This window comes from Mytilus edulis, chromosome 1, assembly GCF_963676685.1.
Source record: "Mytilus edulis chromosome 1, xbMytEdul2.2, whole genome shotgun sequence".
In the NCBI taxonomy this organism is placed as follows: domain Eukaryota; kingdom Metazoa; phylum Mollusca; class Bivalvia; order Mytilida; family Mytilidae; genus Mytilus; species Mytilus edulis.
The window spans coordinates 74,565,879-74,693,349 of NC_092344.1; the positions used below are offsets into that span (position 1 = coordinate 74,565,879).

Consider the following 127,471-nt stretch of genomic DNA (forward strand, 5'->3'; position numbering starts at 1 on the left):
CGATTGTATAAAAAAGCAGCATAAGAACTGAGATAAAAGTGTTTTAAAATAATAAATCAAATAAAAAAATGAATCACTTTAATTTATTATGATACTCATCCGGTGTAGAACTTTAAAAATTATAATCGAGTTTAGACAGAAATCATCAAATTGTGTTACCGTCCAATTATCTGACATCCGTAAACCTACGGAAAACACTGTCATTTCCAAATAAAACCTACATAGATATATAATGTAATAACTATGTAACAATATGTCATTTTAATAAAGAGTAGTTTGTATCTGGTGGTTGATATTGCTGTGTCTTCCAAAACGGTTGGTATTTCTTATTTTTCTATTATACTAAATGTTAACATATATATGTGTAAATATCAATCGAAATTTTGATTGTTACAATTTTGTTGTCTGAAATCCTGCACAAGACAATTCTTAGAATAATAATAGTACGATAAATAAATATAAGTGACAAGTTAACCAAAATTAAAACCATAATTTAAAGATATAGAAATAAGTAACATGTTACCTCAAAACTAGACAGACCGATAAAGATTCAAGTTTATTCATAATATTAAACATTTCAAGCCCATTACTTTTATAAATAATGAAAAACAATTAGATCTACCTTTATGATGTTATGCATAAATTGAAACTATATATATATTCTTCTTTCTCATATGCATCATAATTTTTTCAGATATAAGCGACAATAACGTGTTTAAATTTTTTACATGTCCGTGTTTTCATATGAGAAATTATTTATATAAAAAAAGTACAGAATCAAAATGATTGTTATTTTTATGTACAATACTTTAATATAGTGTTGATGTTATTTCAGTTAATGATGATCATTTTAGTGTAACCTTTAAATATTATATATCACAAAGAACTTGATATTGAGAAAAATGGGAGGTAAAAGACAATTAAACACGACATGATACGTGAAAAATAAAAAAATGAAATATCAGTAGAATTTTACTTGGTAAGAACTCAACTGCTTTAAGTCATAAGTATCACAAATAACTTATATTTAAAAAATGAAAAGAAAATACAAAACACGACACTAAACGAGTGAAAATAAACTATATCAGATGAATTGTACTGGAGAAGAACTCAACTGCTTTGCCTCTTTACTTTTTTTATTCGATCGTCACTGATGAGTCTTATGTAGAAGAAACGCGCGTCCGGTGCAAATACAAAACTTCAATCCTGCATGGTATCTATGATTATATTATTTAGAAATTTTTAAACCACATCGGTTTGTTAATGTCAAATATCAATTGGATGACGAGGGAGACGATTCAAAAAATTGAACATTCGTGGTATATATAATAGTCAGCACTTCTGTGTTGACTTGAATTATCATTGAATGATTATTATTAAGAATTAACTGTGTACCCAACTTTGAATTTTTCGAAATACATATTATAACCTTCCCCGGGATATATTACATTAGCTGTATTTTGCAAATCCTTGCTTATGGTAATGTTCCTATTATGGTTGAATCATTCATTTGATGTGTTTGAGCTTTTGATTTTCCCATTTGATTAGCGACTTTCCGTTTTGAATTTTCCTCGGAGCTCGTTTTTTTTGTGAATCTACTTTTTCACTTCATAACATCATTAATATTCCTTGATTAAATATTTTACTTTGTAAGAAACAAGACATCAACGAAATGTCCTAGCAGATAAAATAAAATCCCTGATAAATCTTACAGCAAGGAAATATATACTCCCAAAACGGGTGCATTTCCAAATAATACATTATATTTCCATAATTGAAAATGAATGTTGCTAATAACACCTATCGGTACCCCCTGTGCCTGAGTGACTTTGCCAAGCTTTCCTCACTTCTGAATATTTTCTTTATAGCGGCATATGTGTTTGATTTGGCCTCAATAATTTTGACTTACCAGAGCGGTAAATTGTTTTGAACTCGATCAATGATCTCACTTGCCAAAATTTTCATATTAAGACTTGTTATTTTTTTCTCCAAAATAATTGTATGTATAAACTTGCAAATCCATATTGAGCATTTTTTTGATAGCAGCATGGTCTACCCTTTGATTTAATATATACCGCATGTAGAACCGAAAACCAAACAAATAGATTCCAATTACTTCTATTTCTGTGTATCAAGTGCGAACAATCGGTGGCCAAATATATATCAGTTTCTGTAAAAATATGAATTACTATTGGTGTGTGAGTTTAATACTATGTTAATTACTAATATGAATTAGATATTTCTTGAGGACCATCATTGATTTGTATATAAAAAAAGACATAATTAGATTGAATGCGACTGTCTGGACTTATTATATTATGTTATATTTTAACACATGATATATCCCAATAGATCTTTCTGCGTAGTATTTTGTAATACCAGACGTCTGATATTGACAAAATGTCCTGTAGAGACCTTGTTTTACATTTGTCTTTAGTTGCCAATAAAAGAATAATTAGTGACAAATCTTATAATGTAAATCCTCATGAGATATATGCGATAAACGACAATCGTTTCCGAGTGATACATTGAATAAGTTCGTTACAGTTGCTTACTACCATGCTTCGATTTTTTTTTATTTTGGTTTCTGATACAAATGGCGGCAATATCTTTCTTTCTTTGGGATTGACCAAATATAAGTTGATTGACATATTTGTTAAATCAATACTTAAACTAAATTGTTAGAAAATAAAAACACGGTAAAGTGTATTTACTATTTGTCGGCCTGGTTTATTTACTAACAGCATTCATAGATAAATTCAATACACTGACTGCCATTTACAAAACGTCGTCATGACGATTTAAATAATGGCGGCCTATGAATGGACTGACGTAGCCCCGGTCGCGATTGTCTTTTTAACTTGTTAGAAATAAAGGGGATTTAATCCACTACGGTCCGTTTATTCTCACTTCTTGTGTTTGTAGTTAAATTATCAGATGTATTTCCAATGCTAACGAAGGTAAGTTTTTAAATCGATAACATAACAGGGACGTATGAATTTACTAGACATTTAAATGAATGGAGTTGTAAGATATAGTATAAACTACTGTTGACTTTTTGCGTCAAAAGCTCATATATACTATGTTGCATGTTTATTACAACCCAAGTATTTCTGCAAATGCAACACTTTTAATTGTTGCATATATAAAAACTTTTTCGAATATATATAAAATTAATGCCATTCGTCGTATCCATAATATAAGAATAGATATTAAATCTTGTATTATATATAGATAACACTTCTTGAAATATTGCATGTTTGAATTTCAATTGTACATTAAAAAAAAAAGAAAGTTACATAACATAAATTGCCAATGAAAAAATTAACACAAAACCTTTAAAAAAAATGTAATTTGTAATTTAATTTGATCCTACTTAAAGGAAGTTAAAATTTAAAATATAACTCAAATATCCAGTTAGACAATTTCATATCAATCTCTATGGGGGTAATACATATAATCAACTAACAATCAAATATTGTTATATTTCATGACATATTCATTCCATTTAATTGTTATTATTATTCTGTTTGAAATAAATTTAATAACAAGACTGCCAAAGATGTAGAATACACTTTGTTATGTAAAATGTATCTCTTAAATCTTAAGGTCTGATTGTTCAATATCTTTTAATGAATCTACACATATTATTCCAATACAATAAGTCTTTAAATTGCAGTTTAAATACGTATAAAATTCACATTTATCGAATAATCTTTTACAACTAGAAGGCTCTGTAAAGTTATCGTGAATTGAATATATCCATTTAGTATACAAAGTGTGGTAATTTAAGTTTTTATTACAAGCATGCAAAATGTGGTAATTGAAGTTTTTATTACAAGCATGCAAAATGTAGTAATTTAAGTTTTTATTACAAGCATGCCAAATGAAAATTCATGCATCATGGTATATAATTATGAGTTGAAAAACATAACTGATTTGTAAAAAAAACACCACATTTTCATATTTTGATAACGGAAATTATATATAGAAATTGACCGATTAAATTTTACATGTTTAGTTACTGTGAAGTCATTTTTTATTTTCGCTAATTATTCAGTGATCACTTGCTATGAAATTATCTTAAACGAGTGACTGTTATCAGAGTAAATATTGTCGTCATTACAATACATATACGACTGGACGTCTGAGTATATAGCTGTTATAACATCTACATTGTATCAAACATTCTAGTCGCCAGTATCATCCGCATAAGTTTTAACCGTACATAAAATCAGTACATAGCCGTTAATACTTTTTATTTATGTACATCGTAAAGTCGTCAATCTATGCAAGTTTTCACTGTGTAAGTTATACTATCAACACATTTGCCTTCTGTAATTATGATAAGAAAAAGGATAAACAACAAAAATACCGAACTCCAAGGGGATATGTCTCCGAAATTTATATTAATCCGATATGTATTTTAAATGAAAATAAATGTTTGTACTAACTGAGTCACGATAAAAAGTTGTGATACACAGAACATAACGCATTCGCAAAACGAAGTTGATAACAAAAACTTTGGATTCATTACGCAAAAACTAGTGGATATACCCAGGGTGTCTTCTTTGATATTTGTATTTGCAGACTTGTTAGAACTACCTTCCTGCATTCACACTTAATTCCAAAAAAATATTTATAAAGGGTGAGCCTCCTCCTTTCCTCTTTTGTTTTTATCTGTTTGATATTACCTGAGTCACGAAAACTTTTGTCCTCTCTTTGTAACTTTTATTTGTGGCTGTATGGCACTCGAGGTCCCGAGAGATGGTCTAATTTTTATCATGTGGATTATTCATTCTCCTAAGTGGGATTGGCTTTTTTCATTAAACACTGATACCAATATTACAATATAAATATACTTGGATGTAAATTTTCCTTGACTTAGTTGATCCAAACTTTTTTTAGTGGATAACATCATTTAGTCCATTTGTTAATAGTTAAGATGTAATCATTCTTGGGCTGAATATTTTGAAGAACTTGGCCCTATTTTTAAGAATAAAACATATTACGACAAAAGTTTTGTATTAAAAAAACAATCTTAAAATGCATGTCCCGTATATCTTGATACTAGTATGTCTTTTTTTTCATATTAAAGAAAATATTAAATGGAACTTCATTATCTTGTCATAAATACTTATAAAATCCATATGAATGTAAGTAAGTTATGTATGAATTCAGAAAGGCGTTTCGAAAGTATTAATGTTGTTCATGTATGAGATCCAAATTATTCCTCATTACCAACATGTTGATTTTAACACAATATTGTTTGCTGTACCCCAATTTTTAGCATTCTTTCATATTATGTTTGATTGTTTTGTTCACACATCGATGTCAATAAAATGGAATTCTATTCGACTGTCATACAAGTGAAAGATTAGCTAGCTATACAACCAGTTTTTCCCACTATTTTCCACATAAGAAAATGCGTGTTCGAAATCAGTAATATGGCAGTTATTATCCACATTATACTGCAATGATAAGCAATGGGCAGCAGTATACAGATAAAAAAAAAAAACAGTTTTCTAAGTTGCTTGGTTTGTTGCGTTTAGGATATAGAATTCTTTTAAATGTGTAACTCATATATTGAATGACAATTAACAAAGAATTACCTTCTCGTCATTTCTATTCGTTTTTGGTGAACTAAAAGTTAATAATAATAACAAACAGGGGCAAAACGAGTAATGAATTCAAAAAGGCTGGAAAGTTTGCTCATTAAATGAATATATCATAAATATTAGGCACAGATGTAGTTAAAGTCATGTTGACCCTTCTATAAAAATTAAAAGCCTAAAATATATTGTTCAGGTCAACATTTAACACACCTTATTAATTGTGGACAATTGTACTTTCATTAGATGTTAAATACTTAATGGAAAGGTCAATAATATTGTACACGTCCAGTAAATTAATTTTTCATAGATCATTATTGAAAGCTTACTGACGACTTGACTGATTTGTCTACTCGATTCGAAGTAACTCGACTTAGGTTAATCATAAAAGATATTTCTTTCTTTTGGGAATTTCATTGAAACGGTCAAATTAAGGATCAATGGCACAATAGAATAAATTAATAAATGTGTCAATAATGTGAAATGTATAAATGTTAAATGTTCTATGATACAATATATATATATATATTATAATATATAACTTTCATATGTAAATAAGTATTAACACAAGGAAATGAGGTTGATGGGGTCACCTCTAAATATGGAATGTATATATAGTTACGCAATTTAAAAATTAAGAAAAAAAAACCACACTTCATTTGCAAAATGAAATTGTAAGATGCAATACTACATAAATGATAAAAATTTATATGCAAATGACAAATGGTAAAAATACTGTTTGTTCTATGAGATGTGTTGAAAATAATATTTATCAACAGATTCTGAAAGTAAATTACGACGAACGTAACATATGACTCCTGAACCAAAAAATAAACTAATGTCAACAGTATGTTGATTTTCAAACACGTGACTTACTGATATGAGAGGTGCATTTCACAACAGATATAAATATTCTGCTGACAAAGTGGGTTGTTAAACCAACTGAAGTATACTGTAAAAAAGGGGGGTTTCTTTATTGACTACCAATAACGGTCTCGCGCGGTCTTAATAAAGAATTTATTTTTGCTCATTAGTTACTCGCAGCTGATTTTTATAAATATAAAAAAAAAACTTAAAGCTGTCATCTAGGCTCTGTAAGAGGTCGCTAAAGGGTTATTGTGTGGTATCTGTGAGAGAAATCTTAAAGCTTTCGTGTAGGTTTAGTTAGAGGCAGATAAAAGTTATCGTGTAGGATCTGAAAGGTTTAGCTTAAAGCTATCGCATAGGCTCAGTTCAAGAAAGCATACAGCTGTCTTATAGGTTCTTTTAGAGAGAGTAGATAACGGCTAACGTGTTGCTCTGGTAAAGGCGAATCGGAAGTGTATTAAGTTACTGTTTTGTTGGCTCTTTTAGATATATCAAAATGCTATAACGTGTTTTCTGTTGGATAGCACTTTATGATGCCGTACAGGCTTTGTAAGAAATAGATTAAAACTACTGCGTAGGCTCTATGAGCTTAGGAATTAATTAATGAATATCGTGTCGTCTCTTTTTAGAGGTAGATAACGCGATCATATTGGCTTTTCGAAAGGTAGAGAGAGGATATCGTGTAAGTTATGTAAGAGGTAGCTTAAAAGTACCTCGTAGGCTCTTTTAGATCAAGAATCAAATTAGGAATATCTTGTCGACTCTGTTTAGAGGTAGATAAAGCCATCATATTGGCTCTGTGAGAGTATCTCTGAGGGGATATCGTGTAAGTTGTGTAAAAAATAGATTTAAGCTACCGTGTATGCTCTGTAAGAGATTGCTTTATTTTATAGATATCTTGAAGCGACTTTTTAGGCTTAGTTTATTTTGTAAGCTATGTTAAAAAAATACTAGTATATCGATGTCATGAGGCTACCGCTTTGATTCTGTGAAAGCTACCGTTCAGACGTTTTATGGATAACTTTAATCTACAGGGCAAGGCTCTCACAGAGAAAGCAACAGTCTTTAGTGTGGGCTCTGTTAAATGCTTTAGAGTATGCTGTTATTAGTAGGTGATATATACTGTTCATGATCGAATAGATTATTGGATCTCAATAATGACGACTTTAAGTATGTATACTAAAGAAATTTATCCTGTTGAACTTACTTTGAATAAAGCTAATACTGACAATGACCACTGCCCTTTCCTCGATCTTGATATCTTTATCATTAACGGGAAGCTTAATACAAAAAAATATGATAAAAGAGATGATTTTTCATTTCCTATCTTTAATTATCCATTTTTAGATGGTGACGTGCCCTTGTCACCATCTTATGGTGTTTATATATCTCAACTTGTACGATTCGCTCGTGTATGTAACAACGTATTAGATTTTAGCGAAAGAAATTTATCTATTATGCTGAAAAATTATTACACCAGGGTTTTCGATATCACACACTAGTCAAAACATTGCATATTTTGGCTTTAGTATTGATTCACTTATAGGGTCCTTGCATCGTAACTAAACACATTTATTTTAAAAAAAAAAACAGTTGTTGGCATGACACGGGTTATGTTCTTCTCATATATTTTATGATAGTATGATACTAAACCCCTAACGGGAGGGATTTTGCCTGATATTCATATGATGAAGACATAATCTTTCAATCAGTTTAATTGAGGTCTGGAGATGGCATGTCAGTTAACTGCTAGCAGTCTGTTGTTTTTTTTTATGTATTATTGTCATTTTATTTATTTTCTTTTGTTACATCTTCTGCAATTTTGCGCCTATCCCAAGCCAGGAGCCTCTGGCCTTTGTTAGTCTTGTATGATTTTTAGTTTCTTGTGTATAATCCGGAGTTTAGTACGACGTCCATTATCAATGTACTAGTTTACATATGTTTTAAGGGGCCAGCTGAAGGACGCTTACGGGTGCGGGAGTTTCTCGCGACATTGAAGACCCATTAATGGCCTCCGGCTGTTGTCTGCTCTTTGGTCGGGTTGTTGTCGCTTTGACACAATCCCCATTTCTTTTCTCAATTTTAAATAAAGGTCATGGTTAAGGCGCAATGATAGAAGAAAATTACTTTATTGACCTAGTTTTTAAACAGATAAAGACTCGGACCCATGAGGTTCCCTGACAGACTGAACAAAATTTTAGTGTAAGGGGGTTTTACTTTAGTAGAACTTCATAGTGTCCCCTGAATATATTAGACAAATACAATTAGAATATGCCTTTAAAGGAGTTTTAGGCTATTGTATTAACATAAAATTCATAATTCGATTATTAAAATTCTTTCAGTGTTTTACGAAATGATTTCCAATTATAATCATAAGACTTAAATTTTGTATGTTTGGATAAGATCTAGTCATTTCAACCATAAGCATTAAATACACACATATACATAAAAGTAATAGTCTATGTATGTTTTAAAGGGTTCGAATGTAGTATTTAAGTGTGATTTAGTGAATACGAAGAGTTATTTAAATATTTACTTAGTCATTGGCTATCATTAGATGTCATCAAAGTGCATCCAACTTAAAACAACTCGAAAGCATTGTCACTTAGTACTATTTTAAAATATAATTGAAAGTGGTCTTTGTCAAAAGAGAAACTTGGGTGATTGAAAATTGGTGCAGAATTACATTTAAGGTCAATAGATAGACATTTATATACTTGTTGAAAGATTTTCTAGGTGATAATTTATAAAAATTTACAAAGGGAATAAAATGTTTGTTTTTGTCAAAGTTCGAAAATGTTATTACAAATATTTTTGGTTAAATAGGAACATTCTTAACGTGGAACATTCATCAGGTAAATATAGATCTACTTTGGTAATTATTGAATACATAGATGTAATTGCTGTTTTCTTAAGATATATAATCTCTTGTAATAGTACTTCTTCGAATGTTTTATAAACTAAATATAACTGAAACCATAGAAGAATTAAAAGCTAAGTATGAAATAAAAATATGCCTTTCAAAACGAATAAAATATCTTTGTCAATAAACATGAGAAAATTAAATATTTGATCAGCTATTTCTTTAAGATTAGACGGATTGATCGGATATTTAGAAAGACACTCTGAAAGGCATTTTCAAATAAAACCCCCTGCGAATTTTACAATTTTTTAAAAGTAGAATTAACGAAAACTTATTAACACTTGTCAAAACCTTGACATATCAAATTAACCCTACATATTCATATGACAAAAGCAGTATATATTATTTGTGTAAGTATTAAAATCATTAAATTTAATTTCTATTATCAGTCAGATATGTAAACCACGATATGATTCATGTATTAAATTGAAATTATTTAAATGGTATGGCCTTTTTTTCTTTCTGACTGTATAATTGTAACATATTGTGCAACATAGAACGAAAGACTAGTTAACCTTTTTGACACTGTCATTAAGGTTATTCTTAAGTACACAAAAATTAATATGGGAATGAACTACAAAGCATATACATCTGTACTAAGCACCAATTATAGCTCAATATTTAATATAATATTTTATATAGCGTGTTTGCTTTGCTGAAAACATAATATTTTGAAGCTCCTATTATGCCACTGTCAATTTTGAAACTGAATTAAAACGAAAAATAATGTTTTCGCGTGAATAAGAGTTTTTCTTTTGTTTTGACATTCTTGAGTAATTTTTAAGCACTTTAGATAAAAATAACTTGTAAGTAAACACTTTCAATATATGTACAACGAGGCAATACTGATTATTAACCATAGTTCTTTCAATTTATTTACCATGTAATACTACTAACACAGTTCATAATGCGAATACTGTTATAAAAATTAAATACGGATGACCTACTTGTATAATTTTGATATCAGACCCTTTTGATCTTATATATGTATACAAAGTTTGAAACTTTTTGTCAATTCAACCTCAATGCCATAATAACAATACATGTGGCGTGTAGAAATCACGTCAGTCAAAAAAGATGCCTGCGATAACATTATAATGTATTATCTTTAAAATATGATCGTGATTTATATTGAAAATAAGTTTACGATATAAAAATGTCGAATAAAGATTTGTTAAATGAATTTTTGATAGCATCAGCTGCATGATAGTTTATATTGTTGCCAGTTAAAGTTATACAAGATGTATGTATATATGGTGATTTGTGATTGTGGCTAGGTGTTACATATATTCTATTAAAATGAGTTATTTTTTTTATAATTTACTTCAGCTTTCATTTGTTGGTTACAACATTATAATCCTTGCAAGACATTTTTTTAAATTTGTAAAAACAATCCCTCAAGTTTCTTTTTCCTCCAATATTTAGGTTATTGAATGAGTAAGGTTTTTTTTAAGGTACGTAACAAATTTAAGAAAATAGACAATCTTTCGAGGTATCAATGGGTATGGTTAAGGAATTATTAGCGACTAAATTTCAGTATATTATTATAGTTGGTGGCCATGAATACGATGGAAGCTTTCGTTAATGTCCAATAGAAAAAGACTGTTAGTATTAACATGGGCGTACGCGTTTGCAAAACAATTAAACAATTGTTCTTAGCAAATGACAGCAGCTGGAACAAGGATTTTGAATTGCTCTGGTTTTGGTATTATCCTGCCTCTGATTCTTGGTACCTGGACGATTTTAGTTCTTAAAAATGCCATCTTTGCAGTAGTTAATGTTTTTTGTCATTTCCATGATTCTATATTTCATTTCCCTATATATGTATTTATGCAAATTATCTCTCCAAACGTTTGGTTCTCAGCAGTCCGGACAATTGTTGATCCAGAAGTACACATTAATTCGAAGATTTACCCTCTTTACTTTCATTGCCATGCTCAAACTATGGGCGTATTTGTTGCTTCTTTACTGGTTTATTTTTCTGTTGTATGTTTGATAAATTTTCTGTTGGTTCTTCCAAACCAGTTCCAATCTTGTAAACTGAACTAGATTTACATTTGTTTCTTGAGAGACAAAAACGATTTCCTTAGCTTAACAAACCTCCTCGTGTGGTGTTGTGAATTTGAACATAGGTATGCCACAGTTTCCTTTACTGGACAGTTTAAAATAAAACGATATCAAAACTTTCGAGATGTTTCATTGCTTGAAATAAAAACAAATATAAACCAAACAACAATCATCTAGAAACCTTAAACTGTATGCTAGCAAACAATTTAAATTATAACAAGCAAAAATATATGCTATCTTTGCTCTTTTTTTCGAGCTTTATTGCGTTAACTTTTAAAATATATTCAGGTATGTCCATTACCTTAAGCAATGTCTATCTATTGGAAATCTCTGCTAGTAAACCATATACATTCCATGTAATATACGACAAATGGGAACGTCGCCAGCAATCAACGGGAAGTGTGTTTTAGAAAAATTGAAACCATCTCTTTTGTTGTGCATTTTAGTTGCATCAAAATTGCGTCGAAATTATATATTCATTCAAACGACTCTCACCTTAAATGTGTATCAATTTTTTATTCGTTCACATTTAAAACTAGAATAGTGATGATTCTGTTTTTACTAATTGCTTTCGTAAAACAATTTCGATTAAATGTGATCTAAATCATGTGGATTTCCGTTATTTAACCTCAGTATATTTTACTACAGTTTTTTTTAATTTGTAATGCGTATACCATGATGTACCATATTATTTTTTTTTACTAAACTGGTAATTGAATAAATTCATTATGTAAAGATATGGATCCATCCTGATATTGTAAACTATTCGTTACATATGTAATTAAAGTTCTCCAGGAAAAAGAAAAATAGTTGAACAGTGTTTAAATTGATTTCTTTTGCCAAAGTTTAAGCATTTATAAATATTAGATAACTAAAATAGACCATTTGCATGCAATTCTTTCCTCCAAATTCGCCCTAGCTTTATATCTAGAATTCTCAAAACCAGTTTGTCAAAACACTGTCACATTAATACAGAATACAGTGTATATTATATTTTTGAACAATCACAGTACTTGTGTGGTCGTAGAAATGTATACGTAAAAAATATTTCATTCTAATATTATCGGAAACCTAAATTGAAATTAAACCCATGATTGCATATACATATTTACCCTCCCAGAGCACCTGAGACCACCCCTGTATTTGGTGGGGTTCATGTTGCTCAGTCTTCATTTTTCTATGTTGTTTTTTGTATACTTTTGTTTGTATTTTCTCCATTTTTCGTTTTTTGACATGGCATTGCTAGTTTGTTTATGACTTATGAGTTTGTAATTACCTTTCTGTATCTTTCGGCTCTCTTCTACAATCAACCTGTACATTTCATAATGAATGGCCGACAATATTATTCATTTACTCTGTACGGTGAGAAATGAACATAATTTAGATATGCAACAGACTTAAAGCAATTATATGTTTTAATTGAACTCTGCTGCGTTAGTGCACGTCATTGTGAAACTCTGCTATCAAAATAATAATGGAGGACTGAGTCTTATTATTGAATTATTAACGAAGCTCCTCGACGCGTGTGTAATCGCACTATATTTGAATAGAAATAAAGAAACCAAGTCGTCCATTAAACAGTTATCCTTGACTTAATTTTTGGATAGACATCCGTTTACAACAAAGAAAAAATATTACAAATTGAACACCATTTACATTTTTGGAGAAAAAAAAATGTACTTGACAAAAGAAAGGTACCATGGGTAATTTTTGAATGACGTCAACGATGTTCTTCAGGTGAAATTAATAACACCTTCCAATTGTGTGTTTACATATCTCCGAAGTTCTATTTAATTTCGCATAAATTACCCCGGTTTATAACGCCTCAGACGCTCACATGAAAAGATTTTAATTTGCATTATTTTATATTCGGCAAAATAATATTGTAAAAAGTTGACACCCGGACAAAGAAGTGTATGATTTAAGACTTTCATTTCTTATAATAACACACCAATCAGTCAAAAATATTGAATCGGAATTACTTTAGTAAAAATTACTTTAGACTGTACGAATTCAACTCCATTCTAAATACTTAAAAGGGGGTTTAACATACACATTTACTAAGCTTTTAAGGCTTAAAGTCTGTATTCACTGCATCAATTGATAAAATTTACTGGTATCATACAAACATATGTTGCCTGGAAATGGTAATATTTTAATTAAAAATAAGCAATTTTACAAAGTCTGACAACTTCAACTATTTATAATTTGTCATATTTTTATATCAATAATTTATTTTCTGATATTTGCGTCTATTTATCGAATTCCTTATTTGTATTACTTATACTAAAGCTTGAATATTTAAACAGTTCCATCAGATCTCGGGTAGCTGCTTTTAGGTAAAGTATTTGTACGTTCAAACTTCCTTTTTGACCTTCCTTTTTGTTCCGATTATTGATGTATTTTCAATTGCAGTCTATTGATAAAAGCTTTAATTTTTTCATGTAGAGTTTTAATTTTGCATAGGGCTTTTTGTTATATCCATAAAACGGTCGAGACGATTTTTAATAAAAACTTCTTTAACCATATCAACAAATAAATTTGTATTGATCAATTGATACAAAGTGTACAAATAGGCATGATGTTTACATATATGTTCATAAATCTTAAAACATAAATATCAATATCTACCTTGGAATGTAAGATTAGGTTGTTGGAATGGTTTCACTTTGAATAAAAGGAATACAATTAGTATGGACGGAATGTAATCGGAAAGATTTGAGGTAAGTTAATGCTTTCATAACTCATTATTTGCATCGCTGAGTTAGTACATATATACTACAAAAACTTACACGGTTAACTTATAATGATACTTGTATATTTTCTATATGCAACTAGCAACTGACAGAACTAATTTGTATTAAACGGCAATTAGCATAATATAATAAGATGACAAGTACGTGCATGCAGTTGTCTCAGGAAAATTAGAACTAAACAATGCAATACTAAAAATTGAAAATAAAACAAATCTGGAAAATAAAGTCCATTACGGTTAAATCTCTCAGGATTTTCTCGCTGCGTTGAAGACCTATCGGTGACCTTCGGCTGTTATCTGTTCTGTGGTCAGGTTGTTATTTCTCTGACATATTCGACATTTCCATTCTCTACTTTATTCTTTAAATTATTGTGTCGTTTCGATTTATGTATTATGACTGTCCCTCTGGTATCTTTCGTCCCTCTTTTACATTAAAAATACACGTAGTTTTGATTTTTCAAATGAAAGCATTTAAACCTGACACTGTTGAAGTGTTTGTTTTTGAATGTTATGTTAAGGTGTAATGTGACACTAAATAAAACAATTTTTACTGCAAAAATATCACATAACTTGTATGCGTCAGAAAAAGCGATCGTGATCTAAAAAGAATAGCTAAATCCGTCCAAGCTCAACTTTTCTGAGGAAGTTAGATCCTCCGTTTATTAACAATATGTCAAAATCAAAGCACTGACTTCTGATTTGATGATACAATCTGGGACTGTCCGTCTACCAACAGCGGTATCGACCTAGAGCTAGAAAAATAAAATTAACAATATTATATTAAAATAATTATTCTCATTAATTATTGAAACAACGGAAATCTTGCGTAAACGGATTACTTTTAAGCTGATGCGCATGGGGGATTTTAACTATGTTTTTTTTTTAAAGAATATATGAATCCGTCCTCATTTCATGAATACGACTTATGTTTCATGACTTACGTTAAACACATGATGGGTGCAATTTATGAAGAAGAAACTGCTGTTAGTACCTGAGCTCTACCTCTCAATTTAAGCTGGTTTGTGTATCGCAATCTTCAGTTACTTTAAAGTCAGCTTTAAAAGACTCCGGCTTGTCAAGATGTAACATTCTGAAAGGGAAAACAAAAACCTTAATTAGGCCGTAAGTTTTCTCGTTTGAATTGTTTTACATTGTCATTTCGGGGCCTTTTATAACTGACTATGCGGTATTGGCTTTGCTCATTGTTAAAGGCCGTACGGTGACCTACAGTTGTTAATTTCTGTGTCATTTAGTCTCTTGTGAAGAGTTGTCTCATTGGCAATCATACCACATCTTCTTTTTTTTATAAAACAATTAACGAAAAACAACCTAATAATATATAGATGTCTTTTAGGCATTTGTATCATCGGATTACTGTTTATTTGACGTATACTCTATATCTCTTTTAAAGATAACCAAGATCTTACAATAAAACCCATTTTCAGATGTTGCGGTAATTTTTTCTTTAGTGTTAGATATTCACACGTACTCAATGGAAGACAATTGAACAATAAAACAATAAAAGTTGATCTGTCAGTAAATTCACATTCTACTTTTAAATGGTAATAGCTTAACACTTCTCCCCCATATGCATCAAATGTAATTCTTTATGGGTAATTTAACGTTATAAAACTTACAAGATATCTTGTCTTTTAAGTATACTCAATCATACTTCCCGACGAAGTATTTAAATGATTTGGCAATATAGAAAACATCTATTGGTTGTAAGATTATATAATACTATATTATATAATCAATGTTTGTCAATATTTTCGTTCTTAATTCCACTTGATATACTTTTTATTAAACTATTTTTTGCTTTTCAATAAGAGTCAGCCGTCGTGCCAATATTTATTGGCATGACAGATAAAAAAGCTTAATTTAGTCCAAAACGTTTTCATAAAATATTATGATTTACCGCACAGGGCGAAAGGCGTGTTGATAACTGATTTGCAGATTTTTGCCATCCGCTGTCTATGTTATTTTCTTCAAAAATCATGTTTTTAGCCAAATTGTAGGCCATAGGTTATACATGGAGAAACCAATTTTATTTAGTTTTTTTTTTAACAAATTCAAATTGAAATTTAAAGCATACTTGTTCAAATGGAGAGTTTAAGCTAGTTTACGAGTATATTGGATCATATTGGGAAAACAATGTTCTACGACGACAAAAATCATATGAAATACACTGAAAAGAACAAAACATCAAATGTACAGTGCTGTCATTGCTGTTTTTCACTTATCTCATTGAAGGAACACACGCAGATGTATATGAATAATACTAATAAGGTCTTCATAATTTATAATGCATTGCCCTACAAGAAATATATATGTAAGAGTTGTAATTAGTAATCTTGAAGATTAGTAAATTTGTTATAGATTTCATTAGTAATGCAAAGTTTTTTCCCAGACTGGTTGTTTCTTCTATATATAAAGCTTGTCGACAGTCTTTCGTTCATCACAATGACTCAAAGATCGCCATTTGATTTATACTTTGACTGTTAAAATTATCTATGACATATCGTACAAATGATGAAAATGTACAGTTGTAGAATAGTTGTTTATACTTACGAACCAACACGATATGGCTGCTGAATTTGGCGGATTTCTAAATAGGAGAACTACTGAAACATTTTTAAAGCAGTCATACATTGTGTGGAGTTACAATATGTTTGAAAGTTTAGATGCTTTTGGTAAATATATACAGCTAATGCAAGAAATGTCGATCACAACAAGAATTTAGATTTTCAAGTCATTCCTTTCTTTCAAATGTATCTTTGCTTGATTGAGTGATAGTTAGGGATTAAATTAAATCAATAATTATTCATTATCTTACTTGTTTTCTAATGACAACTAAATTCCGATTTATATTTCTTTTTATCGCTATATATTTTTTTTCTATTGTTCGCAAACTCAAAACCGCTGGATGAACATATTCCTTCGTACATTGCGTACGCAATGTCACACAATTACATGGCTTTTGTCACTTTACACAATAGACTAATTGAAGAAAAAAATACGTTAACCTATCGGATAATTTAAAGGAACAATTGCTTTGAACTTTTTGATTATATTAATCATAATTTATGCCTCTTGGTTATTTTTAAATACTGAGTCTGTTGTTAACAACCCATACACTATGCCAATATATATTTTGATTATGAAGCTGTGTTCCCCTTGTTACACCATGTTCGATGCTCGAATAAAAAATGTTGTCTCGTCTGGTCAAAATCAGGTGTGTCAACAATTACGCATTATATGTTGTCTTGTGCATTTGATTCGTTTTTTAATCGCAATCTCCTCTTTATTCTGTGTCTTTGCCGGAATCAGTTCTTAACTCGACCCTTAACCGGTCCGTGGGTAGAAACAATAACTGAAGCTTTTATGTATGAATTGACTTTTTTTTTCTTCACATAATTTAATTTCAATGTCACAATCCCTTCTATACGCTCAGTTAGGATAGCAATAAAGGATACCCGGAGAATAATTTTACAAAAAATCAAATTTGTATATGTCAGTCATCAATCAAAATTTCCCAAAAGAATTCTTTAATCAAAGGTTACCAACTAACATAGCAGTTCTATGCTCTTTCTGTTTTGTACATATATCATAGAGTAAAGTAATTTTAAAGATCTTTTCAACTGGTAAAATTAAATATTATGTAGAACGAAAAAAGGCAACACTTGAGAAATTCAGTATAAAAAAGACATCATACTTCAGAGTGACTTGCTGGTATAATAGATCAAATAAGTGAAGTGTTCCAGATGATTTCTAATTTTCTCAGTTCTCTTTTTACTTAATGAAGGTCGACTAAGGTCTGTCGTTGACAATATGGTATAATAAGTTACTAAGATGATTTCTAATTTTCTCAATTCTCTTTTTACTTAAAGGTCGACTAAGGTCTGTCGTTAACAATATGGTATAATAAGTTACTAACTACATTTGAACAGCTCTTTTCATGAATTCAAACCCCAATCTATTGATCTGCCTTTATCTCAAAATAACAAATATATTGACTTCAACGCAGGTAGGGCTGATAAATTTTATAGAATGTTTACAAACTGGTACCGTATTATGTACAAGAAACGCCTACTTCATTATAGTATTCGTAATAGATTTTTTCAATATGTTACAATTTTAAATAAGCGGCAAGTCTTAAATAGTGTTTCAATTAAAAGAATAAGTTACTGTGGAACGAACACGGATTCAACGAATTGTTTAAAAATACAACAATGTTCTCAAAAGTAATCCATATTTTGTTGAAATAGTAGATTATATATTTATGTTGAAGTGCCACTTGTACCCTAAACAAACACTGTTGTTAAATTTGAGAGCGGAACATTGTTGGATATTTAAGAAACTAAGATATAATTTACTTGTGTAGCAACACTTAGTGTACCATAATTAAAGAACTCGTTATACGATATAAAACCCTGGAGCCAATTTTCTGAAAGACAATGTAAAACATAACCAAACTGCACAACGTCGATAAAATGACATTCTAAGATAGATCAAATACAGATTTCAATTCTGTCAAATCAGTACTAAAAATGAGTTTTACCCAGGGAACACTCAGGCGTATTATGCAATATTTATATTGATTTTATATTTTGATTTAGGACTTTCCTTTTGAATTTTCCTCGGAGTTCAATATTTTTGTGTTTTTACTTTTTTTTTTATAGTCTATCAGAAACATGACTTTTTGTAAAGTACCCGAGTTTGGCCGGTAGAAAACTTTCAAATCTCTTTTCCAGTATTCCAACAATTTATAGGAACATCTTGTATATTAAGATAGTGTGTTTCGTCGAAAAAGGCAAAATCTCCTGAAAGATTAAACATTATTTGTATAGTTTTATGTAATAATATCTGACAAAATCTGTTAGGGATTTATTGATCTTTTGATTTAAGGGTCTCGTGATTATGGTACTACATGTATCAATGTTGATCAATTAATTTCACGTTCAAAATTGTTTTCTTCATGAAACTGAACCAACTATTTAAAAAGAAAAGCGTGTTAAAAGAGAGGACACGCTTAGACTTTTTACGTATTTGCTTCTTATTGTTATAATATATAATTACTTTAACTTGTGCTTAACCTAAGTTACGATTCTGTTATGTAGTGGTTATAGTTGGTTTGCTGTAGGTTTTCTCGTTTGAATTGTTTTACTATCCAGTTATTTTTCTCGTTTGAATTGTTTTACTATCTAGTTTTTTGGGGTTCTTTTTATAGCTTGCTTTGCGATGTATGAGTTTCTCTGATTGTTGTATGCCGTGAAGTGACTTTTAATAGCTGACATTTATGGAATTTTGTCTTTGGTGGATATTTGTATCATTGGTAATCATACCACATCTCCTTATCATATTTTGATTTTAATAAAAGTATGGCTAAAGTAAATAAAACAAAATAGCTGTTGAGAGAAAAATGTTTTAGAGCATAATTTCTAAGGCATGTAGGGCAAGACTTTGGTTAGCTAGCTTGCTTTATTTATATATTGTACAATAGTAATCGGTATAACGTCCAATCAAAATTATATATGATATATACAGGTTTAATAATGCCTATGTATATTGTTTGAAGATGGCAAAGTAAGCAAAAAAAAAAGAAGATGTTGTATGATTGCCAATGAGACAACTCTCCACTAGAGATCAAATGACACAAAAAATAACAACTATAGGTCATCGCACGGCCTTCAAAACTGAACAAAGCCCATACCACATAGTCAGCTGTAAAAGGCCCCGAAATGACAATTGTAAGACAATTCAAAGCAAGCAATCCAAAGTTTTACTCTACAAGCATAAGGAAATTAGCTCTAAAGGTAAAGGCATAAATCTTGACGGTCTCGAGATAATTTTAGACATGTCACTTCATCGTTTAGGTCATAAATACGGTATTTAAATTTAAAACCAAATAATAATATAATATTTGTTTAGTGTTCGAGACTATTGACCACTTACAAATGATTATCAATTTTAAGTATTACTATAAGAAGTTTGGATAAACACAATATTTAATCATAAGGTCATTAGGTCAAGTGCCTGTTTTATCACTGAAGTTGTTCATTGTCCAACAAATTATTTAGATAAAGATTAACATTTTTGACATGTCAGCCCGAGAAATCATATGAAATTGTTTGAAGAATTATGATATTAGAATATTGGAATTTTATGAACAAGAATATTTGTTCCAAGTCTTATTTAAAATACTAGTATAGAACTGGATTGTTATACTTTAAAAACTAAAATAGTGAAATGAGAGATTTATGTAAGCTTAAATAAAAACATGAGTTCTGAGTTTTTTAATATACTTTTTTTGATCGGAAAGTAAATATGTATTTTGATTTCGTCTTAACGAAAAACTTGAAAAATAATTGAGATTTTTGGGCCTACATACATGTATTTAAATTATGTACAAAGTTTTTGGTCCATTATTCAAACTAATAGTTACAATTATATCTTTGTCTATAGAAATTCAATAAAGCTGGTGTAGAGATTTGATTGCAAAGACTGGTCAATTGCCAAACATTAGCTTCATTTTATTAACATCTTTGTATATACCAAAGATTGTTGGTTCACAAAGGCTTGGCTTGGCTCATTGTTAAAGGCCGTACAGTGACCTATAGTTGTTAATTTCTGTGTCATTTTGTCTCTTTTAGAGAGTTGTCTCATTGGCAATCGTACCACATCTTCTGTTTTATTCTTCATTCGATAGTAGAACTATCCACCATGTTGTTAAACAAATGTACATAAAGTTTTGTTCAACTAGGTCAAGCAATGTTCATTCTGTGAGGTAAACGCAACAGTTTCAAAAATAGAAAAACAAATGATATTGGGTATCCATCCATGACAAAATCAGTACACGCACAGCTAAAAATAAACACAAAAAGCAAAGGAACAGCACATTTATTGCTGTTCTTTATCTCAAAATCACAGCAGCTCAGTAGTCAGTAGCTTATGTAGTCAAACATTACCAATTATAGTTTACTAGTTTTATGAGCTTTAACGTTTGGTATCTTTGAATAGTTATTTCATGGGCGTTGCGTCCCACTTATCATTTCATCGAAATTTTAGAATTTTCTTCATACAGTTATCTATAACAGTAATTTGTCATGTCAGCAAAACATTTGAGTATCCTTTATGCAATGTTTACAGAGTGGTTTAATGAATACCAATGTTATTGGCATTTTGCTGTGGATATAGAATATATATGTGTGTTACATATTTGGTCAGTCAAATCAATCTAAGAGATGTTGCCCGTAACAAGTGTTTTGTATCAATATGTAAAAAATAAAACCCCACATTAATAGTGATATTGGGAAACTTTGAACACCAACTGAAGAATCTCTTTCATATTCCTGACCTTGTTCTAAACAAAAATATGTTTCCAGTATAAAGTTGTTTTATAAGTATGCTTTTAGGGACACCATAAGATAAAGCATGTTGAGTTAAAAAAACAACATCAAACAAAATGTCAGAGAGGTGACACGGGTAATGTGTTTGATTTTGGCTCTTAACTGTATAAAAGACTCTTGTAATCCCTCCAACCAAGATCTCAAGGTGAATAATTTCATCATGGCGTAGTTTTATTCAACTTGGGCAAATGACAAACTCATGCCAACACTTCTGATATCTTAGCAATTCACGCTGGCTTACAACGTTTACAGACGAGACACTTCAACTATTTTAACCTTTTCATGTAGTGTATGTGACAAGTTTGTATTGCTTTTGGGTTTAATTCAAACTTAAATCAATAAATGAAGATCGTTATAATTTTATCAAAGATTGATAAAATTTAGTCTAAAGAATGTCTTTATTTTGAAAAATATTTAAAATGTATTTGGCTTATTAAAAAGGAGGAGGTAAAATGTCACACAAAAAAGATTAGAAAAGGTATTAAATCTCGTGTCAATTTAGTATTGATAAAATCATAAAGTACCATTTGTATTCGATATTTAAACCTAGCAAAGCATGAGCAGAACTGAACGAGCCAGTATTAATCAGCAGTTAATTACTAAGTGTTATGCCCTGAAGAATATTTTTTAGTTCTTTGTAACACCTTGTTGCACAATACAAACAATTCGAGACCTTTAACAGCGGAATAAGATTTAAATTTGATGTTATACGTGGAATTTATTTGAAGTGGCGGATTATTGTCAATATGGGTTATGTATAAGGTAAGACTTTTTGATTTCTTTATAACGTATAGACTATATAATTTATTTACTTTTATTTTATTATTATTTATTTATTCAAAACGGCTCCATTACCTTTCAAAAAATATAAAACATAATAATATACCAAAGACCTATAATCAATGACAAAACGATGGATAACTTTATTTATATCATCTATTGCAATAAAATTCAACATTTTTAAAAGCTGTTAAGATTTTAAGAGAATGTTCATATTTATACATTCACTTTTGAATCATAGTTTTTATATTCACAGTCATTCATAACTGTAACTTAAAAAACGAAATTAATAATGCATTGATTGCATGAGCATAATACCAAATCTGTATTTTACATTGCAAATGTATCAAAAGATCAACATAGTTTACAAATACAAGTCAACATATAAATGAAAACTATTTAATAAAATTTCGACTGAACTGACCTTTTAAAAAAGAACGTAAGTTTCGTATGCAGAGTCGTTTTTTCATATTTTTTCATTTATCATAAACACTTTGAATGTGAGAGTTTTATTATAAAATTATAATGTACCTGAAATTTTAAATCAAAACATAGTATTTATGTGTCGAATAAATAACATCTATGATGGACAGAAAATACCGTTAACGTTTAGTCATGTATTCATATATCCTTGCTTGACTTGATCAATATCAAAATATATATTGAATGCTCACTTCTGCAGAGTTAAGTGCGAGGACATCAATTAATATTCCTTACCTGGTTTATTAACCCGCTGCCTGCAGACAGAAGTCAAATATATAAGGAAGCCGGTTTGTGTCAGTGCCAAATATTTATAAAATTTAACTCGAAATAACATGTAAGCAACTACGTCGTTGTAACGAGTAACTAAGTCGTTAAAACAAGTAAGCTTAGTCGTTAAACCGAGTTAGCTAAGTAAAATAATAAAAAAATACCCCTGACACTTACCGGCTTCCGTATTGATGTGAAAATGTTACTTGAGTAATATGTGATACTAATCATCTACCCGCACTTCATATTTAAGTGCATTTTGTCTTCTTCTTGATTTTCTTGACTTATGAATTACAGCCTCGACTGACTCCATAAACAAATATTCATTATTGCATGTACAGAAATTGTAAGTTCATTGACTTAAAAAGGTTACTTCGTTACTGGGTCAAGCACTCGCAAGCCATTTTACAATGTACTTGTTTCTTTGTTGCCATTCATGTGTTCGTGCGACTTTCTTTTTCTTTATCTTCTTCTTTGAATAAGAATCAAATTACCCGTAAAACCATAAAATGAAAGTGATTTCATCAAACTGAATTGAGACCATATCGATTAGTTAACGAATTTCTGTTGGCTTTATTCATGCACGACGGTACAGTAGAATTATCATAGAAACATTCATAAGAAAATTCAATACGTTTGTTTTTACTTTCTTTAATATTCATGATACATGATCTGCATGATAAGGACAATCCCTCCAGTCTAGGAGCTATTTTCTTCAACATGCGCTTTGACAACCGCTTACTAATTTTCGAAAAAAATAATTAGCAATTTCAAAAGTACAATTTGAAAAGGGAGTTGTACAAAGAATATGAATTTATTATTCATAAGCGAGTATGAATTTAGACATGGCTGAAACAAACAGAAAGTATTACAAATTATACAAGTCAGAAACTATTTCAAACAAAGGGTTAAGACTGAATAAATTATTATATTGCAGAAGCTTGAGAGGGGGTTTGATATTTTGCGTCGGTTAATTTTCACCAACATTAGTGAATATCCATTCACCGTTATGTAAAATTTAAAAATAACAAGAACACCATTTGTGCCACACTGAAAGATTCGCCGTTTAGAAGGGAAAATATTGCAAAAGGTGCAATAATTGGTGTTACTATATTGTACGAAATTTTTTGGGATACGTTCTGCAGCGAAAAATCAACTTTGGAAAGGTGTCGCTACTCGTTAATCTTAATTCAATGTCACGTATTTATATTTACAAGTATTAATATTTAAATGACTTTTAAAATACATATTAAAAAGTTAAACGGTCGTGTAAAATGAAGTGCAAAAATCAATTTAAATCGTCAATAAATCTGCAATATTATGCAAAGACATGCAGTGAGTAAAACACTAAACCCTCTTCCGTCATGAAACCTACTTCAATTACGTGTGAAGGTCAACGATTTGTATGCATCTATGAATACTCCATACGTGAATTCCATTCATTAAAGATGTCTTAAATTTACCTTAATCCTCTTCATTTATTTTTTTTTTGAAATGCTGCCATACATAAATTGATTTATATGTATATATCGACGTCTGATGCGAAGCTTCACAATTTAGAAAAAAATGTTCAACTTTGAAAGGCAATTTAATTCGGATGTCGTTCAAATGTTTTCATTTCAATACGACAGGAAAGATGGCGGTTACTTTGGTTCTAGTGAACTAAGTTGACCTTTAATAACCGATGTAATCGCAATCTTTTCGAAAATGTATGTAAAAAAGGGAGAGTAATACAATTGCTAAAGACACAGATAAAGATTTGAAGACAGGATGTTATCAATTACAGGTTATCGTACTGCCTTCAGCAATGAGCAAAACCTGTATCGTCCTGTAAGCTAAAAACAGGGCACCTGGATGGGAAAAATTCGGGTTTGAACCCCCTCTGCTTTGAAAGCATTGTTAAATTTTAAATGGAAACTGCGATACTATACGCACAATGTTTACGATGCTATACTATACGCATAATGTTAACTTACATGAATTAGGTCGTTTGAATTGTATTACATTTGTCATTTCGGGGCCTTTTACAGCTGGCTATGCGGTATGGGCTTTGTTCATTGGTGAAGACCATACGGTGACCAATATTTGTTAATTTTTGTGTCATTTGGTCTCTTATGGAGAGCTGTCTCATTGGCAATCATACCACATCTTCTTTTTTATATTTCATTTTTACACTAATTTAGTATTTCCATTTGACTATCATGACTTACCATTTGGTGCTATAAAAACTACTGGCAATGGAACTTTCAAACCTAATACTTGACCCTATACCTGTAAAAAAACAATTTAGTTAAAACTGAGTCCACCCTTTGAATCAACATTTGTCTAGGAATCAAACAATTGCAGACAAACTTTATTAAACCTCATTATTGTGCTTAAAGATTGATTTTAATAACAGTTTAGAATTGTAAGTTTACAGAATGAATATATATACATTTGATGTTTTGTGCTGTGTAAATCCAAAATATTGGTTCATTACTAGTTCTTAAATATACTTTGATAAAAAGATTATCAACATTTAATTTACAGTTCATATTCTAGAATAAACATAATGATTGTTCGTCCTCCTAAATGACTTTTTATGTCCAGTTGCTTTTATATTTCAAGTGTTTAAATTGACCATATATAGTACATACATTTAAAAACATATGTTGTAGTGAATGTATGGTGCTTTAATGAGAAAAGCCCTATCAGATTACCAAAGGGAAAGAGACCGGGTGCTTCAGTTATTTTGACACTGATTTTTATTGTATATATATATATTGATGTTTGATACATCTAGACTAAATGCACACCATTGAATGAATAAAAACTATCCTTTATATATTTCGTGCCTCCAATGCGCTTGTCACAATTCATATTCATTGAACCATTCAGTAATACTGGAAGAACCAGTGTACCCGAACTTGAAAAATCAAACTTTCAAAGTTTCGGAAAAGAAACGAATAAAATGTTTTGAACCATTATTTGTTCGAAGACTGACCTTGGCTTCTGCCTTTGGACCTCCCTATAAATATGATTAACATTGTTTGGACTATCTTATAATTCTATCCCCCTTTGCAAATGCATGGTTACACGTACTTCATGTAAACTACTGTAGTAAAAATCGATTAAAGTAATATGGTTTTAATAGCATCACATAAGTAACGGAAATAATATAATTGGTTTAAAACATTTTATAGACCTTTTTTAAATGTATCAAACAGATTTTATAGACCTTTAAAATATATCAACCGGATTTCATACTTTTGTGATATATTTTGAAGCGAGCACAAATTAAACGCTACTTCAAACATGTTCAAATTAAAGTTGAATATACTGTGTACTATCGAGAACTGTCAATCTTTTGGCATACTGCCTCCAAGTGGCAAATACTATTCGGTCACAGTATTAAGATATAAGTGATATAGTGTAATTTTATGAAGATCTGTGGTAAACAATGTCATTATGACTTCACATTAAATATTCATGTATGCTCCTACATATATATTTTCTACCTACAGAGTGTTTCAGGTTAAAAGTACTTTCGTACCTTCATGTGAGAGATCACATAAGAGACTAAATTTGACTCCCATGTGATATAGAAAAAGCTAGGAAATATATAGTATCCGATTTCTATGTTGTAGAAACTTTTCATATTTCACCACATAGGAATGAGCTCGATCTCTGTTTTTGGGAGGGGTTCGTGTTGCTCAGTCTTTAGTTTTCTATTGTGTTTTATTATTTAAGAATTGAATGCCTCTTTTTGTAACTTTATTGGGGTGTAAAAGCGTTGACCGAAGTACATTTTGTATGAAGCGCGGAAGCGCTTCATTCTAAAAATGTACGCACGGTCAACGCTTTTACAACCCTATAAAGTTACAAAAAGAAGCATTCAATGCTTATAATTACATTTTTTTAGCTATGATCATGAAAACACGAATTTTATAATTTTTTTTATTTAATTCACCTGTGCACTTTATTGTGGGACCACGTGTTATCCTGAATGAAAAGTTTTATTGAGTAATGCAATTGCTTAAGGAATAACATGTAATGTGCAGTTAGCCAATCAGAATAAAGTATTATAATGAAACATACATCTAATGTAATTATATACTGTTGTTTGTCTTTGTCAGTTGATCATCGACTTATGAGGATATTACTTTGGAAGCTTCCACCTCTCTTCTATATCAACGAATGTGCTGAACTGATGACCAAACCTAAAAATCACTGATAACTATAAACATATATGATATATACAGAAAAATTACTAATTATAATGTATTGGTTTTATTTGCAATACTTTTTTTTTCTTTCTGCGTTTTTCTCATGCCATGTTCCTAGTAAAACCGTTACAATGGACGAAAATCTTAGATGCACTCTAATATTTAAAAATCATTTGAGCAAATATTCTATATTTGATCTGTTTGCCCAGGTCCCCTGCATAGAAAACTTGAAAAAAAAGTTTTCAGGTATTTTGATAATTAAAATTTAACTTTGTAACCCATGTTTTATGAGCATTCTATAACGTGGGAATTACAGCTGTGGGACATAGCAAAAGTTCTGTGACAAAGGCTTATAGATCGCTGACTTTCTTAACGTAAATTAAATGAATTAATAGATTTGATTGACGTAATCTCAATTAAATCATATTTGCATTATTTTATTAAAAGAAATATTTGATTTCTTTTAAGATACAACTTGAAATGTAACAAAACTATATAGATTTGACCTTCTTTTTCAAACCTCTTGTGGCTTTAAAATTGATCTCCCAACTAGAGTCGTCACTAGAACATTACAGTTTACATGAATTTAATTTTAGGAAGTAGTTTTGTTTACTTTTGAAGTCAGTATTCACTGATGGTTTTAAATAGTACTTAACATGTTTGATTTTGCTGCTAACATTCAATATTTAAGATTCCATTGTTTAAAGTGGTGTCCTGGAATTAGGTCATCGTCAATCCAGGACAAATAGACAATCAATATTATCGTTTTTGTATGAACCTTGATATATTGAATGAGAAAACAAGCGATGTATACATTTAAGTCCTAATGCAGTCAAATCGATTCAGTGTAAAAAGAATTTAAGAACAAAACTTTTTTTAGACAAAAACAGAAAGCAAGTACTACTTCACGGAAAAGAAGTATATCATGTTAGACATGTTTGCCATCGCAATTTAAAGTGAATACATGCATGTTTTTACCCTAGTCCCTAGTACATCATATATGTTATTTTCTTATATGTTCAGGTTAAATTTTAAATGCATACAAAATTTCGCCAAATTCACGTATAACTTTCATTACAGTCAGTGCTAGAGTTAAACTCGTATGCTTGCTTATTTCTAAAGCTGTGTACTTTAAAAGCTTAACTTTTGATATATGTGCGAGACCAAATAGGGCTCTGTAGTATGACGGTGAAAGTACTTAAGTTCAAAACAATTTTTAAACAGAAACTTCTATACCTCCATTAGACTTTATCACAAACTTCATTTTTTTTAAATGATCAAAATCTTTGACAGATCCATTAGAATGATGAATGTCCATATATACAGTTCACAATTTAGACGTTTCCATTGACAAAATATCATATTATCTAGGGTTCTTTTAATCATGATAGGAAGGTTCATTAAACTCCTAATAGTACCATCATCATTAACCTTTATCTACAAATTTGACTTTCAGGGCCGGTAATTATACACATTTCATGGATGGTGAAAATATTAATTTGTTGAACTTTTTGAGAAGGTTAATTATCTATATTGGCTAAGCTTCATTAGCCTTCCACCTATTAAGAAAGCCTATCCATCATCGAATAAGCTAAATTTTTCAAATTAAAATTATAAGTAGAGCAAACGAACAGTCATGTAAACAATTGGAGCATGTAGAAAGATGAATGATTGTCATTATTAAAGGATTGAAATGGTTGAAAACCAAAACAATGACGATGTAGATAAAACAATAAATGTATATCAATACCTGGCTAAGTGTGTGAAAATATGCATTTTCAAAATTTCAAATGTTTCCATAGTTATAAAGCAAAAAATTTCAATAAATCGATGTCTGTGTTTTGATGCCGGTTCCGAAGTACATGGCTACTGGGCTTATGATACAAGTATAAAACAAATTTTATAAACTGACATTTAAACCAACATATTTGTGATAAATAATATATGAACTATTGTGTGACAAATCTTTATCGAATAAAAATAAATAAAAATCAACATGGCGAATTTACACGTGTTTTATTTTTTCACCTGTCTTTTTAAGTCATAAAAGTTTAAAAAAAAGTATCTTGTTTACAGTGGTTAATCTTAAAAAGTACGCATGCTGTAATAGAACTCGTTGTTTTGGTTTTTAAATTGTCCGATCAAATTCCTGCGCATCTGCATGTCTCCACTTTTCTATACTGAACTATAGCACACATTTTTGTTTGTGTGCAAGCTGACGCCCTCCTCTGTGTGTGTTGGATTTTTTTCGCAGTGTTAAAGACCTATTAATGGCCTTGGTCTGTTTTCTGCTCTTTGGTCGGGTTGTTTTCTCTTTGACGCACTCCCCGTTTCCATTCTCAAGTTTGTGTAAATTATTTACAAACAATTTCACGGAAAGTCGATTAACCTGTTTGTTCAACCAAGAGATTTTCTACATATAGATAAAGTGTCCGAAACTATTAAAACAAAATCAAAGAAGCAAGTTTCATATGTATGTAATATAAAAATCGTTTAATATAATCGAGTTATTTGGGTTTTGTAATAAACGCTATGATCTGTTTCAAATAGAGAAACATGATATAGTTAATTGATGCCGACTATAGATATTTCTGACTAAACCCGTATCCATTATTTAATTCTTCAGCTCAGACTTCATATTTAGTTTCCGTATGCTAATTTTTATAAACGCACAGATCTTTGAATTTACATTATGAGATTTAACTTAAGGATTAAATACCAGAAACATTCAATACTAGTCTGGCAATATTCCAGTCCGAGGTTATCTGAACGGTTAAAGCGGTGGGTTACAGAACAAAAGAGCACTACTGCACCGATTAAAACGTGACAGACCCCATTGATCGAACCTGACTGTAATATATTGATGGAATAATTTGTCTCCGAGGAAATATCAATGCATATTTAGACAACATCCGGAGTATTCTTTTATTCTGTTTAATAAATTTGTTAAACTGTGTTCTTTCTGAACAACGGGTCAAATATTTTCTATATTGTGGAAAGATAAGATATTTTTGTATTCAAAGAATGTTGTCGTTACCAGTAATATAAAAGCAGGTTGTTGAATTATTTTAGTTTTCAATAATATTTTGGTAAATGAATTAGTAAACTGATAAGAGAACTCACGTAAAGTGATAGGTTTGACGTTTAGTACTTTACAAATACCACAAAACTGTTGATTTAAATTTACAGACAGGGCCTAAAATAGAGTTTTGAACAAGGAGAAAGTGATAACTCCTTCATAAGGATAATGTATAGGAAAATGTTAAAAGATCATAAGACATACGAATTTAATGTGGGCATCTAATGAATTCAATCATTTTAAACAATTGTACGGCTCGTTTTTATTAAGAAAACATAAATTCTGAAATATTAGAAAGATCAAAACCTTATTTTTAACCATACAGAATAATCAAGAATGTGTCCAACATAAGCATAAAACAAAAAATATATTAACAACAATACAATGTATAGTAGAGGCCATAATTGGCTAATTCCAGTAAAAATGGTGTAGTCAATGTACTTCTGTTATGAAAATACATTTATTGTTTGGTTTTATTTTTCAAGAAATTTCGAAAACAACTTACAATCATATAATGTATCTCCCTCATACAAAGGTCTGATACCTTGCAAAGGTTTTATATATACTCTTTGGCTCTTTAAAATTAGGTTTTGTCTTCAAAACTTGTACATACATTTGTATTTTTCCATAATTTTGATTTAGGCATATCTGTATAGATGCTTCCTGTCGTAATGCGCATCTGGTGGAGTATACAATTGGTCACTATCTATTGATATTGTTACCATTACTTCAACATCATACTAGACTGTAGACCTCGGGAATATCATCAGCCCAGTAGCTCAATATACTTCTATACAGTCAAGCACATATGGATGTTGCTACATTGAGATTAACTGCCTTACATTTATCCGCAAATATTAAATCAAGGAATTTAGCTCGGATTCGTTGTCTTGGTTTGGCTATATGCTTGGTACGTTTCGTTTAATTAGCCATTTGATGTTTTTATTAGGTTTTGTATTCTGAAATATGATGCCCCTATCATCACTAAATAACATCAATTGTCGAAATACGCATCTGGTGCAGATAAGCTAGGACCATTTACGTAGGAACTTATAATTCAACAAGTTCAGTCTGTTATTGTTAGTCCATATTTGCCCTTTTATTATGATCGTAGTAATTTCAGTTTCTGATCTTGACGTCTTTGATCAAATTATAAAAAAAGGAATTTTCTAATACATAACTTTATCAAATAAATCACAGGTGAGGTCTTAAATGAATCGAGACAAAGATAGGAACCCAAATATAAATTTACTACACACACAATCTTAATAATTGACAATTCGTGTAAACATGTCTCATGCTATATAATTTATGTTATGTTTTTGAACTTATAAAATTCGGTGCTAATGGTAGATTTTTTTGAATAAAAATTTAACCCCTTTATATATTTTGAGATATATAATAACATCAAGTTGTGAAGTTCAAGACAAAACAGTATGTCCACATGGCGGTAGTGTTTAAAAATTCTAAATAAAAAATACGGTTTTGTTGGCGTTCTTAAAAACGATTTTCCATGGTCATTCACAACTAGAAAGCCATCGTAATTTCAAAGGAACAAAAATCCCATTTGGACAGTGACCGCAAGGATTGACCGTTGACAGGATCGCCCCGGTCTGAACATGACACAGCCATGGAAGTAGATACATAAGTTAGTTCCACGAGGTCAGCGGGTGCAGTTTTGATTTTGATGGATTGACAAAATAGCAATTCTTCGTGCCTTAGCGTGCCAGCACTTTTCAATTGCTTGAGTATATACATTTATTTACATAACAATTTTAATGCAAGTACAAGATCTAGAACAAGCAATGCAAGTTTCCTTAACCACATTTAATACACCCACGAGAAAAAAAAACCCAACAAAATAAAAACCCCAGATTATGGATACGTTTAGAAAGCTTTCATGTTCCACTTAAACAATAAACCTTATATAAAAAAAAAAAAATAAATCATTACATTTTGAATTAGTAATGTCATAACATCGATGACATTGGAAGACAAGCTAATTCTCAAATCAATCATAAAACCAAAGTTTACCTTGACTTTACCCTTGACAAAATTCAAGCCCATTGCATTATGGGTAAAACAGTACAAGACAAATTATATCCATTCTGAAAATTAGTGAAGAGTGTTATTGATAATTGAAACATTTTCAACGAATTTCTTTCACAATGTAAATAATTCATCAATCACAAATTAATAAACGGAAATATAAAAAGTTAAAGTTGACATAGTGTTTTTGTGTCTGCAATTGAGTGCAATAAAATCGATTGGTCATGTCGGAGATGAGGTGTGCTGTAATGTTTAATCAAACGGTTCACTAAAATCAATTAAGACGCGAAGTTCGATTGAAAATAATATCTTATAAATCGGTTAAAAAACAAACTGAGGTTAAAATATTTCAGTCGTCTTTCTAATTTTAAATTATAAGAATTCCGTTTTCTTAAATATTAAAGTTATTTCTCATATGAATTAATACATGTATACAGGTAAATGTTTTAATTGATGAATGGTTATCAAAGGTACCAGGATTATAAAACATCAGTAATATTTTTTTTGGAATCATGAGCAAGTATATTATCAAATATAGTCTTGGCCATATTAATACGTCTAAATAACTTGCAACGTTAGTGTGTTTACTGACCAAATGTAATCTTCGCTTCTCCTGAATTTTCAATGGCTTCCTTTCAATGAAAGATCAGTCACAAATGTTTTAAAAACGCCACCAATTCTGTATGTTTAATTTATAATTTTCAAACACTAGAGACATGCGAGCATATTATTTATTCTTGACCTCCAAAACTTGATGTCGTGACCTCGAGATATACAAAATGTTTTTTTCAATTTTTACGAGGTACAATCTTACATGTATGTATCCTCCGACTTATTCTGGTTTTTTTTATATCAATAAAAGCAAACTTATAAAACAACTTTTCATCTCATAACAAAGATGTACTGTGTTTTGGGACTTTCCATTTTGAAATTTCCTAGGAGTTCAGTATTTTTGTGATTTTACTTTTTTCTGTAACAGTAAAATTTACTATAACGTTAACTTGGATGCTATAGTTCAGCTGATACTCCAATGTTGACTGCTGTAACCCTATTTTTAAATATATTTTTTTTAACATTTTTACCTATTATGTCGGTTTATTTTGTTCCCACATTGTTGTCAGTACAATGATATCATATGCAACTGTCATACAAGTTAGAGGTTTAATCCACCATTTTATACACAAGCCTAAAAAAAATGCCTGTACCAAGTCAGAAATATGACAGTTGTTTTACATTCATTAAATGTGTCTGAACTTTTAATTTTGCCGTTAATTTTTGATAAAGGACTTACTGTTTTGAACTGTCCTTGGAGTTCGGTACTTTAGTTGTTTAACTTTTTTTTTAAATTTTACACAAGTATTGTCAAAACGCAAGTCATCATTGTAACTTTGAAAACATTCTTTCACTTATAAATTTCAATTCAACATAAAATACCAAGTATTGATATACTTGTCTGCAGAACTTAAAGTGGATGTGAAATATATCAATTTGTAATGCCAAAAAGAGTTATATTTCACAAATTTAAGTGGAGAAAATAATAAATTCGATTTATCGTGACCATCCAAGGTTTGGGTTTGGAAGAGTCTTTCAATTTCTGATTTATAAGTTCTTTTGTTATGGTTTTTTTCTTAATTTATATTGCATTTAAAAAATCTTTCTGTACCCTTAATCGGGAAATATGGTCCATTATTTCATCGGCTAGATGATTTGTAATATAAACCAAAGTAGACTCAACGGACTTAATGATCGTATTTCTAGTAGCATTATGGAAACATAACGTCGCCACATATATATAATTACAAACTTGTTTTATCGGGTTAGCTTTTAAACTGAACTAAATGAACATAATTTCAAAAAAATTAAATGCAATATTTAGTTTTAAAAAGAATACAGGAGTCTGCAAAAGAGGGGCGAGAGAAACGAGATATTTAGTCAAACTCATAGATCGACAAATCTACAATAAAAAAACTACCATTAAAATCATCAGCACCAAACATTTTTATTTTTTTTTATTTTTTTGAAGTAATTAGAATTAATTATAATATCTTGCAGATGATACCACAATGGAAACAAGAAGATGCATTGAACTTAAATCGAAAATTAACCGAGAAAATTAGTAATAACTGGTGACATGGGAACAAGCTTTAGTGTACTCTGTAATAATAAAAGATCTACGGTGGTCATTTCTGCGAGCGTCCAGAACATAAAACAAGAAGATGTAAATGACAATATCATAAAGTCGCCCCGGAAGTTACATCCATGTGAGTCACGTGACTCTGGTATAGAAAATGAGATTCCACACGGACTCCCCGGTTTCAATACCGCAGATGGCGAAAATAATATAATTGACGAAGATGCAGATGGCGACGACGAATCGTCCGATGATGATATCCTTCCAAGTGAAATTACCAAAGTTTCTCGCCCTCACTCGTGTCGGCTCGGCACCAGATCATCGTCTCGCAAAAAGCCCGAAGATATAGTACTAGCAGAAGACAAATTAGTAAAGATTTTGAGAACTGGTAAAGCTGGAAATAATTCGTCAGATGAAAACGAACAGGACATTGAACGAGAGGACAGTTTCTATGGTGACACAAGACAAAATATCAAATCAGAGCTCAAATGTCAAGACAAAAGAACTAAAGTAAGTAGGTTAAAAAGTGGCAAAGTCACAAATGGCGCCACAGTGATTGGAGATCTAAATACCTCATCCGGGGAATCCAGTGACGGTGAAACATGGGTTATTCCGGATGAAACAATTGATCAGTCTAGGAGGTCGTCACAAAGAAAAGGCTGGGTAAGCCAAGATGACGCTTTGGGTGATGAAACAGAATCTCCAACCCTGACGTCACGATCGCAAAACGGATTGGACTATTACAGAATAGTAAGTGACAGTTACCAACGCTATGATGCACATATCATGAAGAAAGCAAGCGAGATGTCTATATCCAGCATCTTACTAATGCCGAGTGATGGCTTAATATCGCCTACTAACACAGAATTGGATGAACCTATTAACTGTTTGCCTTTTCACCTGCAAAGGGTTAGTGCACACATCATATATAATCACATACATGGAGAAATCAGAATATGGTATTTTTTTTTTATTAAAGTTAAAAATATAAAGTATACTGTTTTGTTGGTCACCGTTATTTTCATAAAAACGGATGACGTTTAAATGATTCTAAAATGAATAGACATTTTCTAAGTTCTCCATGAATGAATTTTTAACACTGCAATTCAGGAATAATGTAATATTAATAAGAAATGTATTTTTCACAGTTGGAGCTACACGTGTTTTTATATATGTAGGACTCGGAACCGCGATGGTACTCCGAACTGCGATGGTCACGCTGAAGTGCGATGGTATACGCTGAAGTGCGATGGTTAACACGCTGAAGTGCGATGGTGACATTATGACGTTAACTTGTTGATATCTACGCTGAAGTGCGGTGGTGGTTACGCTGTAGTGCGATGGTCTACCTGTCACATTGAGTAAAAACAAAAAGTTTAATTACGAACATGTAAAATGAAATCAAATTAATTAGATTTTACAAAAATAGCTGCTACAATGTAGCCTCGCGTTTGGAAGATCTTTTAATTTCCGTTCAAGTCAAACGAAATACTTTAATTTAGATTTTTGTTAATGTAATTTTAAATTTGCCAATTTTCCGATTATCACGCAGGAATATAGAGTCAGATCTAAGATGCTCAAGGGTGAACTGAACAAAAAAAAATGAGCGTGTATGTCTATACGGTAACACTAAGCAGGGTTTATGTTATGACAAAACTATAAATTGATAACAACAATTATTCCTATTTATTTACCGACCGTGCAAGGGCTGTATAGCCAGTCAAGGTCGTTAAAAACTTCCATTTGTTGTCCTATTTATTATTCTAGGAAGTACACGTAGGGAGCAGTCAGGGTAATTTCGGCCTACTTTGTTTCAGGCAATAATCACTGTAACGGTAATAAAAAAAGACTAAAGCAACGGTGTTTTTACAAATCAGGATTTATCTCGAGATTAAACAACATTATCAAAAACATTGCTAATACTCTCAATTTTTTTTTTTTTATTATTAAATTGTCCACATAAAATCACGTGAAGCTTTGTTACTTAATGATAATTTAACATCAATATTTAAAATTATATCAGTATACTTTATTTCAGTTGAATCATTATCGTGCGAAATTATTCCGAACATAGGATAACCCATTCGCTGAACAAATTCATCTTTCAGCCCCGTTGCTCCCCTTATTTTGCTGCCTGGCATGGTCAAACATATTTTTGTAATATCGACATGTTATGCTCAATTCAGTTTGGGACTTAAATCGTTGTTTTTTTTTTTCTTTTTCCTTTCATTTCCTTTGTGAGCATGAAACCTTCATCTACAAAATCATATCATCCTGCTTGCAAATCAATGTTGTCTTTAAACGTTATATTATAAAACGTCACAATATTCGAACGTCAAGCCAAACCATCGCACTTCAGCGAAAGGACCATCGCACTTCGGCGTGGACCATCGCACTTCAGCGTCACCATCGCACTTCAGCGTCCCCATCGCACCTCCGAGTCCTACATATATATATAGATATGTCCTAAAATCGATATAATGTTGTATTCTGTTTGGATGGAGTTATTCATTTACCAAATTATAGTTTTCAAGTTTCAAACAGAGTTTTTAAATATAAGTGGAGAAGAAACTATGAAGTATTTTCATACCATGTCAATGGAGATCTTTATTGCGCATTCTTATACAGTAACTTCACAATTTAAATAACAAAGACAAAGTAAAGCTGTTAAGAAAAAATAAATCTGCAATTTTTGAAATTTTGATTTCTTTGTTTACTTTTTGGCTCAGGCACTGGTCTCTGCCATTTTTTTTTTATCCTATATTCCCATTTTCAAAGCCTGTGTCTATGCAGCTAAAATATGTTTTTGATCTAATGACTTAATTCAACAACTTCGACGTACTGTCAGTTCACGATAGAAAACATTGCTAATAGAACAGTTCACAGCTTTTGTAGTAATATATCACAGAAGGTAAACATTGCATTTTAATCGCATGCTTTGGTAGAAGATTTTTAAGTTGTGGGGAAAGATAGATAATCCTGGATTGCACACCTTTATCATGAGAATGTATTTACTTTTATTAATTGAATTGAGACATGCTTTGCAAACTAAAAAGAGCTTTTACCTATATAATGCGAATGTGTGAATATGTCTATATTTATTTTCTGGTTTTAATTTTGATATTGTATAAAATGTGATTTTTGCTGTGCATAGGTTAAAATTTAATTTGAAAGACTAAAATGCTTTAAAAAAGTCTTTAAATTTTACGCGATTTTCTCATTGTATTTTGATGTAAAGTTGCTGCACTGTCAATCGAACATTGTTTATTAAACTATCTATATTGATATGTAATGCAAACATAAAGTCTAATAGGTTATGAAAAGCATATATAACTATGGTACAATATGTCAATATTAACGTTATTTTGTTATTTCGAAATTTACTAACGGTAAAGCTTTTACTTGGCAAATTGCTAATATATGATTTTTAATGACAGTTTCCATTGTATGTTTCCTGGATTTATTTCTCACATGACAAAAAATAACAATACCTTCCATTAAAATAATGAAAAACAAATATTTGTTCTACAGTAAAAACATCATTACATATCAATTTGAAACCGATTTACCTACTAATAGCCACAATCAATATCCCCACGCAGAAAAACAAAAAACATATATTGTCATTTGACATTGATCTTTTTTTGAAAATTTACATCTCAATGCATTTTTTACAAAGAGAATGTTTTAATTTTTAAAAACAGGGAAATTGCATTCTGTAGGATTTTACCTATACTATATAAATAATAAATTATCTGTCAAAAATGTGTAGATAAAAACCGTTTCACATCATCAACTGGAAATAAAGCATGCAATTTACTGCATTGGTCCATAGATGTGACCGATAAATAATATAATAGGAGTATACATTTTCAGTGATTTAACACAGACATACACTTTTACGATCTGGTACCAGGGGAGTAAGTAGAAACTGTTTTATAATTTAAAAATAAGCGAAAAACATGTGATTTGAAAATCGGTCGCAGTCGACAAATTTTGAAACAATAGCCTCCACACCTTCAAAACTTTTCTTGTTTTTCATTGGCTGTTGAATTTTGCATCTTTCAAATTTGTATCTGCATAAATCTTCAAGAAGCTGTTACTTTTTAGAAAATGGACGACTTGGTGACGATGTTTATGAATTCACTCCGTGAAAGACGGAGAAAAGGAAGACTTACTCAAACAGAATATGAGGGTATAATGAAGAATCTACGAAATCAGCTGGTAGCTTTTGTCTTCACTTGTATAAATAACGACTCAACACCCAGAATAGAAGTCACGGTAAGATATTGTTTTATCTTCATAGACACGGCTTCTTATTTGGAATTTACTATTTGTTTCAAAGAAAAATGCATAGGGAAATGTTTGTTGATTTAATGAAGTCTGAAACATGCACATGTCTCAGTTTTATAATTCCACTGCTGTTTATTTTCATTCTATCACTTTTTCAAAGATGTCGTTAAATATCTTAAGGATTAGAAACAAAATGAATAAATCACAAATTGAAAAGTGAAAAGTAAAACAAAGAATAATGTTACTGTAAATAAGATGTCTCAGTAAAAAGGTTACAAACACATTCATTTATAAATAATATGTAACTGGTTAGCTTCATTATTAAGTTTAAACGCAAATGGACTGCCCTCATTGATCGACAATACATTTGTTGAGCTTGGTGGATTGGTAATTCATCAGGCAATATTCTAATAGGTACTTATTGTGTATCATACTGTATTCATATTGAGCAAGTAATTCACAAAACAACCTTCTCAAAGACAACAACAAAAAAACCAGAAACATCTGGCAAAGTACTCATATATATTAAGGATTTCCTGTCACTCAATATCCCGGAAGATGGACAACGTAAAACTAGAATTTATCACAAATAACGGCAACCGAAGTATACTGCTGTTCAATAGTCATAAATGGATTAAGCGAAAACAAATTGGGGTCACGAATCAAAACCGAGGGAAACACATCGAGTATGAGAGGAAAACAACGGAATAACAGAAACAAAACAAGAATGTGTACATAGTACACGGATGCCCCACTCGCACTATCATTTTACATGTTCACTGGACCGTGAAATTGGGTTCAATACTTTAATTTTGCATTAAAATTAGAAAGATCATATCATAGTTAACATGTGTACTAAGTTTCAAGTTGATTGGACTTCAACTTCATCAAAAACTACCTTGACAAAAAACTTTAACCTGAGCTTCACACTATCTTCTTCTTTGTTCAGTGGACCATGAAATTGGGGTCAAAACTATAATTTGGCATTAAAATTAGAAAGATCATATCATGGGGAACAGGTGTACTAAGTTTCAAGTTAATTGGACTTCAACTTCTTCAAAAACTACCTTGACCAAAAACTTTAACCTGAAGCGAACGGACGCACAGACGGACGAACGAACGAACGAACGAACGGAGGCACAGACCAGAAAACATAATGCCCCTCTACTATCGTAGGTGGGGCATAAAAACTGATGTTTTTTCCCAAGCGTCAACATCGTATTTCTAAGCAACAACATACACTCTGTCCAAACAGTTTTGTAACACTATCTCAATTGGTACCTATCGCTCGTTGGATATTCACAATACAGGACTTCATTCGAATGAGTGTCATCTATTTACAAAGCAGTGTTATAAGGAAGTTCGACTTAAATCTAAAATAAATTGACAATATCTCTACGAGTTTTGGTTCTCTCTAAGGAATTTCCCCCTATTTTTCAGTATCCCATATTTCAGCGGGACATACAATCGTATGTTTCCCATTAAAATATACTAACAAAAGTCTGCTTTATTCATATCTCCTAGATCTTTTTCCTGAATTGATTCAAATGAACGACTTCAATTAAACTGGTATCTATGACGAACGTTACGATTTCAATTTTGATATTGTAATCTTTCCATTTCTCAGTTATAACATATCCTCTGTTACACAATATAACGTTTATTTAGTGTATTTTCTAAGGGTTGTATGAATTCAATAATATAGATATGCTTATAATACACACACATCTGAAACCGAAACTGCACTCTTTCTACTATCACAATCTCGAATCAATTTAGTTGATCGAAACGATCTGTCTTTCTCTCAGCTCCCCAGAAACATGTGATCTGCAGACATCAGCATGGTTTGATTTTTTTCTTTCGATTAGATCCTATTGTCTATTGTGACGTCTTTTAAATTTGTCTAGATGATGCATTATCATGCAGGTTCCTTTCATTTTGAGAATGGCTTTTCCCTAATCTTGAGCATTGCGCCGTTGTATTGACTATGTCTTGACTTGACAGACCTCTTGGTTTCTTTATTTCCCCTGAAAGCAGCCAAAGGTATAACATACTATAAATTTTAATTCACCAAGTCTAATATCTTTATATTATTCACATAAGAATGGATCTAAATCATTGTTCAGAAATTAAAGTCGCATTCAAACCCTAGCTCAACAAATTATCATTTTTTCATTTTTTTGAGAATATCTTATTTTTGGACAAAAGATAGTTACTTACATGTATGTCATTTATTCGTGTATTTTCATTAGAATCTAAAGGATATCAGATTAGAGATGAATAATAATTTACGGGTATGTAGATCACGTGGTCAGTTCACGAAAGCTCCATCCATTTCATTTTGTAGATTAGATTTTTATTACATGTTGTTTTATATTGTATTTTGCAAACAACTAATCATTACTTTTGTGAATAGCAATAATTAACGAGGTTTGATATATATTTGCTGTATTGTTTCGCCCACTCAGCTAATAAGTGTTATACTTCCAAGCCTGGCTTTCATCCCAATATTATACTCCGAATTATATGTATTAGCAATGCAGTATATTGATACTGTATCAAACTTTACAGCTCATTCAATGATATCAGGTTTAATTTTTTCCAATTATTTTGTTTACTTTGCCATACACGGAGTATACTAGACTTTCTTTCTACAGTTATATTATATTGTAATTTTACTTTTTTTATTTTGAGTGCACATGCAGAAATTTGAATTTTCTTTGATGAACAATATCTTATTATTAATGCTTTAAACACTTCACTACAATATCGATATCATATCACTGATATACAATATGCACTTTTTATTCCTTTGTTGTAATATGGCTGTGTTGCAGTCTAAATAAATATTTATTCTCGTTTGATATTTGTATCTTATTTTTTTTAACATGCGTTTTGTTTGGTTGCCAAGCTTTTGTTCAACTGGTTATAAAACAATAACTATTTTCTCTCCCTTTAAGACAAAGAAACTTTCAGTTGAATTTCATGCTTTTGTAGTTACATAGAAGGCTTAAGTATGTGCTTGGTCATTTGAAAATCAGTTATTTTAGTGTGTATTGTCAGTTTTTTTTCGATGAAGAATTTTGTTGTTAAAATGTTAATGCTGTATCAATACAAAACCCCTGTCATTCAATGGCGCAGGATATTGTCATGTTTTTGAAGGATTAAAAGATGCCAATTAACATGACATCATTTGCATGTGAAACTTCTTTATTCGAGATGTTTTTTTCCATTAAATACGTTTTTGTACCTGTGGCATCACTTATGTGTTTCATAAAATCAATTTCAGTCGGATTCCAAGTCTTTGTTTTCGGATAACCCATGGGCTGTCCAGATAAATTTGCATTCATCAGATGAGGAAGTGAGTATAGCTGTTATATTTAACAAATAGAAAACTTTTTTGTGCACATTTAAAGTATGAGGGCTGGTGATAAAACAAAGAAACAAGAGGTAAAAGAAGTTTGATATTATTCTGCATCTGTGTAAATTCCAATAGCATTGCAGTTGAATTTCCTGTGCACTAATTTAAATGAAGGCATTCGATATAAAAAGGTTCCCTTTCGCAGATTAACTCAGTAGTTGATTAATTGGCGAATTTATCCCACCTATCCTGCAGATGAGATAAATATATTAATGTTCATTATACAAGATTTTTACGACCATAAACATAGTAGCAAGCTAGATTTTAGGCAAAACGTTTGTCTTTCGACAAAAAGCTGAGACAGAGATAATCAATTTGATATATTATCATGAAAAGTATATCATTATAACCAAAAAAACATAGCGCCATACGTAAAGTGAAAAAAGATATTCAGCATATATTTTTTGTTGTTGCTTCTAGATAAAAATGAAACAGAATTTTGACAATATCCTTATTACTTATTACAGATTCTTCAAACTTCCGAGAAGCAATTGGCTAAGCGACTTGTTAAGAAAGGTCTTAATATAAGTAAAGAAGATATTGCATGCTTGTTGGGAGACCATCTCAGGACCATAGAACAACTTCAACATGTGAGGGATTCGGGAAGATTACATACGTCCGAGACTAATCAAGATACAAAACAGAGACTATTATCTGCTCCTTCCTCTCGTAAAGATAATACAAACAATAATAAAAGGAAAAAACCACCACCCACCGCCCATCCTAAAATCAATAATAATCAAAAGTCCAAATCTTTAAGTGAGACTAAACCTAACTCATTGAACAGTGCCAAAAATAAAAAGGTAATAAAACCCAAAGGAAGCTTAAAAGGTAATGCTGTATGTCCAGTTGTTTTGGACAGCAGTGATACTGAAAGTACGATAGAAAATAGCAGTGACTGTGATACACCAAAGGCCATGATTCACTCTGACGCAACCGACACGAAAACATACTGGATACAACCATCCAACATTGACAATCAAAACCAAGCTGCCGATGAAGCATTTACATCGCTCAATGCACCAATTTTCACTGATCAAAAGAGCAACCAATCAAAACCTTATAATTCCGCTTTGAAGAAAACAAATGGAACAGACTCTTTTCCTAAGGTTTTGAAGAAAAGCACATCTGATGCCGATTTGCAAAACCTTCCACAGACGAATTCACCAGTAAAAGTATCGAAACTAAAGAAAAGCATTTCTCTGGATGAACAGAAATTGCAGTTTACACTTCCACCTAATTTGGTACGTATTCATAAACATGTCAATGTATATCTCATATAACTTATCATTCTTTGTCTTCCATACTAAGTAAAATAGGTGCATATGCTTAATGTCTTTAAGATACAAATATAATTATCGGGCAATTTATGTTTCATATTATATTGCTCCATCAGATATTAAAGTGCTGGAAGTCAACCTATAATAATACATTTATAATTTCTTTTCCATATATTGTATTTGATTTGTCTCCCTTAGAGTAACTTTTATTTTTCGTTTAAACTTTTATAACACTTTCTTTCGTTTGATAATATGTATTCAAGCATTATAAGATGTTATAAACTTATGTTGCATAAAATAATAAAGCGATTATAAGATAAACCTTTTATATTTCATACCTCAAGGTTAAATAAGTGCTCCTTATATATTTCATATCTCAAGGTAATACAAGTACTCCTTTTATGTTGCCAAACTGATATTTTATCGGTATTTTATTAGTACCGAGTGCTTTGTTTTTTCTTCATGCAAACGAAAACTTGAATAATAAAAGTTACACTCTAATTACCAATTTTATAATTTTCGTTTTATTTTGTGCTATAAAAAATGTTTTGATCGTTGCATCGTTGCAGACTAATGAAGAAGCGGTAGTTGCCACAGAGTTGTGCCAAGTGTTCTGGAGCAGACGTCAAAGTCAGTCAGTATCAGAGTACTGTCAGCAGATAAAGACAGCGAGAGATGAGTTCATATTACAATATGGTCATTACTTCAAAGAGTTGATTAAGGTAAGTTATTTCATACTTTTGTTATAGTTTCGTTATATGACACTAAAAATGTCTTCTCAAGATGTTTAAATATTGAAATAACAGATTTCGATTTCTCATTGTTGTTTTGCCAAAGATACCCAAAAATATTTTTCCAATTTTTTATGCGAACTCAATGTGTCTTAATCATAACGATTGGACAGATGTGTGTCTTCTATCTTTTATTCCATAAAAATTATTAGCGAATGAAACAAAAAAGTGATTGGCAAGGAGTTATATCAGAATTAGCTTTTTATTCCCTAGACGGTGTAATGATAACATCATCATATGCGGTTTTTTTTTTCATTCGTCGTGGTTGTTAATAACGTTTTATCTTGTCAGTTTTTATGGAGTTTCTTATATTTGAATTTTCTTGGAGTTCGGTATTTTTTGTCATATTGTTTTTTAAATTGTTATCAAATTAATAACTGCTTATTGATTGTTCCTTTCTCGGAAGAAACTTTGGTCTGGGTGCATTTAGGTGCCCTCACTGCAAAGCGTTCTTAACATTTTTCATTGCTCATCCATACCACAACATAAAAGTTTGTCCTTACTTTTGTGGGACAGAGGCCATGTCTGAATCCTTAATCTTCATTACGGTGTAATTTGCACGGATTGCATTCCGTGGACTCATACAAATTCCATGACAATTATGATCCACTGCATATCATTTCTAGTTGTGCCCACGAATACTGACACAGTTTTTTGTTTGGATTTCACCTAATGTGCGAACCATTTCGATTGACCTGCTTTTAATTGTACTTTGAAATTGGATATAACGTTAAAGATATACTTATACGCATTCAAAGTCGAGACATACCTTTAAGATCTACTGTTTGTGTTACTTCGTAGATAATGTCTTGCAAAAGATTAAAACAATTATTATATAACCATGGATAGAAAATGAGGTAGAAGATAAATAGTGCGCAACCAAAGTAAAATAAAATCAACGATAAGACAGACAAAAGTCCTTAATTCACAATTCACTACAAAAAAAATCAGAAGTTTCTTAGATTATAAATCAAATGTAGTAAATTCTTTATAGTTCATCTCATCCGTCGTGCTGGATTTTTTTTTTAACAAAGAGTTATATCTGACCAATTATGATAATACGAATTACATGGAATACCCATCTATATTTGAACATTTTTTTTCTCTCCGATTTAGTACTGTTGCCCTAGCATTAGAAATGGCATTATTCATTTTTTTTCTCTCCAAAAACGACCTATTAAAGTTATAAGTTTAAGTGAAGTAAACACAATTTCAACATTTTTTCACGGTCACTTAAATGTTGGTCATTATACTGAAGACTAAAATTTTAGACAATAAATGACATTGTCTAACTTTCATATTTGTATTATTGTTTATTCAATTAACAAAAATGATAATAGTATTTGGCTTACTATCATTGTGCTAATTTCAAAAGAAATTAGTTCCATATACCTAAGGTTTTGAAACATATACCTAATTAAAAGTGTTTAGGAAGGCATATGTTACAATGTAATATTAACACCTAACACATGATACTACACAATGATATGCAAGACACCGGTTCTTTTTAAACTCAAGTAATCACCCGTGTTATAAACGACTACGTATGGGGCAATGTGATAGATATCTTCAGAGTTATAAATCTTTAACAATTTAAAACAAAGATGAGTAATCATTTGGCTTAATGCACTGGAATAAAATCATATTTTGTTCTGCACATTTAGGCTAACTTGTACTTTATAAATTTTGACGTATAATGTTTTTAAATACTTTTCATCCGGTAGTTAAACCTTTCCGAGTCAATTCAAGTTTCAGTTGGGTTTTTTTGTTCAAATTATTCCTCTATTATTCTGCGTCCTCCTTTTTTCAACCTTGATAGAATATGTCTCTATTTATATACGTAGTCTTCATCGTTAACTGTCTTGCAGTTGAAAAGCGATACTATGCTACTTGTTCTACTTTTGACGAATACTTCATGATTGCTCCCAAGATAATAGAATCATAACCGAGAATTTATGTTGAGAATTATAAACACATAAACATAGAAACCATTCGAATGGTAAAATAAACATAAACAAAAAATCAAAAACCAAGATGTCTGCTTGGAAAATTGTCTTTAATGCATTGTTCAGAATGGCCAGATGAGATTTAAATAATAAAGAAAATTAAAAGAAAACAATGATTAATAAGGAGACTCCGATAACACTAAAGTACAAACTAGGGTATATATGTTAGGTTTCTTTTTGCCATATAACTCATAAAGTTTCTGTGCATTCATTATCTTTGGCTTTGACATGTTTTAGTTTGAGCATTCTTGATGAAAATAAACCTAAAATTAAAACGGTTCGAACTTACAAAGAAATTTATAAAGAGTTATTTCTACAAACTCATATACAAAAATGTACAACAAATGTTACGGAACTTGTGATATACTGGAGGTAGAAGCAAGAGATCAAAAACAAGGAAATTAGAATCCATATGAAATGATTACTTGAAAAGTGAACAAAACGGTTCTTTTAACGATGTGCGAGTTTAAATATTATATTTTTGAGAATGCTTTTATGACAAGACTTAAATTTATTTAATTTAGAAACAAGAAACTTAACACTTGTATTTTGTTTCATTTTTATTTCAATTCACGTTTTACTGGTAATTGGGATAACAAATATTTAAATTTCTGTTTCTTTTGTAACCAAGGATTTTGAGACTGATCGCGCGATAACTTGACACCCACTTAAATGCTAATTTTTGGTGTCTCCTTAAACCTTTTGAAGTCAAACGTATAAAAATATAGACTGTTATAAACATTTAAATTGCCGATGCAATGATTAAGGTTAAGCTTTTGTTTAGTAATTCTTTATAACTACGTCGTTTTTGATACTTTTGAAAGCAAGTCGAGTTGACCTTATGTGACAGAACGACTACAATAAACTTTGCAGGTCGAAGTGTCGTATTGAATATCACATAATTAAATTCTCCGATGGCGATCAGATAAATGAAGTCTATATCTAGATTTTAATCGCAGTATACTAGTTGATTTAATGAAAAGCTACATGCTCGCGAGGACCACTTCAATCAAATTGGCTTGTTAAAGGAATGTTCTTTAAACTAAAAACATAGTATCTTTTAAACTTTCAACAAAATAATGCTAATATATCACCATAAAGCTACTATGTATCCTATATTTTCGTGTACAATAACCGTTGAAATTATGGAAGAAAGAATAGTCTTTTTTTTTTCATTTTTTTTTCTGCACCAGAAACCTCGTCATTAAATAGCTATTTTGAATTTGATACTTCTCCACGAATTGTTCCTAGTGTAAGAGATTTAGAAAATGGGCTAATTATAAATATTCATTGGTGTCTTTCGCCTCTCTTTTATAACAGTAGTAATTCATACATTAGTATTAGATGTATGTAATATGTTTTGGGCTTCATCGATGATGATCATGATTGTTTCTATAAAACAACATCAACCCTTCTAAGTACATATGCTATCATGTGAAAGGAGTTTATGATAGTTCGTCATTAATTTCATATATATTTGTTATACGGTTTTACATGCTTCCCCTGGGAGCGAATTAGCACGAACATGTAAATTCTTCAGATTTTTTGTAAGACTTACAAATACTAATAATGAAATTGATATCAGATTCGTAATAATGAAATCAAAAGGAAATAAAACATGTTTTGTTTGATTTTGTATTGTGATTGAGCAACATTTTATTGACTGTTACTCCTACATCTTTTTTGATTTGCTAATAACTTTATTTTCACAAACTAGCATAATGATAGTCCCATACCTTTGGAAAATAAAACTATCTAATAAATTATGATTTGATTTGAAGTTACATTGAAATGTTTCATCACACAATATTTAAGGCATGAAAAACACTTTAAAAGCATATTATGCTAATTAAGAATCTAATCCATGTCTATGTTGATCTATTGTTCTGACTTAAGGAATCCACTGCCAACTAAAGATAACGTATATTATAACTTGAAGCGGATCAACTATTTACTCTCAAAAAAGACTTTCATTTGGGGGAATCGAACTTACGTGCGATTTTGTCATTAATCATCACATTACGAAGTCCATGAACGATACAAAATGACGACACGTATATGTTTTGAAATAAAATTAAGAATGGAAATGGGGAATGTGCCAAAGAGACAACAACCCGCCCATAGAAAAAGAAAAAAACTTATATTCCCCAACTAAAAAATGATTGCATACTTTATATTTCGAGAGAGGAATAAATTCAACAAAAAGAGTAATGAAAATCAGACCTCCATTCGATAGCGGTTATTCATCTACAATTACAAAAAAACTACAACTGAAACACTCATTTACCCACGTAACTTGTCAAAACAAATGATCAATGCCTTACAGTATTTTTTTGCATTTAACCATTTATCAGTTTTTACTTGTATCACCATAAATCTGCCATACAAACATTGTGTCAAATAAAGTTAAACATCGAGACACACAATTAGCGAATTTACTTCCGTCCTTAGCTTGAACAGCGGTATACTACTGTTGTCTTTATTTGTAAAATATTACCATGTGGTAAAACGATCTACATTTTTCTTTGACAACGAAATATGTACCAAGCATATAAAAATTCATCTAAAATATTTTATCGGATTAGTAATACAATTCAATTTCTTTACAAAGTGTCGTTCTATCATTCAGAGCAACTGCCTAAACGAGAACGCTTTATGATGACTGATGATTAAAAAAATGTATTTTTTGTTTTTTGAAAATATTTGGATATTTATGTAGATTTTTTACGTTCCCTGCAACCCATGGAAAGTGTGAGATGGTAACTTCTATATGTTAAGTGTCTTGTGTATGCTCTTTTAAGTGGGCTTTCCTGTTAATGGTCTAGCATTCAATTGTTTATCCTCGAAAGCTGACCAAGTTATAATGAAGAGAATACTATAATTGTAATGTATGCAAAGGTTATAAAGATCAATGTTCCATATAAAAAGGATTGGTTGGTCTCCGACTTCAGAAAGCGGATCAAAAAATGAAATTAATAATTATCAATGTAAGTTTTTTTCTTTATTGCATAATTAAAATAAAGTCGTAAATTTTCATTTTTACGAATATTAATAAAGAAGAATTATTTTGACATTCAGCATGTTTTATTGAATTTAATCGTGGGCATAAGTTGCTAGAACGTAAATGTTTGTAAATAATTTATGAGCAGAAGTCATAATTCTGTAAAACTTTAGAACTACTATTTGATTCTTTTTTATTTAATTTTCATAACCATAATTTTGCACTTGACGTACTGAATACAATCATGCATATATGATGATGTCAAATATATTACTGACATATTTTATGTTGCATACTGTTAGAAAATTATTAAGTATATTTTAAACGTTGATTCATTAGCCTTTCCGTACATTTCAAATCTTGATTCCTTATATGTACATGTAGTTAGTTCACATGCCATTCATTCAAATCATGCAAATCATCAGCAATGTCATGAGTAAATAGTTGCTTTTTACATAAAATGCAGCGATAAAATGTTGCATATACATTCAGGACAAAAACATGATTATGTCATATATTTATTCATACATGTTAGCAGTCTGAGAGTATGTATGTCCTGCTGATCTATACCATAAAGCTTCTCGGAGATATTATATGATTTCCAATGCGACAACTTTCCAATAGTTACCAAATGACGTAGATTTTAGCAAATATAGATCACATTCAACTAAGTGCAAAACACATACGGTATAGCAATCCAATCAATGGTGGATATATGACAAAATGTAAAATGATTTAAACGAAAACAACAACGGCTTGTTATTTGTACAAAACAATATAGCAAAAACCAAAACTGATAGACTGAATTACAGGCTCCTCAAACAGGTTAACTAGCATCTAAACTCGGTGTCGACATGCTATCAAAAGATGTTTGATAAAATCGGTCGTTAGTGTTCTCCTTTAATTGTTATGAATTTGTCTACATACTTTACTGTGTATAGGTTTTGCGCATTATTGAAGGCATAACGGTAACCAATAGCCGTTCAAGTTGCATTCTTGTAATTTTGTTTCTGGTTGATATTGATCTTCTTGGCAATAATACTACAATTAATTATTTTAGAACATCTGTTAAAGGTATATGAACTAAAATAAGAAATTAATACTCAATTACTCAGTGAGGGGCGCATGCGTCAATATTCAAGGTTAACCACAAATGAAGGTCAAAATAGAACAAAGTAAGCACTTCCATTACTTTCAAAGCGTGTACGGTATGAACTTAATTATAACAATATAACAATACAGTTAATTTGAGAATAATTATTAAAATTTAGTTACCCCTTTTACTTTGTAAACTGTAAGAGTTTAATTGATGTATTAGTTTGTATAAGGAAACATAAATGTTGACATGAAACGTAAGTAATACAACGATTAAAATCCAATATCTGATTGATGTTAAATGTTGATATTTAAACCAACAAAAACCTCACCGACTTTCACTTTATAAGGGAAAATACAATACCCGCTCATTATATTATGTAGACAAGATTTCTAATTTGCTACTATTAAAGGTATGAAGCGATCTCTTGATTTGACATCATCATTCGATGAAAAAAATCGAATTTAAAATAATCGCATTACATAAATGATGCAAGTAACCTAGCTAGTAAACAATACCTACTTATACATATCCCGTCAAGTTATGTATTGTATCAATACTATACGTGTTGAACGTCCCTGTTGTTCATCTTATAAACCTTACCTTCCATTTCCTCCCATTTTCGATGACTTGTTCCAATCGTTCTCTGAAACAACTGGAACCAGACTGAATGCAAGGAAAGGGGACGAACTAACTAACAACATCTTATATCAGTCTATAAATTGTATATTAGAATACTATAATATGCAGCTGTTTTCCTGTAACCTGTAGCATATTAATTTGTGGAAATGGAAAACAAGCAAGAAATGAGCTGAAGTGTGTTTGTGTGGCTGGCTGGCTGGATGATAAACAACAATATCCGTAATTAAAAAAAAAGACTTTAAGAAAAAAAAGGTTTTAAAATCAAAAATATAAATGCACCTTGAAGTTTTATTTGAGAATTTTTGTACTTATTGTACTTATTACACTTGTTACACTGAAATCAGTTTCTCTAACACTGAATCCGTGTTTTTTTTTTTGTTGGCCTATATTTCCACGATGGTATCACAAACTAAGTAGTGAGTTCTTCGGTTTTGGCATACTTTTCGTGAAACTTGCCCAAGTTATTGTAAACTGTAAGTTTAGAAATTGTGCTCTAGTACTAAATCGAAGGTTGTCACTATTTAAGGAAATTGAAAGAAAGAAAATGGAAGTGTCAATTTCAGTGTATTTCTATATCTTTAGAAATGAACACTGAATATAAAAACTCGGTGTAATAGTATAACGAACGCAGCCGCTGAATAGGACAGAAAATAGAAATAACTTAACTTTATAATAGAAAACAAAAAGAATGAAACAACTTTCAGTAATTGATCTGATCAATTTAAGTACAATGTCCTGCTCCACGTCATGGACTTGAATTTGCTGACATTTCTAGTTCACTGACAAATAAACAATAGGTTGAATCTATTTATTGTATGCGAACCCGACGTCCTGTAGTCTGGTCTCTACAAGTCAAATAAAAATCAACACCAACACACAGGATGGCCTTTTAACAAATTATTGGCATTTTGAAATATCAGTCAAAAGCTAAATGCTTTTTATAGTCTTTTGTATTTCGTATAAAAACTCTATTCACATATTGACTTGGCAGCTAAAAGGACTATTTCTACTTGTCAATAAACACTGTCAGTCATATATATGAAATACATTTTCAATTATTATACGAATTATTAATCTGGTATTAGATTTCATAATCCAGAATTTATCATCTGGTTAATAAATCATCGCTGTTTACGACATTTAATTAAACCTTGTCAAAAGATCAAAACGTTCCACTTAAGACAGGGTCCATTATCAAGCCCCTAGGTCACACCTAGGGTTCGATGTTTATTTCATATTCGTCTTATCTTTATTTAAATAACTAGATTAGATGTTCATTGACAATTGAAATTAATATTTATTTTCATAAACAGTCAATTAAAATTATCAAAATTTGGAGAAGCACATATGATGATTGTCGTTTATCTCATCGACTTAGCTTGAATTGATATGCAAACAACTTTGAATGCATTAAAATTCTTTAACTTTAAAAGTATATGTTTTGTATATTTTAAATCAATAAACTTCAGAAAAAGGATACAGGGATATTTTCCATTTGCAGGATACCACAAGCAAAGGGAAACAAGATGGTCAAGAAGCTACTCCAGTCGAAATTGAACTGGTAAGTTATTTTCTTCCTTTTTATTAAATTCAAAAGAGCAACTCATCTTCATGCTTTTCCGGAGCACCGGATATTACCCCCAGTTTTTGGTGGGGTTCGTGTTGCTTAGTCTTTAGTTTTCTATGTTGTGTTTTGTGTACTATTGTTTGTCTGTTTGTCTTTTTCTTTCTTAGCGATAGCGTTATCCGTTTTTTTTCTTTCGATTTATGAGTTTGAATGTCCTTCTGGTATCTTTCGTTCCTCTCTTAAGCTTCTACTGTTAATGATATTTATGAAAATATGTTGTTTGATTATTTGTCCAAAGCTAATATTTTCTATGCTTCCTGGTATCTTTTAGTATTGTTTTTCGGTAGAATAGTTTATAACAAAATGATTGCTCTTATAAACATGTTGTTAGTATTTGATATAGTCTACCCAAAATGGTTTTTTTGTCCCTGCAGACTATTTATTTCGCTTTTCTATGATGATATATACATATGTACCATAAAATGATTTGAATAGTTGTTTCATCTTTGTTTATATGAAGTACTCACACAAATTATGTGTGCTAGTAAATGATTTTGAATGTTTTGGAAGTAACATACATATAATTCTTTTGAACTGATCGGTTGGTGGTTGTCATTTGTAAATGATGAAAGCCTTTTAACACTGAAAACTTACGATATGTAAGTCAGGTTGTTCGACTTGGATGAAGAGCGCACAATTTTGAATGTTAGTTGAAAAAATGGAGTAACATTTGCCTTTCAAAATGGGTTTCCAACAGCTCCCTTAGAGCACACTCTACACGACGCATCTTATTAAACTTGGTTGTGTATTTAAAACCAATCTAAGACATTTCAAAACTAACGCTTTTTTACGTTTTACTGTCTGACTTAGAAATAGATACGAGACAAAGGAACATAATTACTTGATTGTATTTATGTTTGTTTCGAATCTTGTCTTAAAACTTAGTATTGTGTAATTAGCATAAACAATACCATATTATTCAACCAAATATGGTCAGTGCTGAAGCATTGACATGCTTGAGTGATTTTACGTTTTGCGACCTAACAAATTCAACTATACTTGTCTCTAAGTTTATTTCAATGATGGTTATGTATACAGGTATCTTCTAACAAGACAAGCAAATGTATTTTTAAAAAGTGTGATTTAAAATTTACCGCTAATCTTTTATTCTCACTTGTTGCTTTCCTAAGGGTACACGTTTTTTCTATAGGCATAATAGACGTTTAAGGATAATGTTGACCCCTATTGCGTCAGTAATAACAGGGATTAATCATCTTGAAACTGTTATTAAATACACAAAACAAAAATATTTTGGTGTTCTCCTGTCAATACTTTGTCGGATTATCTACTTACATAACCTTAACAATGATTATTAGATACAATCATGTTAAAGACAGATAGGAATCGGTTTAACTTTAGATATTGGTTTTTGACCTCCATATAATTTAGTTAAGTGTCGGTCAAGTATGAAAGTAAGAGGGGGTGTTGTGTTACAGCTTATTAGACAACTAATACAATCCATATAAGAATGTGATAAACAAATAAGTAATTTGGAACTAGCACTGGTCCTCATACGGCATTATGTAAGTACAAGTATACATGAGAAAAATATGTCGCTTGAAAAAAGTCACAAGTGTAAAAAACGGTATATTTATGTCAGTAATGCTTATTTGTATTGACAAAAGAACTGTTCTATTTCTGCCAGACTGTAAGGAGTTAATGGGAAAACATATTTAATAATTCCGAACGCAGTTATGAACAAAATAACTTAAAAATATTTGCTGTTTATGCTTTTTAACATCGGAAGACAGAAGCACTTTTTTTAATACTAAAAGTCGTTAAAAAACTTAATAGTTGACTTTATATAATAAATCAATTTGATATCTCAGGCTGCTGATTGAAACATTTGAAAGTGAACATTAGAATAAGAAAACCGTTTTCCATCACATTCAGGAGAATAGTGGATATAGTCTAATTTTATTTATAAATATATTTTGTAAAGATGCCTTAATCATATCAGGTAACAATAAGAAGTTGAAAGGATATGGTGCATGGGAAACGAGAACATTAATAAGAATAATGCTAAAAATATGATAACTTGATAATGTGCGTACATTTGAAATTGATTATATTTTTATTCTTTTGGATGAACTATTTTATAGAGAATAATAGGAGCGATTAAGCGTGGGCTATGACATCCCTTTTTCTGACGTAAACTACAGTGAATGGCACAGAACTACATTTTAAACTTTGTTATTCAACTGTTTTGCTATGTTAATCGTCAGTTTATTTAGTTACACAAATTAAATACCCATACAACCAGAATTTGGGTTGTAAAAGTATGAGGTTTTTCATCTGTTAAACAGAAACTGTCAAATACAGGTGGAGTACAATAAAAAAAAAAAAAAAAAAAAAAAAAAAAAACAACATATAATGATGATTCAGCCAATTATTTTTCAAAATAAAGTCATCTAATGCCTTATTCACCGAACGCCTCCGTTTAACATCAAATCTGAAATTTAATCATTCATATATTTCGAATAAATACACCTTATCGCTAATCCCGGCTGACCCAGACGCTTGAACGCTTGACGCATACAACAACATTTTTCCATTGAGCGTCAGATATTTTGTTTTATGACGTCAAAGTTTTCGGGAACCTGTGTGATATCCAGTGATGGCGGACAAATAGCGATCATAAGATAAGGTGTATCATCTCTCCGTAGAGAGAAAACACAAACTGAATGAAAGAGTAACAAGTTGTACATTTATTTAACTGTCATATTTCTTTTTTTTTTAAACTGTACTATATTATCAAAGATAAAACCACGAAAATCAAAATATTTATAATACTTACAAACGAAAAGCAGATGTAATCGTATTGACTACAATGACGCGTACTATGCAACGGTGTCACAAAGAACGTCACGTACTTCCGACACTACAGATTCCAGTTCCGTTTAATATAGACAACTCTTCCTATAAAACATCAAGTCAACTCTCAACACAGCAGCAGACAACATATATGTTTGACATAAATGGATAATTTTTAACATTAAAAACTATTAACTTATTGAATAACAATAAAAATGAAAGGAAGTTTTTTTCAACTGTTGAGGGCAAGAGAAATTTAGAGCGGCAATTTAACGGTTTCAGTGTAATATATTCGTTGGATATGTTTTTCATTTTGAAATATTGGTTAATATAATCAAATTATTATAGATATGTACTTAAAAACGTTTCATATGTTAAATATATAGGACTATTATGATTCCATGATGATGCAAGTCTCTTTAGTTGTGATATGGCATTTTAACGGTGGTTTAAGGATTTGAAAGTGCTGATTAAGCGTTAAATATCACGATAACCTCTGAGGATAATCTATATCAAAGTTTTCGTTAAAGATGAACTTAATTGTCACATGATATGCACAGAGCTGTTATTTGTGACGTACATATTTGTCAAAAAAAAAGGGGCCAAAAGAATATCTAAAGAAATGCACGTTTTGATAAAAAAAAAAGCTTTCAAAATACCTGATAATCACATTTTTACGTTACAACTATTATAATATATTCGAACGTCAGGATTTCGCGCATCTGGTAACAATGAAAGAATAGCTATTACCTTTACTTATACCGATGTTTAACTTCTGTGTGTTATTTCTATTTACCACCTTTTGTCGCAAATCTTATATATACATGTAGATCAAATAAAATTAATGGGTCATATCTTTATCATAAGCTTATAATCTAGAATACAGGTCAATCAAAGTCCTTTATAAATAATATTCCAAATGTATAAAATAGCCAGAGTCCTAGAGAAATATTTGTGGTCTATAAATAGAATATTGACATAATGGATTTAGATCTATATAAAATGATATCTAGTATATGACCGTGTGAATTAAATAACCATCGGGGAGAATTAATCTGTAGTTGAATGTGTCATGAAAGATTTAAGAACAAATCAAAATTTAGATACCGAATGCCATTTTCATCTAAATCCCTTCCTTTAGAATATCCTTGTATGCGGTAAACTCTTTTATAATGAATCACAGATCAAGATGTTAAGTTACCACGCATTCGATTCGCTCAGAATGTTGAATTAAAAAAAAATATATGAAAAATTGTATTTTCACCTAAATCCCTTCCTTACAATATTTTGATAACTATTTACAATATATTTATATGAGGTAAACTCTTTTATAATGAATCACAGACCAAAAAGGCCAAGTTACTGCGTACATGCGCTTCGCTCAGAATGTCAAATTTGAAAAAAATGATAAAACCTTTTTCAATTTAGATATTAAAGATTCTATAATAGAAACTTTAGAGACTTTCAACATCGAAATGTCATTCAGCACTAAATTGATGACGAAAAATGTGGATACAATATGATAACATCTTCGTGGCTTTTGGTAAAAACTGAAACGACACAATAAAGTTAATCGGTTTTTTGTTTGTTTGTTTGAAACGTTGTTTTTACAACAAAATGCATTGAATATCTTGATGTTGTGGTATTATGTACAGTCTTGCATTTTGAAAGGTATCTTGGTGTGAAATGTATTCAGAGAAAATCAAAGTTCAATAGGTTAAATACTGAGCTAATCTTTTTACGACAGAGTGATTTATTTTTATCGTAGCTACAAGAAGATTTTTGCATATCCGCCATTGTAAAGGACAGACATTTTGCCTAATTCTCTATTGATAAATACATTTCAAACATTTGAAAGCCTGGGACGACTTTTCAAAACGTGGTCATGCAGGGTAAAAATGGGATTTACTGCATTTTTTTTACAGTCGCCAGCTGGGCGATCAGGATGATTAAATATATTCGCCCAGCCGAAAATCTGGTCGCCTTGGGCGACTGGGCGAGCGTTAAGTTTACGTATCATAATTCTGCGACACGTATTCGTAACCAGCAGTTGCAGAACAAAACTGTTATATAATATGAGGGCTTATAAACATGACAAACCCCGCCACATTCTTTATGTGTCTATCCAAAGTCATGAGCCTGTAGTTCAGTAATTGTCGTTATTTCGTGTGTGTCATATATGTTTTTAGTACATTTGTACATTGTTTTGTTATAAATTAGATCTTTAGTTTTTTCATCTAAATTGTTTCCCATTTTTTTTTATATCTGAGCCTTTCGTAACCGACTATATACTCTGTAGGTTTTTCTCATTGTTGAAGGCCGTATTGTTGCCTTTATTATATTTTTGCTCAAATTCACTTCATTTGAACGCTGATTGGGTAGTTGTATCACTTGTAATCATGTCACACACCCTTATTTTTAATTAGGCATTCGAAATAGTCGGAACATAAAATGGGTGGCCAATTTTCCCGAACAAAAATAACATTAAAATTCTAAAAGCGTTATACTGTAGTCGGATTTTCAAGTGACCACTTATTTTAATACGGCTCTTTGTAGAAAATATACAACGTCAAAACAAAATAATTAAAACGCTTTTTAAAATAAAAGTATGTTTTATGTTATATTATAAATCTCTTCATATTCAAGTGTATGCCATAATCCCGTAAAAGTGTCTGAATCATTTATGTGTTTCGCTGCTATTGTAAGATGACATGCTTCTCTTTAAGGTGACCTGTACAAATTTATACAAAAGATTTAAATTTGAAGTACGGACATTTTTGCACTTATATCTGAATCAAAGGGTAGCAAAGGTCACGTCATAATATCCTCATGCAAAAGAAATGTCTAGACCTTTTATATTTAGCATATAATAAATTTTTAAACGAATCTTTAAATCCACTCGAAATTATGGAAAAATCGATGGTTATATATTTCACAAAGTTTCGTTAGAGAAGGGCGAACCGATATAAGTAGCTATAATAGTGCAAGTATGACGTAGTTTAAATCGCTGCCCCAAGGAGAGAAGAGTTCGTGGAGGGTAGTGTAGGACGTTTAACTCTACTTATCACTTTTTATTATGCTAATTCATAACTTTCAATTATACTAATATTTCATTTCATATTTAAACTACCGAATTAAAAAGGAATTTATCATATTTTGATTACAATACGTCCCAATAAGTGCTACAGAAGTTCGTCTTTATGAAAAAGACAACTGATTAAAATGGATAGAATAAATTTCAAAAATGTAAGTTGTACAACTATGTTCATGATCTGCTTATTTTTTTTTTTAATGTGACAATGGTGGTGAGTCTTATAAAATTAAAAGTCAGTATTTAATTAAAAAAATCGTTTCACCTTTTTAATCGCATATCTCTTTATTATCGTTCCGTCTTGAAATTAGAATCGTATAGTAGCGTAAAATCTTTTGTGGTCCTTGTGTAAAACAGTAAACTCTTTTGTATATTTAAATAGACTTTATGTATCAATACCGTCTCCTGCTCACTGACCCACACTGGTGTAAACCACAACATATAAAACCACTGATTGTGGTGATAAATCAAAATTAGAAAACGAAAATAGTATATATCTTTTTAACCTTACACTCTATGTGGTTGCATTCGCGTGCACTTTTAACCCATGTTTGACCGATTTATGACCAAAGGGAAGAATAGGTGTGTGGCAATTTGTCCAATAACAATGTGGTCATTCTTTATTTTAGAAACACGAATAGTGTTGCTGACCAACACGTAGCAAGGACATAATTATAAGATATGAATGTTTGACCGATTTTTATGGCAAAAGCAAGGACTGATTTCGGGATTTTGTTCATTTACAACATGTTCATTCCTAAATACTGTTCCGGTCTAGACTGTTATTGCAAATTTATACATGTTTCATAAAAACCCCTCAACAGCTATTTTAACAATGAATAATACAGATTTTTTTGTAAATATACAAATGCGAATGTTCACACAAACTCAATTTAAAAAAAAATAATATGTCATTTTCGACTTTGACATTTCTCGTTGCACTCTTCATGGCAAAGATTATGATAAACGGGCGACTTTTCTTTTTCTATTGTTCTTTTTCTTGTCTGTAGGTGATATTATTTCGGCTTTTTCCTATGGAGTGTGCATTTCTAACGCATTAGTGTCGCGACGTATGGGGTTTCAAGAAAAGTTATGATCGCATTACTTGAAAACCCTTTACAGCAGGGATACAGCTATCCTTAATATTTTAAACTTTAACTAGAATTTTATCACAAATAGAATGCTTTTATTATTGAAACATTATACCACTGGCTAAGATTTGATAAAAATGATATTTTGCATCCAATAGGTTATGGTAATATTGTTTATAAGGCTTATTGCAAGTTAAGCAATTGGGTTTTTTTTATCAAGTTTTTTTTAACTAATAAACAATACGTACAGCTGATTGATAGTTTGAAGCAATACCTACACGTTTCTTTTGTGATTTAGCCTTGAAATTTGTACAATTAATTTTGGGCATTTGCGTTTGAAATCTTCTTGGAACTACAGTTATCGATATAAGAGGACAGCACAGCATGATTGTATATTAACAGTTTATAGGTACATGTACTTTGTTCTTGCAATTATGTTTAATACAGGATATTTATTTTCTTTTTATACACTCTTGTCTTAAGATAGCTGCGAACTGAAACTTTGGTAGATTTTGGCAAATTTTCATGAGTAATTACCGCAATTTAAATGTATAATATTGTAATAACCTGTCAACCTAAACTAAAATTATATTGGAAGTACAAAGCTATGTTTCGTTGTTTTAAATAAAAAAAATATTTATGTATGTTACAATCATAAAAATCATTTTGTTTTCAAAAACATGTTTAAATTGTGATAATTTGTCAGATTTGTCTTAAACATCAATGTGCTGTGCTAAAATTATTTGAAAAGCAAAAGGTTATAGTATGTATAAACTCAAAAATCGAACGAAATGCCATGTCAAAAAATGAAAAACTACCAAAAGGCCAACAGCAGTCTACAAATCAGAACATAGAAAACTAAAGACGAACCGCACCCAAAACCGGGAGTTATTTCATGTTCTCCGGAAGGGTTAGTAGATCATGCACCAAACGTGATTAATAATCTTTTTCACGATAGGTTTTTAGTTTAGCAAGTGTCCAATTTTGTCCTGGGGATTCAAGGGAAATGGTCCTAAATTTTGATCCCATACTTCAAAATGTTACGTTCGATTGTATTATTTCCATATTTGTATTGACATGGAAATAAAGGCGAATTTTAATGTATAAAAATGTAAATGTATCTGCAAGATTCAGGCCTTATTCTTTTGATATTTTAAAATGTGTTTAATATTTTTTTATTTTCGATATTACTTCACGAGCTATGATATAAAACTGTCAATAGCCATCAATATATGTTTCTGACAGCTCAGAAAGTCAATGTTGTTTTTAAAAATTTGTGGTAATAGACTGAAATGAGGTGGTTAGTCATTAAATCAGTGTTAAATTCAATTCTCGAATTGATCCGATTTTTATCATTGATGTGGTCTCAATAATTGTATAAATATTAAGTTTGATATTTAAATGATTGAGTTGGAAAGGCATTTTATTAAAAGTATATAAAAATACTCATATTTTAGCGGATAGATTAAAGACAGTGTTAAAATTGTTTCGAAATGAATAAAGAAGTATAAATATTTGAAAAATTAAGACGCTATTAAAAAACTTTTAACACAGGTATATGTTAATTATTATGGTCAATAAAAGTCTAAATAATTTTACAGCTGCCATAAAACAACTTTTTATACGGAGATGAATTACACCCAGGGTTCATCAATAGGTTCAGATCTCTGAACCGTCTGCTGCGACACAGTTTGAAAAAACGCAATCACTTGAACACCAAACGACAATTGTCACGAGACGACCTTTGCACTTTGAATCACATTTCCTTCTCGAATTGTATATATTGGCGGGGGATCTTTAAACTTATTGTTATAACAATAGAAATCCGCTAGTTGAGCGAAGATATTAAACGCACCAGTAACCATTGTGGTATATTAATTCGTTTATAATAATTTCATAAGCATACGAAGGCTCACAATAGGTAGTGAAAGGGAAAAGTAGAAGTGGCTATTTGAATAACGGATAGAGTCTGACATACACAATGGATGATTAAAAGAAAGAAAGGGACTCTATCGTTGTCTACATAATAATATCAGAATCTTTCTTTTACATTTGACTTCCTGATTTTGTGCTTTAAAACATGAAAAATGGATATTGATTGAAACACACTTGCTACTGGTCAAAAGTTCAGACAATTTATAATTTAGATTCACGAACTTTTATAATTGGATGTATTTCAGGAATTAAAGCGACTTGACCACAGCTTCACCAAAGACATTCTAGAAAAGTTAGATAAAAATGTCGTGACGGAGGATATTTTGGAAAAACTTATTATTATACACATGAGGAAAACAAGTTGTGTTACCGTTCAGACCATCAAGGTAGCGGAAGCACCTTTATCAAGAACGCATAGTTTAACTGATGCCATAGATCCAAGACAAGATGGGTTCACCAGCAGTGCAGGAAGCACTATCAGCCGGAAAAGTGAACCGGACATGCGGAGATGGTCGAAAAAAGACGGGTTGGGATCTAACAATTCGGATGATATTTGGGGAGAAGTGGAAAAATACCAAAGAGCTGTAAGTGTTTAAGTTCAGATAAATCGTTTTACCGACTTTGTTATGTGTTAAATATTATTGTTTTGTTTAATGTAAGTAAAGATTAATTAAACCTGTTGTTAGTTTTAACGAGGGATTATGTTGGTGAGAAAAACAGTAATTATTAAATGCTGCTTTTTAATATCAGTAACTGTTTGTTTTTAACTCCTACATGTAGGTATTGTTTAGGCTCATGTTTATTTACAATAAAAAAAATGTAGCAACATGATTTATGGGGGAAAAGTTAAAGACAAACTATATCTACCATTTTTGTCCAAAGAAAATTTTTACAACATTGATGAAGCCATGAATTGAAGATGAAAAATATTCTCAGATTTAATAATAGATACCATCCTCCTCACTTATTCAAAAATTCCGAAATCAATTATTGTCATTAAATGATTCATTTAAAATTCATTAATGGGTTGAAAATATTTTTGAATTGGGGAAATGAAGGCATGAAAAATCATCATTTATTGATGAATACGCTGTTTGGTTATTTCAATAATTTCAAAGATAATGGTTTTTTTTGTGACATGTTAGTTCTGCATTAGCATTATCATTAGTCTAATATTTTTTTTTATTACTTTAAAAGAAAAAAGATAAAAACGAGCAATGAAATATATACTTAATTGATTTCAAAGGGAACTTAAATGTCTATTCAATTTCAATCCATAGAAATTCTCTTAAATTATTATAAATGGACAGAGAAATAAGTTATTTGTATAAAATACATTCATAATGATACGGTGCATTCACTTTTGGTCTATTGTAATACCAGTCTGCTCATGAACACACGCATTTGGTTAATAAACCATCAAAACGAAAAAAAAAAGAAACCTTCACTCAATAATACTTATAATACCTATATAAATGAAAAGAAAATAAATAGAATTAAAGTCTTTATTACAAATCGTTGATGTTATCAGAAACAAAATATTAATATGACAAAATTGAATAATAATATTTAAATATTTACTACAATAAAACATTTGACTCGAACTACAACCGACATATCTTTACGTCTTTGTCAGTCTGGTTATTGTTTAGACGGCAGTTGGTTCATACAGGGCATCTACTGTGTCATCGTCGTGCAAACGATCTTTTAATAAATACTATTCTTGTGGCATAATCTGCTAAGTCATTAAACTTTAACAAAAAATGTCCTTTAAGGAAATTAAAACTTTATTTATTTTTAAAATGAATTATTTAAAACTATTTATTTCAAATGTTTCTATATTTTTATATTTTGAACTTGATGCGGCGAAAACCTTTATTTGAAACTAGACTTAGTATTTAATAACACGTGTGCGGTTCATTTGATTTTGAAATTAGTTTTCGTTTCTTAAATGTTTACGTTGAAAGAAGTTCATCAACCTAAATTTTATACATGTCTTTATAAAACAAAGAAAACAACGGCAATTGTAGAATTCTCTCAGTCGTAAACTAACGGCAATTGTAGAATTCTCTCAGTCGTAAACTAACGGCAATTGTAGAATTCTCTCAGTCGTAAACTAACGGCAATTGTAGAATCTCTCAGTCGTAAAACAACGGCAATTGTAGAATTCTCTCAGTCGTAAACTAACGGCAATTGTAGAATTCTCTCAGTCGTAAACTAACGGCAATTGTAGAATTCTCTCAGTCGTAAACTAACGGCAATTGTATAGAACTCTCTCAGTCGTAAACTTACTTATAAACAGCTTTAGAGAATTTAGTTGATTTAGTCTTGCCTAGGTTTACTTTGCTGAATGCTGCATATAAATCTTTTGGTTTTCAATGTTCTATGTATGACATGTTCAGGGGCGGATCCAGCCATTTCAAAAAGGGGGGGGGGGGGGTTCCTAACCCAGGACAAAGGGGGGGGGGGGTCCAATTACATGTCCCCATTCAAATGCATTGATCGTCCAAAAAAAGGGGGGTTTCAACCCCCGGAACCCCCCCTCTGGATCCGCGCCTGCATGTTTGAGCATTGAACACATTCAGATTTTGCATAGTTTCATTTCAAATTGTTTTTGAAGTCGCAATTTCTAAATTGATACGGATGAAAGTAAATTTTGTGCATAGTCTCGTTGACCACAACTCAATGACTTACGTTATCCCAAAGACATCTAGAGGGTAAAATTGAGTCTAAAACAATAGACAGATGTCTTACAACAAGTATAATATATTAAGCTCTAAATCGTCGTGATGCGTTCTTTAAATACATGTATGTATGATCATGGAAGTATTATATTATAATAATTCCATGGTATGATCTTTTGTTCGGGTGTTATGTATAACAATGGCAGAGTTTTTCAGTGACGTAAGCAAGCAAATTAAATTTTTTGTTGATATCAGTTTGTAAAATTACTTTAAAATTAGACACACTTCGTTTCCATGTGCACAATGATCATTAACTGTCAACTTAAAAGTCTGTGCGCCATTTGTAGCGTGCAACTACAATCCCGTGTTGAACCATTTTCAGTTTGACAATACTCTCCGGGTTGGCCCTTTCTGTTCCAAGGGAGGCATACATGCAAGTTAAAGCCAAACTATTAGTTTTCAATCATATTTTTTTAAAGCATTTTAGTAAAATGATTTGAAAAGTAGGAACATTTCACATTTGAATGGCATTTCTGTAACACAATAGGTACAGGAAGATGTGGTATAAGTGTCAATGAGACAACTCTCCATCCAAAAAACAATTTATAAAAGTAAACAATTATAGGTCAAGCTACGGCCTTCAACACGGAGCCTTGGCTCACACCGAACAACAAGCTATAAAGGGCCCCCAAATTACAAGTGTAAAACCATTCAAACAAGACAAATGATCAAGGAAATTCTAGCACAAACTGTGGCAAATGATCAAAAGTATATGTAGCTATATAGACTGTATTAAGTATCGTTTTATCAACAGCTTGTGAACAATAATTGGCCTTGTCAAATGTAAAGAAATAAATTTAAGTAACTGTGAAATTAAATATTAATGCGCTGTCCGATTAACCTGCATGAACTGCGTCTTGTTCAATTTAAAAAGGATTAAATTTTTCAATCTAATCTCTTTAGGTCCTGTGTTATAATATAATATTATACTTAAATGGTCGACAGTACCAAAGTTAAATCAAAGTAGTTTACATTTTTGTAGCATTTTTAAGGATGGTATTGTTAATGTTTCTTTAATCTAAGTTATTTACACCCTGGCCATTCCAATGGTCAAAAATAAGAGCTAGTAATTTTCTTTCATTTTGTTTAAACACGGCCATAAAAAAGTTATTTTATAATATAATAGTGGTTTTTTTTCGCGAATCATTGAGAAAGAATTGTTTTTTCCTAAAAATATATATACATACCACATTATTAAAAAGTAAATTGACCCAAAGAAATAATAGATAATTTCGTAAGATAGTTACAACACGACCATAACAAACGAGTTGTTCCGCTATAATGGTTGTTCACAAGTCTAAAAAAAAGAGCAATTTTTTCTTAAAGTTATGCACACTAAGGCTATTAAAAAGTAAATTAATTGAACATGATATAATGGGTTATTTCGCAAGTCAAAGAATAAAAGCCATCCCCTCAATCCAACACCTACTCCTTAGTTAATTCCACCACGGACATTTCCGATACTTCTCCGTACAGCTTTTTCCACAATTTGCAGCACCTCAGTCTCAGGTGTGTATATAAGCAATGTCGAGCGTTAGTCTTATTGTTTATCGTGATTATTAACAACTTGGTCAATTGTAAGATGGCTCAAAACTAGAATTTTGATAGTTGTTTTGGCAAGAGCAACTGCGAATAGAATACCTGCCAAATTATAACTAGCATTCTAATAGAAATAAAAATACCATGTACCATGTAAATAAAAGTACCGGATAGCATATATACAAACTTTTGCAAAAAGTTTAAGTTTTAGCTTCAAACATACTGTATATGTTCTCATTGTCGAAGGCTGTTCGGTGGCCTAATTGCTTATACTACCACTTCATTTGAAATCTAATGGGTAGTTCATATAATATATAACAGCATTGTTTAGTGGGCAGTATCAGTTCGATTTTCTACAATGCAGACATAAGTAAAGTGCCTATTTCATTTAAACTCTTTAATATTCAAATTGCACTAGTTTTCATCAGCTGTCGGTGCATACCAAATTACTTTTAATACATTTTATAGTAATAATTTGATGAGGTATCATTTAAATGAAACTTAAGTAGTTGCAAGTCATTATAGAATTTATACAAATAATAGAACTGGTATAGTAAATTGTTACTGAAAACGCTTTTGTCATAACACTCATAAATAAACATCAGAATTAGTTGACCTAATTACATTTATCAATAATGTTACTCAATATTTCTGAAATAATGAATGAACCGTTTGGAATTTTAAGTGATATTTGATACAATTTAAAATTGAGCAGTGGGATTGTTCAATGCAGAAAAAAAAAAGATCTTTTACAAAACAATTGATTTAAAAGTAGTCTTTATTAATGCCCCAGGGCTTCATGACCAGTAAAGACCCAGCAGACTAGTATTTTCATTCAATGTTTAGCAATACTATCTCCCTGTGGGAAGAAAAACCAGTGAAACGTTGATCGACTTTTACCCCCTGTGAAAAGAACATTGCAATACGACAAACGCTCGTATAAAGACACAGTTAACATGATACGCTATTTAACAATCGTATCAATCACTCCTTTATTTAAAATTTGTTAACTCAATATCGTGTTAAACAAAACAATTTAAAAATCTAAATTTAGAATTTTTAATACTTTTCTTTTCGTTTAATAAATTTCTAAGTCCTAGCTTTTTCATACAGTTATTTTGAAATTATGCCAATCTTGACCTGGTTACATTATTGTTTATATGGATCAAAATATTGAATATGAATTATGATTAGAAATGTTAATAAAATCATATGATATCGATTTGGTTTAGTATACGAAGAATAACTTAAAGGTAGCTGAATAAAAAAATATATATGAAAGTTTTATATGACGTGATGTACTTTTTTAACAGAAGAGTTCACATTGAACTGTTGCTGAGAAGCCGTCTAGTCTAAGTTTTGATCATTCGTATACAAAAATGGTTCCATTAAATTATGCATGTTATAGCCGAATCTATATATTCTTTTGAATAATTGTCATTTAATGACAATAAAATTATACATGTTATAGCCGAATCTATATATTCTTTTGAATAATTGTCATTTAATGACAATTAGTATTCACCTTATAAAATTAACACTTTTTCATAGTACTGATGCTAAATGTCTTTGGTTTGGTTTGGTCGCATAGATACATGTAATAACATAAAATACTTTTAATACATGTTGATGGTGCACATTTTGATAAAGTTTTTTCTTTAAACAACTTGATATATTCTAAATAATAAAAAAATGGAGTATAAACTAATGAGACAGCACCCGCTACAATTCTCTCAAAAACTATACTCAAACGCCATCATAAGGCAATACACAATCAGTATCCGATAGTACATAATATGGTATATTTATATGTTTACATTTATGTTTGTACAGATTTATTCAGATAATTGACTTAAACGTTCTCTTGTATATATCTCAACTAGTTATGTCTCCACAAAGTTGTTTAATAGTTTTTGGAAGAACCTCTTGGGTGAAAATTTATTACTCTTAGTATAGTATGTGATTTTTATAAATGATAATACATGTTTGTACTTACGTACATAAAATAAACGGTTGTATTGGTGGCTTATTATTTGGACCTCTTTGCATTTCTTTCAACTTTGCATTTGTATGTTGTATACGGAAGTAGGTGACAAGGCTTCAGTACTGCTGCTGAGGAATTGCTTTTACAGTCACTTCAATAAGATCAGTAGTCAGTGCTTGGATACGTATTTTTTTTAACATTCTACCATTCTAAAATTTTCTGTAGAATCATTTGGAAACTATTATGAAATTAAGTTTTCATATCCTTCAGGGAAAGTTGACCAAAGACACATTTTGGTATACTTTTAAGGTCTACATTGTATTTTGTTCATAAGTCTACCCATGTTTTCAAGTGGTTATACGCACCAAACTTTATATTCTTTAGTATTTCATTAACTTTTTCCCTCGGGAACATCTACCCCCCTTAATCCGTTTTAACTGCTTTACTATTGTTAAAACTATTACCTGTGACTTGAACGGTCCCACGTCGTTTTTATCATCACCCGTCTGTCTAAGCAACATCAATAACAATAACTAATTAATATCTTTTTTTCAAACATATCTATAAAATTAAAAGTTATTAATTTCATAGATTTCTTAAGATTTTATTATAAGGAAACTTTATTAGGTAATACACACAAAAGATTAATTAGGAAAACGTCAAGATTTGATATACTGCGTGTCAGAACCTCGCTTGATTTTATATAAACGCCCTCCCCTAAGCATCTTAAACCGGCAATATGTTTCAACAATATTGACAATAAATTCAATTTGGTACAATCATTGTTTGAATAACAATACATAATATACGACTCTAACAAATCACATTTCTTTCTTTCTACTGTAGTAAAAAAAGTGAATGTAATTTTAAGGTTTAATTGGCTTTTACAATAGTTACCAAACTATTACGGAAGGATTGTAACAATGGGCGACAATGGCAACAAAAGAGGACCCTTACACATCAAACAATAAAAATATATTATGGATTCAAGATTTCATAATGTGGGTCTAATTTCAGGTACCCGTTTTTTTAGTCATAAATATTTATAAATCGATCAACGTAAGCAATATTCTACTAGCGATTTATTTTTTTGTTTTTAAAAAGTGAAAACAAATATGTCAGCGGGAGGCAGTTAAAACAGAAATCATGTTAAAAAAAGGTTAACCTTTAAACTTTACTGCATGTTTATAGAGATAATAGGGATATATCGGAGCATGTTATCATGTACATTGTAACACATTAAACAGCAGTATGTAATTTTTTAGACCAAAATGGATGTAACGAATTCATTGGTAAGCTTCCAGTTTTATTTGATATTTTTTATTAATCTTTTTTTTTTCACGTTTGGAATAAGTGAACCAGTTCAGGTGTCTTTAGCTAGTTTCAATGGGTGTAACAAGGGGAGAAGGACATACTTACTCCTCCAGGGCACCTGCTTTAAATTCCGGTATTTGTTGGTGACTTTGTAGTCTTATTTTGTATGTAGTGTATTGTAGTTTTATTTTCGTCCAATTTTTCGTTTTCTGCCTTGTTTTATCGATCGTTCTTCGACTTAATAGTTTAGTTTTTGTTGACTTATACTTATATATATCATAATGATTTATTTGACCCGAAATTTGAAAAAAATGAAAGACGAATTGGGATAAAAACGTCATTGAGATGGAAAGATCATTAAACCTCCTTGGTAAGATGGACACGTTTAGCCGACTATACGGTATTGGTTGTCTCTATGGCATTTTAAACACATCTCTTTTTTTCTTTGTTTTAAGTTAAAAAAAAAAAAGGAGAAACTATTATCACGGATAAGCAATACATTTAAAGTAATTGGTAATGATCCATAAACAATCCTATATATTATTTCTGCCATATGGAAGTTCATTTTTCTAAGCTGATTATGATTACGCTGTTTATTATTCCCTTACATTTTATGAATACATAAATAATCCATGCTGTTGTACAAGAATTTTGTATGCAGGTGGACGAGACAATGAAATTATTGGCAAATGTTCTAGACATTCATTATCCTTTGGCTCGGAATTCGTCGGCAAATCTAATCGTATATTTTATAAGTAAAAATCTGTTACCTTGTTCAAAGCTGCTTTTTTACATAAAGTGTTGATTTCATTCTTATGGAGAGTTGTCTCAATGGCACTCAAACCACATCTTCTTACATTACTATTTATCATCAACTTCAACTCGGGCTTTTAACTAGTTCATGTATGTACATTATATAATACTAGTGTACCGTTTTAGAACGGGGTGATCGAACTAACAGTTGATATTTTCAATTAGATATGTAAACAATAATATCATCTATTAAAGTGATAATGTAAAAATATCTTAAATGTGAATTTTAGCAATTTGTTTTGCATAAAATATGATAAAATATGCTTGAAAACGTCATATATTATCATAAGTTAACCTTGAATTTCTATAATTTGGATAATTTGTTTTGCATAAAATATGGACAAATATACTTGAAAACATTCGTATTAATAATTCAACCTTGAATTTAACAACAATGTCGGAACCAGTTGATAAGCACAAAATGTAAATGTAGTTCAAAAGCTACTTGCAAATATTTCGTTCTAAAGACCTCCAAATGCTATTTCGGTGTCGAACTTTTGAAAAGTGACGAAGTTGCTTATTTGAAATTTTATGTAAGTCAGCCTCAGTTTCATCGGCTTATTTTATATAACAATTATATAATACACAATTGTCAATAATGCTATCTATTATACTATTACATACAATGTTATAGAGTTCCTGCTTTTTAACCTTTGGAACAAAATACATTATGAAACATATCAATAATTCTCATAAATAAAATATAAACATTATTAAATAGATTCTACAGTTAATCAAATACATATTGGAATTTGTGACAAAAGATTGTCTGGTTTCTACTGTACAATGGTGTTTACTTTGAAGACTGTTAGTCATTTTGTACGAAAACTTTGATACTAGATTCTTCACAAGGTAAAGCCGTACAACGACTCTCAGACTTGTTTGTGTGCCATCTGATTACAATGATATTTTATACAATAATTGCAAAATATTGTTGATATGGACAGACAAAGGTTAAATCGAAAATCTTTTGAACCACGAAATAGGTTTTATTTCTATTTTAAAAACAGAAGAAGTTTTTTCGACGTCATCGTGTTTTGTTTGTAATTGTTTTAGTTTTTGTTACCACAAGGATATTTTACTTTGAGTTCCATTAGAGGGTTAAATTCGTACCGAATTCCAAATATGTGTATCTTCACGTAAAATCTACCTGCAAATCATCCTTGAAATGAAGAAAGGAATTTTATCAGTTAATAAATTAGTTAATTTACTGGATCTAAGACCGTTTTAATCTTGTATTATAGAAATCAGCACGCTCAAGAGTGTCCACGGGGAAACGCCGACCAAAAGTTACACAAGTTGGAATTGGGATTTCTCCAATGGAACCTTTAAATGAAGGCACAGAGGATAACAACCTTACAAAAGTGGAAGAGGTAATTAATATTCAATTTATTATCACACTTATAATTCTGTAGACATTGATTTGGTAAAATAGTGCATAGAAGACATGCAACTTAAAACTAATTTATCCAAAAGTTGTGTGTAAAAAAAGAAATTTTTATTTGAAAATATATAAATAAATAAAGATTATAGATTTTTGTTATTGAAACTCAATGAAAAATTTTCATTGCATTTTTAATATGAAGGACTAAGTTCTACTTTTCACTTTAATGTTCTTTTTATATTTTGCTTTACGCCAGATATCAAAATTTTACAAAGAAATACTAAAAAATTGTAGGTTGAACTAGTAATTACGATGAAAATGAAATGCCAATCTCCATTTAGATGCTAGTGCGTTGTAGTGTATTGTAGTATTTAACTTGTCAGTTTATGATTGGACACAAGCTGATGTTATAAATATGGCCATTCACTTTTGTTTAATTAATATTCACTTTCTGATCTCGTACAAAAACGTAATAGAAACAAAACAGCACGAGATGAACTCCTGTTTCGCAGCTATATACAGAAATTTCATGTTTACTTACCATGTTAATCATTTCCTTTAAACAATAAAATTATCATGATAAATAGAAAGTTTCTAATAATTACAAAACAACTTCCGTTTGAACAACATTATCCGTCAATCTAAGCAGCGACAGAAAACTATAACAGATGCCAAATTGTTATACAACAATTATTACAACAAACGTCACACAAAGAATAAATTCAAGGAAATAGAGGGAAATAGGTGCCGCTTTACTAATTATTTCACCAATCCAAAGTTTCACATCTATTATTTATTCTTTTAAAACAAAAGTCCTGCAAGGTTTAAGTTTTGCCATTTAAAAAAAAAGCTTTTATATAAATCAAAAGTCCAGCAATTTATTAGATTTGTATTTATTTTGTTTATCAACAGACTGAGGGGAAATTCAGCGTTAAAAGCCGACCAGACAGTGGCATCGCTGTGAGCATGTCTTCCGGTAGTTATTCAAGTTACTCAAGCTCAGATACAGCCAAGGAACCAAGGGATGATCTTGACGAAGCCTGCCAATCAGAAATTCCTGATGTTTTATATGACAGAGTAGAAAAAGTAAGCTTTATATTGCCAAAATTAGAATTTTATTCAACTGTCATGCAAATGAGGGGTTTAACAAAATAAAATGCACTATTTTCTACGCTCGGAAATTCATGTACCAAGTCAGTAATATGACAGTTGTTTTCGTTTCGTTTGTTGTGTTTGAGCTTTTGATTTTTCCATTTATTAAGAAACGTTTCGTTTTGAATTTTCTTTGGAGTTTTGTATTTTTTGTAATTTTACTCTTTAGAACGAGAAGATAGTTTAATAATAACCTTTGAATTGTATTTTTCTTAAAATTAGTCAAAGGAAAACATAAATTCAAAACTGGGTATTCATAACCCCTTTTTAAGATATATAGTTACATAGTTATGTGTATTGCAGGTGAAACCTGAAGCATTCAACGACATCAAAAGTCTTGTTGCTGGAATAACCAAAGGTCTAACATCTACTGAGACGAAAGCTATGGCACTTTACCAGTGGCTTGTCAGGATAAATTTTGATAAGTGTACAAATGCTACGAAACGAATAAGTTCGCCATGTGCCAAACTACGCCAGATAGCAGACAAGAAGCTCAGTCATGCGCAGTTCTATCAGGATTTATGCAAGTAAGTTGTTTATAATCTCAGGTTTTAAGTTTGTCGTTCTTACCACATTCTTCTATACTTGGAAGTATTACATAATTTCTTTTTGTTTCGTCCGACTAGTCAACAATAGTTTGCATTTTCTATTCTTTTTAAAGAACCTTCATAGATTATTGGAATTTCATTTAATAGATACAATTTTGATAGCATCTCTATTTGGCTAATTGTTACACATCTCAATAAAAGGATTAAAGGTCAATGTAATAGGAGTATTGACATGTGCTCTTGTCATGCAAGTAGCGTTTTCGCGTATACAAACAACAGATCCTATAAACATTATTAAATGAGTTAAAACCCTAGTAGTAAATAAAACAACTAAGAACCTTATTTTGGAAATACAAAATACAAAGTTACTGTAACGAACATGCGCTAGATATTGTTTTCGTGTCTGCACTCACCTATGTCTAGTATGTTTGTTGAAGAAATCTGTCAGTGTTCTTAAACCTTGCAATAATCTATTTCAAGTAAATAAAGCATTAAATGAAGGACTAAAATACAAAATAGCACAATAAACTAACTCAGTATCTCAAGGCAATCAGTTCATTTAGACACCTCAACAAAAGCGTTAATCCGGAAGTCAAAAACTAACGCCAGCAATACGCAGATACGTACATGCAGTTCTCATGAATCATAAAAGATTACAAATGACATCAACCGAGATAATAAAAAATGAAATGTACAAAATAATTCAGTAATTAAACGGTCATTGAAAAGAGACAATGAAACCCACAAATTGTTTTATATATGCATTGGGACTCATACCACATCTTATTATTTTTATCATATTTTTTTCAGAGCTGCTGGAATTAAATGTGAAAAGGTCGAAGGTTATGTTAAAAACAAAGACTATCTTCCGGGAAATACTGTGCAATCATCTAAATGTTTACATACGTGGAATGCAGTGAGCATTGGTGGACAATTCAGACTTGTAGACCCTTGTTTCGGAGCAAGAAAAGAGAAATATTTCATTGATCATTATTTTGCAACATCACCAGACGATTTAATTTTATCCCACTATCCTAAGGAAAAGAGATGGATGCTAATGAACCAGTCTCTATCAGTAGAAGACTTTGAAGGAACGGTCAAAACATGGCCGGCAATGTTTCATTTTAATATCCGACCGTTAAGTATGAAATCTGTTATTCGGACTTACGATGGCAAACTAAGTGTGACAGTGTTGCTTAGGGGCGTGGCTGTAATACCAGTGTTAGAGTATTCTGGCCCTGGTGCAGAGTTAGACGCTGACTCACTTCGAGATAACATTGATGAAGAAATCCGGGACTCGGAAAATGCCGAGACATTCCACATAACATTGCCACAAGAAGGAAATTATTACTTTACTTTAACAGCACATATTATGAACGATAACAGAGATGTGCCTGTGTTTCAATATCGTATAGAATATGTCGATGAATTGTTATGAGATTGTGTACGTGCATAAATCAAGATGTTTTATATTTGGTGTTAATTAACTCGATTTGAATGCAAATGTTGAAATTTAATCAGCATATTACTGATTTGATACAATTTTCCTTATTGAGAAAGTAATTTAATAGTGTAATTGATTACCAAAAGTATATAATTTCATACGTGATGCCATAAATAGTGATTGTCATTATAGAAAGCTAGAGAGAGGGTAAAAGTTTTATTTTTAGGTCTTGTTGTGAAATGTGTTTAGGTGCCATATCATTACCATTCTAATTGTATTATAATTTGAATATAAAATTGAATTTGTATTCAAATGGTTGTTTTGATGAATAATAATTTATTTTCTGTTATGTCTATCTTGTCTGAAAACATTGTACAATCAAAAGATAGTGTGAACAGCGTTATCACCACATGTTAATGGTTTTTTTTAAAATTTCAATGAAATTACAATTAGAGTATATAAGATGGTATAAAAAAAACGTGAATGATAAAATAGCCGGGTTATCTCCCATTTAACAATAGGGTATCTGGGTCACCCTTTTTGTTAAGATCTGTTAGATTGAAACAGAAAAAGGACAGGTAACCAGTCTTGTTGATCATATTGATACATTGTAGCTCCATCTGTCAATGAATCAAACTGTAAAGACAATCAAAGAATCATGCACATTGAAATATTAACTTGTGCAAGCATATCTTAAAATCTGATTTGTATTGAGATGTTTCCATATTTAACATTGAACACTGTTTGTAATCGTATAGCGTGTGTGATGCAATACTGTTCCTTGTCCACTGATTCGGCCATTTCCGTCTCTGCTCGGAACTGTAAACGGAAATTGCCGATTATAATCGATGGACTGTCCTCTGGTAGTCATTATTATATATACCTACCTCGTTTGTTTTTTAACATCTTATGTAGATAGTTTATAAATATGGTAGAATATGGAAATATTTTCAACATATTTAGGAAAACATACAAACATTTACTATTCTTTAAAGTATATTTTCAAAGTAAGCTTTTTATTATCCCCCTTTTTTGTATAAAAAGTCTTTTAAAATGAAATTGTCCTAGCTGGTAAACTTAACAGTAAAATTCTTCGTATGTTCAAGGCTTAACATATATGAGACTAGTCAGTAAAAATGAAATTAAGCTTCAAATTTACCAAATGCATTCAAGCAACTTCTCTGTATACATTTTTGTTTTGTGTTAACTACTGGTACCATATTCTACCATATTTTTGTTAGTGTTTGTTTGTGTTGTATCAGCCTAAATCAAAACGGTTAAGTTTGAAGGCTGGGACATACCATTTCAGTATTGACATGTAGCAAGTGCTCTTACGTTATGTTTGTATTAGGTTTAGAACTTCCGCATTTAATTTATTGTTACATTTTAACATGGTTATCATTATCGAAAGTGCTACTGCTGTTGAGATATAATCTCATCAAAAATATTTACAGTACTCATCTTTCTTTTATTCATTACCATTTTCAAAATAAATTCTAGTGTTCTGGATTCATCTTTTACCAATCGTTCTTTTGCAGAAAATAAAGGATGAACAATTTTCACCCATTCACTAGTCAAGTTTTGAGATAACTACTTCGATTAATATGACGATATTTTGTTGAAAAGTAGTTAATCTAAATTTCAAAAGTTAAAATTTTGGTTTTTAAACAGATGAAAAATAATGATACTTTTTTTAAATGACAAAAACTGTTTTGTTCCTATTGGAAACAAATTGCTCATGCTAAATTTTTGTACCATTCCATTTCTTTGGATGTTGTAACAATGGCATTTGTATTATTAAGAAAAACAACTGAGAAAAGTACGTATGAGCTGGGATCTTTAATCTAATAATTTTGGAAAATTGAAAATTTTGAAATTTAAATCTTTTTAAAAGTATTTTGAATTTCCTTTATCAAGAAAAAAATTGAATGTTTCAATTAAGAATTAAAAAAAGTAACTGTCAAATAAATATTTGTATGCTGTTATTTTATTTTCTCTTGAATTTTACAATTTGTAAAGTTGTCATTGTTGCCATGGTAATCAGCATTACTGTTTGACAGTAAACAATCAGACACCGTCCATTATACAAACTGTGATATAATATTTTGTCATTCAATATGTATTCATTTTTTATAAATTATATTGTTGCTTAAATAAAAATATCATCAAAATATTTCTTTTCGTTATGTTGTTATCTCATTTACCTATAAAACAAGGTTTCGTCCATCGTTTTCTACACAAGAAAATGCTTGTACCAAGTCAGGAATATTATAGTTGTTATCCAATTGTTTGATTTGTTTGAGCTTTTGATTTTGCCATTTGCTAAAGGATTTTCCGTTTAGACTTTTACTTTGAGTTCAGTATTACTGTTATTTTACTTTTTGTCCTGGTTATTTTGAGATGTGAATGATGGTGAATTCCTGTTTATATTTTCAACCGTAATTTTGGACTTGTTTCAGACATGCTTTAAACAATAATAGGCTAACTTAATAATACAAGTGTATGACCTGTTGAAAATATGTTAATTCTCCCATGAATAGTATTGTACATTTCCAATACTAATTAAGCGATTTTCAAATCATAAGGTCTAGACTACAGCTGATTTGAGATTGTTTTCTTTTTGAATTTTTTTAATTTTGGCGCCATGCTTCATCACGATTTAAGAGGTTTTTTTTACAAGACTTTGAACACGAGTTACTATGTATTAAAATAGGAAAGGTTTAAGACTAGGTGCAGTTAAGAATTAAACACAACTTGCGGACTCTTGTAGATTGTACGTTGATCGGAAACCTTTAATTGCATACATCCATGTTATTTGAACACAATTGGATAGTTTTCTTATTGGAAACTTTACATTTCCGTATATATATATACAATAAATGCATCATGATAATGGTATGAAGACTGCAAGAAGTATATTGAATGCCACAATTGTGCTAGACTTTTATGCGACTGTAATACAAGTGAGAGGTTAAGCCAGCTATAAGACCAGGTTTTTAATCCACGATTTTCTACATAAGAAAATGTCTGTACCAATTCAGGAATATAACAGTTGATATGCATTTGTTTGATGTGTTTGAGCATTTTGTGTTACAATTTGATAAGGAACTTTCCGTCCTGAATTTTCCTCGGAGTTCGGTATTTTTGTTATTTTACATTTTGCTATGGAAAGTATCAAGGAATTCAGTCGAAAAACCTTCAGACAATAGAGATACAGGTAAAGGTTCTTGATACAACTTTTTAAAATGACATTTTACCAATTCCCAGATAAAATATCAAATTGTATATCGTACAGATTGTTTTGCGTTGTGTTGTTAATGTGTCTGGAAATCTCGTATGCGGAAGATTACATAGGTTGGAGTGTTTACTCATCCAAAAAGTCTGGGTCTCTTCTTAAAAACTTTGTTATAAGATACAAGATAAATAACAAGGCAATATATAGGTTAAACCAACTCTTGTACTTTTAAATAAAATAAGAACCAACACAATCAAGATCTAGATTTGTTGCCAAATTTTCAGTATGCATGGTATGTTCTTTTGTACTCAATAGATTGTAGTCTGTTTATCTGATTGTAGTCCCTGTCAATATTGCCACTGACCTGAAACCGTTATAATAGATTTTATGCAATAAATTAGGCTGAAACTAGGGAACTATAGGCATGATTTGGTTAATTAAGAATTGTCTTGTTAACAAGTGAAATATTATATTCTTAAATTGAATAAAAGCTTTTGTTGAGAAGTTACTAGTAACAACTTGAACAAAACCATTTTCTTAATGAGTTAATGACGAAATTAGTCATATGGTACAGTTGTGTCATGAAATCGCTTTATACAGAAATAACTAATTAAGACAGCATGCATGTATTTAAAAATCGTGTAAAGTTCTTAAAATCAGTGTAATAACTAGGTTACAGATAGAACAATACGCTTGTATAAAAAATGAAAATAAGCGGGTTTTTGTTGTTGTTGTTGTTACTTTGCAATAATTTTGCGTCATCTGCAGGTTTCGCTGTTTTCCAGATTTTAAAATGTAAAGTATATCATATATACAATTATATGATACATCCTATGATTATGGCAAACATCCGTTTTTCTATATTTTCACTATCACTCCTTTGTTTTGTTCATGCATCTTTGACAATGTAATGGAATTTGATGCGACTGTCATACAAGTGAGAGGTTTAGCTAGCTATAAAACCAGGTTCAATCCACCATTTTCTACATTAGAAAATGCCTGTACCAAGTCAGGAATATGACAGTTGTTATCCATTCGTTTGATGTGTTTGGACTTTTGATTTTGCCTTTTGATTTTTGATTTTCCTTTTTGAATTTTCCTCGGAGTTCAGTATTTTTGTGTTTTTACTTTTTACAACCACTGGGTCGATGCCACTGCTGGTGGAGATTTATTTCACGAGGGTATATACGTATCACCAGCCCAGTAGTCAGCACTTTTGTGCTGACATGAATTATCATTGATATGGTTATATTTATAAATTAACTGTTTACAAAATTTTGAATTTTAGAAATACTAAGGCTTTTCTACCTCAGGCATAGAATACCTTAGCTGTATTTGGCAAAACTTTTAGGAATATTGATCCTTAATGCTCTTCAACTTCGTATTTGATTTGGCCTTTTTAACTTTTTTGATTCGAGCGTCACTGATGAGTCGTTTGTAGACGAAACGCGCGTCTGGCGTATATACAAAATTTAGTCCTGGTATCTATGATGAATTTATTTAACAGTATTTTTATGCTAGTTTTAAATGCTTTAATGTCTTTTTGAATACTCCAGTTTTGCAGATTTTGTCTTCATTAAATTTTCAACCACAGTAACACCCTTAAAATGTTTAGTGTGATTAGGGACTTTCCGATTTGATTTTACTCTGAGTTCAGTTGTTTTGTGATTTTACTTTTTAGTCAGTACTACTCAAATTATCATCGTTACTGACAAATCGTTATGAAAATGTTCGAGAAAGTTGCAGTGTTACCAACATAAACAAATTTCTAAACACATTTCACTGTAGTTGTATTATTATATTAAACATTGATTATGGTTAACAATATACGCAATGGTAAGTAGGTATTATATCCAAACCTTATATCACTTTTCTTTAATTCTTAATGATACCATGATAATTGATATTTGGAGGACACTATAAAAGGTAGCATAAATTGCACAACTCTAGGTAAAAGGTATAAAGGAAGCACTCTGAGGTTCAATAAAGACTTCGCCATTTGTTAAGGCATGATATATAAAGGTAGCATTCCAATGTTCAGTTAAGATCATCATAACAACGGTTCATCATATGTCTATTCATTAGGTCACATACCGATGCTAGTTATCCTACCTGTTTAGGTTGAAGATAATTAGTTATCAAAGGTACCAGGTTTATAATTGAATACACCAGACGGGCGTTTTGTCTGCATAAGAATCATTGACGCTCAGATCAAAAATGTTAAAATTCCAAACAAGTATAAAGTTGAAGAGCATTGAAAACCTAAAATCCAAAAAGTTACGGCTAAGGTAATCTATACCTGGGATCAGATAATCCTTAGTATTTCAAATAATTCATAATTTTGCAAACAGTAAATTTATAAAAATGACCATATAATTGATATTCAGAGGTGCTAACTACGGGCCTGGTGATACCCGCGGGGACGAAACTTCCAACAGCAGTGGCATCGATATAGTGGTGTAAATAGTTATCAAAGGTACCAGGCAATTCAGCAGTAGCATAACAATATTAAGTTCATATCTTATAACTCCAGGTATGAAACTTAACCGTAGTTTACCGATGTTCAGTTATATCTCACAAGTTATATAATAAATTTAAGGTAGCTTACCGATGTTCATCTATTATCATAAATCTAGGTAAAATACATATATAGGAACATGTAGCATTCAACGTTTCAGCCAAGACATTATAATATAAACATAAGGAGACGTGGTATGATTGACAATGAGACAATAATCCATCAATGTTTGAAGGAAGTGGAAAATGTAATTATAGGCAAGCATAGGGCCTAAAATTATTAGAAAAACCCATACCGGTATAGTCGGCTATAAAAAGGCACCGACATGACAAATATAAAACAATTCAATTGAGAAAACTAACGGCCTTATGTTTAACAAAACAATTTACTAAAATCAAAATTGACAGACATGAACCAACGATAAACTACATGTTCCATGACAGGCACATATAAAATGTGGCGAGTCTTAACTATTTTGCTTTGGCCAAACCCTCCCCATAACCAGGGACAGTGGTATAACAGTATAACATCAGAGAAAAGTCGATAAAAATCAATTGAAAAAAAAATGCCGAGAATTGATACGATTAAAACCATTATAACAATGTTTGGTTCATATCTCACAAGTCAATATATAAGATATAAAGATCGTACAATGTATAACGATGTAGCTAATATCTCAAAGGTTAAGGCATAATATTTTGACGTAAATAAACTCAACATAGATACCTTGACTAAAAAAAGACGCGTGTTTCGTCAACAAAAGACTCATCAGTGACGCTAAAATAAAAAAAAAATATAAGGCCAAATAAACTTCGAAGTTGAAGAGCATTGAGGACAAAACAAAATCCTAAAAACCTTTGCCAAATACAGCTAAGGTAATATATTCCAGAGTAAAAAGCCTTAGTATTTTAAAAAAATCCAAGTTTTGAAAACAGATAATTTATAAGTATAACCATATCAATAATAAATAATGTCAGCACATACTTGCTGACTACTAGGCTTGTGATACACTCGGGGAATAAAAACTCCACTAGCAGAGGCATCGACCCAGTGGTTGTAAAGAAACTCATCATAGATACCATACCAGGATTGAAATAAAGTTGTCTTCGACGTTTAACGTTTTTGTTCGTTTAATTGTTTATTCAGACCACTCTAAGAGTCTTTTGTAGTAATATACCAACTGCACCTGTTTGAAGCTGCTACTCAGGCTTTATAAAACGTCATCAGTGTCTGAGCAGACAGTTCATGAACCAGGTTATGACAAAGAACGTCTCGTACTTTTTCTGCATTAAGCACTTCGGAAGATACCAATACCGTGTTGATAAATATTTAGTTATAACTTATCAAATAATACATGATGTTCTTGAAGTAAAGATTCTCAGTACGGACGTTGTTCGTCATCTTAATTACGTGTTACATCGGTCTTTTCTTTGTAAAGCATTACTTCAGATATTACTAGAAATCCCTGTTTGGGGTGATATTCTTTATCGTGGCTCGGTACTTATACATCCCGTGATTGTGTTATTGCTCTATGGTCAATATTTGTATTCTTGTTCATCATTTTTGCCTATGCGATTCGTCTGTAACATTTTAATTTGTTACTTTTGTTTTTTTCACAGTTTGTTGTCAATATAATATCATATTGTAACTGCCATACAAGTGAGAAATTTAGGTAGCTATGAAACCAGCTTTAATCCACAATTTTCTACATAAGGAAATGCCTGTACCAAGTCAGGAATATGACAGGTGTTTTTCCATACATTTGTGTGTTAGAGTTTTAATTTTGTCATTTGATAATGGACTTTCAGTTTTGATTTTTCTTAAATTTTTTAAGACACGTCTAACGTACAAGATTGTCAGCCTAGTATCTTAGATGAGTTTAAGAATAGATTACATTAGTTGTATTTGTCCAGAACGTTTTGAATTTTGTGTCGTCGAAGCTTTCCAGCTTTGCTTTGGTTTGCCTTTTAACTGTTTGATTCAAGCGTCATTAGTGAACGAGAAAACGAAACACGCGTCATCCGTACAAAATTATGATCCCGGTATTTTCGATGAAATTTGTTTAGTCATAAAACTGCAAAAATATTCAGTATAAATGATAATACGTCAACAAGAAAATTTGAACACAACATAAATCTTACATTAACATAAAATGTATGGATTTAAAGCAGTTAAATAAATGTTAAAGGATCAATTATCACTGCATTATAATGTCAACGTATAAATTTTCACAAAAATATGATGCCAATAAACTATATCAAAAGTTCTAAATATACTAAAATATCATTAACGAGATTTATTGATCAGAAGCAGCAAGTACGTATACACCTAACTATATTGCTATCTTTCAAAAATTATAATTCTTTTCTTGTAGTTGTCTATATAAGGGAACACAATTTCTCTTAGGTGTAAGAAAAGTTCAGTCAGTCCTGTGTGGTATGTCCAGCATGTTACTGAAGATTTTAAACAAAACATTCGAATCTAAGAATCACTCCTAGTTTTAACCCCTATGGATTCTTGATCAATATCTTCTATTGCTTTGTTTTGTTTCAGTAATTCTATCCAGTCAGATGAATCGATCTTTTAAAAAACACTGAATAATTTTTTTTTTAATTTCCGTTATAGCTATATTGAAAATTAACCTGTTTGTATGCGAAATATCACAAACAAAGACTCATTCATAAATAAATATAAGTGTAAACACATTAATTTATAGTTGTAGCATTCACAAATATGTCTAATCAAGGTTATTTTAGTACGTTTATTTCTTATAGTACTATGTGATGAGTTTGCATTTAAGTATTGACGTGACATTGCAGAACAAGTGAACAGTGCACATTTGCACTGAAACAAGATATTTGAGCTACTTCTTTTTGTAGCATTGTGTTACTCATTAAAGTTAAACGTACGATAGAAATTTTGTGCACTCGATTCTTGTTTTTAAATAAACTTAATAAAAGTACACTATAGATGCAAAAAAAGACCCTAAAAACTTAATGAACTTAATAGAACAGTGTAAACTGCCTACGTCAAATTTGCCTGATGTAGGTGAAATCTATTTGTAGTATAATAACATTATTTATGAACTGGAAATAGTAAAAATATTCGAATAAGCTAGTGTTTAAGAAAATTGTGCTACGAATTATCTTTTTACATTTTGTAATTATAACATATATTTCATACAGAATTTTTATTTTGGTGAAAGACCTTTAAAAGTATTCAGCATGTCCCTTAGGAAATGTATAATTTATACTGTTTTTCATCTTATAAATTAAGAAATAATTTAAAGTAAGACAGATTAGCAAAATTTGAAGAAGAAACTCGACATCAACACCAACGTAGACCATCACTCAATTATCAATCATAGATTTCACTATTCCAAATATCTATCATCATATTAGATACAAGGAGGGTTTCTGTCCATACTTAAATCTTAAATTGAAGAAGTCTATGCTACAGCAGAAAGGAACACACATTTGAATGATAGCATTTTATGTTTCGATAACCCATATCTATTTTCAATGATAAAACATTAATTAGTCATTAGGATATTTGTATTTACATTTTATTATTATGATGTATGCTTTTGTCTGATATTAATAGTCTCGATTTATTTGAACAGGTTTTGTTCTTTCAAAGCAACGGAACAGTTGATAATACACATATCCTCAGTGATTGATATAATCTTGCATCCAGTTCATGTTAAGTTATGGGCATAGAAAACTCTATAGGAAAGAACCGAATACAAGATAATATCTAAACATTATAGAAACCAAAATGTGGACTTCTATGCACAATGCAATGCAGTAGAGCTCACTGGATATAGTGCACAGTTGTTTCTCAGTTATAAAACTACTCTGGAGCTCATAAATGAAGCATTATAATCATGATTATTGTCATCCGAGATATATAATCTTATTTTTACCATTGTAATGAAAAAGCAAACACAAACATACCAATACACTTGCCCTAATTGACCTTTCCCATGAAAATCGATAAAGCGAAGGTTTGTTTTGTCAACATGATCCAATGGTAATGCTTATGTTTTTCTAATGTTGTCTCGTGTTCATCAACCCAAAATGCATACATGTAATACCAATATTGAAATTAAATACAAAAACAAAAACATATCCACATTTTGGTACTAATGGGTGGGAGAGTTGGGAACTTATCAAGAATCTCATCAACCCAAACAGGCAATATATATTGCCTGACCAAACATAGCCCTTAAACCAACCACCACTTGGATATTGAAAGAATGAGGATGTATCACATGTACTTCCGCCAAAGATATCAACCAATGAGGTTATATACATATCATCAGTGATTGATATAATCTTGCATCCAGTTCATGTTAAGTTATGGGCATAGAAAACTCTATAGTCCTTACAGCATGTTTGCAGGCCAATCTCAAATTACACCACTAGTAAGGCTTTCCCTTAAGGAATAGTATTCCCAATACTCAAAACAAAAATATTTTCAACACTTTTTATTAAATAATATTCCTTAATTACTTTAAAACACTACTAAACATTTCAAGATACTGGTACACAGCTCTTTATAAAAAGTTCATAATTCAATAAATTCTCATGAATTTGACCACATACAGACTTTTAAAAATTGAGTTAAGGCAATGAACTCATATCAAAATGAACATTGTCATTATTTTAATAACATCTTCAGCATGTGGAAAGCTTGTAAGCAAAGGGACTTCACCTCCAAGTGTAAACCATGCTGGCTTGTCTCTTTCTTTACTGTTGTTGAATCAAACACACTATTTACTTCCTAATCAGGAACATTGAAAATTGTACTTAAGACAGCATTAGTCACACTTTGAAAAGGAAAAATCCATCTGCCTACAATTCACGTGGAAAACCACTAGGGAATCAGTGTCCCTCGAACTGTAGACAAAGAAATTTAAATTAAAAATTTTAACCATACATACAATTTAAGTATACATTTGTACTAGTATACAAAATCATTCAACATTATATTTATTAAATAAAACAAAACAAAACAAAAATATTGCAATTATTTAATCTCCCAAAACAAAAAGATTTTTGTGACATATTTCAACACATCAATGAAAGTATATACACATCCAATAGTAAACATCATGAAATTACGGACAAATTATTAGAATTACTTTTAAATAGCTTCATTTGAACATAAAGCTGCTTCCATCACAGATATATTATTTTCCTATTTTCAGAAATCAAAACATTACTTAAATTACAATTTATTCTCACCATATTCTGATCAGAAAACATCCTTTCCTTTTAGGTTGTTGACATGAATCATCGTGCAATGTCATATCGCTTCTTCTTCATTCATTGTAGGTAACACCATATGAAAACAAAAACATTCTATACAATTCTATGTACAATCAAACAGACCGCTGAACGCGAACCTCGACGAATACACCTTATAACATCACTCCGGTAAACAACATTAATATCAAGTGACATCTCACACTAAATTATTCCACTTTCTCAATAAGTCTATTCTTTTCTAACAAAGTCTTTAAAGAGCATTTTCTATCAGTATATACGATGTAATAATCAATGAAAAGTCCACAACACTCAAAAGTAACAAAAAAAACTATTTATCCTGTATAAACAATTTATTATTCTCCTTTCAACTACAGGTTTCCAAAATGGCCAAAGCCCCCACTTCCACATATATTTTATATAGCAATAATAATAATAACTACCCAAGGTCTAAATCCCAAAACATTTTGCCACCAAGGTCAAACATTACCATCTAGTTCTATCAAGAAGCCGCCAAGGCGAATATAAATGACCACCAAGGTCTTGACGCCCCCAAGGGTAGTATTTTTAATTCAATGTTGCCACCAAGGCAAATGTAAAAAATCATAAAAATGACAACCTAGGTCTATTGCCACCAAGGCATATATAAATGACCACCTAGGTCTATTGCCAGCAAGGCATATATAAATGACCACCTAGGTCTATTGCCACCAAGGCATATATAAATGACCACCAAGGTATTAAAGCCACCAAGGCAAATGTAAGTAAAAGTTAAAGAATATAGTTACTTTGCCGACAACACGTGGAGCACGACCTTCCCACAGCTTGGATATTGAAAGAATGAGGATGTATCAAATGTACTTCCGCCAAAGATATCAACCAATGAGGTTATGAGCTCATCACATCTACCCGTTTTAAATTTTGTTTACGCTAGATGCTCGTTTCGGTTAAAAAAAGACACATAAGTGACGCTCTAATTAAAAAAAAATGTACAGGCCAAATAAAGTACGCATTTAGAATACCAGAATCCGGAAGGTTTTGCCAAATACAGCTATAGTAATATACTCCTTCATATCGTTACGATGTGAGTGTTGAACAAAAATAATATACCATGAAAGAACAGAAAACAAAATACCTTATATGTAAGCCCTCAAATTAAAAAATAGAATTCGCATATATAATAATTTTCGTATAGCAAGTTAAAAAGGTTCAGGGGGCAACAGAATCAAATGTTTGCGGGAAAATACATGCAAAAATGTGACATAGAAGAGCATACAACTTTTACAAGCAACTACTTCAGGTTTTATTTACGGTCAACAAAGTGTACTTTCTTAAGAGATGTATCTGGATATATTTGATATGTCTTCGTTGTAAATCAAAGATCTTGTTGTGTAAAAATAAGCAGAAACTTATAATTGCTTCATGATGTATTGTTTACATTTAAATTTTGATAATGGATTTTATTGTATGCATGTACAAAGATTTAAAACACGACAAGAGCATGAAGTGTTTGTCATGACAATTACCTCCTACTTAGACTCACGTTTGAAGCCCTTAAAGTGTTTGTTAAAGTGCATACATACAGACACTGGACTTAAATTGCCAATTGAATGTTTATAAGAAAACTTTTGTGATGTGCTTTCTAAGGGTAATAATTACAATAGGCATTTGAAACTTTCAACTGCAATATCTTTTATTTTTAACGTTAAAAGAAGTGCACTTATAATGTTTATTTTAATATGTCTTTGATGTCCTTTACGTCAAAATAAATTTGTCAGATTTTGGAGAATTGAAATTGTTAGAAATTTGCATCATAAAGTGCATCCTAAGTAAACACTTAACAATGACACATTAACGTCGTAATGGGAAATAAAAGATGTGAGTAAACTACAAAATGACACTCGTCCAAAATAAATACAACAAACAGATATTTTATTTGTAAGAAAACATTTGGTAAAAATCAGAGTGTTCTACTCAAAACCAGTAGAATCAATACCATAAAATGTTATTAAGTAATTACATGCGACCAATCACTGTATATGAACTAAGCGTTGCACTCTATTTCTAAGATCTTCTAATGTTGTAAAAAGTAAAATTTCAAAAATACCGAACTCCGAGGAAAATTCAAAACGGAAAGTAGCACAATAAAAAGCTCAAACACATCAAACGAATGGACAATATATAGTAAATGGTGGCTTAACCCTGGTTTTATAGCTAGCTAAACCTCTCACTTATATGACAGTCGCATCAAATTCCATTATATTGATAACGATGTGTGAATAAAACTAAAACTGATTGGTATTTCTGTTCCCTGCTATCTGTATGTCATTTAGGGATCGAAACATAGACTGCCTGAATTGCAATCAGAACAATGTATCCGTGTAAAATATTATTCTGATAAGGTGACTGCGTTTTCTTGATAGTTTAAATTATTCATATACAAATTACTTTAATCTATTAGCATACCAAAGATAAATTTGATCAGTTTAGTAAAGACAAGTACAAGGGGGAGGGGGTATAGAATTTATCGACTGTTGGCTGATGGCTGGGCCGGGTTCTCTTTCACAATTTATCTTAGAATACCAAATGGTAACATGTTTTAAAATGTCGGTATATTTAATCCCATTTATAGTTAGAAACGTATTATTTGTCTTATTTACATTTGATTGTTTTCTCAAAAGTTTTTCATTCCACATATTTTTGGTTTGCAAATATGAAAGCTTTTGTAAGATATGTATTTTACCCTTTTGTAACTCTTGTTATTTCAACAATTTAAATTTTGAAGTTTTCACTGAAATAGTAATCGATGGACGCTTAAAACGAGATGCTTGTGCGGTGCATCAAAACAGTCTTATAATATTAGTACATGTAATAAGCTTAGTTATAATAAAAACATTACTGAAGAAATAAGAACAAGGTTAAAATATGGCGTAAATTATGTAGAGTAACAATTGATCGTGGGGTCTTGGTGGTCTGTTGATATAATACAAGATTAGTGACCAGTTAACAGATTTCTGGGTCTACGCCATAAATTACTATCTTGTCAGACAGTTTGTTCATAATTCTATAAACATAGATAAATCAGTTTAGTAACGCACAGATAGTCAAATCAATTTATCATATGTTTAAATCGTACATTAAGTTAGTCTATTGTGTTGAATGTCAACCTGAGTTAAAACAAAAGTACCCTTTCTGTTTTAGCGAAAAATGATCAAGCGAATCTTACACCTAAGACAAAGACAAATAGCAAGACGTATCTGTTCTTCCATGAAGCAACCCGTTTTTTAACTAGTGGAAAATTTCCTAGTTACAGCGGAATCCGATTTTTATCCGCTTGAAAATTTCCTAGTTACAATAGAAATTTAATTAAACTAGACTGTTCCACTGTTTTACAATGGTATATCAATGAGTGTTGTATCAATGTATAGTAAATCTAACATCTTTTGAACAAAATAAAATAGTTCTTACCAATTTAAACATACATCTATTCAAATAAAGTCTATATGAAACTAATTACTATTCAATTATCAGTAATTTCCATACAAATTGTACACGACATATTAAAACCTGATGACGTATTGCGATAACCTAACGTCATTGTACAGAGAAATACCATCAAGATATACTATAATCACTTTCAGCCATCTTTAAGTATATGCTATAATTAAGCACATCAGACTGAATGTTAAATTGTGTCATTTATAGTTCAGTATAAGGGTTCATTTTAATAACGTGCAATTATAATATACATGTACAATGCGCTCAATTCTCTATTTTGTTCGCTGTATACATTATAAGAGCAGTGGGTTTGGTGTATTTTTTTAAAGCTATTTGTATTTATCTTTTGTAATCGATCATGGGTTTACATAAGCTGTTGGTGTGTTGTCCTTCCATTTGTCACGTTAATGTTATTCCCTTGAAGATAATTAACTTTGTCGAACTCTATTGAACTTAACAATCGTTTTATCTGTCTGAATAAAACAGAAAAAAGGGAGCACTCGTATCTGGTTTCCTATTATAGAAATTGGAAGTGAAATATAAACGGATAACATGGAATCAAAATCTCCATGTGCGGTTAATGAACAATATTTAATATCACTATTATAATGTTTTCTTAACTTTTCATACATCATATTTTTTTTTAAATTTGATAAAAGTGTTCATATATATTGGTATTAATTGAGAAAAAAAATACAGAACTCCGTGGAAAATTCTAAACGAAAAGTTCCTCGTCAAATGGCACAATCAAAAGCTCAAACACATCAAACGAATGGACTACAACATTCATATTGCTGACTTGGTACAGGCATTTTCTTATGTAAAAAAAAAGTGGCTTGAACCTGGATTTATAGCTAACCAAACATCTCACTGTAAGATATACGTCATTGAGACATCAACAACAAAAATTAATAGACATCTGCAAAAACTAACAGAAAACATCTTTTACACCTTTGTAATGTGAGTAAAATGTATACACCGTGTTGATCTGTATAACAAATGCGGTAGTACTATTACTTCCATCGGCGATAATACTAACATTTTCTAAATTTACCTCTTTTGTTATAAAGACCTGCAGAAATTAGTTATGGGTGATATTATTATTAGTACTTTATCGTTCTGTTTTAGAAATTGAATTCAAAGAGTATAATGAAAATCTTGGTCACAATCATTATAAGGGTAACTAGTTTAATACCCTTGTTGTACATAGTATTCAAAGGTACCAGGATTATAATTTAGTACATGCAAGACCAACCTAAGACTTCCTTGCAATCATTTTAACTTTAGCTTACCCTAGAAGAAGTTTGCAACATCGATATGATTGCCAAGATGACAAATACGCAACAGAGTCCAAATGATGTGTATATAAGCAAATATGGGTTATAGTACGGCCATCAACACCAGCAAGCCTAACAGCCTATTTCATGACAAAACAATAAATAAAATGAGCCCGTAGAACACGTATACCCCACTCCTACTATTATTTTCTATGTTCAGTGTACCGTGAAGGCATTACAATTAGAAAGATCATATCATATGGAAAATTTGTAATAAATTTCAAATTGATTGGACTTCAACTTCACCAACAACTACCTTGACTAAAAGTTTAACCTAAAGCGGGACAGCCGGACAAACGGACGGACGGACGGATGAAAGTACGAACGCACAGAGCGAAAAACAAAATGCTAATAAAAATGGATCATAAAACAGATAAAACAGACAACAACCAACGACAATCACTGAATTACATGTACTTATCTAGGGTAGACACATACATAATGTGCAGAGTTCTACATGGTTGTTTGCTCTCAACGCCTCTCTTAACCTGGCACAATGGTTTGAAAGCACTACATAAGAACAAACTGTTAAAGTCAGTTAGAAATGGTTTAACTCATTAGATCGATATGAAGTACAAAAAAAATGTTATTTATTCATAAGACTTGAAGTCCCGATCCATTCATACCGGCACTTACTGAAAGCTAGTTTTAAGCCAATAACAAATAATAATTGTGTAACAACCAATCCAATATATCTCGTCTTAACATTTCTAAAACGTTAACTTTGTACCAAATATGCTTTATGTATTAAAGTAATGCCATGAATTCTCCATATCAATAGACAGTTTAAGAGATTGTTTACAGCAATAGTTTACACTTGCCAAACAAATAAACAAACAAAAAAACGAAACTATTTGAAGTATGATTTACGATCGTGATCTTAACAAATTAATATTTCCTTCATAACTTTTTAAACTTAGTTTTACACCTGTTCTTTCGTAATTATAAGGTATTTTGAATTCAAGCCAATTCAAGCCAATTTCATTTTTTAAAGTTAAATCAAAATGCCTAATCTTGCTTTCTATCTTAACACCTTGGATATATATACTGTAGACTTGGATTATAATTCGCTCTACACGAAACATTACTAAAACATTTTAAACTATCGAATTAAATGTTCGATTTCTCTCCTTTTGATGTATTTGGCAAAACATCTCGGAATATGTTTGGTCCTCAATGCATGTATTTTGTATGGCCTATACAAATATTCGAGCGTCACTGGTGAGTCTTTTGTAGACGTAACGCGCGTCTAGTGTACAAAAGTTTTAGTCTGTTATATACCGGTATATGATTAGTTTATCATGTAAAGATAATATTTGCAAATGAGAATGTGTTTTTTTCAATGCGAAGCATATTTTGAAGGATTTTTTCAGTTATAAGCAAAATTGTCCTTCGCTTACAATTAACTAGAAGGAAGGCTGTAGAGTCTTCAGACGGTGTTTTTTTTTATCTTGAATATGAAGCTGATTTTTTCTTAAGTCGCAAGAATATGGCAAAGTATAATAGTTTATAAACAAAATAGGTCTCATTTGGTCTCTTGTGGAGAGTTATCTCATTGGCAATCATACCACACAACCTTTTTTATATCTATAATAACGATATCAATACTGAATACCACAATCAATACTCAAATTGAAAAGGGGAGATAAATATTAGGCAAAGAAGATACCAGTTGTAACAAACTATATTCACACATATACCGAAATCCAAGGTTAATTCAAAAAGGGAAAGTACATAAATAAAGGCAACAGTAGTCTACCGTTGTTCAATAGTCATAAATTGATAAAGCGAAAGCAAATCCGGATCACAAACCTTAAACCGAGGGAAACACATCAATTATAACAGGACAACGGAACGACAGAAATACTGAAGTGCTACAAAAAACACACGCCAATATACATTGAAATGAACTATTTCAAAACAACTGCCATATTCCTGACTTGGTACAGGACATATTAAAAAACATGGTGGGTTGAACATGGTATTCTGCCTAATAGACGACAGGAATATAGTACAAATAAACGCAGGAACACTTAAGAACAGAAATACATAAAACACGTCAAAAGCTGTCTTGCGTCAATGTCTTTGTTTGTACTATACCAAGTTCTATTCACTGTTGGTATACAAATTCTGGTACAATTGTCATGCATATTGCAAGTCCGGGATATGCTATTGATATATACAGTGTATCTTCTATGTGTACTACAGTATCACACAATATAATTAAACCATGGAAGTATTATATTGACAGTCGCAAATTCTAATGAACCAAATATGTTTGTGGACTTTGACCATATATTTTAGACCACATAAACTTGTATAAATGTTAACTCAATTCGATCTATGATACAAAAATGTATTTGGATTAATGTGGACTGGTCTGTTTATGTGTGTTTTTCGACCTTGGCTGGCTATTCAGGTCGGTACCCTGAGTCGTCTGGTGAGTTTAAAATGTACAAACTGTGTATTTTACAACAGCTCTATTCAGGGTTAAGTAGTCCAGGTGTTCAGCTCACTTATCACGTTGATGTAGTGTTGGTATAGATGAGTCGAATACGTAGTATAAATGATAACAGTAAGCGTTATCAGGACCACTACCCAACACCACGGATATAGGGTCCTTGAACGTCAGTCGGCATTACACTCCCCCATCAGCAATAAATTTTAGAGTGTATATATATGCTGACACAGACGTTTAAACAAACTACATTTTAGCGTTAAATTGGGTTCTGTTATCACAAGTATGTCGGTGAATCATCTTTTCAGCAATTAAACATTGTAGCTTGCAGAAAATGAGGCGCTGATCAAGCACGTCCGTTCAACTGTAATAACTGGGACGTGACTGTTGTTCCATGATGATGTTTAGTGAAGATGTATGATACCTGCAGGAATCTAATGGTAAAAACTTGTATATCACATCAATTATTTAATTTGTATATTGATTATTAAATAAGCATTTTTCGTTAAGTGTTTTTTTCGTGGCTTCACAAAACTTCCTGGTTGAGTTTATAGTTATAATCAAGTCAACCGCCAATACTGATATACAGGACAGCATGATTCCGTATCGTTACAAATGTAGCAGGTTAAACACCTTTCTGGAACTGTCAGATTTCTTTAGTTCGTGCTTGGCATTTTATTGTTTTTCCTGTACAAAAAGGTTAGCTGTCTTTTATACCTTGTTATGAAGTCAATTATTGTAATATGTTTGTGAATGGGCGATCTAATGGAATTTTATAAAAACAAATTGTTAGCAACTAGAGCGTGTGGTACTGCATATGAATATCGAATAATTATATAAGTTACATTTGTACTGTTGGATAAAAAAAAAGTACGGATGTAGAGGATGCACATAAACATAATATCATAATGGTTAAAGAGAATATGTGGAACAGGAATTTGAGAAACAACAAGTTAAACATAAAATTGCGTTACTTTATTGGAATATTTATTCTCATTTTATGTGTTTGAATTTTCCCCCATTTTATCTAGGAAAAAACTAAAGCTAAATATATATTTTTCTATGTTTATTTGCAGTTTCCAATACTATATAGTTGCATGCAAATTATATAAAAATCTGTGAGTTTCCTAGTTTATTAATTTTAGTTATTCTTTCTTAATTATACTGTGGTTAACATGTCGAAAGTACTATTATATTATGTATCTGTGTATTTCTCTGACTAGAGTGTTCTTGCGTTTGTTCTTTTCTGTGTTCCCGTCTAATATTGTCGTTTGGGTGGTATATTTAACATTGCCATAAAGCGCGAGGTTTGGCTAGCCACAAAATCAGGTTTTGCTCACCTTTTTTCTTATGATGTCATTAGCAGTGTGGCAGTTGTAATATAATATTTCGTTTCTATGTATTTTGCATTGTCTTTAGTTTTTTGTTGCACTTCAGTGCTCTGTTGTTTCGTTGTTTTCCTCCTATAGTTGATGTGTTTCCATTGGTTTTTGTTTGGATTTGTTTTCTCTCAATCGATTTCTGACTTTCGAACAGCGGTATACTACTGTTGCCTTTATTAGTCGCAAAATTATAATCTCAACCAAGACCTATTGTCGATATGAAGTTTGTGCCTTCTAATTGAACTAATTGTCTAGAAATAATGTATTCCAAGTTCATTGTTATGGTATTTGTGTTATGTTTCTGTGATAATCTTAAAAACTGAGATATTCTATATATACTGTAGACCTTAGTTTTGATTTTCAACATGTCTGCATCAGCTTAAATCATATCCTTTTGTAAAATTTCAATTGGTTGGATACATTTGAGTTTTATTCTAGTTTATTAAGAAATTTCAATTAAAGGATTATCATTAAAATTAACCTTTCCGCTGAATTTAGTTTTGAATTTTAAATGTTCATGTATATTGGAAATGTTCATTTTACCGTATTCTGTCACGTCCATATAGCCCTTATAATAAGTTCAAATATTTAATAATCGTTCCGTGTTTTAAACATTCTTAAATTTTGAAGTACATTATTTTATTGAAATGATATAATAAAACTATAAACTTTTCAAATCCTTTGGTTAATGTGTAAGACCAAACAATGTATTTGCAAAAATGCTATGAAACACGTAAGCCCAACTAGAATGACATGGTACTAAAAGTTTAATATTTTTCGTACCAGTCAGAAATAAAGGGATAAAGGGTACAAGCTTCAAGGTTAAGCTTCAATCTCAATTGGCATTTTTCAATCAAAACAAAATTGCATGAAAAAAGCTATTTATCAATAAAACATAAACAATGTATCAAAACAAAAATACAATTACACGTAAATAAGTAGAAAAGAACCCAAATACTTAATACCAAGATTTCTTATTAGTTCATATGGTACTATTTCATCCTATCTTCTTAATAGGTAATAATATTCAAAATACACCCTTTTGGAGCTACTACAGAAACTCTGCTGGTATTCTTCAAAAAGACTTTTCAATATTCTGGTCTAATCATTTGGAATAATTTGTCAAATGATTTAAAGGATTTAAGACATATAGAAAGCTTTAAGATGAAATGTGCTAATCTCTTTATCATAAAACAAAATGTGTAGACAAACTTTTTTAGGACATTCTTGCCATGCTAGTTCTACAGTCTGTTTTTCGTGCTTGTGAATATATATATATATATATTTGTAACTGTGTACATATTTATTGATTATTGTTCTATATGAATTATTCATTTAAATGTGTGAAGGCCTTGTGTGAGATTAACAATTGTATGTTAAATGAGTTAATTACCTTCGTTAAATAAAGAATTTATCATTATTATTATTATTATGATTGGTCTGACCGTTCTTCCTTAATGTTAGTAATAGTTACTTTATTACTAAGACTTGAATCTACGTTGTGATCTTGCTCCAAAATAAACTGTATATCGAAGACCAAGGGACCTGACATGATTCGATCTTAGTTTTGTAAAAAAAATCCTATTGAGTACACTTGAATTAGTTACATGCATTCACTATTTAATGAGTTGTATAAGATGATTTCGAAGCATCAACCCTACTATTAATGCTACCATTGCCCGTCAACCTAAAGGATATTGAAAGAGTTCTTAGTTTTCCAAGTAAATTCCTTCACACAACAGATTACAATAAAATCGTTCTGGAATTCATTTGAATGAGAAAAGGTTTATTTTGACATTTGAATTCAAACTGAAAGAATAAAACATCGTATGTCAACGGGTCCAAACTTTGCCATACATGTACAACTGTATGATGTGATCGGCGACCAATAGTCAGAATTTTTATATAAAGTAACGTGATACAAAGAATTGAACTATTTAAACATTGATTTTTCAAAATGAGAGAGAAAACAGTAAGGTCGAAAACCATTCCCAATAAAACCAGACAACACTAGTTATTTAAACCATAGTAAAAAATGGCCAACCATTAAAATGATAATGTTTGTTTCTAGAATGAAATACACTCTGTTTGCTAAGTTATGCATTTTTTTTCATGATAGCTGTAGTTTATGTTTCAAATGTTATCCGACTGTGTAGTAGATCACAAAATTATTTATTTTAGTGACACGGCAAAGAATTATTCACTTAATATTGTTTGAAGGAGTATAACGTGTACAAGGGGAGATAAATATTATTCAAATGTGAATTGATCTCGTGTACAATCATTACCAAGGAGAAAGGACAAGGATTATTATGTAGAGAAAATACGAGCAATTAAAGCTACAAAATGTGAAATAATAACAGTTTCATAATTCGTCAGGGTTTTCAGTTTTGTTAATTTATAATGTCTGTAAAAGCAGCATTGATATATGGGCCCGAACAAATAGGAGAATTTACAGTTCAACATTTTCTGAAGAACACTGACAACCTTACATGAAATACAAATCCATAAAAGACACATGAAATTCATGATGTTTGTTGACTACCAATCCACGATGGTATCGTCAGCTCAGTAGTCAGTACTTTTTATTCTGACATTATTTATAGCTAACCTATCAAAAGTTGTCCCTTTAGTTATAGGGTTTGAAATTAAAAAGAAGGCTGTGCTAACATTAAGCAAAGTTGACATTAGAAGGATTTGGCTATAAGTTTGGGTGCTTTCGATTCTAGTCGTATAACTCTTCAACTGTTCGGTTCTTATACATCCTTGGCTTTTAAATATCTGGCTTTGAGCGTTCCTGTTGAAGGTAAATCCAGAAAAGCGCTTCGGACGCATGCAATGTATACCAGTTTTTTTCTCCATTTTTTAATAGGTTCTTTTGCCAATTTGGGATAAGGAACTATGTTCAGTGGACCGTGAAATTGTGGTCAAAACTCTAATTTGGCATCAAAATTAGAAATATCATATCAATTTAATTTAAATGATCTCTGATTTTTGCTATACTACATATGCTCATATGTTAAAGTAGTATAACGAAATCAGAGATCAATATTTTAATTAGATTGAGGGAACATATAACAAATAACAAATATGATAGTTTTATTCGGCTTTGTCTCCGGATAATAGTTTGTATGGTACATGACTGTTTTTTCTGTAAAAATATATAAAATATGATAGCAGACTTAACAAATCGTCGTGATTTTTATACTAGTATATCAAACCCACATAGATCTGAAACATGAGAATGACTGAGTTGTCTCTCTTTGTATATTTTTTCTAACTGTCTGACATTTCTGATTTTTACGATAAAAAGGTTTGAATGACCGGATTAGGACGTCTGTTGGTAACTATCTCTAGAGTTTCACGGTATCTTCGCTTTAAAGACCCATTACTATTAGAGGTACGTTCATGTAGATGACACATGATTCAATTATAATTTCTGATCATAGCAAACCTCATTTTCCAGTGCCTTTCGAAATCAGCAAATATCGCCGCCATGCTATTTTTACTTTGCAAAATCTACCTTTTGAATTATGATAAATAACTAATATGTGTTCTCTTCCTGAATATGCATGACATATTTGCCACTGGATACTATGCAAAAAACAATGACAATTTCCCTTGTAACCATAATAAGCAACTAAACCAGCAATAAACTAAAGAAGATAATGGTTCATTCGGAAAACAATTGATTGTATAAACTGTTTTAACGGGGGTGACAAAAAACATATGATCCTCAGTATATATATTACATGTATATCTGTGGCGCATCCTTGAAACTTTTGGCTGTACGGTCAGTCCGTTTTAGTTCTAATTAGTCTAGCTGGAGCATACCGGAGCATACATTTGTATCATAGTAGCTATATATTAAAGCAGAGTCTATAACCCCTAGTAAAAAAGAACTGAAGAGACAATGGCTTGGAAACTTGGTATCCCAAATGCGTTATGAAGTTGTATATAGAAGTTAAATGTTCGGCATTGCATATCCAAATGAATTTAATCGAAATTCTACATTTTTCAGCTGTTAATGAATAAGGAAGTTCAAACTCGAACATTTGGAATAATAGGGCGTAAAACGAAATATATCTTGGATTAAATACATCCATCGCAATTTATTGAAATCGTCAACACGATTTTTCTTTTAAATTGCTGGTATCAAATCGTAAATGTGAGTTAAAAAATCACGCAATGCAGGAATTAAGTATCTTGGAGTTAGGCTTTTTCTTTTTTTGGCGGGCGGGGACTTTCAGCAAACGTGTATAACGGGATTGTAGATGTTATTATTAAATAAAGAAATTAAGCTGCCGGTCTGGTATATGAAAAAGTAAAATCACAAAAATACTGAACTCAGAGGAAAATCAATTCGGAAAGTCCATAATCACATGGCAAAATCAAATAACAAAACGCATCAAAAACGAATAAACAAGAACTGTCATATTCCTGACTTGGTACAGGCATTTTCAAATGTAGAAAATGGTGGATTGAACCTGGTTTTATAGCTAGCTAAACCTCTCACTTGTATGACAGTCGCATCAAATTCCATTATATTGTCACCGATGCGTGAACAAAACAAACAGACACAATAGGTAGAAATGTCAAAAATAGGGGTACAGCAGTCAATATTGTGTTATCATCTTAATCACTATAAAAACAACCAATGTAACGAAGAAGCACAAAAAGGCATACATCAAATTAACATCCTCATTTTGATTATATTATACGATTTTATTTGTCTATGTAAAATGCACCCATCAAGGAAGGAGGGTTTTGAGTACTGGTGTAAAATTGCGCGTTTGAAATTCGCACAGGTAGACATGAAATAATTTTGTCGTTCAAAGTATAACAGGATGCATAAATAGTAGTGTTGTCAATGGTTAACCGGTTAACCGGTTAATTGGTCGAACGACCGAATACCGAATACCAAAAACGTTAACCGGTTAACCGGACTTTTTTCAATTTCGATAGATTTGATATAAATCTGTGTTAAAAATCAAATCATTAAATGTTTTATTTAAAAATTGTCGTCGTAGTAATTAGTTTGATCGATCAATTGTCCAGTATATTGATTGCTATTGTTAATCCTAAAAACATAAAATTAATTAGAGTTCGGGGCAGGATCTTTAAGAGACATAATTAGTAAACATGTTTTTTTAACAGTAACTTTAAATCAGGAATGAGATATAATTTTACTAATTACTTCATTATTTTGTTTTCGATCTAATATTGTGTATTTTTACCTACATTTAAATGTGCAACCTCCGTAGTGCAAGGGTTAGTCTTACTTTAAATTCAAAAATTGTGAAATGCAAACCAATGTGAATGTACTCAATGTATACGTTAAAGTACGAGTAACATGCTTAAAGAAAAAAGCAAACACAGTGAAGAAACAGGTCGTACAGCATGTACAATGACCTATAGTTGTTAATTTTTGTGTCATTTTGGTCTCTTGTGAAGAATTGTCTCATTGGCAATCATACCACATCTTCTTTTTTATAATTAATCATTTAAAATTGAAACACACCCCATTATTTTCGGAGACAACAAGAGAAAAGGAAAGAATAATCGGTTTCAGACATATGACATTTTCAATTCTACGAGATTAAGATTTTTTTTTTTTGATTTTTAAATATGAAGTTGGTACAAACGCTATAGTTGATACGGTGTATTTGATTATTAAAAGTCAAACTTCGCCAGGAATCCTCACAGACAAGCCTTATAATGCTAAAGGAAAAACTTTATTTCTAAAAGCGTATTTATGACTTTGATGAAAGGTTGTCAAATTGACACTCATACCACATCTTATATCTATGTGTAGGGTTCTATTGATAAGGCTTTCAAACACCAACTTAAATTACCGGTTAACCGGTTAATCGGTCGAACGATTACCCGAGTAACCGGTTAGGCAAAAGTGTACGATTTGACAACACAAATAAATACAGTCACGCAAAATAGATATAACAATAGATCGGTTAAAAGCAAGGTTTTAATAGATTGGAAACCTTTATTTAAGGGTTGAAAATAGACAGCACAAAAAAGGGGGCGGAAGAGTTGTTCAACACGGAATATTTTTATCTTATGAACTCTTACATTTGAAAGGTTTATTTTTAAAAAAATTTAATTATTATAGAGAAAAACAAATGTAAGACACAGTGTGAATAGTCTTTCTTCCTTTCTCTCGTGCCAAACAAATTGACTCCGTTACAATTCTGCAAACATCTCATGGAGCAAATTACATGGATGATTAATATTGACCATTTGGTATAGTGCCGTGTTCTAAAGGACACGCACTTGAAGGTCATACAATAATTTGTTGAATGTTATAAAATCTTTAACTATACTAATGGGTACCGTAGGAAGATATTTCATTATTGTGTCTGGTTGTCCGGCTACAAAATGCATGGCAAATATATTTGTACAGGAACCTTGCCACTGATTATGATTAAAGGTTAGGTTACTATATTTAAAGGTGAAAAAAATGTAAGGTATTTCAAAATATTTACATGCATTTAACCTTGTTATCTTTGATAAACTTGTAATTTATAAAATTAGACATGGAACTATATATGATTGGTTCCTTTTTTGAATGAGCAGGGAATATACTACGGAAGACTTTTAGGGCCATGCTAGTCTACTTTTTACAATTTGATATAAAAAAAAATATAAATTTGATATAACAAATTATCATTTTGATATAACATATTTTCGATTTTGATATAACAAATTATTTAATTGATACAACAGATTATTAATTTGATATTACAAATTGTCAATTTGATATAACAAATTATCCATTCGATATAACAAATTATCAATTTGATATAACAAATTTATCAATTTGATATAACAAATTTATCAATTTGATATAACAAATTATCAATTTGATACAACAAATTGTAAATTTCTCTACAAATAGTGTGATTTTATCAAAGTAATAAAAATGATTAGTTTAAAGTTGCATAACCCGAACTGGCGCATTTCTTACAAGTATTAATTGATTGTTCATCTGACGTCCAGTAACAAATATATAATGTATTTTCAAAACTTCAATTTACAGGTTTAATGTTTCTATAACTTACTCTCCTCCCCTTTCCCTTTTATTTGAGACAATTTTCGGGACTTGTTTCTCAATTTCGCATATGGGACCTGATGCCTTAGAACGAAGAAATATAAGAGAGAAAAGGGGGGTCTAATGACTATTTGATCAATTTATATTGCATATTTTCAAGACAAAGCGAAACGAAGAGTTCTATTGAGATGCTGGTGGTTTTTTTTATGAACATAGGAACATGCAAGGATAAAAAACTTTTCCTTCTCAAAACAAATCCTGGCATATTGCTTTATTAATTACAATAGGAAGATGTTTAATCCCGCTGCAAAGGTTTGCACCTGTATTAAGTCAGGAATCTGATGTACAGTAGTTGTCGCTTGTTTATGTTATTTATACGTGTTTCTCGTTTAATTCTCAGTTTTAGCTCACCTGGCCCAAAAATCTTCTCCTCTCAAACTACTGGGCCAAATTTAACCAAATTGGCCACAATCATGCATCATTGGGGTATCTAGTTTAAAAAATGTGTCCGGTGACCCAGTCAACCAATCAAGATGGCCAACATGGCTAGAAATAGAACATAGGGGTAAAATGTAGATTTTGGCTTATAACTCTGAAACCAAAGCATTTACAGCAAATCTGACTTTAGTCAAATTGTTTATCAAGTTAAGATCTATCTGCCCTGTAATATTCAGATGAATCGGACAACCGGTTGTTGGGTTGCTGTCCCTGAATTGGTAATTTTAAGGAAAATTTGCCGTTTTGGTTATTATCTTGAATATTATTCTAGATAGAGATAAACTGTAAACAGCAATAATGTTCAGCAAAGTAAGATCTTTTACAAAATTCTTCTCATCTGAAACTACTGGGTCAAATTTAACCAAACTTAGCCACTGTGACAATCATTATAAATGTATCTAGTTTAAAAAATGTGTGCGGTGACCCAGCCAACCATTCAAGATGGCCACCATGGCTAAGAATAGAACATAGGGGTAAAATGTAGATTTTGGCTTATAGCTCTGAAACCAAAGCATTTAGAACAAATCTGACAAGAGGTTAAATTGTTTTGCCACCTAATTGGTAATTTTAAAAGAATTTTGCCGTTTTTGGTTATTATCTTGAATACTATTATAGATAGAGATAAACTGTAACAGTAATAATGTTCAGCAAAGTAAGATCTAAAAATAAGTCAACATGACCAAATTGGGCAGTTAACCCCTTAAGGAGTTATTGCCCTTTATAGTCAATTTTTAATAATTTTCATTAATTAATTTGGCAAATTTTTGTTAATTTTTACAAAACATTTTACTCTTTATCTAAAGGGCCAAGTTTATTATAGATGGAGAAAATTGTAAGTAGCAAGAATGTTCAGTAAAGTAAGATCTACAAACACATCACCATCACCAAAACACAATTTTGTCATGAATCCATCTGTGTCCTTTGTTATATGTGCGTATAGACCAAGGCGAGCGACACAGGCTCTTTAGAGCCTCTACTTTTATATAGATTAGACCTTTGGTTTTCCCGTTTGAATGGTTTTACACTAGTAATTTTAGGGCCATTTATAGCTTTTTGTTCGGTGTGAGCTTAGGCTCCGTGTTGAAGGCCTTGATTTATAATGATTTACTTTTATAAATTGTTCCTTGGATGGAGAATTGTCCCATTAACACTCATACCAAATCATCCATTGACGGATCAAAAAGGGGGAGGGGATCCGGGGGTTGGAACCCCCCTTTTTTTTTGGCCGTTCAATGCATTTGAATGGGAGCATATAGTTGGAACCCCCCCTCTTTTTACTCTGGGTTGGGACCCCCCTTTTTAAAATGGCTGGGTCCGCCCCTGTCATCCTATATATATGAAAGGATTTATTAAACATCCTTCAATTCATCACTGCATTTGTCTTAAATAAATTTGTTTCAACATATATTTTTTTTATTTAGATTTTTTATATTGAAAATAAAGAAACATGCGTGAGATTTTGAATGATTGTGGACTTTCAATTTTTGTTAAAACCACACGAGTATAATCTGAGCACCTTTATAATATCATGAGAAGGAGGATAGCCCTTATCCATGCATAAGTAATTTGACATATCAAATTTCATTTTTTGTTATATCAAATTAAATTCATAAATTGTTATATCAAATAATAATAATCTGTTCAATCAAATTGATAATCTGTTATATCAAATTAATAATTTGTTATATCAAATTATTTGTTATATCAAATTAATAATTTGTTATATCAAATTAATAATTCGTTATATCAAATTTATAATTTATTATATCAAATTGTAAGAAGTAGACTAGCATGGCCCTCAAAGGCTTCCGTAATATACAAATCATTGCTAGGAGGAAGATAATAAATTTTACAAGTAACACTAAAGTACGCGATTTGACTCGTTTCTATCCCCTGTCGTTGTAGTGTCCCTGAAAATGACAACCGATACGATCGAAAGATTTGAGAAAAAAATTGTAAATAATGATGGGAAAAAATTATACTGTCGTTACTGGAACGAAGAACAACAAGCAGACAGTAGTTCTACTAGGTAATAAGTTTATTTAGAATGAAATTAGTGAAGAAGACGTTGATTCATTTGAATAATGTTTTGATAATAAACAGGTTTTCTGTAAATTGTAATTGCTGTAGCTACATGTTTGAACTAATATATTTGTATTACTCCATCTGTACGTGTATTGGTAAAAGTTCATTGAAGCCATGTTATTTTTCAAACAGGATGAATGTGAAGAACTCATGCAGTCAATGAGTCATGGCAGATTTGAAGTCTTCCACATTATGACATATACAAATGTATGATTCTTACCACTTTCTCTTTTACATTGTAAACATTAGACCTTATTGTGATTTGGGAATCTGTGCCGCTTTACTAGTCCAAATAATTATGACATCTGGCAAGGCTATTTTATTACTTTTATGGGACGCCTTCCTACATGTCCTAGGTAGTAGGAAGGCGTCCAAGAAAAAGAAAAAAAAATAGCCTTGCCCATTTTTGCCAGACGTCATAATTATTTGGACTACCACTTTACCAGAGAATCTGCCTCTTGAACTATTGAAGTCACACAACAATCACTTTCCATAGTGATGTCAGATGCTCACTATTACATCATGTACATGCATGACATGTATTATGAATCGTTGATGTCATTCAAAATTCATGTCAATTTACTCAAAATTTACAGGGACCTTTGTGATGTCTAGTAATTCAAAGTCTTTATTTTCTAATCACAGGGCCCTTTCTGGCACTATTAAATTTAACATGATTATTCACACTTTCATACCAAACTTTCTCACTCTGGTCGTTCTGATTATGTTAAATAAATAAAGTGTAGTTGACATTAATAAAAAGTCCAGTTAATGAATAAACAGAAATAACTCTGATTGTTGAAATATAGTTAACTAAGTTACAAAGTAAACATTGTCACTTTCTTACACAAGATAGTTTTATAATGTATCTGACAGATTCACACAATGTAATTAATATAAGGATATGTGTCGTAATGCACTTTTAATAAACTCTGACAATATAAAGTCGACACTTCAGAATATAGAAGCCGAGTCTCAGGATGAAATGGATTCATGTGTGAACGATTTTACCCATCAGTTTATTGACATTATGGCGCCATTTTTTGAACAAAGTCAGAAAAGTGGTACTGAAATGAAACGAAATCATAAGCAGCACTATAAGCATATTGATAAGCCTTGGTTTGATATACAGGGTAAAGAACTTTATGCAAAACTTTATCTATATTTAATGGAAATAAATCAAAGAAAAACCATATTGAATTAAATCGTGTGAAGAAGACATATAAAGACTATGAACGTAAACGTAGACGTATATATATGCGACAAGAAGGTGATACCCTTTGTAAATTAAGAAAGAACAATCCTAAGAAATTTTATTCTGTATTCAAAAAAAAGGAGAAAGGTCAACTGTGATCTAACAGTAACTGATTTTTTTTAAATATTTCAAAACTCTAGTATCTGATAGTAAAGAGCACTGCCTTATATGTACTATTTTCAATGCCGTTTTGAGCTCTGGATATTTTCGGTCCACTTGGTCTGATGCTATTGCAAGTTTTTAAATCCGGGGATGCGAACGACCCAGCAAATTACCGTGGTATAAGTCTAGTCAGCAATCTAGATAAACTATTCACTACTATTTTGAATAATAGATTATTAAAATGGGCATCAATGAACGATATTTTATCTGATGCACAATTAGGTTTTCGTAATGGTTACAGTACAGTAGATGCTGTGTTTTGTTTATATTCTGTAATACAAAATTCTTTTTGTAAAAGTAATAGATTATATTGTGGCTTTGTCGACTTTTTAAAAGCGTTTGATACAGTTGATCGTTTATGTTTGTGGTACAAGATTTCTAAATTAGGAATCAGAGGCAAATTGCTTAATATTTTAAAATCAATGTATAACAATGTAAGATCTTGTATTAGATTTGATGGGTTTAATTCAAAATACTTTTCTAATAATCTTGGCTTAATGCAAGGGGAAGTTCTTCACCCTATTTTATTTTCATTTTATGTCAATGACTTTGAGAATGAATTTATTAATAATGGTAACTGTGGACTTGAATTTCAGGACATAACACTTTTTTTATTAATGTATGCTGATGATATGATTTTGATGTCAGAATCAATCCAAGGCTTACAAAATATGTTAAATACTTTATCTGGTTATACTGAGAAATGGGGTCTTTCAGTTAACATAAAAAAAACAAAGATAGTAGTTTTTCGTAAAGGTGGGAAAATTAGTCTTACTGAGACATGGATTTATAATGGTAAACCATTAGATATTGTAGATCATTTTTGTTATCTGGGTGTGTTATTTCATTATAATTGTAAATTTTATATTACTCAAAACCACTGTGCTGAACAAGGCAGGAAAGCTATGTTTAGTATGAGGAAAAAGGCATTATCCTTATACCTGAACACTGGTACTTCTATAAGTTTATTTGACACTTATGTATGTAGTATTTTAATGTATGGTTGTGAAGTTTGGGGTGTTCATAGAGCACCAAATGTAGAAAAAGTTCATTTGGACTATTGTAAAACATTACTAGGTGTCAAGAGGTCCACTTCTAATGTAATGGTATATTATGAATTAGGAAGATTTCCATTGTTATATGAGCGAAATTTTAGGATGCTCAAATTATGGACTAAAATTCACGGTAGTGAAAATTGTATTATAAAGTCTTGTTACAAAGAACTAGTAGCAAATAGCAATAAATGTAAAAACTGGGCAACTTGTATTAAAACAATTTTATATGATCTTGGTATGAATTATTATTGGGACAACCAATGGGTACTTTGTTTGGACAGTTCATTTTTGGAAAATGACGCAGTCATTGTTCCATTACTGGCGACCTGAACTTCATTACATTTCTCTGCCTACCGCGCTTGGTTTCGTATTTACTATTTTCTATACAAACTGGAATCTGCTTGTGTTATCATTAATTATGCATGAGAGGTCATTGTGTAGTAAACAGCCAGGAACCAGTTTACAAACTAACTGGTTTCTGCTTGTATTCCACTACACTCGGACAAAGTGTTGTAGTTTGACTGGAACCAGTTTAGAATTTGTAAACTACAAAACTTAATCGGTTATTGTTCATTCCGTTCCGACTTTTATGGTTTGAATAAGCTTAAGACCCTTCAAACATTAATGTGATAGGTATATTAAAGACTGTTTTACAAAAGGATGGAACTGTTTTGCTTTCAAAGTCGTACTATTGTGATATCTGTTATGTACGGATTTCCACTCTCACCGGTTAATTTCTTTTTTTACACGTGCTTTTGAAACTTCCTGTTTAAACATCGCAAGTTTTTAAATTGTTTTTTGAGTGAATTTAACTTATTTTAACAATCATGAAGCGTTCCAGAATCATTTTCAAGCAGTTTCTTCTTCTCTTTGATGATGGAAAATAGGGTTTTCTCAAGAAAATACCGCAAACGATCGCAGAGGAATTGAAACGTACAAGTCAAGTCGGCACCTGGTTAAATTGACATCTAGTCAAATCGGCACCTATTTGACGCCAATTCGGCATCCAATAATATTTGTTATAATATTTTCTATTCAATTAATTAATAACTGTTACCAAGTACATAGTGAATATGTTGTTGTGTATTTAGGTACGAAACCAAAGTGAAATTATGTTGTTGTGTATAAAGGTAAACAACGAAGCCCTTACCCAAGCTGTTGTTTTAACAATTAGACAATTATTTAAAAAAAAAAATGGAAAACTATGAGTCCCTTTCAATAAATCAAACTTTCATGCCAAATAATAAGCAAAATTTAAGGTGTTTTTTTTTCAGTAAAGTTTAAAAAGCATTAAACAAACAATCCTGTAAAATGCTCAACTGGTTTAAATAATGCATAAAAATATCCAATATCTCATGTATTAGTCCAAATAATTATGACGTCTGGCAAGGCTATTTTATTTTTTTTCTGTGACGTCTTCCTACGAAGTTCGTAGGAAGGCGTCCCAGAAAAAAATTAACATAGCCTTGCGGTCATAGAAAGGTGTCCCAGAATAAAATTAAAAAAGACTTGCCAGACGTAATAATTATTTTGAATACTCATATATATATCATTAAAAATACACCAAAAATGTCATTTAGTTGAGAAAAATAAATATATACAAAATGTACAATGAACACCCAAAAATGTGAAAGTTAGTATTTAACTCTTTTTGCTTAAATACTGAAAAAAATTCTGGCAACCCCTTACTTATTTTTACTCTTTTTGCTTAAAATACTGTTAAAATATATATTTAACATGGGTGACGAATTGACTATATCAGGTGTCGATTTAACCAGGTGCTGATTTGTCCAGGTGCCAATTTAACCAGGTGCCGGTTTGACTAGAATTCTTTGACAAATGTTTGAAATTACCTGAGTTTCATTAGACCTTTGATAACAGTAACAAAAAGATTATTTACTTAATATTTTGTGGTATCAGGTCTGTTCGCGCCCAATACACTTTCGCACCTGGCAGGTTCGCACCTTGCAGGTTCGCACCTCGCACGTTCGCACCCAAGGTCCGTTCGCACTCTACTCATTCGCGCTCAATTTTAATTCAAATTCAAGTTGAATAATTGGAAAATCATGATTGTTGTTTTAAATTGCTTTGGTGTAAATACTGAATGTATTTATAGCTTGGTATGAGTAAAACATTGAAGATTTTAAAGGAAAAACACAAAAGATAATTGTTTTTAACAGCTTGGTCCCTTTGATCTGAAACAACGAAACAATAAAATATAGGAACCAAAATATAGCAATCCACTATTATAACCAAAACATGATAAAATCTATTCAACACACAGAAAAAAACATAGTCAGAATCTCACTCATTTTGAAAGAAGTCAATGAAACAAAGTTATAGCAATACACTAACCAAAACATGATTAAGAGTTATTCAACACAAAATAAAACGTTGACAAAATACCACTTTAATTAGAAAGGATTATTATTATTTTTAACAATACGCTATCCAAAACATGATTAAGATTTATTCTACACAAATAAAAATGCTGTCTCACTTTATTTTGAGACAATGACAACAATTATACTTATAAGAAAACACTTGCTTACAGAGTTATTAAACACAAAACCAATTAAGATTGGGTGCGAACATTTAGGGTGTGAAAGTGAAAGGGGGCGAACATGAGTGGGCGCGAACGGACCCCGATTCAGACTATGTACCAGTGAGAAATATACAAGCCTTTCTACGGTATTTATTTGTACAATTCAGGTAGTCTTGACCTATTCATTTGTCTAAAAAAAACAGCCAGTTGTCACCTTCACTTCACACACACACATATATACGAATATCAATTATATGCTTACGAGACATGTTGCATTGTTAAACTAATTACGGTATGTGAAAATCAAGACTTGCATAAAAACTATCCCAATATTAGAGACAGTGGCGTCATTTTTCTTCAGAGCTTTCAGCTCTTTGATTACAATTAACCAAACAACGAATATATGATCAAGCTAAACAAGAGTTGCATTTCACGCTTGAAACATCACCAAAGTGTAGATTATATAAGTATATTGTGTCAAATGTAGAATTACAATTTTATTTACAAAAATGTATTCCTGTAATAGCTCGTAAATGGATAACGAGAATTCGCCTATCCTCACATAATCTATGCATTGAAACTGGTCGTTTTTATGGAATAAGTAGAAATAGTAGAATGTGTATTATGTGTGATAAAAATGTAGTAGAGGATGAATTTCATTTTATTTTACAATGTACAAATTATAATGATATACGTAAAAAGTTTATCAAGAAATATTATTGGACTAGACCATCAACTTATAAATTAGTACAATTGTTTTCTGTTGAAAACACTAAGGAACTCTGTAATTTAGGAAAGTACTTACTCTATGCATTTAAGTGCAGGAATAATATTTAAGACCTATGTTTATTATATGTAGTCTGAAACTCACAAACTGTATAATATGTAACTGATATTTCTGACGTTTGTTATTTATGTGTATGTTAATGCTATACAACTTGTAAACTGTATATTTATGCATATATATTATACCGATAAACTGTATTGTTTAAGGTAAATAAAGAATCTGAATTCTTTCAAGATTAGTAACACATGGAACAGTTATTCTCTTAATAGGGAGGGAGTGTAGGATCATTATCAGGACTTCAGGATCAGGTGTTTTATGCTCAGGATTTCGGGATTGATCCTTTCAGGATCCTGGAATTCTTTTTTTCAAATTTTAGGATGTGGGGATTTAAATTTCTTTAACTTCGGGATCTCAGTTTTTCATGTTTTTGCGGATTGCGGGATCATGACCCCTCCCTCTTAATATGCGAAGTCTAAGTTTTCAAACTATACATGTACAAAATAATGTATGTAATTCATATAAACATATATAATTGACAACTTTGTTTTGCCTTGTCAACAGAAAGAATGATAAATTTCTGTTATTGTAATTTTGAACATATTTATTTTGATATGACATGTATTAATTTTAGGGGACTTGTATTCATTTGTCATGGAGCAGCAGAACACTGCCTATGTTACACAGAACTTGCCATGTACTTGATAGACAATGGATTCTATGTTTTTGCACATGATCATGGTAAACTTTTACTGACAGTTATGTTATGAGACCTCTTCTAAGGAAGCTAAAGCAGATTGATGGATTGCACTCCATCTGTTCAAGCTCACCATCACTCTTAAATCATATGACAGTATTTTAAAATATTTATGTACAAAAAAGTGACGAATAAATGACAAAAAGGAAAACTAAAACTCATCTTACATGTATAAGTAAAACAGAAACAGACAAATCAAGGCAAAATACAAAAAAACAAAGCAACATGTGCCCTATACCAATACAAAAAAACAATGAGAAAAAACAAATAACAGTCTACACAACATTAAACAAAGCAACATGTACCCTATACCATGTATACAAAAAAACAATGAGAAAAAACAAATAACAGTCTACACAACATTAAACAAAGCAACATGTGCCCTATACCATGTATACAAAAAACTGATACTCCAAAAAGGTAAAAAGATCTTGCAATAAAATGTTTATATATGTAAAGGGCTCTCAGGAGAACAAAATTGAAGCCACAAACTAACATAACTTTTGTAAATTGGCAGAATAACTTCTTCTTTCTTACATTTTTCTTTATATTTTTAAGATTAATTAGATAGAATTTGGACTGAATTCATGCATGTGATGTGCTGTGAAACTAGAGATCTAAATCCTATTTTCTCAAGTTATAAGCTTAAGGGAATCATTTTGCTATTTAAAAAAAATGTATTAAACAAAAATGTACATGTAACAATATTTTATTGATTTTCTGCTTTCTATTGACTAATTAATTTCATTGGTTTTATATTTCTTTGATAATTTAAATATTCAATACCTGTAACATGTATAATGAAAACTTACACATGAATATAAATATGTATAACGGAAATTGAATATGTCGTATGTTACAGAACCTCTGATTTTCCTTATATAATTTGTTTACAGTTGGTCATGGACAGAGTGATGGAGATAGAGTTCATGTAGAGACGTTTGACACATATGTAAATGATGTATTCCAGCATGTAGATGGAGTGAAGAAAAACTTCCCTGATAATACTCCTATCTTTATTATTGGTCATTCTATGGTATTTGTTAACTATGTTCTCAGTATAAATTACTAAAATGTCCAAATCTAGTAAACAAAGTAAAAAGAGTTTGAGCAAAATTAATGTTTATTTATCACATGATTGTTTTAATTGTCTTGTTTTTTCGACCACATTGTATATGTTTCTTCAGACATGCATATATTGCTTACTTTTATTAAAATAGGTATGAGCAACTAGATATTCAAATTGCTTATACAAAACCCATAGTTCAGACAGCTTTGTTGTTTTATCACTATCCCATTAATGACCAATCACATAGACTTGAAACATGAAATGTCTGAATGTTAATTTTTTGGGCCCTGTTATACACTATGCTTATAACTCTGAGTAAAGGTTGCCTCAATTTTACTGTTATTTATGTTGTCATTAAGTGCAAGCGGGGCCTTTATCTGTGTCCCATGTACATATTCTCCATTTATTTATTTCTAGAACAGTCCGGTTCAATTTGTCTTAAAACTTAAATTTTCTCATCTTCTTTGTTCTACTTAGTTGATTAAAATTGTTTATTAAAGCTTGAAGCATACAATTCAAAATAGATATCACATCATGTGAGTAGATTAACGAAATTAATATAGAGAAAAGTCTATCTTAATGTATATTTTCTTTATCATAACACATCATTAATTCACCTTTTTCTTTTCACGTAGGGAGGGACCATTTCTGTTTTATGTGGACTAGAGAGACCAGATTACTTTACTGGTGTGATATTAATTGGTCCAGCACTCATTCCAAGTCCTGATGCAGCATCTCCAGTGAAGGTGAGTTGTTTAGAAAAGACGCTCAAAGATGTCTGTGCTTCTGATTATTTTAAGAACTTACTATTGAATTCTTTGATGCAACACCATTATCTGAAAATTCAGTTAATGTTAAGAAACATACCATTTATCTTTATTGTGCTTTATTTTTAATAAACAGTTATTATTGAGAAAGAAAATTTTTATATCAACCAATAATTATGAAAAAAGAAACATGTATGCTTAGGGTTTCTAACCAAAGCTTCAAAGGGTCAGTGGATCAGAAATTTTGGCCGATCAAGAGTTTGGACATTTTATTTTTCCAAAACATATTTTGAATAATGACCAATACTATAGTATTAATGTATGGACTTTTTCATATTGGCCCTGTAACATGCCCAAGGTGTTAATAATGGCCAAGGATGGTTGTAATGGCCCTGAGGGAGTCAAAAAGAGAGACATAGGTATACTGTTTCTGGCGGCGGTGGTGGCAACAGTGGCATCAACAATGTATTAGTTTGTGATTAGGTCTAGTTTATGGTGAACCACAAGTGGTAGGTCAATCATATTTGGTATGCAGCTGTATAAGCATTGGCACATCTCCTTTCCATGGAGCTTATATGGCCCTGCCCCTCAGTCAGGGTCTATTGACTTCAAAACTTTTGCTTATTTTACATGTATTAGTTTGAGATTAGGTCAGTTTATGGGGAACCACATCATTTTTGTAGATCAATGATATTTGGTATGTAGTTGTGTAAGCATCAACATATCTCATTTCCATGGAGATAATTTGGCCCCGCCCCTAAGTCATGGTCTATTGACTGAAATTTTTTCTGAATTATCATGTATTAGTTTGTGATTTTTATTTCATTAAAAAAGAGGGGATTGTCCAGTTTTCGGACAATAACTCAAGAATGCTTTCACCAGCTCCCTTTCCACAGGAAAAATGCTGACAGCAGTTCTCATTAAACTTTGGTGAATTGTTTATATCTATTGATGTAAGCTCCCTTGTGATTTTCATAAACTTCTAATATGACATAGATTAGACCGTTGGTTTTCCCGTTTGAATGGTTTTACACTAGTAATTTTGGGGCCCTTTATAGCTTGTTGTTCGGTGTGAGCCAAGGCTCCGTGTTGAAGGCCGTACTTTAATCTATAATGGTTTACTTTTTAAATTGTTATTTGTATGGAGAGTTGTCTCATTGGCACTCACACCACATCTTCCTATATCTATTGAGAATTAATTGAACTTTATTGATCTTTATTCTTTGAAAATGTGATGGACGTATCATGTGCCCATGGCGCAGCTGTTAATTATATACTGATATTAATAAACAATTGAAACATTCTGACTATTGTTCTACATTAACCATTTACCATATTGGTTAACAATAACATATTTTTCATCTCAAAAAATAATCTGCTTTCTACTTTTTAGATTTTCTTAGGCAAAATAGCAGCTAAAATACTTCCACAGCTGTGTGTTATAAAGCTTGATTCAAAAGGCTTGTCAAGAGATGCTGCTGTGGTAAATACACCATGTTTTGTATATATATATATATGTTCAACTAATCCTATTGTGTCTTGCTATACTTTTACTAACTGCTGATGTCATCTTTTTCAAAAGCTAGCTGTTGCTTTATATTTGTTTGTTTCTTGGCTAAGAATTGTATAAGTGTCTCATGTTGCAGTAAGATTGAATGAAAGAATTTTATGTATTATTTATTAAAATGTATTTCAAACACTAATTATGATCACATGAATAAATGTCAAATACTTAAAAAATATATATATCTTTCTTAAAACATAGGCGGATCCAGGGGGCCCTGTGGGGCCCAGGCCCCCCCTTTTGTGTGAAAAATTTGGTTTATTATATAGGGAATCATTGAAGCATGACTGGAGCGCCCCCCCCCCCCCTTTTAGGTCAGTCAGCAGGTCCCCCTTAAGAAAAGTTCTGGATCTGCCAAGTTGTAAAATATGTGCCATCTCTTCAAAATCAATCACTATGTATGCTAATTCAAGACAGAAAATTGAAAATTTTTATTAAAGTTTTCAAAGTAAAAATCTTGTTCCTGTCGACGTAATATTCATTAGAATTTACCAATTCTTTTAAAGAGAATCATCCCATTAAGGTCATTTATGTATTAATGACAATAAAATCAATTATATCAATATTTTTTATTACATGCTTCATAATTTCTACTCTGATTTTCTTAGTCAAAATGATACCTACATTTTTGATAACAATATCTCTTCCTGGGTGTTTCTAGCACATATGTTTATGTTAATATATTTATATTAAGTAATATACACCTTTAATTTAATTTCTCTCTTCTGCACTTACTTTTCATGTTGTTATTAAATTTCTTTATACTAACATTTTTGTTTAAGCACTGTTGTTTTGAGGTGACACCAGCGTGGAATTATCACCTAACTGTATAGAAGGTAAACTGTACGGAATATCTGTATACATTTAGTATGAAATTCAAAACAGTGTAGCTGTGGCCATTGATTGACCCATCAAAATCATCCATTGACTGGGACAATTTACGTGAACGTTTGTCTGTAACAACCACTGTTCATGACGTACCTACGATAGACATTTAAACTGTGGGGTCAACAAAGGTTTCTTAACGCCTTTAATTATAAAATAATTCGAAAAATTAATCAGGAATAACCTTTGTGTTTTGATTTATATAATTGATATAAATCAAAATATCGTGTTATTTCTGATTAATTTTTCGAATTACTTTATTTAGGTGTTGAGAACCTTTGGTGACCCCATAGTTTAAGTGTCTTTAAAAAGTACATAGTGAGCATTGGTCGTTACATACAAACGTTCACCTAAATTGTCCCAGTCAATGAATGATTTTAATGTGTCAATCAATGGCCACAGCTACACTGTTTTGAATTTCATACTATGTTAAAAAAACACATTATTTTTCTTTAAATATTTGAATTAAAAGGCACAAAATTTTTGTTTGCAGTACATGTAGATAATGAGAATGGAAAAAAGGTTATTGGAATATGCATTTGATCAGGAACTATGGTTAAGAGTTACTTTTTATAAGACCTACAGTTAAGAAAGATTTCCAACTATTACAAGGGCAACAAGGCACACCAAAAAATGAATAATTATACTACAGTAATATTCATTGTAATAGGATATTTTAGAATGGGCTGTGTAGAATGCCCTGCAATTTTTCAGAAAAAAACTTTAAAACAAAAGATTTGCTAGTTATGGTAGAATTTCAAGTAATACATGGTCAATTATTAAATATATGGTATTTTGAATATATATATATACCAACAATATCTTTTTTTCTAGCGATAAACTATAATTTTATTAATATTCAGGAATTATATGTCATGTATGTGCTAGTATAATTAGCTGCAATTTTGTCTAGAATAATATTTTGCTGTTGGTCAATCCTTTCAATTCATTTTGTTGCTTATGTCCCTCAGTGACCTTTTATTGTTAGACCCCTAAAACATCATTTTGATTACTATGCAAAATTCAGAAATTGATTGTCATAATTCCTATCATTAACATAGAGTTACTATGCAACCTAGCATCATTCCAAAATCTCATTTTTGATAAATTTATCCTGAAACTTTAAAGAACTCTAATCATGCTAAAGATGCACTTTCTTTTATTTCTACCGATGGTTTTATAGTATGTGTACAGTATATTAATAATTTATGAGAAATAGGACATTATTTTTTCTTATAGATATATTTCATTGAGTAAAAAATGTATAAAACCATTTATTATTTCTTTACATATAATAATTTGCTGTTTTATTTTTTTTGTGTCCATTAACTTTAAATTCACAGTTTTGTTTCTGTTTTGCAAAAATGATGTATGATAATCATTGTGAAATTAGTAAAGAAATTTGAAGTTTTAAATTATGTTCTAATTGATTTATTTGTGTAAAACGTGAGTAATGTTTAATGTATGAAGGAAAACTGTTTTAATTTGCTGTCCATTCCATTTAAGGTTAAACGATATGATGATGATCCATTGGTCTGGCATCATGGTCTAAAAGCAAGGTAAAATATAGAAAAAATGGTGGTGTAATTTATTGCTTTGGCCTTCTTTGACCCCATATTAAATGATAAATTGGATTTGATTCTAGTATTTATTTGGCTATGTCTATATTTTTAAAAGAGCTAACTATAATAATGAATGACATTTAAACTTTGTTGCAATTTCAGAAAGAAGGACATTTTTGTCTTTTTCATTTTTAGCCATGGCGTTGTCAGTTTGTTTTAGATTTATGAGTTTGACTGTCCCTTTGGTATCTTTCGTCCCTCTTCTTTTACAATTTGTGGGATACCAATTTTTGTGGATTTCACACGTAATTGTAACCCACATTTCAACCAAGAACAAATCTGCTGTTCATGCTGTTAGCTTGGATGTAGAATATGGCAAAATCAGGTATCCATGAAACTGCTGTTTTTCTGCAATCCACAGATTGAACATGTTGAAACTCACAAGTCACAAATATAATTGAATCCAAAGTATGGTAAATAAAAGTACTATTAGATAAATGAATAATATTTATAAGAAACAAAAACCATACCTACCGGTATTATTTTTGTTTTAGATGGGGAGTAAGTTTCCTAAAAGCTATGGACACAATTAAAGAGAAACAGTCTACAGTAGAGTGGCCTTTCCTTGCTCTTCATGGTGATGAAGACAAGTTATGTGATGTTGAAGGGGCCATTAAGTTTCACGACCTTGCCAAGAGTACAGATAAAGAAATAAAGGTATGGTGGAAATATTTGATTATGATTTTAGAATATGAAAATAGTTTTCAATTTATAAATATTAGAAGAAAGGAAAAGTCTCAGGGACAATCCTGGAATAACACAGTCATTATTTGGAGGGGGAAACTTGAACAGTCAGAACTCAAGAAGAGAGAAATATGACGTAAAACAACAAAGACTTATAGGTGTAATACCACCATTGATTTTCCCCTATTAGTCTTTGTTAAATTTGCACTTTTCAAAAAAATGTGCAGAATTTATCCTTGTTTCAAATAAAGAAATACTTGGCATGAGTAAAGTTTTTAAAATTCACATAACATTTCATTGCATATAAGAAAATAACCATCATTGGAAGTTAACCAATCAAATTTCTCCCCTTATTTTATCTGTGTACAAGGTTTAGTCACCATGTAACCTCAAGATTACAAAATTTTCTATAGAAATCCCAAATTAAAAATAATGGTGTTTTGAAATACCCAAGACATATGTTTATGACACAGAAATGGTTTTACTGCAATAAAATGTAGGATTAATTACCTACAACTGTCAAATTCAAGGGAATATTTTTTTCGACCTACTTTTGTATACAGCCGGATGTGAGGTACCATGATTTGGTGGTACATGTATTACACCTATACATGGTCTGTATATCCTGACTTGGTCCAAGTATATAATGTGGTAGAGGACAAAAAAATTGCAATTATATCAGAATTACAGTACTGAAAAGAACAAAGCTAGTTGTAGACAGCATCAAGTTTTCAGAAGAAGAAGCTTCACTGGAACATAATGAAATAAGGGAAATGTTATGTTTTATCAGAGTTACTGCTCTTTGTCAGTTCAGAAAATCAGAAAATTGCCTATGTACAGTTTATAAATTGTATAACAGCAAATAATTTCCTCCAGGTAATGAAATAAAACTTGACACAATTGATATTAACTAATCCAGATTATCCTAGATCAGTATAAAAGTGTTATAACTGGCTGTTTATGCCTTTATTGCAGCTTTGCACGTAAGAAACTTGGTAAGGGTTAAATATAACTAATTCTGTTGATATTTCAATTTGTAATACACCTATTGCAAATTTTGGGATAGAATGAGATCATATGAATAAAAGGCATTTTTTAAATATCTGCAGATATCGTTAAAAATATCTCTCAGCAGTGTATATTTTTATGCCTCATTTATTATGCCCCATTTATGTGCATTATGTTTTCAGGTCTGTGCGTCCATTCGTCAGTCTGTTCGTTTGTTTGTCAGTTCGTTCCGCTTCAGGTTAAAGTTTTTGGTTGAGGTAGTTTTTGATGAGGTCCAATAAACTTGAAACTTAGTACACATGTTCCCTTTGATATGATCTTTCTTATTTTAATGCTAAAGTAGAGATTTTCTCCCATTTTCACGGTCCACTGAACATAAAAAATGATAGTGCGAGTGGGGCATCCATGTACTTGGGACACATTCTTGTTATGTTTGTTATTGTTACATTTTTAAAGTATTTTTCTTTCAGATATACAAAGGACTATATCACCAGCTGCATAATGAATTAGAAGAGGACAAGAAAGTAGTATTCGAAGACATAAAGAGCTGGTTAATGAAAAGATCTTAAATTATTTCAATTAGATATGGCTAATAAGAATATTACCTTTCAAATTAAGGTCTGAATATGAAATGAACTAGAGTAAATAGCAAGTGTTAGTATGTTTAATGCTAGGCTAAGATTTAAAACATTTTGAACAGATTATCATTTATGGATCTCAAATCAAAATATGTTTTGATTAATTTATCTAATCTTCACATTCCATCATTTGTTATTGTTGATTTTTTATTTTTATTTTTTTGTAACGGGTCCAAAATATACAATTAGATTTATTTGTATTTATATAACAAGAGAGAATTATATCACAAACATTTACGCATAATTTAATATTATTGGTTTATTTTTGTATATTATTTTTCACCAACTTAAATTATATGCCTGATATAGATGGGACATATAAAATGGTATATTGGTGCTCGCCATGTATGTCTGTTCTTCCACAAGTACAAAATCTGATAAAAACTTTCATGAAACTTGTCTTCGATATTTTACTTGTTGAAGAGAGCTTCCAAACTGTACATTCATTTTTTATGCCATACCTAAGATAGAAGGGGCATTATGTTTAGTGGTCTATGCATCTGTCCGTCTGTCCCGCTTCAGGTTAAAGTTTTTGGTCAAGGTAGTTTTTGATGAAGCTGAAGTCCAATCAACTTGAAACCTAGTACACATGTTCCTTATGATAAGATCTTTCTAATTTTAAAGCCAAATTAGACCTTGACCCAACTTAACGGTCCACTGAACATAGAAAATGAAAGTGCGAGTTTCAAATTAAAGTTTTTGGTCAAGGTAGTTTTTGATGAAGTTGAAGTCCAATCAACTTGAAACTTAGTACACATGTTCCTTATGATATGATCTTTTTAATTTTAATGCCAAATGCAATTTTTTACCCAATTTCAAGATCCATTGAACATGGAAAATGATAGTGTGAGTGGGTCATCCATGTACTTTGGACACATTCTTGTTTATGTTATCTAATGGTATTATATTTTTCTGTCTGTGCATCTGTTTGTCAGTCCGTCTGTCAGTCTGTCCTTCTGTCCCTCTTCAGGTTAAAGTTTTAGGTCTAGGTAGTTTTTGATGAAGTCGCTGAAATGCTATCAACTAGAGATGTTCACATGTTCCCTATGATATGATTTTTCTAATTTTCATGCCAATGAAATCAGAGTTTTTACCCCAATTTCACAGTCCACTACACATAGAAAATGATAGAGCGAGTCAGGCATCCTTCTTCTATAGACACATTCTTGTGTGTCTGTTATTTTCAGAAGTTTGTGCCCTTTTAGTCTACGCCTACACCACTTCCTTGTATTTACTTGTGATATCTTCCTACAAAAATCTATATATGAACATTATTAATAATTGGTAGAGTAATGAAAAACATCAGCCTACACATGTTTTGTTTTCATAGTTATATTGATAATTGATAAACAGGATGAATGTATTGTATATAAACATGAAATTAACATTATCAATCATGTTTAAAATTTATGACACTTTTATTGTAGTTAAGATTTTTGTTGTGAATAATTATTAATTAGATGTAGCTCTGTAGTATTTTTTTCACAATTTTGTAATTTTGTATTTCATATATTTTCTTGTGGAAAATTTGTCTTTTGTATAAAGACAGAAAAATGCTGAGAAATAGGGAATGATTTTAAGATCAAGAAATACAAGTTTCCTACAAAGTTCTAAAACTTCCAAGCTAAGGCACTGCTACATTGATAATACATATCCTCAAGTATGCATGAATATTTTGTAAAAAAGTTTCTGATTCTTATTGTAATAATACACATTTTTTTATCTTGTGTATCATGCACAATTTTTATTACATAATACATGTTTTGAACAGTTAGTATGATCAGTCTTAAACCTCTCAAATTTTACATATTGCATTTCTTATTGTGAATGGATGCGGGTATTTTAATTGTTACATTCATGTTTAGCAGGTGTACATAGTCTTCAACACTATACCTTGGGGAAGTGCTACACTCTTAAGGGAGGAAAATAAAAAAAATCTAAAGCTTAAATAATGAACAAAAAGAGATGTAGGAATACACCAGGGAGACAGCAACACGACAACACAAAAGATCTCATCAAAAGGTCAAAATAAAGTCTTCCAAACTAAACATGTTTATAAACAGTGTTTGTCAATGTATTATGTTGTTCAATAAGTCATTGTGATATTATAATGTTTAGGTCTGTAGAGTATAGAAGGTAAACCTCAATAGACAAGAGAACATATTGAGGATTTTAAGCTAAGGGGAATAACTATAAGCAGGTTTGACAATTTTGGATATCTCCTGAGTCATACAGCTAAAATGTTTTATTATTTCATACAAAAAGGGGGGTTAGGAGGGGTCCTGATCCTAAAATCCTGCACTTAAAAACACGAAATCCCGAGGTCACGAAATCCCGAGGTCACGAATTTAAATAAATTAAAATTCTGACATCCCGAAATTCAAAAAGGATTCTCTGAACCATGAAAGGGTCAATCCCGAAATCCCGAGCTTAAAAACACCAGATCCCAGAGTCCCGATAAAGGTCCTATCCCCCTCTTACAATTATTGGCATTCAATTTGCATTTGCATGCAGTAAAGATACAGCTATTCATTAAGCTGTACAATTTGTGAAAGTTGTTCAATTGCTCTGCTGAGTTAGACAACATATCTGAATTAATTCACACCTCATGAAATTTTTATCAGATTTATTCAGTTTAATATACTTTAAGTTATAATAAAAAAATGTAATTTTGACCAAATGATTTTATTTCTTTGCTCTATGGTCTTAATTATTGATTATAAAATGTTATTTGCTATTGGGTCATGCCATTCTTGTCGGAAAAAGGTAGAATTATACTAATTTAAATCAACTAAATATTATCAAAATTTTATATTTTTTTTAATTTTCTTTGTTTATATTGTTATTATATTTTAGAAATTAAATTCTAGCACACTAATTGATTGATATGTTTTTGTTTTTCTTCTTTGAGAAAAAGCTGTTTGCCACATCTAGCACATGATCTAGATCTTCTTTCACCTCAGTCGATGATATTTTATGACATTCAGACTACTAGCAGGCTCCATTAACTAGAGGGTCCAAGGACCCTGTGTCGCTCACCTGATATTTTTATTTACAATTGTTGCATGATAAACGCAACTGTTGTACTGTCGTTTAGATACTAAAAAGTGCATTTGAAACCTATGTTTTATTTCAGCCATGTGGGCAGGCAGGGTCATCATATACAGTGGTCCCTGGATATCCTTGTGGTGATTTAAACCAAGTTTGTTTAAATTCAACAGTTGTTTCAGGGGAGAATTTTTGTAAAATTTATCTAACAAGAAATGCAAAGTAATGAGAAAGTTGTGAAGTAGTTTTGTTGTTGCGCAACCCCCCCACTTTGCCAAAAAAACCAAAAAGGTAATAAAAAATTATCATATAAGGGCAATCTATCCTATTAATGATTTCTGCAAAATTCAGTTGATTGTGCAAGGGTTGTATAGCCAGCTGAGGTCGTTAAAAACTCTCTTTCTTTTGTTGTTGCAGATAGATCTTGACCTGATAAGCAATTTTACCACATGTCAGATTTGCACTAAATGTTTTAGTTTTTGAGTGATAAGCCAAAAACTGCATTTTACCCCTATGTTCTATTTTTAGCCATGGCGGCCATCTTGATTGGTTGGCCGGGTCACCGGACACAATTTTTAAACTAGATACCCCAATGATGATTGTGGCCAAGTTTGGTTTAATTTGGTACAGTAGTTTCAGAGGAGAAGATTTTTGTAAAAGATAATTAAGATTTACGAAAAATGGTTAAAAATTGACTACAAAGGGCAATAACTCCTAAAGGGGTCAACAGACCATTTTGGTCATGTTGACTTATTTGTAGATCTTACTTAGCTGAACATTTTTGCTGTTTACAGTTTATCTCTATCTATAATAATATTCAAGATAATAACCGAAAACAGCAAAATTTCCTTAAAATTACCAATCAGGGGCAGCAACCTATCAACGAGTTGTCCAATTCATCTCAAAATTTCAGGGCAGATAGATCTTGACCTGATAAACAATTTTACTACATGTCAGATTTGCTCTAAATGCTTCGATTTTTGAATGATAAGCCAAAAACTGCGTTTTACCCCTATGTTCTATTTTCAGCCATGGCGGCCATCTTGGTTGGTTGGCCGGATCACCAAACACAATTTTTAAACTAGATACCCCAATGATGATTGTGGCCAAGTTTGGTTTAATTTGGTCCAGTAGTTTCAGAGGAGAAGATTTTTGTAAAAGATAATTAAGATTTACGAAAAATGGTTAAAAATTGACTATAAAGGGCAATAACTTCTAAAGGGGTCAACAGACCATTTTGGTCATGTTGACTTATTTGTAGATCTTACTTTGTTGAACATTTTTGCTGTTCACAGTTTATCTCTATCTATAATAATATTCAAGATAATAACCCAAAACAGCAAAATTTTCTCAAAATTACCAATTCAGGGGCAGCAACCTATCAACGGGTTGTCCGATTCATCTGAAAATTTCAGGGCAGATAGATCTTGACCTGATAAACAATTTTACCCCATGTCAGATTTGCTCTAAATGCTTTGGTTTTTGAGTTATAAGCCAAAAACTGCATTTTACCCCTATGTTCTATTTTTAGCCATGGCGGCCATCTTGGTTGGTTGGGCGGGTCACCGGACACAATTTTTAAACTAGATACCCCAATAATGATTGTGGCCAAGTTTGATTTAATTTGGTCCAGTAGTTTCAGAGGAGAAGATTTTTGTAAAAGTTAACGACGGACGACGACGACGGACGACGGACGACGGACGACGGACGCCGGACGCCAAGTGATGAGAAAAGCTCACTTGGCCCTTCGGGCCAGGTGAGCTAAAAATGAAATTGTTAACACCATGACCCAAGGAAAAAGGATCAACAGACAAAGTACAGTCAACAAAACACTTCAATAAATGTTCTACTATTGGATGTTTTACTACCTTAAGTATGCATGAAGGTCTTGTATGGTTGGTAATACATGTACTATACAATAATTAAGCAACATGAATATCACTCAAAACTGGATTGATGACACAAATACTAGAATATGTTAACTGAGATTGAGATACTGCTACAATTTTGCTTGGTATAAAATGAAAAGTAACTTTTTAAAATATGTTTATATGTGTTGTTCGCATCATGCATCCTTGGTGCAGCTTTTTATCTTCTTCTAAACGAATTGCATTCTTTAAAAAAAACATTGCAATGCCCTAAGATAGATTTGTCTTTTAAAGGTTAGTCTGTCTAATTTAACATTGTTTAAGATTATTTTTTCTGTACACCAAATATTTTACGCTTTCTAAATTACGACTTCAAGTGTATCTCTTGATAAATATTAATCCAGAAATCATGTCTCACTCACTGAAATTGGTAAATTATGTTGTTCTATGAAACTTTTTCTTGTCAATATAATGGTATAAAATAATTTTATGCACGTAAAAAGAAAGGATTTTCATGACCTTCAAAATATATTAATGATATCTAACATCTGACTGGACATGAAAACCATGCTAATTTCATAGTTCAATTGGTTTTCAAATTTGATTGATAACTAAGGAAATGATTATTAGACTTGAAAGTACAATAAATTTAACATTTTCTTTGATGTAGATATTTTACTTATTAGTTTTTTACTAATATTTTAAATTTATTTTTTAAAATAGCTTCAATATTGGATTGTTGCCACATCATTTATAGCATTCTATATTTGAACCTTGAAAATGATTAATATCAAAATAATGATATATTATATTATTGCCAAAGAGACATTTATCCACAAGAGTTCAAATGAGATAAATGTTTTAAGCAATTACAATATAGGCATCCCAATGGCCCTCAATAATGACAAAATCCTTCAGTAAAGGCGGCTATAAAAGGCCCTGACAAATGTGAAATAATTCAATCTAGAAAACTAACATATATGACAGATATAAATTAACGACAGCCATTGAACTTCAGTCTCCTGCTGACTTGGGACATGCAAAGAACGAATGTGGCGTGGTTAAACATGTTTGTGAGAGCTCAATCCTCCTTCTTATTTGGCCAGTGATGTTAAAGTGCAACATAAGATCAAACTAAAAATCAGTTGTAATAGGCTTAACACACGAAAGATTGGTACGAGTTAAACTTGAATTGGAAGGGTTACGGTGAACAATGTTATGTGTTTTTGTAGTTTTGAAGGTTGCACACTTCATAAAGCCGACCATGCAGATGACAATTCAAAAATGTCAGTCGTGTCGCCTAAAATCGACCAGCTGTGTCGACACAAGAACCAATAATTCAATCAATTAAAGTTCGGATATTTTTTTATTGCCATTATTTTAGTAACAAGATACTAGGCCTGTATTTAACAATATCAAAGTCATATAATGCACATTTAATATTGTATTATATGTCTATGACAGCTGGTATGTTCGTCTGAAGAGTTAATAACACCAAATTCAGGGGCGGATCCAGGATTTTAAGTATGGGGGGGCGCAAATTTATTTATTCGCCGAGCGGAGCGAGGCGAAAATTTTTTTGAGGTAAAATTATTGAAATATTCTTCTAAAGAGGGTGCAATGTAGATATCTCGAACTATTGTTTGGTAAAATTAGCGAGAAATTTACGTTTCAAGCTGAAACCGACGAAATCCACCTCTGAAAACAACCTATAATCACTAAAATCACGCATGCACTAAGGGATTCATATTGCATATATGAGTTTATAAAGCTACAGTTATAAAGCTGCAGCCCCCAAAACAGAAGCTGAAGATCATGGGAACCTTTTATTTTGATTCTGTGTTCAATTGCAAACCAATCTACAATAAAAACACCATCACTTGTTGTAAAATTATCTATATAGCAATATCGGGTAATATCTTAACTAAAACCTTAAAAGCATGCTGCTGCATGGTAGTTGTGATATAAAGAAATACAGGTACACCACAAAAAAAGTTGGTTGGAACTTCGATTATCAAAGAAATTGATAATAAAAAGCGCAAATACAATGTAACAACTTAAATAAATCGTAGATCAGTTTGATTATTAATCACATTGATTCTGTTAAACTGACTGTTATATACAATATAATATAATGAATGTTAAAAAAGATGGAATGGTCTCTTCTGATACTTAAATAAGTTGAAGACAACCCATGCTTTGCAAATTTTAGGGGGGGGGGCGCACGCCCGCCACGCCCCCGCCTAAATTCGCCCCTGAAATTGATTTATTTATTTGGTTTGTTAGTAAATACTCATTTTTCTCTTTGGCGTTAACAGAAAAGTCCGTATAAATATAGAATTAAGTGCAGTAAAATTGGCAACTTTAAAGTTATTACTGCCACTGGTTTGATACCTTTAAAGGCGGACTGTGAGTTCTCTAGGGTATCAACTGCCTGGTAGCCGGTGCTTTGGTGCTGGCCATACGCATGGCGTGAAAAATACGGACATTGTTTCATTCAAATTTTTTGTTCCAAATTTCTGAAATTATTTGAAATTATTGAATATACAGTACTGATATCCCACAATCAAAGCTCTGATTCATTGTCAGGCTTTGTCAACACTTTTTGTCCTATTTGTTTTGTTTGATCAGCCCTTATTATACGACCGCAAATTTTTTGGGGGGATTGTATAATGGTATGATGTGGTCGTCGTCCGAAGACACTTTGGTTTCCGGACAATAACTTTAGTTTAAGTGAATGAATCTCTATGAAATTTGTTTAAGGAGCTTCAATAACACAAAAAAAGGTTGGGATTGTTTTAAGGGCTTATATGGTCCCAACCGTTTAGAATTAAGGGTCCAAAAGGGGCACAAAACAAGCAATTTTCTAGTTTCAGGATATAAACTTGTGTATAAGTTTTTCCATTGCTCTGAAATTGAAGCGCAATGTTAAATACCATAAGTAGTAGGTTGGGATTCATTTTTCGGGGTTATGGAGCCAACAGTTTAGGGGTTAAGGGCCAAAAAGGTACCAAAAACACTTTAGTTTCCAGACAATAACTTGTGTTAAAGTGTATGGATCTCTCTGAAATTGTACTACAAGGTTCCATACTACAAAGGAAAGGCTGGGATTGAATTTTGGGTTTATTGATCCAAAAGGGGGGGGGGGGGGGGGGGGTACATTATTTTTCAGGGGTTCATTTTTTTTTTTTTTTCAAATTTGGAATTTTTGAAATTTAAAGTTTAGAGAAGAAATCTTAAATTGCACTGTATTACGGAATAGATTTGTAAGATCTTTGACCACATTTATTTTGTGTCAGAAACCTATATTATGTCAAAAATTTGACCACAATCCAAATTCAGACAGTATCAAGTTTGAATATTGTGTCCAAATTTGCCCCAACTGTTCAGGGTTCGACTCTGCGGTCGTATCAGGCTGCGCTCAGCGAAGCATTTAATTTTTGTAATAAAATTAGACTTTCAAATATTTTGCTGTCGATCATTCCTGTAGAGACAATTATTTTCAAATGCGTATATGGTGCAGTAAAATGGTTACCCGCTAAGAATATTTCATAAAACAATCTTAATCTTATCTGGAACCAACTTACACGAAAAACATATTGTATTTTAATCCAATAGGTCTCATTCTGTGTTGCAGAAGGATTTTCATTTTCTTAATTACAGTAATAAATGCACCATGCAACAGTACAAATGTGACGTCATGGTTGACACATATCTATGAACTACATATTCTAGATTTATTTAATCTTCACAATAAATTAAACACATTTATGAAA

At 31.1% G+C, this 127,471-nt stretch overlaps 2 protein-coding genes across 12 annotated transcripts; both read left to right on the forward strand.

Moving 5' to 3' along the window:
• The first annotated feature begins 2,803 nt into the window (after positions 1–2,803).
• On the forward strand, positions 2,804–76,810 carry LOC139489929 (uncharacterized). Of its 11 annotated transcripts, none has more exons than XM_071276782.1 (13): positions 2,855–2,960; positions 34,549–35,536; positions 38,738–38,908; positions 41,173–41,214; positions 42,210–42,281; positions 42,809–43,585; positions 44,191–44,343; positions 52,659–52,718; positions 61,961–62,299; positions 71,354–71,482; positions 72,406–72,579; positions 72,949–73,172; positions 74,004–76,810. In XM_071276782.1, exons 2-13 carry the CDS (start codon positions 34,628–34,630, stop codon positions 74,629–74,631), a joined length of 3,678 nt encoding a protein of 1,225 aa, XP_071132883.1. In that variant the 5' UTR covers positions 2,855–2,960; positions 34,549–34,627; the 3' UTR covers positions 74,632–76,810. The 11 variants fall into 11 exon arrangements, with proteins under 11 accessions (XP_071132925.1, XP_071132883.1, XP_071132913.1 ...); XM_071276812.1 differs by having other exon boundaries at positions 34,549–35,377; XM_071276818.1 differs by lacking the exon at positions 2,855–2,960 and adding an exon at positions 14,023–14,192 and having other exon boundaries at positions 34,549–35,377.
• Positions 76,811–103,767: 26,957 nt separating this feature from the next.
• Positions 103,768–121,661, forward strand: LOC139489990 (monoglyceride lipase-like). Its single transcript, XM_071276846.1, has 8 exons — positions 103,768–103,928; positions 110,420–110,526; positions 111,439–111,578; positions 112,247–112,357; positions 113,772–113,861; positions 116,334–116,386; positions 116,944–117,106; positions 118,612–121,661. The coding sequence occupies exons 1-8, from the start codon at positions 103,816–103,818 to the stop codon at positions 118,708–118,710; spliced, it is 876 nt and encodes a 291-aa protein (XP_071132947.1). The 5' UTR covers positions 103,768–103,815; the 3' UTR covers positions 118,711–121,661.
• Positions 121,662–127,471: the final 5,810 nt, after the last annotated feature.

What these genes read in the sequence shown, in the direction of transcription:
- LOC139489929 (XM_071276782.1), top strand. Translation starts at nt 34,628, where the DNA reads ATGGGAACAAGCTTTAGTGTACTCTGTAATAATAAAAGATCTACGGTG. An exon ending in TGCATTCATCAGATGAGGAA is followed by an intron (nt 42,282 to 42,808) that starts GTGAGTATAGCT and finishes TACTTATTACAG; the next exon opens with ATTCTTCAAACTTCCGAGAA. An exon ending in TGGAAAAATACCAAAGAGCT is followed by an intron (nt 62,300 to 71,353) that starts GTAAGTGTTTAA and finishes CTTGTATTATAG; the next exon opens with AAATCAGCACGCTCAAGAGT.
- LOC139489990 (XM_071276846.1), top strand. Translation starts at nt 103,816, where the DNA reads ATGACAACCGATACGATCGAAAGATTTGAGAAAAAAATTGTAAATAAT. An exon ending in GCAGACAGTAGTTCTACTAG is followed by an intron (nt 103,929 to 110,419) that starts GTAATAAGTTTA and finishes TATTAATTTTAG; the next exon opens with GGGACTTGTATTCATTTGTC. An exon ending in TGTTTTTGCACATGATCATG is followed by an intron (nt 110,527 to 111,438) that starts GTAAACTTTTAC and finishes ATTTGTTTACAG; the next exon opens with TTGGTCATGGACAGAGTGAT.